Source organism: Dipteris shenzhenensis, chromosome 26, assembly GCF_047967505.1.
Source record: "Dipteris shenzhenensis isolate YYH24624 ecotype China chromosome 26, Dip_SZ_1.0, whole genome shotgun sequence".
NCBI lineage: Eukaryota > Viridiplantae > Streptophyta > Polypodiopsida > Gleicheniales > Dipteridaceae > Dipteris > Dipteris shenzhenensis.
In genome coordinates, this window is record NC_141621.1 from 46,654,216 (window position 1) to 46,798,394 (window position 144,179).

At 41.3% G+C, this 144,179-nt stretch overlaps 3 protein-coding genes across 3 annotated transcripts; 2 read left to right on the forward strand and 1 right to left on the reverse strand.

Moving 5' to 3' along the window:
• The first annotated feature begins 21,454 nt into the window (after positions 1-21,454).
• SP1L2 (SPIRAL1-like2) lies at positions 21,455-22,705 on the forward strand. Its single transcript, XM_087397612.1, has 3 exons — positions 21,455-21,563; positions 21,790-22,083; positions 22,203-22,705. The coding sequence occupies exons 2-3, from the start codon at positions 21,808-21,810 to the stop codon at positions 22,278-22,280; spliced, it is 354 nt and encodes a 117-aa protein (XP_087253738.1). The 5' UTR covers positions 21,455-21,563; positions 21,790-21,807; the 3' UTR covers positions 22,281-22,705.
• A 31,645-nt stretch (positions 22,706-54,350) lies between these two features.
• Positions 54,351-78,275, forward strand: LOC147885177 (uncharacterized). Its single transcript, XM_087397718.1, has 24 exons — positions 54,351-56,077; positions 56,258-56,470; positions 56,570-56,661; positions 56,750-56,863; positions 59,990-60,077; positions 60,175-60,264; positions 60,377-60,499; positions 60,585-60,686; positions 60,782-60,892; positions 60,971-61,066; positions 61,183-61,275; positions 61,384-61,457; positions 61,551-61,749; positions 61,833-61,921; positions 62,009-62,403; positions 62,498-62,921; positions 75,423-75,503; positions 75,644-75,739; positions 75,845-75,914; positions 76,574-76,788; positions 76,934-77,432; positions 77,545-77,667; positions 77,766-77,864; positions 77,959-78,275. The coding sequence occupies exons 1-24, from the start codon at positions 54,533-54,535 to the stop codon at positions 78,076-78,078; spliced, it is 5,151 nt and encodes a 1,716-aa protein (XP_087253844.1). The 5' UTR covers positions 54,351-54,532; the 3' UTR covers positions 78,079-78,275.
• A 47,658-nt stretch (positions 78,276-125,933) lies between these two features.
• On the reverse strand, positions 125,934-126,613 carry LOC147885178 (histone H3.2). Its single transcript, XM_087397417.1, has one exon. The coding sequence runs from the start codon at positions 126,525-126,527 to the stop codon at positions 126,117-126,119; it is 411 nt and encodes a 136-aa protein (XP_087253543.1). The 5' UTR covers positions 126,528-126,613; the 3' UTR covers positions 125,934-126,116.
• Between the last annotated feature and the right edge of the window lie 17,566 nt (positions 126,614-144,179).

A 144,179-nucleotide genomic window follows, 5' to 3' on the forward strand; every position in this document is an offset into this window, starting at 1 on the left:
TCATTTTTCATGACTCACTGTTATCTATGGATTCAATACAAATGTGTCCATATTCTGCAATATCGATGTTCATCATGGAGTCAGACCAAGGTGGAATATCGGGGGAAAATACATAATAAATGTTTGGCTTTGCATTGGTATTTCTATTGCTATTCATAAACCCTGCCACATTGCCATATCGAACATCACCAATAATGTGCACCATATCCTTCATAGGGACAGTAGGGTCCTATTGGATGGAGTACTTCTTTAGCCTTAGATGAAATCTATATAAGTCTTTCCAATCTCTGTAAGAGTATTTGTCACCTGCATATTGGAGAATAGTAGTCCCTCTCTTGAGGCAGTCATGCACAAACAAGCCTAGCCCAACACATGTAATGGTTGACTCATGCACCTTGAAAGACACATTTTTGATCCAAAACACTTCATTGAAAGGGATAGGTAACTTTGGTGGTCCAAATAGATCTTGTTCTGGTATGTACCTACTCAAGCATGACTTGAATGTATATCTCTCTACATCACAAAAGACAAGTCCAATGAGCTCCAAAAAACAATTATAGTCACTTGAGATAAAATCAAAGAACACATTGACATCTGTATCTTCATGAAAAATATGCATTTTGTAGTCGGTTTATGTAGGCCTTAGCAATGTGTTTCTTGATATAAAGACCTTTGTACTATAGGTCTATAGCCAATTGAGAAACTTGCATAGCATTCATTCTAGAGACTTGTGGAGCATTTCTTAACAGTCTTATTTGGGATGCATTGAGTTTAGGCACCTAGCCATCACTGCCATGGATTGGCCTAGGGTGTATACCCTTTGGCTCCTTATTATCACCTAAAGCCATCTCTCTTAGTTGGTCTACAAGAGGAAGCTTTCCTATTTTGTATTCCATTCTTGACCAGTCATGCATGATTTTTATCCCTCCATTCATCAATAACTTTTTGGATGAGGTTGTAATCTTTATGCCCCTCCATCATACGCAACTATCCATACCGATTTATCTCAAATCATACTACGCACATCTTTAGATTCGTTGAGCTGTAGTAAGTAAAGCATCAACTCTCCCACTAGAATGTTATCCTCCCTATCTTATACATCAAAAGTAGAAGGAAATATGCAATTTGATGGAGGACTGACACAAGCCTTGTATGGGGAGTCATCAACAAGGACTCTCCTTCAAGCATCACATCCAAATGCCTTTGAGAATTTTGCTAAGGGTTTGAACATTGCCTCAACATCAACCTTGTTGGGGCCTATTTATCCTCATCTTGCTATAAGTGTAGGAACTTAAGACCATATAACAAAGAAATGGAGGCTCTCATTTGCATGGAGATTGGCACAAGTGCCATCCTCCATAATTCCACATCCAGAATGGCACTAGTGCCAACATTGATGTGGATTTGTGGAGGACAGCATTGGTGCCATTCTCCATTTGGTTTTATGGATAATGGAACTAGTGCCAATCTGCATCTGGGTTTGAAAATCACCAGACTCAAATGGAGATTAGCACCAGTGCCATTCTCCATAATCCCAGCTTCAAGTTTACAAAAATCAGGAAGGCCAAGCATCCCAAGTGGGCATAGTGATTATTGAAGTAGGAATGGTAGTGGTCACCTAACCACAAGGACCATCTAATGCAAAACTAAGAAGACCAAAGGAACAATAGCTAAGTGGGAAGGAGGAAAATAATACAAGGACAAAGATTTGCCACGAGCTAAAGCAAAAGAAGCATTGATGAAAGGGATGGAAGGTCATAACAACCAAGCAAAGGGTGATCATCAGAGCTAAACATATGAATTCCAAGTAAAGAAAAGGCTAAATGGTTAGAGTAGCAAACAAAAATCAACAAATCCTGGGAGAAATTCATACACTAAAGGTGACAAATTTTGATCATCCAATTGATAGATTTCTAAATTTTGATTGATGGAGCAACAACTTGTATGTATAGAGATATGTGATACTAGAATGGATGATTGTACTACCAACCATTGTATGATATTTTTGAGTGAGAGAAGAAAATGACAAATTTTAATAAGTATGGAAAAACATATGACAATTGCAAGATTAGCATAGGGTGATGTACGTATAGAAAATTTGTAGATGGATCAGTGTTGTAGGGAGCTATTCTCAATCCGTTTGGTGACTGTTACCCTTTGGGTTAGGCTAACACAATAGGGTTCAAAGTGCAGTCATTGTGAGTGACGATTTACTCAAAAGAGGTAGAGAATCTGGGACTGAGCCCCATTTTACAGTAGAGGACATTACGGTATATCCACCAATCATAAGTGGCGGCATGATGCACCGAGCGCTAATAATCTTAGAAAGTGGTTTTTCTTAGATAGAAGAGATGCAATTGTAATAGGGAGGAGAGGAGAGAACACAAGAGTAGTGTGTTGAGTTCTCTTCCTCTCACCTGAGCTTGCTAGGTTAGGAAGATATTGAGTATTCATTGCAAGCCGAGGTGGCTTGGTTGTAAGCAAAAATATCAATACAACTTGATTCCTTTTATCCATACTCTTGTCTTTTATTGTGAATTATGCTCAATATTCTTTCTTTAAGTGTGTGTAGCTTGGTATTCTCCTTTCACCATATGGTTCTCCTATGAACAACTAACTTATGTAGAGGCAAAAAGGATGGAACACTGGTCTAAGGCTGAGGTCTCCTAGAAGATTGGCAAATGAAGGTCCATCATGGCAGGTGGAGTTTGAGCATTCATCTACAGAGAAAGATATGAAGGAAGAAGGCCATCTATAGCAGATGGCTAAAGAATCAATTGATAGGAAGAGCGACATGCTTCTGATGGAGAAAGACACCACCAAAGGACCTAAATTGAATGTGAAGTAGCTTAGGCCATTTGCCTGAGTTCCTCACATGGTGGATATAAATTCTACTTGGCCTATAGACATACATTGACCTGTACCTCTAAGGGTTGAAGATAGTACAAACCGACTCAACAGGATAGTCAACAACAACTTCATATGCATGAAAGTAGGTATAGTTTGAGAGAAATCTGAAAGCTAAAGATATCAAGGAAGGCAACTTAGTCCTGTTATACAATGCCAAAGTACACAAGGGGAAACTGAAGTATCTAGGTCAAGGACCCTACCGAGTATGAAAGATGAATCCCATCAGAGCTGTACTGTGAGAAACATTGGATGGAGTCCAATTCAACACAACAGTACACGGGAGCCGATTGAAGTGCTACTACATCAACACGCAAGCCATCCCCGACAAAAGTGAAGATTTGGGAAACCAAGTCTTCCTTAGAATTAGATTGTATCACAAGCACTCAATTGCATATGTACGTCTTCGCACATATAGGTAGCATCAATCAATTTTAATCTAGGGCTCAGAAGTGATGCATGAGTTCTAGCTGCCCTATGAAAATCCCAGCAATAAAAACGGCATATAGCTAGTCCATACCTAGCTACTAGGTCACGTGCACTCACACGCTTTTGCTTAGACACAGATGATTACATGAATAATTGTACCACACACTTTCATTCCACACTCTCAAAGCATGTAAAAAAAATAAGATCTCTCACACACACACAGAAAGGTCATACCGGCATGCCAACCAATCTAATGATCAAGGGTACACCACATGCACATGGATGCAGGTTCAGAAAGACATCGCCACTGAAGAGGATGTGCAGAAAGAGCCCACTGCCTCAACCACGAGACTCCCTCTAGAGTTTGCAGCCATCTACATCCTCTCAACCACGGTGACCACAACCATTCGTGGTCCAAAGCGATAGCTCTGAAGAGGATTCGGTGCATGACCAAGAAGAACAAATGCCACCCCAATCACCAATGACCTACATAGACATTGAAGGGGCTCAGTCACTGGAACTTATTTGGCCACCCCCATTGACTTATGCTCTTTCCTAGGAAGCAACATCTTACTTAGAGCAAAGGGGTCTAGGAAGTTTGCATGAGAGCTTAAAATCCTTGGAGGACAGTCCTACAAAGACCACATACATCAAGGATTTTCTCCATTCTTACCACTCCAGCAATGCCAAGGTTGGCAAGTACGGTACAATCACTATACATCATAGCAAACAAAACATTATCCTCGATAGTATAGTCATTCAAAGGGCTTTCTCACTACCAACACAAGGTGCCAAATACCCTAAACGGCCTGTTTATGCAAAGTTTACTGAAGTACATTCTCTCCTCACCAAGGGCACACTAATCCATAGAGATGGCATATTGCTTCGCACAATCCTTGACCATCTCCTCAAGGAAGCAGCACAATTCCTATCCACAATCCTGGCGGTTAAGTGTGGCAAGAATCGATCCTTTCCACTTTGCAAATTTGTTTTGCTGAGTCGAAAGCTAAAACAAGACTGGGCCCAGCACTTAGTCATCTTCTTTACAAAGAAACTGGAGGGTTGTTTAGGCCAAAAATGTAAAATTCTACACTTATTGGCTATAATCATCAAAAAAGAGCTACAAGAAAGAGAAATCACTCTACCCCAGTCACCAAAACCAATTGAGGATTGGACATACCCTTCTCACCAATATGGGAGCCATCACCAACTTCTCCTACTGACATTGATAGGTGTAGTTGCCTTGGAACAAATACTTTTTCTGGAGGTTGGGATTGCGGAATTGCCGCAAGAGATGCTACAGCTCGGTGCACAACTGCAACCAATATATCTCCAACAACAGTAGCAACCAAGACCTGAGGAAAGATCAGCACTAGAGCCTGAGGCTATATCAGTACTAGAACTGCCCATCGACACCATGCCAGTCGATGAGCCACAAGGGGAGCTAGTGCCAGATCAATAGTATGACTATTGTACACAAGGGACTGAAATACCATTGGAACAATCTCCCCAAAGTACCACAGAATCATCGGGTTGGCTACATGGGCACCACTTGTATTAATAGTATCGCCAGACCTCATCACCATCTGTCATTCTCCAACATCAAGCTAGCCAAATGATCCAAATGTCAGAACTATTCACTAGCTTGGCCAAGGAAGAATATGCAAGGGAATTGGAAAGACAGACTGCAAGAGAAATCAAAGACCAATTCTAGGCAATCGCCATAGAGTTCAAGGCACTTCGGGCACAAATAGATGAGAAGGAGATAGAAGAAGTGCGCGTGAACCAAGCTCTCCAAGCTCAAGAAAACGCAGTGAGGGATGTAGTACAATAACGAGGCAATCCCCATAGAGGTCAAGGCACTTCGGGCACAGATAGATGAGAAGGAGGTAGAAGAAGTGTGCATGAACCAAGCTCTCCAAGCTCAAGAAAAGGCAGTGAGGGATGTAGTACAATAACGAGGCTCGAGATCATGGGTAGTTACTACACCCCAACAACTCCAAACTCTTTCCCCTCTTTGTGCTCAATTTTGTGGGGGTTTTTTTTATCTATACAAATATAAATCAAAGGCTTTTGATGTTCTATCATCCATGGTATTGTATCATCCTAGTAAAGTTATTTCCTTATAAGAGGGTTCCCAAAGACCCAACTTATCAATATATGTATGTATAATGGGGGTGTGATGGTCATCAAATTCTCCCAAGTTTAGCTTGGGGTAGCAATTACGGTCTCTTCAAAATATATTCATTATTCCAAGTTAATTTTTATAGTATGATGGACAAAGGTGTAGTATTGGGTGTGTCCATAGGATGCTTCTTCAAGGTGTCAAAACCTTTTTTCATTGTCCCATTAGGCTTAAATAAGGACCCTTTTATGGTATGAGGGGTTTAAAATGGTCCCCATGCTAATCCATTGAGCCGGATCATGCATGGTCCTATCCTGACACTAGGAGAGGGTATTTGTGTGTGTGTGTGTGTGTGTGTGTGTGTGTGTGTGTGTGTGTGTGTGTGTGTGTGTGTGTGTGTGTGTGTGCGTGCGTGCACGTGTTTTCAAATTTAGTAATCCCACCAAAATTGAACCATATAATTAATTCCATCATTGGATAACTTGTACCATATACTAATAACAATTTTAGAGGTAAGTAATTAGGAGGAATGAAATGAAATAACATGGATTTGTCATCTGTCTACTGTCTGACTTCAGTCTGCAATCTAATAAGCTTATTATATGCATATGCTTCTTGAACTTCTCATGGTCTTCCCTAAAAGATTTATGCAATTGTCTCTATTTGTCTCTCTATTTCTAGCTCTTCTATTGGGATTTGAACATTTTGAGACCTAAGCTTGTGTTGCTGGTGAAATGTAAAAAGAATGTTAAATGAGGATACTAATTGGATAATTGATAGGTCAGCTTGCTCTTCAGAATTTCTATGGTTTCCCCTGATCCTAAAGGTATACTTGGAAGTTTCGAATTGGTATTTGAGGCTATTGTTCATCCATTCTATTTGGTGATGGAATTAGCATAAATTCCTGACATTTTCCTACCTATTCTTCTCAACCATCCCTTGGATTGGCATTCTCTTTTTCACTCTCCTATCTTGCCACATATGCATCCTTCTCTTTAGCTAGTGACTCTACGATTTCCATCTCCTTTTCTCCCTTGTCTTCTGGTTTGGTTCCCCCCTTGCTTAAATCTAAGCTTTATAATCTTCCTTATGGAGGTGGTAGGATGGGGTGGGGATGGGAGTACATCTTCCACAACTTTTACTCTTTTATATGAATGTTCAATATCTTGATCTGTGTATCCAATCTTCCTCATTTCTTCCCTTTCCTCATTTGTCAATAGTACCATCCGTGGACTTATTACATCCTCTTCTGTTCTAATGGGTTTCTCTGGCTATGTTACTATGCTAGCATACTCAAAGAGACTTGCAACCATTTGTCTCAGCTTTGACTGTGTGACACTCCTTTTTTCTTTGCCAAGCACTTCTCTCATGAGCCTTGCATGGGAAACATGACCCTTTCTAGAGACCACAAAATTGTTTTTGCCTGGCTGTGCTCTTGCAATTCTTGATCATGTAGTAAAACCGGGTCGTTGAGGCATGCCAAACTCTGCTACCATTTGTTGTGGGGCATGTCTCACTTCGGACTTTGTAGGTGCATCAGGATACTATGGTAAATGAAAAACTTGAAAAATAATCTGCTTTGTTAACGTCAGGTGCTAAAATCTATCGGACTCTTGCAATCAAGCAAACTGCTCATTGGCTTGCATGTTGATCTACCACTTCTACCAATGACAGCCATGATACCCAAATAGTTTCACTTTCTTCAGCCACATGAAATTCTTGGATACATTATCATCTATGTAGAATTTAAAATACACAAACGGAGATGATTCAGTTATTGCATACTGACTCACTGGTTTCACGTGCTTCAATTCTGACATGTTCCTCTAACTTCTGATCCTTGGAGTGCATTGTCCTCGATGGCTCAAATCAAACTTTTATCTTGCCCATGCTTTCTGACTGGGTCTATGAACTGGAATCAGCTTGTGCTTGTGAAGTGGCACTTGCAGTGTCTGCTATTAACAACAGCGGTCGACTAGTGCTTAGAAGACCTTGCATAGTGACATTTGAGTTGAAAAAATTAATTAGATGCGCTCCAACTCATTTGAAGGATTGAGATGATACTAAAATGAATACAGGAATTAATTGTGTGAAGTTTAAACAATGTATTTGATGTGACCCACACATGCAAACTGTCAGTCCATTGAATACAGGCAGCTACCACCCCCATATTATATCCGAATACTACCCCAACCAATACTTCCAATTCTGAATCCTTCGACTGATCTATTGGTTCATGTACACCTATAAATGGCTTCATGTGCAATCTGTTGATGACTCGTGTTGGGAATGCATTGCCATGTAAATCCGTGATCCAGAAAGTTCCTTGTTTCATGTCCTCCACAATCCGGTATGGCCCCTGATATCACAACTTGATCTTGCCTAGGAATCTTCCCAATCTCAAATTATAGACCAATACCAAATCTCCCACTTTGAAAAATTTGAACTTTAAATTACGATTCACCCATGCTTTTCACCTTTCTTGAATGACCATAGCATTGAGTCGAGTTTTTATCCCAATCCTTTCAATTTTTTAACACAATCATTTCAGAATCCTCTTAATCATCTTGTTACCATTCTCTACCTCTCCTTTTCCTTGCAAATGATACATTGTGGTCATTTTGTGAACTATCATATGTGCATCCTTTAGTTGTTTCACTGTGGCATTAAGAAAGTGAGTTCCGTGATCCACTCCAATTTGATTGGGCAACCAAACCTTGTGATAATGTTCCTATATATGAACTTTGTTGTGCTACTTATTGTATTTCCCCTTAGCACCTATGCTTCAACCCATTTGGTTGATGCATATGCTCCACTGTCAGCTTAAATAATCCCATGAATTCTAGGCCCCATTTCTGGAATGGCTCAAATGGAAGAATCGGATTCAAAGGATCTTGTCTGCATTCACCGAATGACCATCTCTCTGGCAATACCAACATTTCTTTGCAAACTCATGTGCATCTTTAAAGACAATTGGCTACCACAACCCAGCTTGGAAGACTTTCTTTGCTACCGTTATGTCTCCTACAAAGTGGCCACCGGGTACACCCTAATGTTCCTTTGCTAGCACCGCATTCTATTCATGGTCCAAAACACATCGCCTTAACACTTGATCTACTCCTTGGAGATACAACATACAAGCAATTACTATGAAAGGTCAACTCTTCATCTCCATCCTCTTTCTTTTTTATCCAGGGACATCTCCTTCGAGAAAACCCCATCTTTCAAAGATAGAATCATGTTATCATACCAAAACATCCCATGAATAGGTTCCCCTTGAAGCAAATTTGTATCCAATAGATCACCCACGATGCTCTCCGAGGGTACTTCTCCTAAGTCCAACTTGCTCAGGTAATTTGCCACCAAATGTTGACTTCTTGGTGTATGTACTAGCATATAATCAAATTCTTGTAAGAGGAGGATCCATCTAGCCAATCTCCCCATTGGTTGTGCCTTATTTACGAAGTACAGTAGTGCTTGATGTTCTGCATGGAACATAATCTTATTTCCAAGTAAATAGTACCGAAATCTTCCCAAGGAGTAGATTATTCCTAGGCCTTCTCTTTTTATGACTGAATAATTTCTTTTTGCATTGGTGAGCATGGCAACATTTTTCAACAATCAGCGACACACAAAGTGCAAGGCCACTCCTCCAACCAGCAAAGGCGAATTTTAAAATTAAAAAAAGGAAAAAAAAAAGAGGGCGCAAAGCGAAATCTGAGGAAGTGTCAATCAACAAGGCAAATTGGAACCACAAAGTCATCGGGCAATTAATTAGAGAGCAATTGAGCACAAAGACAACTTCAAGCAACATCATCGATCACATATCTCCCACTCTAGTTTTTCTTATGTCTGATCAAAGAGAGCGAGATAATTGGTTTATTTTGCTTTATATTTCATACACTCAGTATTTTCCACCATTCGTTTCTTACCATACACTTGAATCACACTTTTTCATCCGTTTAATTTCTCATACACTTATTATCCTTACTTCCCTCCACTCCTCTTTATTTGCATTTATCGCATTATCATGGTGAATCAGCCACAACCACCTACACTCCAAGAGGATTTAGATGCACTTCAGGCACAGTTGGCTGATGAGCATGAGCATAGGGAGAGATTGGAAAAGAAAATCAATGGTAAGAAAAGGAAGAGACATTCATATGAGGAAGAGTCATCTAATGATGATTCCAAAGATGATCCTATTATCAGGACAATCAAAGCCACCTTGAGAGTACAAAATTTGAGAAAGGGGAGTAAGATAAGTAGAAAAGCTTTCCCATTTCAAAATTTTGATGGAAAGAAAGATGCATGCACTACATTATCATGGCGAATCAGCCACTGCAACAAGATGGGACACATAGCAACTGAATGTCCCAAAAGAAAAAAGACCCCGACGGCAAAAGTGCACATGATTGAGAATGAAGCAGCCAAGCAAGAGGGAGGTAACTATAATTGTCATGCTCTTTTAAAAATGAAAGGTTTCATTAATGGTAAAGAGGTTGTTATTCTACATGACGATGGTAGTACACATGATTTCATTTTGAAAAGAGCCTTAGCAAAGCTAAACCTAGAGTCTTTCCCATCTAACTATAAAGTCAAAGCTACTTTTACCAAGACAAAGTATAATTGTACTAGAGAATTCAAGAATATTGAAATTTCAAAAAAACCTTACAAGGATAGACAAGACTTTCTAGTGGCACCCCTACAGGGAGTTGATATCATCTTAGAAATGCCATGGAGACATGAATATAATCCTAAGATATATTATGATTCACATCAGATGTGGATTGAGAAAAGAAATATGTCTGAAAAGTTCTATGAAACCTAAGATCGGTCCTTTAGTCAACCATACACAAGCCAAGAGGCAATTAGGAAACATGAGAAAACATATCTGATTTTGGTAAATACGGTAATGGCTACTCTCAACCAAACACTAAGCCTACACACCAAAAGTTTCTTTCTCAAATTTTTGATTGTTTCTTAGAGGATTTACTACCTGGATTACCTTGTTCTCGACCTGAAGATCATAGGATAGAGATCCTACTGGGCAATACTTCACCTTGCAAAGCTCCATATAGAGTCAACCAGCTAGAGCAAAAGGAAATTCAAAAGCAAGTGGAGGAACTAATAGAGAGAGGATTGATAAGACCCAGTAGTTCTCCTTATGGAGCACTTGTCTTATTAGTCAAAAAGAAAAATGGAACCTATCGAATGTGCATAGACTATCGTGCACTAAACATGAAGAACAAATACCCAATCCCTAGGATTGATGATCTTCTAGACAAATTGAAAGGGGCCAAGGTCTTCCGCAAGATATATCTCAAACCCGGCTATCATCAAGTTCATATGGTAGAAGAGGATATATACAAGACTGCCTTTAAAATGCAAATGGGACATTATGAATTCCTAGTTATGCCTTTTGGGCTAACTAATGCTCTAGCTACTTTTAGTAGAATGATGAACCGAAACTTTCTTAGACACCAAGATTGTGTGGTAGCATTTTTTGATGATATTCTGGTGTTTAGCAAAGACATTGAGGAGCATAAAGAACATTTGAAGCTAGTCTTTTCACTCTTGAAAGAAAATCAATTGTACATAAATCGTGAAAAGAGTAGTTTCTTTGAAGATCAAATAGAGTATTTGGGTCACATAGTATCTGCCGATGGGATTCGAGTAGATCCAAAGAAGTTTGAATGCATAGTCACATGGCCTAAACCCCGAGATATACACAAATTAAGATCATTCTTGGGATTATGTAGCTTTTATAGAAAGTTTGTCAAGAATTTTGCATACATTGCACATCCATTGACAAACCTTCTTAGAAAAGCTAAGCATTTCTTATGGACTGAGCATCAAATAAATCTTTTATAGCTTTGAAAGAAGCTCTCACACAAGCTCATGTGTTACAACTACCCAATTTCTCTAGAATATTCTTTCTAGTTGTAACCGATGCTAATGGATATGGAATTGGGGCCGTGCTTATGCGAGATGGACATCCTATGGCATATGAGAGCCAAAAATTAACACCAGCGGAATGCAATTATAGTACCTATGATAAAGAATTAACCGCTGCTATTGTGCATGCCTTACGAATGTGGAAACATTATTTGATAGAAGCTGCGTTTCTTATCAAAATTGATCGGCAAAGTATCAAGCATTTGTTGACTCAGCCACTAATATCCAATAGGAACATCAACTGGGCATCATTTATACAGACTTTATAGCCCATGATTCAGTACTAACCTGGAAAAAAAAATGTAGTTGCTGATGCTCTTAGTAGAAAGCCAAGTATTAATCACATCACTGCTGTAGAGACCTAGCCTTTCGAAGGTATGAAGAATTTTTATTAAGAGGATCTAGACTTTTTCGATATATGGAACAAATTAGAGAATAATAATTGGAATCCTATGTTGGACTATTCATGCAATGATGGATACCTCTTTTATCAAAAGAAATTGTGCATCACTCGACCCTTTAGACAAAATGTAATGGAAGAAATGCACCGACCACCATATATGGGACATAGGGGAGTGACTGCCACTTTACAAGTGATAGCAAGAGAATTTCATTGGCCTACTTCAAGAAAAGATGTGGCTAAGTTTGTAGCCGAATGCATCACTTGTTAGAAGATCAAGAGCTACAAAGGAAAGACCCCTGGATTGTTAATGCCTTTGCCTATTCCTACCCAACCTTGGGAACAAATATCCATGGATTTCATAGCAGGTTTTCCTACTACATCGAATCAAAATGATATGATATGGATGATAGTAGATCACTTTAGTAAGCAAGCTTATTTCATCCCATGAAAGAAGACTCTAACAGCTCATTAAGTTGCACATTTGTTCATCAAGCATATCTTTGTTCATCATGGCTTGCCAAAGATTATAGTGTCTGATAGAGATTCGAAGTTTTGCAATAATTTTTGGATTGCATTATTTCATAATCTAAGCACTAAGTTAAATTTCTCATCAGCTTTTCATCCAGAATCGAATGAACAAACTGAGGTCACAAATAGTACTATTTTGGACACGTTAAGAGCTTATGTGGGAAGTCAACTGAAGACTTGGGACAAATATCTTCACCTCTTATAGTTTGCTTATAACAATACTCCTCATTCTACAACTAGAAGAGCACCCTTTGAGATCATCTATGGGAAAGTTTTACCTATTTTTATCACACGATTGACCCATACAGTGGAGGCAGTAGATGCATTTACCCATGACTATCAAAATATTCTCAAAGAGGTTTGAGATTTATTGCAATCGCTCAAGAGAAGTACACAAAACAAGCTAATAAGAAAAGGAAACACATGCTTTTTAAAGAAGGTGATTATGTACTTCTTGGTTGAGAAAAGAAGTCTGAAGAGCATTGAGAAATGGCCAGTAATCAAGATGTCCCCTTGTTTTTATGGACCTTTCAAGGTGATTTAGAAAATCTATGATCTAGCTTATAGGCTTGAATTACCTGATAATTGGAAAATACATAATGCCTTTCATATCAACCTCTTAAAGCCTTTTAAAGGACCTTTACCTATACATCATGTTCATGAAGAGCTCCATTGATTGTTGATGAAGAAGAAATTCTAGAACCTGAATGCATTATTGATCATCAATAGACCTCGACCCGAAAAGGAAAGGTCTATACTAAAACTTGCTCAAATTTAAGAATCATCTGAGAGATGATGCTCAGTGGATGCCTGAGCGGTTCTTTTAAACTTTTCCAGACGTCATTAGTTCCTATAATCAAACACAACTGAGTTTAGTTTGCAATCCAAGCAAGAGGGATGTTACAGAAATTATATTTCTGGTATATCTTGCTTTGGACATTATTTTTTTTTTAGTCAAGTGTGACTATGGCAAAGTACTCCATAGGAGAGCACCGGACGCGGTGGGGGTCCTAGTGGATACTTTGTGTGGTTAGTTGGGGATGCCTGACTAGCTTCTGTTTTGCCATGCTAGATGGTTGGTATTGTGGGTGATTCCATGTTAATATTGATGTTGCTAGTGTTATTGGTGTTGTGCTTGATTATTGTTCTTTGAGCGTGGTTATGTTGGGATCGATTGATTCGGTGATTCATTCAATTGATTGTGAATAACTAATGTAATTGGCACCTTGAGTATAGGTGATGGAACTCATAGAGAGGATTGGAGTTAGTGCGAGGGTACTGATTGAGGTGTCGTATAGCTCATCATTTATGGCCATGGGCCAATTTTGTATTTCTTTATTATTGCAAGTTTGAGCAATATATTTTATAGTGGACATAATTTAAATTTGGGCCCAAAGATGGCTATGTAAAGAAAATCCCTCATTTTGGAAGAGAGGGATAATTTTGGCTCATAGTGCTTTTATGAAATATCATAAATACTCTAGATGAGGAAGCGTGAGCCACTCATCTAGGGGGGGAGATTTTACCCAATTTGATGTTGCTTTCGTGGTGTGATTTGTGTTCTTCTTCTCCAATTAATTAAGTGGTGAATTTTGTGTCGAAAGATCTCCTTTTTTTTGTTTCATTGGGTGGGTCCACATCAGATCCACCACAAGCCTTTTTGTCATAGGTGCTCTACCAGGATCTTCACTTTTGCCTTCTTCAAGGCAATCAGCAACCCTTCCAAAAAGTTTTCTAATACATGAGATTTATCATGAATATGGATCATAGGTCTTACCTCCGTATCCTTCCATGGTGTTGTACTAGTTCGGGGAGAAGTGGATCTAGCTTCTTGTAATTTCAGTGTGACTAGTCGCTCTTGCTCTTGCTGTTTACCATCACTTGCATCTTATTGATTTGCTTCAAGGTTGTCATCTCGACGTCTTCCTAGTCTTTCCACTTCAACTGCTTTTCCTTCTTTGGTAACCCCTCCTCTGCATCTTATCCAACTGGGCCCTTAGGCCATGCTATGGCATACACATTGATTTTTAGTGGTTCGATACATAGTAGCTTGCCTTGCTTTTTGCACGTCGAGCAATCACACTACTACCACTTGTACATGTGAGCTGTGGATTTGTCCCAGCATACGAATGTATCTTCCAACTGTTGGATCAACATCGCATTTGTCTATGCTGGTGGTTGGTCCTATTGAGGCAGTCCACGTGTTGGTGGCCAATGTGTGATCTCCAATCCTCTCTTCATTCTGTGTTTGCACCACACTGGGCAATTTGAGCCCTATCTATGACCGTTCTCCAAACAACACTTGCGATCTTTGTCGATACTAGAATTTTGTTGACCCCACACTATTTGTGGATTCCAATTTTCCCTCTAATTCTAGTTGCCTCTCTGATTCCAGTTGATTCTTTGCTGGATCTGGGCCACATTCTGTGTTGTTGCTAGATCAATCGCTACTTTGGCACCCATTGCCAGTGGGTGAGGTACCTATTACACTAGATTTTCCCTCTAATTCTAGTTATCTCTCTGATTCCAATTGTTTCTTTGCTAGATTTGGACCACATTCTATGTCACTGCTGGATCAATGGCTACTTTGGCACCCGTTGCAAGTGGGTGAGGTACCTATTGCACCGGATTAGTCCAAGCGTTTGGATTATATCAACAAACATTTGTTTGGTGATTCTTCATGCAAATATGGCACTTCACCTAAGACGTTGACTTCATTGCTCTTAAATCCTTCAGTTTTTCTTCCAAGAGTTTCTTTATCTCACTTATTTTCTTCTTTGAATTAGTTTCTCTATCTCACTTGTTTTCTTCTTTGAATTCTTCTTCTCTTTTTTGGTTTCTTTGTCTCTTTCTCGCTAGACTTCATCTTCTTATGTTTTCTCTTCTTTTTGTGCTTACCATCCTCATCATCCAAATTGCTTTCGGATTTTTCACTTCTAGATTCTATGTTGTCATCCGTATCACTGTTGAATTCATCCGTGTTTGAATCTGACTCATTGTCTGAGTCATCATCTGATTAACTTTTAAATGATTGGCATTGTCCTTCTGCTATTTTAGTGGCATCCACCAAATCATTAAAGCCATTCAAGCCTCAGATCTCCAATTTTCTCACTACACTTTGTAATCCCTTGCAGAAATATTCCACCAATGTCTCAATTGTGGTTCTTTCTGCCACACCCAACCAGGCTGTTGAGGTTCCAAAATTTTTTTGAATAGTCTTCCATCGTCGATTTCTTTGGACAGAGCTCTTGAAACTTAGTGCAGATATCATTTGGTATTTTTTGCTTATAGAACCTATGCAGAAAGGTTGTCTTAAGCTCCTCATAATCCGTAAACTATGCTAGGCCTGCAGAACCACAACTTATAGCCCTACCACTCAAGGTACCTGCAAACTGTTGTAACTTTTTTAGATTTCCAAACATGGTGTTGAAGCCACTCGCTTACCATCCGGTCTCAAATTGCACTATGTGGCTATCTAAATCATCCCTCTTTCGACCCCTAAACTTTGCAAACTTGCACTTCAAGCTCACTGCGTGTGGATTCATTGGGTTAGCTCATGGAACTGGAGGTGTTGGCACTACTGGCACTACTGGCGCTTGTGCCACTCATGGTATTACTGGCACTTGTGACACTTGTGGCACTACTGGCACTTGTGGCACTTGTGGCACTTCTAGCACTTGCGGCACTTGTGGCACTTCTAGCACTTGTGGCACTGCTGGTTTCACTCTTCCTTTCCAAGTTGATTGCATTCCTAGATGTGACTGAATTAATTTGTATTTTTGGATTCAAATAGCGGGAGAGAGGGGATGAGCGAGGGCAGGGGAGAGGGGCTGAGAGAGAGGGCTGAGGGAGAGAGAGGGGAGAGGCTGAGGGGTAGCAAGGAGGTTAGGGAGGAGCAGCAGCTCCTTGTCTTTACAACTCATTTTCGGACTCTAGTGTTTCAGGTACTAAGGATAGAGTTAGGAATGAGTAGTTGGGATTGAGGTACTAAGGACTGAGTTGGGAATGAGTAGTGGGGATCATCCTAAAATGGATGGTCAGACGAAGAGAGTCAACCAAACCTTAGAGGATATGCTAAGAGCATATGTATCATTAAGGCAACATACGTGGAATAATTGGTTGCCATTGTTAGAGTTTGCCTACAATGATAGAAAACATTCCTCTAGTTCGAGTTGAACCATGGTTATAGACCAGCAAATCCAAGTATGGTTGGAATATCTTATTCGTCCGTTGCTTTCCATTCCACCTATATTGTCAAATTCACTTCACGGATGCTTCTCCTTTACACAGTGTCAAAACTTCATCAATCTCATAAGCAGAATCATTCCACCACCACATTGCACCTATTATCCTTCATCTTCCACCTAGAACATTAATCTCTTTGGCAACTTTGGTCTCAAGCACCGCACGGTGACCTCATGGACATCTTGATGAGATCTCTAAATAATCCTTATTTTAGTGCCCCTCGGAATAGCATTATCAAATCCAAACTAAAAATTCCCATAGTGGGTCAAAGGCCCAATCGGTTAGAGAGGCCCACGTCAAGACATACGCCATCATGTTCATGGGGGCTGGGAAAACTCAAGTCAAGGAACCTTTGCACAATAATAGGACTTGGCAGGGTACATGAACAGTAGGATTGCTAGTATTTTGGGGTTCATCCAGTTTCTGCAAAAAGTATTCTAGACTAACATTTCTACTGCTCTCATTTTTCATAAACAAAAAACTTCTAACGGAAAATCCGGAAACGTTCTGCAACATTGCATCATATTTTGAATGTAGAACTAACATTACTGATTGCAAATCACCATTGCAACATAACTCAAAAATGAACAACACTATTGGATTGTAGAGAATGGATCAATAGACACGAAAAAATGCTTACAGCTAGAGTAAAATCTCTCATTACAATTCCTATCCACAAAACATCTCATTCTATTTCTCATATGTTGTGGAATTGAAGAGGTACACTTGACAGGTGGTGACCCTTCATATCTGTAAGCACTAACTATGCATAAATACTACTAAAATGCTATTGGGATATTATCCGCCTATCAGGGTTGAACTAGACTACCTTAGTCCACAAGAAGAACCAAATTTGTTAAAAGCTTTGGGAAGGATTAGGCCAACAACTTCCAACATTTCCCATCTACTCTAGATCACTCCATGCTTGGTATTTGTCAAAGTACTTTGCCTAGACTTTGCATTGTTGTCGATTGTACTTAGGTCCAAGCACAAAAAAGTAGCTAATAGAATAATGGATTTGATGAACCATGAGAATCTCTCTTAGCATTTCTCTCAAAGAAGCCTTTACAAAACACAATGAATGATCTCTCTCTTTCTCTCTCTCTCTCTCTCTCTCTCTCTCTCTCTCTCTCACACACACATACACACACACAACTCTCCTTTTTCTTTTGCATTCACTTAATTTCTTAATTTTTCCTTTTTCTATTTTTTCTAATTCCTTTTCCTTCTCTCTCACAAACACTCCCTAACTTTTCCTTCTAATTCCTTTTCCTTCTATCTCACAAACACTCCCTAACTTTTCCTGATTCTTCCTAAAAAGAAATTCAATTTTTTTCTTAAAGCTCTAAATTTTTATCTTCCCCCCCTTCATCTTTAACCTAATTTCTCCTATTTTCTTCCCCAGCTACACTTAATATTGCAACTAAGTATTCATCCTGAAGACTGACTTGAAGAGCCATCAAAACATTAATTCTACATTCAATGGCCAAAGCTTCAGCCTCACACTTCCATTTAGCTTATGGCAACACTCACAACTATAGCTAAATAATTGTTCCACTTTTTTAGAGGGTGTCGGTTTATCTATGCAACTCTTTTCCAAGCATCTGTTACCTCTTCATCGAAGTGCTTGTTCCCCATTAGATCCAAATTCCACTAATAAGGCACTGGGTCCCTGCAGACATTCTCCACCCCGACAAGTTCACAGTGGACCACAACAAGAAAGTGATCAGAGGCCACCACGTTGGTTCTTACCTTGCCTTGCAGGAAGGCTTGATCCACCAACCACCCTGGCTAAAATAAATCCTATCTAGCTGAGCTATTCTCCACAAAAAATTAGAGTGTTAAAGGTAACCCAATCAACCAAATCGCAACATAGTTCAAACTGCTGCCAAGCATTTTTTTTCTTGACCTGACATTTCTATACCTTCATGAGATCTATCATCAGAGGCAGAAAGATCAAAGTCATGAGATCAAATAGAGGAGGTGAATACATCTCTTTAGCATTCAGGAACTTTTGCAGAAGTCACGGCATTCAAAGACAATTCACTTGTGCAGGTACTCCTCAGCAGAATGCAAGATCTGAAGGAAGAATGGTACTCTAGCAGAAAGTTCTAGAGCAATACTTAGTGAGAAGCATCTTCCAAATCAGTATTAGGCTGAAGCAATAGCCACTACAAGCTATTTGCTTAATTGGCTTCCTACCAAACCGATACAGGGTATGACACCTTATGAAGCATTCACTAGACACAAGGCACACATTGGGCATCTCTGCATATTTGGTTACATAGCATATGCCCACATACATGATGATCATCGCAAGAAATTGGATGCGAAGTCATGCAAATGCATCACGGTTGGCTACAGTGAAGAAAGCAAAGCATACAAGTTGTATGATCCCATCAACCGCAAGGTCATTATCTCCAGAGATATAATCTTTGATGAGGAATTAGAATGGAAAACCTTAAACACACAGGAGATAGACGCACAGATTTCATAGTCATCTACAAAAATGGTTGATGAAGAAGAGCATGAATTGCCAGAAACACCCCAAGCAGAGCCACAGCAGCTCATATGGTCTACTAGGGAAAAGCAAACCTCTAGCTAGATTGACATATGCTCAGAAAGGCAAAGCAATTCAGGTTGAAACCACCAACTCTGCTCTTATGACTACCATCATGGCTACAGAAGAGCCAGTGTACTTCGAAGATGCAGTAGACAAGCCAGAATGGCAAACTGCTATGAATGAAGAAATGGATGCTTTGTACAAGAATAATACTTGGAAATTATGCGACCTTCCACCAGGAAAGAAGGCTATAGCAAACAAATGGGTATCAAAGTGTACAATCCAGATGGAAGTATTCAAAGATACAAAGCCAGACTAGTTGCAAAAGGATTTGCACAGTAATATGGTCAAGATTATGATGAGACTTATGCTCCGGTAGCAATGATGGATTCCATAGAGTTCTTGATATCACTAGTGACACTCAGCAGATGGAATGTATCAGCTCAATGTCAAGAATGCATTTCTCAATGGTTATCTAGACGAGGAAGTCTACATGCAACAACCAGCAGGTCATGTTGAACCAAGAAAGGAGAATAAGGTTTGCCATCTCAAGAAGAGTCTCTACGGCTTAAAGCAAGCACCCAAAAGTTGGTACAGCAGAATCGACAAGCATTTTATTGATCTGGGATACATGAAATCCAATGCAGATCGTACTCTCTACTACAAAGTTCAAGGGGAAGACATTACTATTGCACTTTTGTACATAGATGATCTGATTGTGACCAGAAGCAAGGATAGCTTCATTAGAAAGCTAAAACAAGACTTATCTGCAAAGTTCGACATGAAATATCTTGGACTTATGCACTATTGTCTTGGTATTGATTTCTAGAGAGATTCAAACAGCACCTTTATGAGTCAGCTCAAACATGTTGATAGTCTCCTGAAGAAGTTTCATATGGCAGATTGCAAGATTGTAGCCACTCCCATGGAACAGAGTTTGAAGCTTACAAAAGATTCTGAAAAGCCTACAGTCAATGACAGGTACTACAGGCAGCTCATCGGATCTCTTATATATCTAACTATCACACGGCCAGATATTTGTTATGCAGTAAGCTCACTAGCACAGCTTATGGCAAATCCAAAACAATCTCATTGGAATGTAGCCAAAAGAGTCTTGAGATACATCAGAGGTACAAGACAGTTTGGGATAGAATATAGAGGAAGTCATCCATGGTTGCATGGATTTTGTAACAGTGACTATGCCGGAGATCATGAGACCAGGAGATCCACACAAGGATATGCATTTTTTCTTGGTCAAGGTGCTATACCTATCATGGTTGTTAAACAAACAACTAACTATTTCTTTGTCTTCGACTGAAGCAAAATATAGAGCACTCACTATAGGTGCATGTGGGGCTATATGGCTCAGAAGACTATTGTCAAAAACAGATTACTTTGATGAGTCAAAGCCAACAACAATATACTATGATAACCAATCGGCATTGGCCAAGAATCCAGTATATCACTCCAAGACAAAGCACATTGATGTCAAAGATCACTTCATCAGAGAAAGAGTGTTACTTGGTGATATCACACTGCAGCATTGATAGCCATGAGAATGTTGCAGACATCTTTACCAAACCACTCGGTAAAGAGGTTCTCGAGAAACATTGACAAGCTCTTGCATTCTTGTGGCAAGAGAATAATACAAATTAATTGCTCATTCCTTTATCAATATAATAGCCCGAGAGTCCTAACATTGCATTCTTTATTATAGTTGTCATAGTACAAATTAATTGCTCATTCCTTTATCAAGGTCATGGTTCAATTGTGATACTCTATGGCAAAATAAATGACTCGCCCACCATCACTCACTTGACATCAAAGTGATGCCAAGGCAATGCAATGTGAAAGGAAAAGACTTAATAATGATTGTATTCATCCATGAAATATATTTAAGTCTAAAATTATAGATTGCACATGACTTGACCTAGTTGCATAGTAAAGTAAGTGCACATGACTTGAAAGATACACATAGTTCATAGAGTATCAAGGATTGCTTCAAAAGTCATAATAAATATGGAGCAAATAAGATTACTTGAGTCACGATATTACCTTGGAAGTGTTTTTTAATGTCATGTAAATGATATATATGAAAATGATTTGGCGGGGGAGGAATGAGATTCGCGAGGAAGGTGAAGCTGAACAAGAAATTGATATGTGGGCTAACCCTTTTGGGTGACATGAAGTGGCAACAATAAACAAATGGTGGTCAATTGGAGACAGTTAAGCTAGAATTGATCCAAGGCCTAACTAGATGGGGTTGGGGAGCGTTCACACGGGCAAGCGAAGGATTGAACCGGTTCCCACCAAAGTAGCACAAAGCCGCCTCCTGCATCCGCCACTTTCCCACTCTTGTCACCTCCTGCTCCTCTCCGCCAGCGCCTCTCTCCCCCGCCCACCTGGTATGCTACTATCCTCCCTAGATCGAAGGCCTTCCTCCACCTCTTGAAGTTCTTGCATTTTGCCGATCCTTCACTTCTTGGCATCGTCTCTGCTTTACCTTTTTTGTCTCTGCTTTCGCCCCCTTTACTGGATTTGCGTTTTATGCTCTCCCGATCTCCTATTTCGCTTCTAGTCAAGGACCTTCTGTGATCTCATTCTCTTCTCTGAGCTCCTTTGCTTTCGTAGACTTCAAGCCGTTCAAGGATGGGACGTGGCGTCAGCAGTGGAGGCGGCCAGAGCTCTCTCGGATACTTGTTTGGATCTGATGAGCCACCAAAGGCGGCAGCAGTTACGAAACCCACGGTTCCGACAGCGAAGGAGAACCCACCGGTCGCGAACCTAGTCGCTGCTGGACTCAGCACGCCAGTGAGCAGGATCGAAGACAATGGAGCCAACCCTGACATTGCAGCTGGAAAGCTTGCAAATAATCCTAATAACTACCACAGGGCTGAGGGTCAAAACACGGGAAACTTCATCACTGTGAGTGTTTCCCAATTTGCAATATGCTTTTCTGTCACATAAGATGATGTCAAACGACACCCCCACTTACAGCAGTTGCAATGTTGCATTTCCTGACCGATCTTTATGGATGAATGCAGGACCGGCCTTCTACCAAAGTGCACTCCGCCCCTGGTGGAGGCTCTTCCCTCGGTTATCTTTTCGGAGGAGGCAACTGAATCGTCTGGCCTCTTAACAGATGCTTAAGCACAATCTTGTACTGATCTGACAGCGGAGCCTTGGCAAGAGGCTCTGTCCTGTTAGTGCAAAGTGTATCGTTTGCTGCCTTAAATTCGTTTCTGTGGTGGAAGTTTGTTCCCACGCTGTGTAAGGCAGGTGCTGGTTTCTGACCATTGCAATTGAATTCATTGACACTCTACCATATTACCCAGCAGCTTGCAGCCTATTTGTCATTCTGGATCTTATCTGTGGAGTATCGTCATCGGATTGAGTTTTTGGGATACGATTTAAAGTCTGGGTAAGTGTTGAGGATTCACTCTCTTTATTGTCTTTCGCTTTCACGCTACAAATTGACGCCATGTTCAGGTGCCCGATCTTGTAACACATTCTGTTACTCTTATGCAGTCGGGATCTTAGAATGAAGTTCAATTGAGAGCTATCAAACTTGTGAATTTAATTAATCCTGAACTAAATTGTGAAGACTGCAATCAAGTACTTTGTTTGATGATGACCGAGTGTTGGTTCTCGAGGTGGTCCATTGATGGAAGCAAGCATGTCGATCTATGTATTGATTTATAACCAATAGAATAGCCATATTCTTCCCATACCTGCATCTACACGTGGGTGCTCATGATCTGACTAGGATGCCATAGCATGCAATATAATGTCAGAGTCTACCGAGTCCTGCAGCCTGCTTCATCCATGTCGGTCGTTCAGATAAGATAGTGAAATGTACATTCGTGTGCACGTACCTCAGCTGAGCCTGCATCTGCATTGATGTGACTAGGATGCTATGGCAGCATGGATTGGATGTTGTACATAAAGCGTGCATATATTTCTGTTGTTCAAAATTGGGGAGGACGGGAACTACCTTTTTACTGTGTTCTGTTTGATTCTGCATCTTCTTTGGAGACGCTTCGAATTTCGATAAGTTTCCTATACTTCTTCTGCGACAGAGGGGTTGAGATTTAAAATCGGAGTTTAAGCTTTAGTCAGGTTAGATGACTATGATTGCCGTGCATGCTTAGAATCATGCACAGTTTTTGGAGGAAATCTCAAAAGTTCCTGTTGCAGTGTAGAGAAGAATATATTGGATGAAAATATTCTGGACCCTTCGTTGAGCTTTTCAGAGTGGCCTTGTCATGATTCTTTCTTGGCTGTATCTCTTCTTCTCGTATAGCTAAACAAGAACTTTCCAAATAGTCACCCTGCTATCGTAAGGATGTAAGAGTGCGGCCACATGCACCGTTGAAAACAGTGAAAATGGCAGATTATCCGGTGGTGTTCTGGCCACATGCAGGCGAAGGATGGCAGCCAATATTCGAGGTGCACAGCTGATAATGGAGGTGAGAGCTTGCACGATTTGCCTTGGGCTCCACCCACCTAGGGAATAGCGGAATGGAGGCTCAATAGCAGGGCCCAAAACCCCCCGAGCGTGCCATTTTGGACAGGTGTCATCCTCTCCTGCTTCAAAGAGGGAGGCCTCAACCAGCGTGCCTTGCTCAAAGTTTCACAGCTGCTCTGCACGTGGCCATGCCAGGCTCCACCTAAATCTGATCCCTCGAAGGTGTGCTGCTGATTTCAGCTTTGGAACCTCCAGAATTCGATCGCATGTGACGGCACTCTAAGAACCCTTGTGGCAAGAGGGCTTTGAAGTGTTAGGTGTCAAAGTGTTAGAGGATCAATGGAGGGCCTTGAAATGTCAGGCTACCCAAGTCTGAAGTGGACTGACAACAGAGGACTGCACAATTTGGACGGTAAGTCAAGTGGAATTTGTGGATATGTGAGTTACTCTCCTATATTTTCTTTATTGAATTGTTAAGGCAGTGGAGTGGCTCATGTAGGAAAGGGCTTCTCTACATGAGCGGTGTGTTTGAGTTTATACCAACCAAGTTTTGTAAAAGGTAACAAGTCATTTTACCACATCATCATTCTATGGTCAAACAATTTTGTGCATTTAACAAGCTTTTTGAAGCTATGTTTGAGTTTATATCAACCAAGTTTTGTAAAAGGTAACAAGTCATTTTACCACATCATCATTCTATGGTCAAAAATTTTGTGCATTTAACAAGCTTTTTGAAGCTACCTATGCACGGGAGTTGCATGCAACGTGGTTTTCTTAAAAATCCATCTCCTTGGGGTGCTTTTTAGCATATTCAAGATTTTGCAAAGATTACTTCAATGCCCATAATGGAATAGAAATCCTAATTTATCAAAATGATTGCTTTTAACTTGTGTAAGTTGAAACGAGATAAAGCCCCATCATGCTTGTTCCTTCTAGTGAAATTGGAATTCAAGCTCTTGAACACGATGACTTTTAGAAGAATCAAATATAGTGCCCATTGCATGATAGACATGAATAGGGACATTCAATGTCCTAAGTTGTTCTCTATGTAGGACTCAATACGACACGAATGAAAATCCAAGTTTAATATCACGCCAAATCCTAGTAGTTGACAAGCACTAACTTCATCTTGATGATTGTTTTTTAATGAATGTGAGTGATGTCCCATAACTAGGTCTGTTTTAACAAATGATAGGTACCTTTGACCACATGTAAGGACTGGCTTTCAAGCACCTTTGTCAATCACAGGGTATGCAATTTCATCACAATCTTGATCGGTAGTCAGCAAATTTCTCTAGAAGTGTTTGGTAAATGAGGAATCTAGAGGGGTGAAAAGTGTGAATACTAGGTAGGTGGTGCAGTGGGATGTTTAAAGTAAAAGTTGCAACTTCTAAGAAAAGACATTTTGCTCATCAAAGTGTAGATGTGCAGCAAGTAAGGGGCTTGAAGAAGCTTAAGGATTTCAATCAAGAAGGGGTCCTTTGTAGTGATTTGGTGTCAATATTGCAATCCAAAAGCTAGGTGTGCATTGATGAACACAAATTTGACACATAGGTAGTTATGAGTAAAAGTATGCAAAGCTATATTATCGCATATTGATATAGTGACAAGTGCAAGGTTGAAGAGGGTGCAAGAACCAACATAAGCATGTGTAACAATAAAGGGAAAGGGGGGGGGATATAGGAAGTGCCAAGATTAGTAATAAAGAAAATAAAATTAAAAAGTGAGGTTTCAATAACACACTCAATCATTTTCTTTATTGTCACTTTTTGTTGCCGTTTGTAGTTCATGCATTGATCGTTAATGAGGGCTTGTTATAAGCAATTTGAAGTTTTCGCATTGAAACTCAATGGGTTGTGCTTGATTATAAAAACTTCAATTTTTGTACGATTTAAGGGGAATGATTAGAGCTTGCTATAAGCAAGTTGGATAGAACACTATTTGTAGAGGGACATCTTGTATTGTGTTAGGTCATCTTCTTCATTGGCAAGTGCTTTTGTCACTTGCTCTAGGGTCACAATTTGTAAATAATATGAGATGAGGTATAACAAAGGATGAAGCACCCAAAGAAGGGGAGAATAGTGTTGCATGGAAGAAGTAAGCTAAGTGGGGAGTTAGCCAAAAGACCTCTTAAACCCTCATGGTCCTCAAGTTGCCTTGGAGATGGCCAAAAAGGGTCGACAGGGGTTCGTCCCTTACCATTCATTCACTCTCCTAGCTTTTTATTGACTATGTCACTTCACCCATCTTAGTCCACATCTAACTTCTAATCGTTTGGGCCCCCCACTTACTAAAGTCTTTGTGCATAGCAGTAGTAAACTTGCAATTTTCCCCCATATCAGACGGATGAGAACGTTGCATTTCTCTAGGCACTTGCTGAGTGTACCCACATCCCACAGACTAGGGCGGATTCCCAAAAACAATAATTATGCTTGCCTTCCACACTAAAATAGCCACACTTAAAAACTTAACAATTTCACTTATTTGAACTAAAAAAACATTGCTTCTCATAATCTGTGTAGTCAACCAATATCCAAATCCGTAGTTTCAAAATCCCTAGATTCTAGTACTAATCTTAGCTAGCTAAACAAGCAAGCACAAATTTTCACCCAATAATCTTCACATAGAAAGCTAGTTTTGAGTGTTACCCACAATAGAGAGAATGTTCAAGTGCTACCCACATGTCTTATATGCTTACGTGTTAGGTTCAACAAATACTCCCACATCTTCTATGACAACTTCCACATATGTACAAATATATGAACCTATGATGAGCCAATATGGTATGAGATCTTACACACTTGTGTCATAGTCACACCATGCACATATTGACATAGTAGTGATATCCAAAAAAGAAAGAAAAATAAAATGCCAAAAATTCAGGTCTTACTCAATGTGATCGTTGGAGTTGAGTGTTGGTAGCCCATGTACATTTGTACCTACAACAATCATTTGTTCTACATAATGAATACTTTACCCTAGTATCACATCCTTTAGATGTAAAAAGAGAACTAATCATTCAGGGTGTACTGATATGGTCAGTGGAGTGGGGTGTTGGAAATCCTGCCTCCTCTTGCTCCCAATTTCATGAGAATCCATGGAGAATTCTTATAGTTGAGCCTGCTTCTCTTGTTAACACCACCTCCTCTACATTGAGTGACAGTGAGGTTTCTCTTGGAGCCTCTTCCCCTTGGTATTTCTCAGCCTCTTAAACCATAAGTCATAATTATTAGTGAGCATGCATGCTCATGTAGTCAAGAAACATTCAAGATTCAATAGTAGTACTGGATGCAAGAGAGAGGCACCAACAACAAATATTTCAAAATTTTGAATGCAGGAGAGAAACTCCAAAGCATACCCAATTGTAGCTCACTCTCAAGTACATCCCAACTCCCAAAGGATAGTCCAACCACCAAGGGCACTCCACAATTTACCATTGGGAGATGTCTTTCTCCATCAAGAAGGAGGATACATACTGTCCTCATGCTCCATGCATGTCCATGTCGTAAAGATGGATGAAGTGGATGGTAACACCTTTGTTCGGCACAAGGATCATATCCATCTAACATAATCAACATTAGTGTTAGCTCATACATCTCCAAGACAAATGGAGCCTGAAGATATAGAAAGAAGTGACGTAAATACCAGTTGTACACTAGTCTCCTAGAGGATTGCTCCATCTCTCGCTGCTTCTTTGGGTCCACAATGTTCTTCATTGTCATTCCATAGCTCATGGAAGGCCTTACCCAAATGATATCCCCTTTGCTGATTCTAGAAATCCTCAAACCCATTTGGTGGTTGTAATCAATGAGTCTATAACTCCTCTATTAGTGCTTTCCCTTAAAGGCAGATTTGTTCCCAGTATGTCCCCCTCTTCACAAATGAATGGACCTTCTTATTGTCACTGAAGTTTTTAGCGGAGGACAAATCTTTTTAATCTTGCATTCAAGATCATGTGCAAAAATTTCTTTTTCCTTCAAAAGACGAGATACATACATTATAGATGTGCACAATGACAAGATGCCATTCCTTTATCACCAAGTATATCACCAAGTATTTGAAGTCCTTTGCTAACTTGATGACACAACATACCTTTACATGCAAATTCGAGCCTGACACAAAGTATATAATTTCTCCCTTAACATGGAAATCAAGCCCTTTTAAGACCAATCATGACCAAATAGTAATTGAAAGAGCCTATCTCCCCATTATATGGGTTTGCAACATGCAATGTTTTGTAGGCCCTATCTCAAAAGTTGCTTTCCATACTCTTCAGAGTTTATTGTATTTCACAAAGTACTCAATTGTAGATAGATCCTTGTTGGATAGGTTTTGTATTGCCTTCTTTATAATACTTGCAAAGTTTTCCTATAAGTTCAAATTTGCAAATTAATGAATTGAATTTAGATTTTCACATAAAAACATGCAAACAATTAGTTTCAAATGAAAGAGATATACCTTCCAATAGCATCCCAACAGGATGAGTTTAAATGGAAGCATGTTGAATCTCTAAACTGGCACTTTTGCTAGTGTAAATGAAAAATGGTCTTGAAGATTGCCCTTTTAAGATTTTGGCATGTCCAACCTCCTTTCTTAGGAGGTAGGTTTCATGATTTTTCTATGCAACTGTCTAGGAAGGAAGCCCTCCATGCTCACATTTGACATTTTCAACATGGATTGCCATTTCACCAAATACCCACAACAAAGTAAGCTTCATGGGAACCTTCTTGTATAGATGTACGATGACTATTGAGCTTACGTGAGTTGTTCACATCCCGACAAGCGAGTTCTCTTGGAAGCATGTTGTATCTCTAAATGGGCACTTTTAAAGGCCCATTTTCATCTGTGCTAGAGTAGATGAAAAATGGCCTTCAAAAATGCCCATTTTGAGATTTAGCATGCCCTTCAAAGAACAGTGAATGAAACGTCTTGAAAGAGGATGAAAGCTCAATTTCAAATTGGATCTAACATTTCTTTGAAAGAGTATGAAGTTGTAAAATTGGAAAAATGCCTTAGCAATGATAGTTCCCAACTATCCCTCGAGGGAGGTAGGATTGAATGGATTGAAGAGAGGATGGAAGGAGTTGAGAATGAGAATGGGAGGAGGGAAGGAGTTGAAGAGATGGATTGAGGCATGATGGTCAAAACATGGTTGGAGCCATGAGGGTCCAAAGAGCATAGAGGATGGCAACTACACTCAGTTAAGAGTGGGTTGTCACACCTAGAGAAAATACATTTTAGTGGGGAGGAGGAAAAAGGTTCTCATTGGATGGATATATATCTATAAAGAGAGTGGGAGAGAAGGAAGAAGCCTCACTTGCAACTTTCTCACATACACAATGGGGGAATATACACAAAGGTGGAGGTTGAAAACAATTTTCCTGTTCTTAGTTGTGTAAGCCAAAATAACTATAAGTACAAAAGAATAGGTGAACCCTATATGTGGGTTTCAAACCAAACTCAGCTAACTAAGGTGGCATACTAATTGAGCCACTAACTAGAGTACATAAAGATAGCTGTCATCTAGCTATTATTCATGGGCGGTGTACCAACCGCATCTGTAGCTAACAAGTCGGTGACATAAATGCACAATAGTCACCCTGGCATATCACGAGTGGAGCTCGATATCTCAACACTTCCCCTCGAGCTCAATCTCAATTCCTGCACACCAAGCAGGTCTCTGAACTTGCATAGCTTCTTTGTGCAAAAAGCCTTCGTGAATATGTCAGCTACCTGATCCTCTGTGCTGACATAAACTAGATCAATAAAACCTACTAGAGCCTTCTCCTGCACATAGTGATAATGCACCTCAATGTGCTTTGTTCTAGCATGATAGATTGGGTTATTTACCAAGTGTATACTGCTCATGTTGTCATAATAAATGACAATCGGCCCATCTGTAGACTAATGCATATCATAAAGTAGCTTATGCAACCAAGCTGCCTCACATGTAGCCATTGTTGCACCTGTGTACTCAGCCTATGTGCTTGACAAGGAAACTGTAGGCTGTTTCTTGCTACTCCGAGTGACTCCAGCACTCCCAAAAGAGAACACATATCCACTGGTAGATCATCTATCAGAAATACTACCAGTCCAATCAACATCAGTGTATCCATGCAACTATATCTGAACCCCAATCTCATAAAATAGTCCATACTATAATGTGGACTTCGCATACCTCAGTATGCATCTAGCTGCATCCAAATGCGGTTTCCTTGGAGCCTGCATAAATTGACTTACCAACCCAATAGCATAGCTCAAATCTGGCCTGGTAATAGTCATATAAATCAAACTTCCTACTATGTGTCTGTACATAGTAGGGTCTTCCATAAGCTCACCTGCATCTGCGCTCAATTTCACGTTCTGCTCCAAAGGAACTGAAATAGGCTTACAGCCTGTCATCCCATATTTGGATAGCATGTCCAATCCGTACTACCTCTGCAAGAGCCATATCCCACTTGTGGATTTAATCACCTCAATGCCCAAGAAGTAACGCAGCTCTCCCAAATCCTTCATCTCAAACTTATGCTTCAATAGCATTTTCACATGAAGGATATCTTCATCACTATCACCTGTGATGATCAAATCATTAACATAAATGACAAGCAGCATAATACCTTTCTCTGTTTTTCTCACATAAAGTGATGGAGTGGCAATTTCTCATTCTATTCCTCTTAGAGATCGAAGGGTCATTGTGAGCTTGTTGTTTCTTTAAAAGCCTTGTCATTCTTACCCAATAATTCTTGAGGCTCAATCCAATTATTGAACAAGGTGGAGGGAGCATTGATGAGAACCTATCTTCACAATGTGACTTGGATGACAATGAGTATTATCTACCGGAGTCATCTTTGTCTAAGAAGTATGTCATTGTTCACAAAGCATTTGTGGCAGTTGACAGTGTAGGTGGTTCTAAAGACTTGTTCCCATCACTGCATGAGAATAAATCTGCTAGTAGTAGCGAGGTGGTTGAGATTGAGGATGACATATAAGAGGCCGATATTGAAGAAGGCAAACTTCCTTTTATTGGAAGTTTTGATAGCATCTCCTTGGATGGAAATGGAAGCTTTGGTAATGTGTAGGGAGAAGTTTCAAAAGCTACACAAGTAAGTGCTTCGACCAATAGGAAAGGGGTTATTGACCATGTTGAAATCCTAGACGCTAGTAGCAAAGATAGTGATGACAATGGTGGTGATATGGCTTGCATGCAACATAAGAGTGGTAAGGAAATTGAGGATGATGACTATTAAATGTGCCAAATTATTTTGATGTGGATTATGAAAAACACGAATACCAATTTGCTATTTGTAGGTAAGGGCATTATTGATGAGTATGTTTTGGCGGAAGGCAGCAGACAAGACACCCAACATGGACAAGCAGTGAGGAATGGCTACTATTATCAAAGCAATACATCGTTTTCATTTCCTTGAGGTACTATTTGAAATGTTATTAATCTACCAAGGTGGCTATTACATACGTTCACAAATCTTGTAGGTGCAATTATTAATGTATTTGCTAGCACAACCAGACTTGGAGGGCAAGCTAAATGCATGTTATGCCATTACCTATGCATGGATTATATATATGACATCGGCTTGTAGCCTATATCAGGAGATGTTTCATATGCTAGTAGTTAGCAAAGATTAGTACTAGAATCTATAGATTTTGAAACTGTGGATTTGGATATTGGCTGACTACATGGGCAATGTTTTTTGAGTTCAAATTAATTAAAGTGTTAGGGTTTTAAGTGTTATGATTTATTGTGGTTGTTTTAGTGTGCAAGGCAAGCCTAATTAGTGTGGAAGGTAACCAAGCATCGTGACAAGGTAATGCGCTAATCCATTCATCATTCGGTGTTGCTCCAACTCCACCCCAGTAGATCTTGCATTCTCCTCATGGAGTTGCTGAAAATGTTCTGCCTCATCCTCCACCTATCGCACCCAAGGTTCCAACTGCTATGCCCACCTTGTACCAGCAATATGGCATTTTCTTTGTGCAGCACTACCACCTCTCTTTGCAAGTCCATGAACTACCATTGTCGTTCCACCCATTGACTGGCCATCCACAACAAATGAGTGGCACAAGCCACCAACTGAGCCATAGTAGTGAATCCATCTACTCTCGGGACTATAAGACAACTAGTGCCAAGATTGCAACAATAGTGACTATTGTGTTCTTTGTAGCTACCGATGGCACCGAAATTGAAGAAATAGTGGATGGTGGCATAAGTATCTCCCTCCACCTCCACACAGAGAGCAAAGTAGTTCAAAGAAGAATGGCTTAAGCAAAGGTAAGTGATTCACAGACAAGTGCAACCAACTCTGAGGAGAAATACACTTTACATGAAAAGTGGTAGAACCAAGCTACTTTATGTCACTAAAACCATCTAGGAGACTTTGAGTGCAGCTAATAGAAAGAATTTCATAGGGTGGAGTTCTTGTTAAAGTAATCCTAGTTGAAACTATAGAACTCCGAGTTGGATAGAGCGAATCCAAGCATTTAATGGATGCAGCTGCACACATAGCACTCATTTTTGTGCCATCACACATTTGATGGTGTGAGTCGGTAACTCCTCCACTCTCTCTCTCTGTCACTAAATCCATGATTAATGAAGAACACCTCCACTAAACCATTCTCCCCTCTCGCATGGGATACATGATGTATACCATTCTTGAGTCCAAGGGGAAATATTTGAACTTAATAAGATACTTAAGGACATGTAAATATTTGAATATACATTAGACCATATTTGCCCGTGTATAGATGAATATAGACCACCATATATAGATCCATGCAAATACATAACAATATATATATACGTATATCCATACATAAGTCCATGTAAATATTTGTAAAATCATATATAAGTCCATATAAATAACAATCCATAAATATTTGACCATGTATCTTAGTCCATCTATATGTTAAATCATATATAAATCTATGGCCTTATGTTTACATAAAGCGATGTTTACGTATAAGTTCATCTATATATTTCTCCAAGTCTATATGATAAAAAGTCCATAAATATGTGATCATATATCTTATATCAGCCTGTATGAGTCAATGTATAAGGCCATGAAAACCCATTAGGGAAGAATTGGGGTCTCCAAAGGGCCCCCAATTAGTGTTTCCTAATTTCAAGGGATTAGTGAGGTATTTGAGGTGTACCAATGGGAGTGATCCTTTTTATGGGGCAATGCCATGTTGAGGTGGAGGGTGGGTAGGCTTCCAAACGGCCCCTATTGGCTACTCCTCTTACACCGGGGACTACTCAAACCATCCCCCTCCCACCCTCAACCCATGCTTGACCATCCTCCCATATGTACCTCCCCCAAACAATCCTACAAGTCATTCAAGAGGCAGTGGGCCCTTCTGGTCAAAATTTTCCCCCCTCTCAGCTTGTTGCAGGCTTGCCCTATCCTCTTCTCTAGTCCAACTCCATTCTCCCTCCATTTCTCAAATGTGGGAACTCATTTGGCAGCTTCTCTGCCCCCTCCTATTCTAGTCCACTGTCTTTCTCCCTCTCTAACACCTCCTGTAGCAGTTGCTCATCCCCCTCTACTCTTTCTCCCTCCATTCCTAGCTACAGTACCTTTTGTAGTGGTTGCTCATCCCCCCTACTCTTTCTCCCTCCATTCCTAGCTATAACACCTCCTAGAGTAGCTGTTCATCCCCCTCTCCTCTTTTTCCCTCCATTCCTAGCTACCACAGCTCTTGGAGCTTCTCTCCACCTTCATTTGCACCCTCTATACCTTCCCCCCCTCTCCCTCTCTCTCTCCCTCCAAGCTGCACTTTCAGGTCCACTCTTGCTATTGTGACCTCTGTACAAGCATGGTGAGGAGACCATACATGTCCTCTGTGTCCCACAGGATGAAAAATGCACTGGGTGAATGGGTGCCTTGCACCTATATCTTGAATGATTGGATAGTCATGAAAGGATGTGCTAAGGGTCCACATAAGCTTCCCAAGAGCAAGAGAGGTGATATTTTGCATGAATGGAAGGGCCGCATCATGAAGTTCAAGCTTGGGAAGAAAGGATGGCTTGCAAAGGTGCAATACATCTACATGGGGGAGGGCATGCAACTTCCTCCATCAAGCAATCAATCAACAATACCATCACATTGTAACTCTGCATTTTGTGTAAGATTTCTAAGTGTAATGAGTCAGTTTGAAATTGTATTTTGAAATAGCACTTGTGCATAGCAGATGTATTTCCTTTAGACTTTGAGGAGTGGGAACCAATCGAGTGCTTCTTAGGTAAGTTTACTGCCATTCATGAGGATTTAGAAAGGCAAATGTTGAAGAGAATTCATCTACTTGGAAATAGAGAAATATCTATTGGTATAATGCCAAGTACATTACTCCAAGGACGGCATCAGGCTATGGCCATCTTTAATGCATTGCAACACCACAACTTGAAGACATGGATTGCAACATGGTGGACACAAGAATTATGCAATCATACAAGGAAAAGATTGGAAAGATGTGGGCATGGCCATGAAGTTTACATTTGGCTCTAAATGGGTAAGGTTGTCTTGGTTTATGCCTTTGCACATTTTTGCTTCTTGTTTTCAGAATATCTAGATACACAGAATAGAAACCATGTGGTCATGCAAGTGCCTACATGAGAATGCCCTTGAGGAATTGCTTGGGGTGAATTGGGGAAGTAGGTCAGGTGAACAAAAGGGTGATCTATTTCAATGCCATGTATGCAAGAACAATGTGGTTATCAAGTACCACATCTCCCGCCAAATGTTATATTTTGCTTTCCAATATAGGCACTGGAAGAAAATAGGTGACAATTAGCTCTCCCTTGACTCTAATGATGATGATAATATAGGGGTAAGTTTATGTATTGATTCTCATTTAGGAGATGTCAAGAATGTGACTGTCACATCACAAAGGACTCTCAGGGATGTGTGGGAACACCTATTGGTGATGGAGGATGGCATGTCTGAGTCCTTTCACTTTACCTTAAATGGTGAAAAGGTAGGAAACATGCAGAGAAGCACATGCATAGTGCCACTTTTTTCCCTCCTGCAATATTGAAGATGGTAAACAATGTGGGGTGGAACAATTGTGGATTTTGACATTTTCCAATTCGTAGTGGTGCAATTAATTTTGATGATTTGAATGGTTTTTTTTCATGTCAATGTCAAGTTTTTCCCCAAAAAATATAATTCGTTTTATTAGAACATTTGGGTATATATAGGTTATAAAGTTACTTTAGTTTTAAAGTTTCACTATCATAGCCATAGTTCTCCTAGCTACCAAACTACCATGGATTTTGCTAGGTCTACCTTCCACGATTTCATCTCCCATACTCCATTAGTTGATAGAGAGGAGGAGTTATTTTTAGTCTTTGATAAGAGCATAGATGTCCTCGACACCTCCTTGGGAGCCTGAGACAATTTTGAAGACCTCATCAAGTACATGCAAGACCACATCACGAGTTTTGCATATCAACTTGATGAGTCTACAAAAAGATGGGTCCTAATTGATTATTTGAAGTAATTGTTCAATCAAGAAACCAGGTTCATGAAGTGTTTAGGTCGCTTTCAAGCCCAACTCACACCCCTAGGGTTTAGGGAGGTGGACACTAATGACCTCCTAGCATGTGGAGGCATCGAAAACACAAGAAATAGGTTCCTATTCTGGGAAATGACCTTTATTTTCCTTCTCCAAGAGGGACAAATGGAAGAGGAGGCCTCAACCTCAAGACCTGACCCTGTCCCTGCCCTTTTTTTGATCCCCTTATTTTTGTAGATGAGCCCAACATCTACAATGAAGAGCCCATTGATAAAGAAGCTCAAGAGCGGGAAGCTGCGTTGGCCTTGGAAGTGCTCCAGAGACCTCTTGAACCCCATTCTACTTCTCAAATTCCATCCACCTCGGGCACCACCTCTATTGACCCCACAACCGTGATATGGTTTCTTGCTCCCCATCTTGTCGATGGAGAACAATACTTCTTTCTCCATGACATTGAGGTTATGTTTAGTCTCTGGGAGGACGAAGCTCTTAGTGTCCTATGTGGATATGAGGTGGACATGACTATGCAAGAACCTGGGTTTTTGGTAGTAGATGATTCAATAGAAGAGGTTCTTGATTTAACACTTGCAAAAATCAAAGATGCAGACAAATCGATCTACTCTAACCTAGCTGATGTTCCAGAAGAAGCCTCCACATCTCACTCTGGACAGCAGGAGGCCTCTGGATTCATCCTCATTGACAAAGAGGAAGGAATTGAGCATGACGACTCCATAGTGGTAAGAAACTATAAGCTTTGAATTTCTTCTCTCTTGGTTTAATTTTGCTTTATCGGCATTCTAATGTAATGTTGGACTATTGTGCATGAGGCATTTGAGGTGGACCTCTTCTCATCTTGGCAATGCCTTGTTCACAGTAGCTTTGGCTGAGATCACTCACTGGCACATTACCTTGGCCAAGAAAAAGGGCGCTGTGGTTATCCACAAAAAGTTTTCACCACAAGGCAGTGATCACCTCCTAAAGTGCAAGAATTTGTCACGAGTGATTGGTCATGCTGACATCAATCGGAATGTTGACAAGGTCATTTTGGTGAACCGCATGGCTGCCCTCAATGCTTTTGGAACCGATTTTCAAGGTATGGCATTGATGGTAGCAACCATGTCCCTGGCCAGCAACAATGATAATAGCATTGATGCTCTATCGAGACTAGGTTTAGAGCTAGGAGTCTATTTGGGAATTCAAAGCCTAATATTCTCAATGTTTAAGAGAAGAGAGAAGGGTTGTGAAGCCTTATTGTAACTTTTATTTTATATGATTACAGATATACTTTTTATACAGTGTCCCATTTTGTGTTCTTTTACAAAATTTATTTTATACTATCATTGTATTTTGTAACTTTAATTGCTATTGGCATTAATATTTCATTCACCATTATGTTCAAAAGAATGCTATCAAATAACTTTGAGCATTATAATGGTCATTTTTTAGCAATCCAACAAGAATCTCCCCCTAGTGCAGAAGGGAAAAGTGTTCAATATCGCGCGAGGAGCCCAAAAAGGTCAAAACCCTCTATGGCACGTATGGAGTCAAACAGGCTCCATACGTGCCATAGAGGGTTTTAACCTTTCTGGGCTCCTCGTGCGATGCTGAACACTTTTTCCTTCTGCGTCACATCGAAAAAACATAATTTGACCACTCAAATTCACACTAAATTTGCATAAACTGATGGAAAGCATCACATAACATGTACAATAACATGGGAACAATAATAGAGCATAAAAATATCTTTTATTCATTGGCCTCAAAGGGTAGTGATTTACACAATGATTCAAATTACACCAAGTGAACCTAAACAATATGTAGCGCCTAAGCGAGGGATCAGAGTGGATGCACTTGGCGAGTGCAAGGTCCTTGTCCATCACTGTTACTCTTTTGGCGTGGATAGCGCATAAGTTCACGTCTTTAAAAAGACCTACTACCATCTGCTCCATTGCCTCCTGAATTGCTTCCATAGTACCTGAAGTGAAATGCACATCATCCTTGTAATGCTGTGCTATTTCACATACAACATGCTGGAAGGGTGCACGGGGAATGAGATTGTCCACAGTGGTCTAGAACTTGCGGATCTCTTGAAGTTCCTTCACACCTGATTTCTTGCACCTCTCAATCTTTGGGGGACCTTGCACCGGCCTTTGGACATTTGTTCGCTTTGAACTTCTTTCGCCTCTCCTCCCTTGCAACCTCCTCTTCAAACGCCTCTTCTTGTGTCTGGTGGGTCTATTGAGGTGGCCTCTCACACCTAGGGGTATGCTTTGTCTTTCTTCCCTTTTCCTTTGGTTGAGGCTGTGAGTCTTGCTCAACTCATACTAGAGGCTCCTCATATGTGACAATCTCGAGGCAAAGAGGGTTGAAGGTGCTCTTTTGTGTGGTCTTCTTGGTTGGAGGATTGGGGCCAAGGTTCATGATATCTGATGCGAGCCTGCCAAATAGTTCCAGTAGTTGTGGCCCGCTTAATCTCTCCATCTCCTCGCTTTGCCTTTCTTGCTCCCCTTGTTGGTCTAGATGCTTCGTGCCAGGACCCCACAGAGGAGGGAGGGGCAATTGATCACGATTGATTGGGCTATTTTGTCCCTCTTGGGAGACCTACTTCCATGGTTAATTGTGTGGAAGGACTGAGAGGAACCTTTATCGTGCTTGGATCCCTCATTGTGTTAGGATCCCTCATTGTGCTAAGATCCATGGAATCCCCCATGAGAGTCGGATGGTGGGGACTCACATTGTTGGGACTCCTAAAGATTAGAATTGCCTTCAAATCCCTGTTGATCATTGCTCTGTTGGCCACTGGGGCTCGCAATGTGTTCGGAGGCCATGGAGTTCTGAGGAGGAGAGCGGGTAGCATCTAAACAGTGTCCAGTGGGTCGAGCAATTTGTTTAACTCATGCCATAGAAATGAGAGATTTTAGGGTTTTGAAGTGCTTTATATAATCTTTTTAAAGCACTTTAGGGTTTTTATTTATAGGCCCTTTTAAATTAGGGTTTTTTGAGTGCACCCCCTCGCCCCCCCATCTTTCATTCGCTAGTTTGGTAATGCTTAACCTTCACCACCCTCCCTCCCAACCCACCCACCCCTCCACCCTACCATGTCGAACATGCACATGCAACTCTACAATTTCCAAACAAATTTGTGAATTTTGGAATTTATAATTGACTCAAAATAGTGTTAGCTTTATTCATCAAACATTTTACATTTGGGGTTCTCTTAGGACCCAATGCCTCCCCTATTTGACTCTACGTTCCAACCAAAAAGAAAACGCTTGACTCCTTGTTGAGAACTTCCAAGTAGCACATCTCCTTGTCTTATTAACATGTTGAACTATTTTTGCGAGACTTGAGACCTATACCTTGTCGCGCTTGAGATTCCTGGCCTCTAGTCATCTATAAAACTAGTCAAACATTTCATGTAGTGCATTGCTTTGCGCGATACCACCCCCATGCCTTGTATTCTTAAAGTAGGCTGCCAAAAGGAAGCACCAGGCCTGAGCTCCCTTCGCCCTCATCTCTCAGCTTCCACGAAAGGAAGCACCAGACTTGAGCTCCCTTCGCCCTTTGTCTCTTAGCTTCACACAATGGGAGTGGTGGTCTATGGTGGCAAGCCTAGCGGGGGAGGAGTGGCAGAAGACTGGAGTAATGTGAGGCCGTCATCCATTAAACTTGATGGGGGCCAGAGATAGGGTGTGTATAGCAATTCTTTCTCCAGTGAATGGCCACCATTGGATGCTACCAGTCTAAATGGACACGTGGAATGATCTTACAGATGGTGCATGCCCCTTGCATGCATGTACCATGCCATGGGGGGCGCTCTTGACCGAATGACCGGTCAGATTTTGTGAAGGGACCCGCATGGAGCCAGCGCCTCTGACACAGGGGGTCAACAAGCCACGTTGATGCCACATGTGCATATGCCAAGATAGATACACCAATATCTATCTCTAGGCTAACACCACGTTCATTCAATATGACTTCCACTTATTAACAAAACAATAGTAAAAAACCACAGTGCACCCCTACGTCATTCATAACCTTATGTCAAAGAGAAGGAAACGTTGTAGCCCTTGCGGTGCTGGAAGGAGCTGCTGAGCTTTGTATATGCTATGAGCATTTGAAGTCCCCTTGCGTTATTAAGGCTGTTTCGTTGGAGGCTGCTCATCTGGTGGGCTGTTGGCGCAGGCACTAGAGTATGGCCTCGATGTCTGACTACTCTGTTAGGGCTTGGCGTGGGTCTCTGAAGGGCTGTGACGATCTGACTATTCTGTTAGGGCTTGGCGTGGGTCTCTGGTGGTCGTTTGTGTGTCGTTTGCTGCATAAGTGGTTGGAGGCGTAGCTGCGTAAGAGCAGTTTGAGCGTGGACATTGGAGTCAATGCAGATGAAGCCGTTTGGAGCAAGGAGCATCCAGCCGAGTAGAGTCCTTAGCCGAGCAATCAAGGTGCTATCAGGGGCTTTCAAAGCATGTGTGAGTCGTAGGAGCTGAGCATCAGAATGCGTGAGACAGACAAGAAGATGCCTGTGGAGAAAATGGCATTGCCGTTTGGACTGGCTGCTCTGAACGTTGTTGCAAATGGATGTTTCGTCTGCAGTTGGTCTAGGATGGCATTGAGGGACGTGTACATAGGACTATTGTTGGAGGAGCCTAGCTGTATCATTTGTATCATTGTAGGAGGTGGTTTTCACTGGTGGTCGATGTACCTGGCTTGTTAGATGATGTAGACACAACCCATGCTTGAGCCGTTTGCTATAGCGCTACTTTGTGAAAGGTGTTAGTGCCTTTGAACATGAGTTTGCTCAGTCCATGAAGGCGCTCTGTGTTGAAGAGGCTGACTGAAGTCATTTTGCACCTTGTTTGCTTTGCCTGCTTGTTGGTTGTCACTGAGAAGGAGACTGCCGGTTCCTTGGAATGTTGTTGTAGCCCTTGCGGTGCTGGAAGGAGCTGCTGAGCTTTGTATATGCTATGAGCATTTGAAGTCCTCTTGCGTTATAAAGGCTGTTTCGTTGGAGGCTGCTCATCTGGTGGGCTGTTGGCGCAGGCACTAGAGTATGGCCTCGATGTAGAAGCGTTTGCTTTTGTCTACAGTGAGATTCATTGGTTGGCACTCCTTTGTTAGAGCCATGTAGTTCATAGGTCAGTCTATAGAAGCCCTTGGCCTTTGAGTTATGCCCATCATTGCGGGCCGTTTGGCAAGGCTAGGTCATTGTGAGGCTAGCTGACTATCGAAAAGAGCGGCCTCTTCATCAAGCTGGAGATAGTCAGCCGTTCGTGCATGTTATTCTTATGATATGCTTCAAAGACTCAATCAAGCAACAATAATGCAAAATAAAGTAACAAGAAGACCTTCCAAATCGAAAAAGAACCTTAGAGAATATTTGCAAAAGACTCGTGACTCACCTTATAGAGACATTTACTAAAGATCATGATTCATGGCTCATGAATCTCCCAAAAGAGTTTGCAGATGAGCGAAGGAGTAGATGCCAAAGGAATTCTTCACCCTTATAGAAGAAGAAGCAGCACTCACAAATCTATGTCACAAAATAGAGATCTTACAAGAAATGAAATCTCAGTCTCTCTCACATGGACGGAATTGTACGTATCTCACTGTCCATAGCTCAGAATGACAAGCATTCTAAACTGAATCGGATAGGAGAAGGGGCTCTACAAGAAGAGCTGGAGATGATGAAGAAGATGCCTTAGAAGGAGGGCTTATGCCTTGACAAAAGCAAGGGCTTTCACTCTCTCACATAGAATGGAAGTCTCAGATCTCTCACTCGCAGATGGAGGATGCCTTGCAAAAGGAGGGCTTAGTGCCTCGATGAGATGCAAGGGCTGGGGAGCACCTGGTGCTCTAATACCATGATAGTGGAAGTGAGAGAGGGAGAGAGAGAGAGAGAGAGACAGGAGTGCACACGATATAGCTACCTATACACTAAGATGTATGGAATAGGAACATGAAGATATACATGTAAACCCCTTAGGGTTAGGGTTAAGCTTTGCCCCCATCGTCAAGAGTTTGTTCTCGTGCAAGTTTTATTATGCTTGTGTGTTTGGATGTCCTTCTCTTGTAATTGTAGTTTTGAAATGTCTATTGTGATGTATCGATCCACAAAGTCTTCTATTTCATTGTTTGTAGATGTTCCATAAGATGGAGCACCTTGTATCCACAACAACCCATGGTCATGCTGGCTCCCTCTATTTTGGAATTTTGGAACAAAGAAGTCGTCCATTACTTGTCCTATAATATTTTGGCATTGACGAAGCAAGCTCTTAATCGATTGGAATATGTCGAGGTAATATTGGGCTGTAGATATTGGACATGAGAATCCTTGTTTGTGTAGAGGAGTTGTTTTCTGAAGAATGACCATTCCTTCCCTGCAATGTCTACAAGCAACTTACTAGAGGCTACCACAATCTTCCCATCACTGTGGAGAAGGCCATGAACCATGTAGGTTTTCCTAGTCATCTAATCATTGCAAAGAGGTTTTTTCCCAAAAATGTTTATAGTCAGCGGATGTTTGAAGGCATGTGAAATCATGAAATCCAATGTTTGATTGTAGTGGTCTTTCTATGTTGGTGCCTCCTATAGCATCCTTTGCTTGAATTGTTATTCCTTTCAACTTTCCTTTTTGCATACACACCCAAGTTGATGATAGCACTTAGCACACTAATATATTCATTGTTTTAAAGAAAAGATTTTCTATTGACATAGCAAAATGTGTGTCCCTATTACTGAGCTCCCACTTTGCAATTTTTTGGAATGGCTTATGTTTTGGTATATTGTACGTACGAGGTTGACCATAGAAAAGTGTGGGAAATGTGAGCTCCTCGCAATGGTTGTCTTTGAAGATGTTTAGTGGTGATAATCCCTGTGATCGTGCAATGGCAATTGTCAAAACAACTATAAGCTTAAAAACACACATGGAGCATGATGCAAAAGTTTTTTTAAATAAAAAAATTCATTCCATGAGAGTTGTAGTGCAAAAGACTAGCATAACAAAGTAATACATCAAGTGTCTGCTTCATTAGCAAAAGATAAAACCAAAGCTATTAACAATGAAAGTACCACTCGGCTTCCTCTCAAGAAGCAAAGATCGTGCATCTAGAACACTATCATTATACAACTCCAAGAAAGGAATGCCTAAGCACAAGAAAGTGTCAACATAGTTGCCTTTAAAGTGCACAAATATTTCGACCCGCTACGCAATACAATCCATCCTTGGAGACAAGTAGTTTGAATGATCCGATGATAAGAGTTGTCGAAGTAGTAATATGGCAAAGATGGGTTGTGGCTGACTTGTACATTGCCACATGAGCCACAATGATGCTCAACCAATTGCGTGTTTAGGCTCGTAAAGTGTAGCACACTTGACACCTGCATACAAAGACCACACTAGCATAAGTTGATGAATAATGCAAGTGAAGGAGAGCAATCATCGCATTACATACATTCTGCTTGTATCCCAAAGCTGAACCTTGACTCACAAACACTTGCTTCAATGCCTCACACTTCTAGAAACTAGGTATTTCAGCAAGTATTGTGAAGTTAAATACCCCCAGGCAATTCTAGCCATGTACGAGACATTCTTCATAACAATCCCCTCCTCATTGAACCCTTGAACAAGGCATGAAAGTAAGCTCTTGCACTCATTCACAAACCAGAACTGTGTTTGAACACGTTGCAAATTTCATTACCAGAAGTTGGGACACATGTTGCAAACAATAGCACATAGAGATGATAGGTTACTCATAACTACATGGTCCTCATTTCAAGGGCCGTCTGCAATGAGGATCTCGTATGTTGCACCACTATCAGCCTCAAACCGGATAACCACAAAAGAAATAATGCTTGCAATAGAGGATATGGTGCCCTTCTTAGATATGATATGTGATGATGCCCATGGCCCATATGAAGCAATAGTGGTCTCAGGCAAGAAATTAATTGTTCCTTCGAAGGGTTCAAACTTTATGATGATGGTAGTAGCATCCAGATTAGTGAGCACTTGCATGTGCCACACTCTCAAGGCCCTTGCTTCTTAGCGGTGGCTCCCTCAATGTAATATAAACAATCTAGTTACAAAAGATCTTTAAATTGTTCGAGGCATCCTTAAGATACTACTATGGTCAAAGTGTTGCAATTACAATCATCCATGAAATCCACTCTCAAATAAATAGGGTATGGTTCATTTATTGCCTTGTACATTTCATACTTAACCCCAATAGTTTTCCTTTGAAGGCGAACCTCTAGCGAAAGAAGGCAAATAGGTACTAATGCATTTGGATTGTAATCAGGATTGAGTCGTGCACGATCACTTGATGCTATCTCGTTTTGAGAGGTATGTGAGGTCACTTCATCATCCTCATCTTTCTTGGTGGATGTTTTCTTACTCATTGCAAATTTCTATGGCTAGTTTAGTTTGTTGTTTTATTTTACTACATGATGTTGAATTCATCCTTTTCACTACTATTCTGTGCTTAAGAAATTATCACGTTCCAATTATGAAGAACATACAAAATTATTTTGTGTAGTGGGCACATTATCAAATTATGACATAATAAACTCTCTCATTCAAATCCACACCAAATCGAATAGATAGAATCACGCGACAAACATGGTTTTGTAGCTTAAACAAGCAAAATTGTAATTCTTTATGTAGTGGGCACTTTATCGAATTATGACGGAATAAATTCACATTCGAATCCACACCAAATTGAATACATAGAATCACATGGCAAACAGGCTTGATGGAGTAAGTTGTTCTATATACATGGATACAATGAGATGTGATTGCAAACACGATCCAAAAATTCAGATCCATCTACAAATGACCAATAATGATAGAGACAAGTGAGCCAAATGAGTTCCCATACATCAAGAAGAGAAGCGAATTCATAAATTTTGCAGGTGCATTGATGAGGGAATGCGATGAAAAGGAGTGAGAATCGTATGAATTGCAAGGAGATGGCCACAAACAAAATCAGCAAAAGCAATTGATGAATCTCACAAGACCATTAGAGAAATTATAGCCGAAAAAGCATCTTTCTCTTGAATGACCATATAGAGATCAGAGAAGCAAGTAGGCTTCCACATGCTGGATTTTTTTATTGAAAGAATGTTAATCACAAATATGGTGATGCTATTTGTTGTTGCTGCAATTTTATATCCCATAAAACTTTTAAGAAAATTATGATGACAACAATTGTAAATGACATTATGACGTCCCCGATGATCAGACTAGGCTACTGTGAAACCCTAACAAGTGCTCTATGGTTCCTTGATTTGAGACCATGGACCCTCTACAAAAAAGCCAAAACAAAACCCCCACTAGAAACTCCAATTTATTCCTAGATTGAACATATCTCTACTGGGGCCACTCCAATGTAAATGCACGAAAGGCAAAGTATGAGCATAGAGACGACCTTCCCAACCCAAAAGCCAGCCTTCAAAAGCCAAGGTACTTAATGAATATAAACTCTAAAACCAATTCATGTAAACATTTATGAGATCCAATTGCGAAACCAACCTGAGCAATTTGTCCCATTAGCTAAACTTATATGGTATTCGAAGAGCATAATATAGCCTGACTTAAGCATCAAACACTTGCAAGAACCCTTACAAAAAGAAAACCCAAACGCTCTAAAGCCCAAGGTCCTTGGCCTCATGTATGAGGCTTCACACTCCATATGGTGTACATACAAACATGGAAAGATAGTTGTAGGTTCCAATAGAGAGTACTTGTCAAGACATAGCAAATAGCATCACACTATTCCGAATCCATAAGATCTACTTGGAGTCTTCCTGATAGCAAAGTGCCTCAGTAGGTTGCTATCCTTGGCCACTTTAATAGAAGAACCTACGATTCTAGGGTTTGCCGGCATCTCAACATCCATGACTGCTGCATCGATCTACTAGGCCTTAGTAGGAGACAACTTGAAACCCGAAGTATTTGCTACAAATGAAAGAAACAAATGATAGACTCCATGCAATACACAGGCCCATGCAATCGAAGGTGACGACAAAAAGCCCTCAAGCCAAACCACCCAATGCATTCACCTCTTCTACTCCTTTGTCCTTCACACTAGATCTCTTGCGACCAGAACTCTCTAGGACATGCAACAAAACACGAGCCGAATAAGTGCCAAAATCATGCATGCACAAAAAAATAGAATTCGAGCGCCACTAACAAATACCCTCGAATGAATTCGCTCCCTCGACTTTTGCATGCAGCGGGTTTGCAGGCACATGGTCCACCATGGCCACACAAGAGATTCCAAAGACATTTTCCATACTTGCACCACATAATATTGTGAACGAATAAGAGGAATTTTGAAGATTTGATGAAATGAAGAAACAAGATGAAGTCGCCACCACACAAGGAATTTGGTGAAGATAGCAAAGGACAAAGCCTAGGAGAGTACAAAGACCTATGAAAGCACCTCCGTCAATGCTAATCTTGTATTTTCCCTAGTAGGCATTGGTGATGAATCCTACAACGATAGGAACGACAGCATAGCGTTGCCGCAACTACTGCTAGAGCAACCAAAAAAGTTGCTAAGAAATATCAAAGACAGTTAGTTGGCAGTGCATCCAGTGTGGCGAAAGCCATGTCAACAAGGACTTGGTCTTAAAGAGGTGAGTGAACCCTCAAATTGTCAGAATAGGGTAGTGATGACAAGAATTTGCTTTTGCTTTACCTATCCTTCATGTGCCTTGAATTGATTAGAACGTTGGCTTTCCAACTTTAGGTCAATTCAAGGCTCTCAGTAGTTCTGGGCTTCATTTGTGTCATGCACTAATTGTAGGGGGCTTGGGTATGATAGAACATGCTACTTCTTTTGTGAATTGCTTAAATCTGTCTGAGATGCCGGATTTGCATTGTAGCTCTTCGACTAGGCCGATTAGCAATCCGATTTCACCCACGAACTCAACAGTTATAATGCCTTAATTGACGTCCTGGGCCAAGCAAAAGAGTTCCGAGCCATCTGGCGCATCGTTGAATCCATGAGAAAGAGATGCTTTTGGCAATGGTTGTGGTGCTTTCTTGCATCATGGTAGTTGGATATTGGAAGATCAGACATAACAAGAAATCCAACTTCAAGCAAAATTTAAGGCATAAATTCTTTTTGGATAAAAGGCCACTACTTGCATCATCCAAGACTTTGATTTACATAATAAAATATCCCAGCTTACGATTGGATTAACCTAGCTCAAAGCACGAGTTCATTCAAGAGTCATTGTTGATGGCTTGCAAGCATTAGAAATTCAAGAGAATAACTCAAATAGCATTTGCTACATTTGAAATGGTTTCATGATTTTGAAAAGTTATTTGCAAATCATACCTATTTTAGGGAAAAGGTAGCATTTTGAAGGCTATGTTATTCATAATGAGAGCAATTTGAAATCTTGCACAAGTGAAGAATGACAAGGTGAAGGATTTTGACAAATTACAAGATCGAATTGAAGTTCATCGGCCCCGTCTCACAATGTTCCATCACACACTCTTGCTGCCTGACAAACATTCGAAAAGGTAATCTTCCTTTGTCAATTATTACACTATTGAAACCAATGGACCAAAACCAATGGACAAATGAACTCATTACACCAATATACCACGAGGAAAGCGCCCGTTCCTAATTTTTATAGCTCTCGGAGAGGAAGCGTGCCACCTCTCCAACCACACTCTGTGTGATTATATAATAAATTTAACTAGATCCGAGCAGGTAGCTGTATTGACAGAGAATATGTTTTATTTGAATTTTGTAATTTTACCATATAACCACACTTATTGTTTACGGTAGGCAGCCTAGAGGCATGTTTTGGATCTTTGAGTCCTCCTATAGCCATGTGTCACAATTGGAGACGTGGATTTTAAAAAGATCCAATGGTGTAACATTGTTTAATGCAAAATTAGAGGTGCTAGCTTTCTTGGGCTAAAGCATCGAGCTTTAAAAATCAAAAGCTAATGGAATTATGAGCACTTCAACTCTTTCGTTAGGTATTAGCTTGGATTTCTCCAAGAATGTTGCTTCTGTTGTGGAGCCATCGTAGCTTCATCGTAGTTGTTGTGGAGCCATCATAGCTTCATCGTCACAAAATGCTCTCCCTATAACTATGCAAGGGAATATTTGAGTCATTCCCATGTGCTGGACCTTCAATTTCGCTATGAGTGTAGGAGGTTCTAAGAGAACTCGTCCCATGAAGTAAATACACAATCCATGCTATTGAGAATCATATAACGAGGTGAGGATTGTGGCCTAATTGAGATCTTTGTGGAGGCTCGAAGAAGAAGACTAGATATTAGAGTCATCGCAGAGAGCACGAAGGGCATCAATCGAGAAAGGCGATGTTGGGAAACTATAGCGATCCGATTTCAAGACTTTATTCAGGATAGTCAAGTCAATAGGGGTACTGGACCTTTTTCTGCAGGAGTCTAGAGAGGAAGCTTGGAAACAGAAGATAGGAACCTCTTGATGCGGCTGGGAGATACGGAGAGACTGCTACGGAGGAAGCTCTTAAAGACGTAGGCAAGCAAGGACGGGCTCGAGGCTCTGAGATAGAGACTATTGAAGAGGCGAAATTGTAGGAGATGGCTGAAGGTCAGAATTGTCGAGGAGAGGCGACCGACAGAACTTGACATACGGGACAACGTGCGAGGCTCTGAAGGTAAGGGAAGACAAACCAGCAACACAAGGGCTGGAGAAGAGAGAAACGGGAGAGCAAGGTTGAATGGGAGAGCATGGATGAAAGGGGGAGGCAGGGTCGATAGCAGCGAGCTGCTCACGACCTTCCTCCTTCAGAATGTGCCCTTTTAGATGTACTTAGTGGCTATGCAGATCAACTTCTTTCAGTAAGCGTCGGGCATCGATGCCATGGTCTACTACAACCCAATGGTCTTCTGGAAGGTAGGGGTGACAAGTAAGATAGCAATGCTGGGAGCGACAGTAGGGGTGAGAGTGGTGAATCTGGCCTTCATCTTCATGGCGACGTTCTTGTTGGATCGCACGAGCTGGAAAAAGCTACTGCTCATGAGTGCTGTGGGAATAGCAGCATGTCTGATAACTATTGTGACGGCTTTCATCAAGTTGGGACTGAACTCAACAGAGGGGCGATTCGATGCTATCCGTGGGATCCAAATTGCATCACATGCATCCGGATTGGGCACTGCCATCACCATGGTTGCCATTTGTGCCTACGTCACCCTATCACCTACGTGATCACTTCCACGGTCTTCCCCCATAGGCATCGCTCTAGAGCTCCATCTTCGTCAATAGAGTGGTTAGCGACATTGTGGGGCTACTTAATGCAAGAGCCATGTGCAATGTTAAGGGAACGCCGAATTCTATTAGAAGTTGCATTGGAATTGTATTGTAATTGCAATTGCAATTCCAATTCCAATTGTGCTAAAGCCTTGCACAATTGGAAGGTAGACATTACTGCTCTCTTATGCATCGTCTTCAATTTTGTCACTATTTGTTTGATTGTAGGCACAGAGATATGAGGATAGAGAATTGGGCTACAGTCTACTAGATTGCATTCTAAGAGGAGGAGGAGGAGGAAGCAGTAAGCAATAGAACTCTCTTGATCTCCTCCGGTGCCACTTCGCCGTCTTGGGATTGCTACAAAAAACCCATCAAGAAGCATTAGCATAATTAACATACAGACTTCGTGGAGATTAAGAATGAGCAGATCTCGATTTAGGTACCTCAGCAGGAGAGCAAGGGCAAAATGGTCTTTGAAGGAGATAAGAAGCCAGGTGTTAAAGGCCACCTAGCACAGGTCGAGAACTATGATGTTGAGGTTGCAACCACTTGACATTACGTAACTGTGATCCTGTCTCATGCGAATACAACCAATTGCATGATGTCCAATTAAATCTTTCCGACAGCAAGGGTAAAATGCTCAAGGAGATGGAGATGATCTTTACATTAGGCAGCCTATGGGGATATTTTTACTGTTCGAACTAATGGAGACCACTAGCTCACCAAAATGATCGAGGCTTGTAGAAACCTGCAACACGTCGGCATCATACGGAAGAATAGCATAACCTCCACTTTAATCTTTCTTATGAAGATAGCGTCAGTGCCAAGTCGAGAAGCAACCGAGGCAGGAATATGATCATGTCTTTGCGGTGAGGGGACGGAGGATGGATTCAAATGTATCAACATCACAGACGAGATGGAGGGCACCGCTGTGGGAGTAATCGACATCTTTTGCGATTTGGAGCTCATAACAACAAAAGTAAGTAGCTCGCATCTCTCTGGATTTCTCAAGGTTAACGTATCTGATGGTCTACAGTAGGGACTTTTGTGATGCCCAATCCTTTTCCATTCTCATCAAAATTGCATTGGGTCTGAGGAACATAATACACATTAAAAAACTAGTATCATGCTTTTCCAATAGGACCACTACTTGCTCTCTCTAAAGGAAACGGTAAATGCAACACATTAAATGTGCCCTTGTGGTCACTCTCACTTGCTTGTAATCTATCCTTACAATACTAATGATTTGTTGCTCAATAATACCGTATTTTAATATTGTTTCCATTTCAGACATGTTTTTTGCATCTTTTAGCACATAAAACTTTGCATTGGTACATAGCATTTTGCACTTGTCGAATACTTTTGTTGAATTCGTCTTCTTATTCATTTCAAATTGCATTTGCCATAAAGCATTGTTAATTTTGCACATAGCATTTTGAATCTAGCATATAGCTCTTTGCATTTGGCTTATGTTACTCTGGATTTAGCACCTATCAATTTGAATTTGGCAAATAGCGCTTTGTATTTAGCACATAACCACACGTTTGTGTGGGGGTAGACTTGGCACATAATTTGAAATCTGTAGAGAGAGGGGAGAGTGTGAGAGAGAGAGAGAGAGAGAGAGAGAGAGAGAGAGAGAGAGAGAGAGAGAGAGAGAGAGAGAGAGAGAGAGAGAGAGAGGGTGTTTAGCAAATCGCAGCTTGCATTTATAGTATATGCACTCTACTAATCTACTAAATTAAGAGAAAGACCAATAGGAAAGAAAATTTTAGCTTTGAGCAATCGAGAATTTCAAGGTCTCAAGACGAGAATTGCAATCCAATCATTTGCATAGACTTTACCTTTGAGCAATCGAGAATGTCAAGGTCTCAAGATGAGGATTGTAATTCAATCATCTGCATAGCAAAAATCAATAAGTTAGAACTCTTGTAGCTTCTCTAGATCTTCCTTTGCAAGCCCAACTAGGGATGATTTGACCTCACAGCTTCTAATCATGAAAGAGTGATTGTACACCCTAGTTTAATGCATGCAAGCTAGAAATCTCCATCTTTCGTCTTCTTCATTGGATGCACATCTTTCCATTTTATTACATATCTTTCCATACTTTTTCCATTAGCGAGGACAGAAGTATTTCATCCCAGTATTAAAATGTAAAGCATCTCAGTCTGCTTCATGAATCTCCATATAGTAGATCAAAATGGTCTACGACATCAGCACGAAGTTCCTGATTTAGCAAAGCAATACGGATATTAAGTGACCAATACATGTTGATTCGATCGGTGCCGTCGATGCAATTCCTTGACATAGATCAGAATGGTATACAACATTATCACAAACGTCATGACTAGTAAGAGTAAGGTGAAAATCAGAGAGAGCGCCAACCAGGTTTTGCAACATATTAACATCTGAATTCTACCCGCATCCCTAGAAATGTGCAATCGTTGTACCGCTTTGCTTTTTGAGCCACTTCGATATACTTCTACGAGAGCATGCACATTGTGTTCCTACACAGCTTGTTGCACATCTCCGCAACGTGCTTGTTGCTCCTTATCATCTCCGTTATGATCTTTTACACTAGCAAATCAAATAATCCATGAAATGAAGATGCAAAAGCACATCCACTTTGTCTCCCATGTGACTTTGGTAGGCGGCTAGGTTTCTTAATGTTCTCTTTGTGTCGTCTCACTGACTTGAATTTTGGGAATGACCAGCTTGGCATTCTCAAAGGTGATTGCCATCAAGCTTCTCTCATGTGCTATGGGTACGGGTTTGATACTAGCAGCATGCACCAGGGAGCTTCCTCTTGATATGGATCTATACTACCCTCAAGGTCACGGCTGTGTTTGTTTGGATGTGTGACAATGTAGTAGTAGTCGAGGAGATTCTTGCCATTTTCACCCAACTGCTTCAAGCCGACTGTGATGTCCCTCCTAATTATTTATTTAACAACAAAGAGTAGGATTGATTTTTGGCGAGTAGTAAATCTTGCAGGATCACCTTTTGCATTGGAAGCAAGGTCCTGTGTGAATAAATCTCCCCAAAACTCGACGGGAATTTTTGACGAGCAGTAAATATTGCAGGATCGCCTTTTGCATTGGAAGCAAGGTGCTGTGTGAATAAATCTCCCCAAAACTCGACGGAAGGTCAGGGAAATCATGCAAAAATCTGGTAGGCTTAGTGGTCTTTCTACCATTTAGAATGTTCCTTATAGATGGAATGAAGATAGCCTTCGAAAAGACTCCCGGTTGCCTTCAGAGGGCTCCTACAGGCAAAGGGTTGAGAATTCCTATAAGTTTGAAGCGAATTGGTGGGTGTGAGATCAATAGTGGTGTTGGTTCTCATTGATTAGATCCTCCTTGTTGTCCTCCACATCCTCATCGTCCTCATCATCGACCTCATCGTCACCATACTCAAGAAGGTCATACTTTCTTGGGCGGGATGCAAGGTAGGGGGCTTCCTCCATAGCGGTACAAGAGCACAAGAGCCATAGCCTGGAATGTATATGAATGTATATACATTCCGTCAACAAGCCTTGGCATTCATGGAATGACGAATGCACCAGAAGCGAAGGAGCAAAAGATGAGGAAGATTTTGCAGAAGTGAGCAGTTACTTACTTTGGATGATGTTGAAGTGGCTGGTGCCGTGATCTTGGAGATGCTCTTTGAGCCAGTTCCATCTACACACAAGTTTTTGCTTGTTGAATTTTGACAAATCCTCAACACAATTGTATGTTTGTAAAGGTTTCATACACCTGTGTAGGTAGATCAACTATGGCTACAACTCGAAAACAATCCAGCAACAGTTACCTCAGGCACCCCATATCGACATGTTGAGGGAAAACAGTCACTCACAGACATTGTTGTGCTTGTGGACAACATCGATTCCATATAGGATTGAAATGCCAAGCCATGTTATCAAGGCATGATGTTGGAGCCCGTTGACCATAGATATTCTTCCCATTGACGAGGGGATGCAAAAGGCTTCCTCCGTTGCTCAAAACACTTCTTGGAGTCAATTACAAAGGTCATGCACAACTTTAGTAACTCTCCCAAGCATTGAAACACAATCCGAAGCATCCGTGGGCTATACATTGCAAGGATAAGGATGAAATAATCCACGATGAGTGACGAATTTGCGGCTGCAATGGAGCCAGACATCTGCATCATCCGACTGATTTGAAGGAGGGACATGCAGGCAAGAAGGCCAGTGACTCTGCTTTCGATAGCAACACGATGAGTGACGAATTTGCGATTGCAATGGAGCCGGACATCTGCATCATCTGGTTGATTTCATGAAAGAGGGACATGCGGGCAAGAAGGCCAATGACTCTGGCTTCGACAGCGGGGTGAGCCAGGGCTCGAGGTAGTGTGAAGCGTGGACCTGGGGGAGGGATTGGGAGTGCAACCAGAGGGGGGCGAGGAAGTTATCATCGAAGGTGGTGGGGAGTGGGTGCTAGTCCAGGAGGACAACCAAATGGAGTTGGATTGGCGGCACATGTCTACGCAAAGGAATGGGAGTTGATCCAAGGGGAATAGAAGAGGAAGCAGGAAGTAAAGCATGACGGGGAGGCGAGCGTTCTCGAATGGGGAGGAGGGGACTTTGAAGAGATGGTTTTGCATGGAGACGAATCAGCCAGTTTGAAGGAGATACTCATTCAAGAAAAGAATTTCAATTGATATTGAGATTTGAATGAAGAATGATGACACGTGGCTCAACCAGAAGCCAAATTTTCATTTCATTCGAAAATTTCATCCCACAATGCTACTTGCCTAAATATATTTATTACTAAGAGAATGCAATCAAATACCGAATCTTAGTTCTATTTATTTTATTCCTGTTGCTTTAATGTGAACATACTAAAAGAAAATGATATTGTTTTTGCTAGCACCCGAGGATCGTTGCATGGGTCACATCTCTCTTGAGGTCTCGCATGGGTATGAACCAGGTATTCCACCATGGATATTTTTGGGATTACACACCGCTTTGCATTTGGATGATTCGTGAAAGAGAACCAAACTTGCAAATGGGTGAAATGAAAGGAAGAGGACTAGGAGGAAAAGTAGGAACGCAAGCACTAAAGCCCATTTAGGCGAGAAAGATGCCCTAGGGTGCCTATTGCTATGAATGGAAAGTTCTTGTTTAGGAGGGAAATCATATTTGAGTCTATGATCTTGTTTGAAAATGATTCCTTGTCAGGTTTATATAGTTGTAGATTAGTTAAGTTTTGTTTCTCTCTCTTATTATGTAAAACTATTTTGTATTTTCTCTATTTTCTCAACATTAGGTTGGTCCTCTTAAGATTGGTGGAGAGGGACAAAATGTTTCCTTCTATAATTGTCGAGTTGCCTTGCCCCCTCCATTCATAGTCCCCTCTTTCTATCCTAAAAAAGAAAATAAGAAAAATCAAAATGTAGTTGAAAATCCTTTTTGTGCATTCAATCTTTCACAACTATCAATCAACTTTTACAATTGCATGAATGTCATCAACTAGTTTAAACAATTATCAATTACTAATTGAAACGACACATGAAAGCCACTTAGATACTAAACCCAATGCTAGTTCCCTTCAAATCCTCCACCCTTTTCTCTCCCCCCCTTCCCTTCTCTCTCTCTCTCTCTCTCTCTCAAATCCTTACCTCTCCCCCCACCTCCCCTCTCTCTCTCTCCCCCTCCCTCTCTCGTTTAACTTCATTATCTCCCTTAATCTTCCTACACACCATCTCGAGTGTATTCTCTATAGGGTTTTTGATGTGGGGCCTGCAGGCCTTATTAATGATTGAGTAAATATCATTTACTTGGAATTGTTTTTCCATGTGGAGGGTTTTGGCGCCCAGAAATTTTGGCAAAACTTTGAAAACTCCCGCCCACTCCTCTGCTTCCGCTTCCAAGCTTCATCGACCGCATTTGTAAGCTTCGTCGTCTCTTTCGGTTCAATCTCTTCATCCTTAGTATTTCCATCTTCGTCCACCATCGCTGCGACGATACCTCTCGATCACTCTTTGAATGTGTTTGCAGCGATCACTCCCACTTGAGCAGACGCAGTGCAGTTCCTCTGATGGGATCATTGAAGTAGTCTTTGGAAATAGCAGGCTCGGCTCTTGATTTATAGCAACCATGGAGCTCCGACACCGCATGAAAAGCGTCAAATATTCTTCGGATTCAGATGAGCTGGAAAGTTTGGGATTTTCATCTTCCCCCGAGCGCATACTGGTGGTGGATCATAGGATTCGGAAAGTTCAGGTTTCGCGCGCGAAATCCGAAAGTAACAGTTCGAAGTCGAGTGACACAACCGCAGGTGCTCTCCTGCGCTACACGCAGTCTAACGTGAAAAATACTGACGCCTCCTGCATCTCTCCTAAGAGGATTGATCTCGACGCTGATAGTGACGATGACTTCGTTGAGGCTCATTCACGGCCTGCTGCCTCTCGCATCAAAGGGAACGCGTCCCGAGCTTTGCAAGTTCGAACTTACAGCAGGCGTTCGAGGATAAATTATAAAGAAGTTTCTTCCTCAAGTGACAGCAGCTCTGAAGATGATACAAATGAAGCACCTAGCGAACCTGCTGATGAGGCGCAAGCTGACCTTCCAAAAATTTCTTCATTCATTTTTCAGAACCAAGCAGACTTGCAGAAGGTCGTGGTGCCCGGACGAAGGCGCCTGACCAACTTGGCCTCCTCCCTCGTGTCCCAGTTTTCCGACGCAGTCAAAGAACCTGCTGGCTCAATCGTGAATCCCGAAGACCTTGAATGCGACGTCGATGTTGAACCACCTCGAGCCCAGAAATTGAGATCAGTGAAAACACAGACGACCGGGCATGTCACTGTTCGCAAATCGAATAGACAGTCCTTACAAAGAGCGTGTGCTCCAAAAACTTTTCAGGAGAGAGGAGGATCAGATGATGAGTTTATTCAGGCTCAAGAAGTCGAGGTTCCTTTGAAAAAATCAAAAAATTTCGTCAAATCCTCTGCACTGTCCGTAAAGCCAACCCTTGAACCAGATGCGGCCGAGGGTATTCAATGCAATCAACGATCTGTCTCTAAGCTTGAAGTAGACGCATTTGGATTACTCACCAGTGAAGGTGGAAGAAGTCCTCTGGCGAAGCGCATAGGGCAAGTAGAGAAGATCCTTGCGGTAATGAACAGGAACAGCGATTCCGCCAAATACTCGGTGAAGGAAAGTGGGAAAAGTTACAGAAGTATTGCCATCGTTTCCGAGGCGCTACTGCTAGACAGGAGCCCTCAATTACTGCGGAACTTTTGGAAAAGAATGGATGAACTGGAGCGAGTAGATGGCAACCCAGGGGAGAAAGAAAACGGTCCTGCATTCGATCCGTTGTATATCCAAGTTGACAGGGTTGTTGCTACCGAGCGGAAGGGCCGCAGGAACTACTACCTTATCAAATGGCGTGCGCTTCCTTACTCAGAAGCCACATGGGAAGTTGAAGAGGATCTAATTGGAGATAGAGATGCAGTAGATCGCTTCCTGTCGATTCAGTTGAATTCTTCAAAGGAAACGCCCGTTGATACCGAACTAATTTTCAAAGACGGCCGTGTGCTTCGGGAATACCAAGAAAAAGGGTTAGCTTGGATGGATCACAACTTCGCCAGTCGTATCAACTGCATACTTGCAGACGAAATGGGGCTCGGAAAGACCATGCAGGTGCGTATATGCCTTGTGGTTAGCCAATATTTTCAGGCTATTCCAAACGTTTCTAGGGTCTAGATGTTATGTTAAAGGACGCTTGATGTGAATTGAGTCGTGATCCATAGGGTAGGCCTCTGCAGTTGTTTCTTTTACTGGAAGAAGCTGAGACTTTTTGGTCTTGTTGAGACTGAGCAGGCTGTGGCCATGCTACAAAATCTGCGTGTGAAACGAAAGGTCAGGGGACCTTTCCTGGTCATAGCACCCGTTTCGACCTTGGGACATTGGCGACGGGAATTGGAATCTTTGACAGATATGAACTGTGTTGTCTATTCTGGGACCATGGAAGACCGGGATATAATAAAGCAGTTCGAGTTCTTTTACCCAAGGTCTCATCAGATCAAATTCCACGTAAGCAGGCTTCCCAAAACGCTGTATACTTGTATCCCCGATGTGTTGAGAGTCTTCTTTTAGTGATTCTACGCTTAACGACGATTTTTAATCTTTCAGGTTCTGCTCACTAGTTTCGAGCTACTGATGAAGGACCAAACGTTTCTATCAAAGCAGGAGTGGCGATATATAGTTGTTGATGAAGCCCATAGGTTCGCTTTCATTCGTGGAATAAGTATTCTACTCGGGGGGTTTTACTCATGTTTTATTGATTGCAAGTGTTGGGTTGTTTGACTGTAGACTGAAGTCGAAGGATTCAAAAACAACTCGTTCTCTAAAGCAGCTCACTGTCAAGAAAGGGGGCTTGCTACTTCTCACAGGAACTCCTGTACAGAATAACACAAAAGAGATCTTGTAAGTATATTTTCTTCGATGACAATCCAAATTGAAGTGGATTACTTTTTGTTGCTGCTTTGGTCATATGAAGCTTGTGGTCATGCAATAAGGTGATCTATCTCACACCTTTAGAGCGAGGGCTTTCTTGGATGGCAGATCATAGCGGTCCAGGGAAGCTTAGAACGATGTTTTGTGGCCGTCCATACAGGAAGTTTGCCTTGGAATATGTGCCATTTCATATAGCTGTCTCATTTGGAGCGTGGATGTGGAGAGGCAAGATGTAGGATCGTGTGGTTCATGGATATTTTGGTTGTCCATGCATTAGATCTAGATTGAAAGCAAATGTGTGAACATTACTTACCATTAAAAGGGTGCAAAAACACACCACTAATGGTAAAATGCACACCAAGGCGTTGCTGAGTAAAAGTCTCTACTTCTGAGAGAGGGTCCACATTTGACAAAATATTTGGCTTAGTATTGGATACTGTTGAACTGCTTTTGGGGACAGGTGGGAGGACTTTAGGGTGAGCCAATGAATGAAGGGAAGGAGCAGCTTGGTGCTCTCTCTGAGAATAGAGAAGGATAAAGCAACTTGCATTTGGCATAAGTATTTTTATCATGGCTAAAAGAAGGCAAAGTTCTAGCCCAACTTGGTGTCTAACTTGTGTGCATCGCATCCCTTTCAAGTTTTAATCACACTTTCCCAATGTAGTAGTCCAGCTAGTCAACGTATCCTTTACTAAATGCACGTTACACCGTTCTGCATTCACTTACAGGCATCCCTTCTTGGTCTTCAACGTATCCTATACTACTTGCATGTTACGCCAGTCTCAGGGTTCTGCATTCAATTACAGGCATCCCTTCTTGGTCTTCAAGGCACAACTGCTCATCCTCATTAAATTGCTAATTACCCATGTGCATTCAATGGTTCTTGTAGGAAGCAATCTTAATGTTAAGTTCTTCGTTCAAAACCATGCTCCAGTGAGTAAATTTTCATGTCCACAATTGATTACTGTAGAGTACAAGAGACTTGACTATTTTATACCTTATCTTGGGTGTGTTGTGTTTGTGAAGTATTCGAATTCCTTTCAGATTACCATCCTCTGTAAGTTTTCTACAGCATGCTTCCTCACTCTAGCTCGTCATTTTGTGCTGGCAAACAGCTTCAGAAAACTACATCAATCGTTGTTGTAACTCTTGGTGGCTGAATGTGGGGTTTGCCCATGTTCAGAAAAGCTGCTATAAATCCTTGGCTGTCTTCGACTTGCTACAAACATTTGCGTTTCAAAGTAATATCAATTGTTTTTGCCATGATTGGAAGTTGGACTTTTCAAGATATATGTTTTGACTTAGGATTTCTTCCTCAGTTGCACGGTGCTTGATTTGGAAAGACGTGGCTTGTGTACACATTGGCTTGATGACATTATTGGATATCGCTATAGGATTGTAGCAGTTTGCAATTATTTGTCTTTTCAAGGTATATTTTCTCCCTCAATTGCTTACTTTGAATTGGACTTTTGCTTGATTTGGAAAGAAGTGGATTGTGTAGACATTGGCTCATAATCCTTGATCATATTATTGGATACTACCTACAAGATTGTAGCAGTTTGTGGTTATGTACCCACCTCTTAGACATCATCTATGACTCCTAGATAAGTTTTGCTCAAGAGAGTAGGAACTTGGATAACATCTTCACTTTTTGGAGGGTTGTTGATTGGACAAGAGAGTCCTCTCAACTTGGGTTGCAAGAAGGCTTATGACAAGGCGTTTGGTGCACAATTCTTGTGGCTAGGGTTGGATGGCATATGAAATACTCGAGTCAAGGTTGCTTGGAAGACAAATGATTTCATCCTAGGTAGAGGGGGGGATTGGACGTCTTCAAGTGGAGGCGTTGGCCTTGATTCCTTTGAGAGAAGCATTGGGTGGCGTAGCAAGTGCCTCAAAGCCAAAGTTGGATTTTGGAAAAAAGGTTATGGTCCAATCTGTGGCTACAGAAGGTTTCATATTCCTTCTGGTTGTGTTCACGAGGGTCTTCCCATCGGTGGTTAAATCAAATGCACGTGGATGGCCGGTGTTATTGATGTACGGATGGAGTTCTTGAGTCGATGTCCAATTGATTATGGAGTTGTCCTAGTACATAAAGGATATGGTTGGGATCTTTGTGGATTGTGGATCATGTGTAGAGGATTTAGAGGGCATGGTGGCTTGGTTGATAGAGGGAGGGCACGCCTTCTTCATCAACGAGGTCTATTAGATACATAGTCATAGCATCCTTCAGATTGAGCTTTGAAGCGATCCCACTGTCTCGGCATTGCTTTCTTTTCTCTTCAGAGGATATTTTTTGGGAGACAGTGGGTAGCATCACGGTAGGGAACACGCGGGTTGCCTGCTGATCTTGCTAATGGGTAAGTAGAGTCATGCTACGCAAGCTCATAATTAAGGACCTTGCTTGAGGATTTTGAGCTTGGAAGCTACGGCAAGCGCTTGTAAAGAACACGACTTGTAGAAGGGAGTAGTGTTAGTAATCCCATTGGCCGATCTTCATAATTTCTCTCACAAGGAAGTGGTTGCTCTTGATGAAGAGCTTGATGAAAGTAGGGAAAGGGGGTGAGGTGCGTTGGGACTGTTCTATATGACGGGTTGATATGTACAAGAGAAGTTGCTTTGCCCAATTGCAAAGTAGATTTCAAAATAGCTTAGATGACAGAGGTGGAGTATCCATGGAAGAATGCAAGAGAGTATTGAGAGATCCCCTTCTTTCAAATAAGTAAAGAATAAGGGTATTGAAGGGGTTGTATTTGATGAGAGGTCCTTGTTGGGGTAAGGCTTGACATGTCTAAAGAGTGTGCAAGTTGAAGAGTGCTATAGCTCTTACTTGGAAAAAAGTTGAAAGAGGTATTGGGAAGAATATGGATGCAAGCTAACATGGGGTAAGGCTTCATATGGCCTGGGCATAAACATAACTCGATTGCCAAACCTCTCATTGTCATCCTCATCATTATTGTTGTTTTCACCAGCGCCACCACCATCATTATCATTATTGTTAATGGTGTGGGGAGTTCTAAGGCTGAAACATGGGGCATTTTACAGTTAACCTTGGTGTAACGTGATACGTTCTAAACTTATAGCTTTGAGGTTTTGCAGTAGCCTTTTGAACTTGGTGGATCCAGAGAGGTTCAGTTCAGAAGAAGAATTCCTCCTTAAGTATAAGGACATAAAGAATGCAGAACAGGTCAAAACAGTTGTTGATCTGCTTTCAACCAAAAGATTCTGGTTTGACAAGAATTTGCACTGTTACTTCTAAAAGTGGATAACTGTTAAAATTTCAGGTGAGAGATCTGCAAGACAACATTTTGAAGCCTCGGCTTCTTCGGAGAATGAAGGAAGATGTTGAGAAAAATATTCCTAAAAAAGAAGAGGTATCAGCTTTCTCACTTTTGCCAAGGTTCTAAGGATGGAACTCACGTCCTAAATCAGCAAGGAATTTTTGCGTCAATCAAACCACTTGTTGCTAACATATTCTTGACTTAGACCATAATCTGGGTTGAGCTCACAAAGGAGCAGCGATGCTACTATCGAGCAATTCTTGGGAGTAAAATTTCAGATCTTCTGAAAGGTTCCCACGCAAGCAATGTTCCTAATCTTCGAAATGTGGTATGCTACTTAAAATGTGCTTCCTTCCTAGCCCGTACCCTCAGACAAAGTAAAATTCTTCTTAATTTCCTGGTACCTTTCTCAGGCAATGGAACTTCGGAAGCTTTGTAACCATCCATTCCTTTGCAACGGATTGCAAGAGGATTTAAGCATGAAATTAAAACTGAATGAGAGCGAATCATTGACTGTAAGCTCACATCTTCCACTCTATCTGTTAAGGTGCTGCATTTGGGGCTCATTTATCAGCAAAGAATTGATTATCTATTGTGGCTCTTTCTTTAGGATGAAGATTCTGAGAGATTCCTTTGCCAGGCTTCAGGGAAAATGATGCTTCTGGATAAGCTTTTGCCAATGTTAAAGAATGCAGGACGCCGTGTTTTGATTTTCTCACAGGTAGAGGTGCATGCAATCTCTGTAGTTGACATCTATTCGTAAAATGCTTCATTAGCTTACAGTTGTTACCTCTGTCAGTTTGCCATTATGTTGGACCTTTTGGAGGATTACCTCATTTTGAAAAATTATACATTTGAGCGAATTGATGGAAGGATCTGTGGATCTTATCGTCAGGTTCTTATCCTCCCTTCATGCAGCCTTCTTATTCTGGAAAGATTTTACTTAATAACATTTTTGCTTACCTTTCCCTTGAGCAGACTGCTAATGTCTTTAACATATTTTCTTTTCAGGCAGCCATTGATCGTTACTCTGCTAAAGACAGTGACACTTTCGCTTTCCTGTTGAGCACTCGTGCTGGAGGCTTAGGGATAACCTTGACTGCTGTATGTGTGCAACAAGATGTTTTAAAGCAAGATATACTTTTGTAAAGTGGACCTGGCATACCATGGTCCATGTATTTGAGAATTTCATTTGGTCGATTTGAATTGCAGGCAGACACTTGCATAATCTATGACTCTGACTGGAATCCACAAAATGATCTGCAGGCCATGGCTCGCTGTCATAGGTGATGAATCTGAAGTCTCTTTATGAAATAATCCAGCTAGTGCAGGATGAGGTTTGTAGATGTGACCTGAACAAAGCTTAGTTTTGTTTGCAGGATCGGTCAGACTAAGGATGTCAGAATTTACCGACTCATAACTAGAAATACCTACGAACAGCATCTTTTTGAGTGCTCTTCACGGAAGTATGGGCTTGATGAAGCAATCTTGGGCAGCATGCAAGGAGTGGGCCATGATAATGAGCAGAGCAAAAACATAGAGACCTTGCTCAAAAGAGGAGCTTATGACATACTACGGGTGAGTTGTCTCTCCACTTGGACACAGTTTTTTGAATGATCAGTTGTTCAACTAAAGTGGTGATGCTGTCAAGGAAACTGTAGGAGGATGGAGAAGCTGAGGCTGCAGCATTTCATGCTCAGAACATCGAGCAAATTCTTCAGAGTCGTACAGAGAAAAGGCTTATCGGCGGGTATTCCTTCCCTCTAATATGTTACACAGTTTTTGTGTGTGCCTGCTTCAACCTTATGCCGAAGCCTTTTTCTTTTGATATGTACAGGAGTAGCAACAATACATTCTCAGTTGCCACATTCATCTCCAATCCTGAGATTGGATCTGTGTCTGACCAGAGGCCTGACCTTGATGGAGATTCCTCACAATTCTGGCAAGTGTTGCTGCCAGAGGCTTGTCATGTTGCCATGAACACTGACAGTGAAGCTCATATTTCTTGTGGTCCTCGAAGAAGATCAAAAGTGAACTACAGAGAAAGGCATGCAACTTCAGATGTGGACTCTTCAGATGAAGAACATTTAAAATCAGAAGGTAAAAGTCGCTCTATAAGGAAAAAAGCTAATCAAAATCTGGAGACAGTGGATGGTGTCATCAAGCAGTGGTCTGAGAGGGAACTCAAACGGCTTGAAAACTGCCTGATTCAGCTTGGAACAAGCCACACAGGTCCATTATTTACCTTATTATCCTCTACTTTAAGAGGATCCTGCACAGTTTTGCATCCCTGGGTTATTATGATGCTATCAATGTTGGCTTGCAGAACAAATAATGGTAGAAGCGGGCCTGGAGCATCGTGATCTTAAAGAAGTGAAACAAGTAATCAGTGTGTTTGTTAAAGTATGCCAGTCTTTTCAGGCGAAAAATGCAGCAGTACTCAGTGAGGCACGCTCAAGCTTGCTGGGGACAAATTGTGAACTCAATGAAAAGGCACATGATTTTCCAGGAAGTGGTTTATGTGCACCCCAATCAAGTGGGTGGGAATCTAGCACATATAAGAGCTGTACACAGAGACCAAATGGTTCTGTTGATTCTGAAGCAACAGGGATGCTGAAGCAGGGAAATTCTACTTGTGAAGACTTGCAACCAAGTACCAAAAAGTATGAATTACCCTTATTTCCTCCTTTTGCACAGAAGGCCATGAACTCTCAATCTTTCATCAGTCGGCTTCAAAAGAATGCCACAAGGTAATTCTCAAATTCTGATGTGCATCTTTCCTTTCTTCCTCCCTGCTCCTCCGTGAAATAAATGATTTAAATATATTGTGCAAGAGGAGATTTTAACCCAGTCTGAGATTATCAGCTGTGTAAAGAGCCTCCCCAGCAAGATAAAGAAGAATTCAGGAAGCTAGTACCCTAGGTCTCTCTAGCTTATGAGCCGACTCTTGTGCAGCCAAGGGTTGACTTTGAAAGTACTTGTTGGGCGGGGGAGGGAGGGAGGGAGGGGGGCAAAGGTGCCACTGCTCCTACTTTTCCCTTGGATAAATTATTGTAGAGCTTGTATTTCTCTTTTCATATAAAGAAGCTATACAATACATGCATTTCTGAATGATTCCCCTGGTTCTTGGGCAGTATTGTCCTTGAAAGAGATTGTATAATAGGGGGCAGGGCAGATTAGAGGAAGGGGACTGAGAGCGGAAGAGAGAGAAATGTTGGAAAGGTCACCTCCACATTTGTAAGCCCCCCAATGAGGAGAGCGTCGGGGAGGGAGACCTAGGGCAGAACATGCCCAAAGAAGAGCGGGAGAAAAGGATTGTACCTGGAGGGACCATCATGGCTGCAACAGTTGGAGCCTGTGGAAGAAGCATATGGCAGGGACATAAGGCCCTGGATCTGGCCAGACAAAAGGCGAAACATGAACAGCAGCATGGCAGGGTTAGCCAGGAGCAAAGTCGCCTACATGGAGGTGTCTTTGGCAAGGTATATGGGCAGGGTAATGACCTGCAGCTAGTGCCTCCAGTAGGACCAGCACATGGCGCAAAATAGAGCCAGCCAGTAGGTGGACTGGTAGTGATGGCTTTAGAGCCTTAAGCTACAAATGCTCACAGTTAAAATCGACTCACTCACAAAAGAGAGAGAACACAAATTTCTTTAAGAAGATCTTCTACGTCAAACAACTCAGGACGGAGCTCACCTCTACCAAGTTTTTTGCTCATACAAAAGACCTCAGATGACCCGACTAATGAACCCTACAATAGCATAAACTAGTAAGCTCTCAAAGAGCTTGACACTACATAGGCACGAAGCCTGATTCGACAAAAGCAGCTGCACGAACTCTTCTTTTAGAAGATCACTGCCACAAAACACCCCCACGAACACGTGCTGATCAACCGCCATGTAATTGGAGTTCTCGAGAGGTCGCCATGCTCCACGTAGTCTCCCATGCAATCCACCAATCACCATGCACGCCTTGCATGGTCCAATCACAAGGCTCTCAACAAACACCCTCCTCAAACCTTAGTCACCACTAAGTCACCCCATGAGGACGACCAAGGAATCAGATAATTCCTACAAGGGCTGGTCAGAGCCAGCCTACCAGGTCGGCTACAGGGCTGGATTATGGGGACTGGGCCCCACAATATATAGGTGGGCATCTGCCCTAGTTTTGGACCCCAGAAGGGGTCGGTTCAGTCGGCCAGAGGGGGCAGAGTTGACCAACCAGCAGTCAGCCATTTTGGGCCTGCTGCGCCGGTAGGTTTGCCAGCCATTGGGGCCTATATAAGTGGAGCCTTCAGTATCACTTGCAGAAGCAGTTTTGGAGCAGACAGGAGCAGCAGGAAGCCCTCCCTTGGACCTATACATAGGAGGAGAAGGAGGCTGACATAGGGCTGGAGACTGAGCTCAAAGAGCTGCCCACCTAGGCTGGCTTTTGGACAGCAAGGTGGAAGGGATTTGGACGGAGAGTCTACATACGCTCGAGGTGGATCACACGGGCTCAAGTTCTAGAGATATCCGGTAGATAGTAGAAGTACCTAGTGGTAAGGTCAAAGGACCATGCTCTGGTGGGACTTTGGATCTATCTCTTTTGTATTGTGTCCATTCTTTGGACGTAAATATGTTCTTGTGGTAGTTTCTATATATGGCTGGATCATTGTCTATTTATGAGTCTGCATATCTATATGAAGCACATAAGTTAAGAAGTTTGTGATTCCAAACCCCACGCACACAGTGTGAGCTCTTGGACTATTCTATCAGTCTTCCACTGTGCATACCCTTTGGTTGATTTCTAACAAGAAAAAGGGAAGAAGGAAGGAGATGGGGTGGGGGAGAGAGAGAGAGAGAGAGAGAGAGAGAGAGAGAGAGAGAGAGAGAGAGTATAGACATGTAGGAGGAGGGCGGAGGAAGAGTAGGATAGGATCAGATGTCACCTTAAAAAGTACTTGCATGAGTGGTGGATGTGAACTTATAAAGTCCCTCCACATTGCCCTCCAACTCCCAATAAAGTATTGCCCCTTTTTCGCCTTCCTTACCCTCAAAATTACATGTTCCGGCTGTCACACAAAGGGTGTTGAGACAGAGTGGTGGATGTGAACTTATAAAGTCCCTCCACATTGCTCTCCAACTCCCAGTAAAGTATTGCCCCTTTTTCGCCTTCCTTACCCTCAAAATTACATGTTCCGGCTGTCACACAAAGGGTGTTGAGACAGCAAAGTGATGCTGATCAGCCTTAAAAGATAGGGTTACTCTTGGACAATGATCTCTGATTGCCATGATTGTCCATCCTCAGGTTGGTGCAAAGTGCTTTATCTTTGAAACCCACAATGCCCTCAAGGACATTAAGGATATGATCCTCATCCATAGGTGCCAGCTCTGAAAGTATGTACACATGCTAATCTACATGTGGTTCAGCAGAGATACGTCACACATGGAGGTGCTCGGTAGCTAAAATTGATATGCTACTTTCCCATTCTTGCGGATGATCTTGCAAGGGCCATAATATCGATGAACAAGCTTTGTGTTGGTATTATCATTCAATGAAGCATAACGAGTTTTGTGGGGGTGTAAATGCTCATGATCTCCTTCCTTGAAAACCAAGTATCTCCTACGTTCATCTAGATAATTCTTTTGCTTGGGCCAAGACATGTTGATGAAGAAAGCCACTAAGATTTCGCACAAAGCCGATGTAGATCCACCACGTCAGGTTCACACTTAAAACCATGTAAGACATACACATGTGCCCATGTCTTTACAAAGTTGTTGATGGAAAAAGTACTTCCATCTCACACATGGAGTATGTAAGGTCATCAAGAAACAAAAAATGATGCATAAGATACATCCTTGGAAAGATTTTGATGCTTGTGATCTTTTTATTGAATACTTTTCTCTGCGAGCCATGAGTCTTGTCCCCAATAACCACTAAGACACTTGTAGCAAGTAGAGGAAACTATCAAGTAATGATTTACATAGAAAAAATAATATGGCATACTACACGAGGCACTCTGAGCGACCACTCGCTCTGTCGGATAGCTTCATGGATGAAGGCCGCTAGGCATCTTTGGTTTGAGTAGGATAAGAAACTAGATAGGGATCCAAGGCCATCTCTAAATAGTGATAGCGACATTTGATCTTGTAGTACAGAGGGCATTTGAATGCGAAATGCTCCTTTGACTCGATCTCTTGAGACTCACACAAAGTGTAGAAGTGGTAAAGATATGTGATGACTTGAAATGCTGCATTGAGTTGTAGTGGGGATGCCTTGAGCTCATCTAAAACTATTTGATGTGGGATTGAAGGCTTATTGCGGATCATTCGTGAAAGCGTGAGAACTTGAAGCCTCTCAACACGTGCCCAATTTGTGTTTGATAGGTCTGGTCCCCAACACGGACTCCCATACATATCTATTGGTCGCGGACCAAAGAATCAAAGAGAGAGGCAAGATGTCACAAAGCAATACAAAGTATATTGATCAATAAGGGGATACAACTCACAAAGATGTCTCACATATTCATGTACAAGACCTTAAATAGACAAGCAAAAGGAGTGTACTAGACATCTTCAACCACACTTTCTTTCCCCTTGTATTCAATTTCAAAATCGTAGGATTGCATTGAAGGCGACAATCTCTTTTGCTTGATTGACAAGTTTGGCTGTGAGGAAAAACATGAGTGTCTTATGATCAATTTTGACCTTGAATTTGCTCTTGTATAGGTAGTGATGCCTTTTTTTGAAGCATGTAGGATGACCAACATTCCTAAGTATAAACATGGTAGTTGAGCTCTTTGGCATCAAATTTCTACTTTCAAAAGCTATTGTGCCATGCTCTTGCCATAGAATAGCCCCCAAGTCTTTGTCACTAGCATTTGCCTCCACAATGAATGGTCGTGAGAAGTCAGGGCATACCAACACAATGTGGATTTCAGGTGTGTTAAATTGAACTGCGCTTCTTTTGACCACAAAAAGGCATTCTTCTTCAAGAAATCCATAAGAGGTATGATCAATATTCCTCTTTGGAGATAACTGACATGGCATATCAGCAATATACAAAATTTGAGAGCAACTGCTGCATTTCCATATCGTTTACTTGGGGAATGCTTCCTGTATGAGTCATTGGCACATCCAATGCATAAATGGCACTTTCTCTCTTGAGCCCTTGGGTCAATTGCCTTGCTAAAATGATTTGCATTTTTGGGTCTGTTGAACATTGTAATATTACTGTTTTACCCTTACGTGCAAATCGAAGGGTCATGGCATTTAAGTCAAGGCTAAAATTCCCCAAGAATTTCATCCAATCACATCCTAAGACAATGTCAATCGGACCCATGTCCAATGCAAAGAGATCACCTTCAAAATTACAATCATAAGATAGATGGATCCTCGCATCCTAGCAACATACTCTGCTACTCATATATTGTCCATTAGCAATCTCAACTCTTATGTCTATGGCAATAAGCCCCACCTTCTACAAGGTCTTGGTGTTGATGAATTTGAGTGTGCTTCCGTTGTCCACAAGCTTGTAAACAATCTTGCCCTTAATATCAACTTTTACTCTGATTGTCTTGGCACTCTCAGCAACTATCAATGTATCAAAAGATATGAAATAAAGTATTGGCTAAGCATCCCATATGAAAGACTCCAAGCATATGCCATGGAATACTCTTGTTGGGTTGAACCTTGTGTGTCATGGTTGTGTGATACTGCTTGGCTCAAAGGGAAACTCGAAACCAGAGTCTTGATTCCGGTGTAGAGTCGGGGAGGGGGAAAGCTTAGTGCTACAAAACAAACAATTTCAACCACCGACACTTGATTTTGAGATTCGCTTCAAGGATCTCCTTGGTAGCTCAAGTTGGTCCTGACTTGTGTGCTCCATCTGTCAATCTTCATGAGTCGCATAAGGATCTCAAGAGCATCCACCAACTCATCGATGGTGCAACGAGAGCATGAACCCTAGGGTATGTATTTCCGCCAAATGCATCTCGATGCAAGGACCAGATACCAAAATGTGAGAGGAGGATTGACCTCTCTCCCATTGCCATGGACTGTCATGTGAACTTGAAACAACTCTAGGCATGTTGATTGGTGTGGTGAAAGGAATAACACATATCGAATGTAGACCAATGGATTGACCCAAGAGAGATGGCTCCATTTGTAAAGATATTGAGAGTTGCAGAGCGTCCTATGATAGCTAGGACACTAACATTGACTCTCGCCGCCTCTTTAAAAAACTCTCTTCTACCTAAGAGTGCTAAGAAAATTAGGACACTTGGGTCACCCTACTTAGTTTAATCAAACTCAAGCCTTAACTTAAACTTAATCCTAGCTATCTTGATATAACTACCCTAACGAAACTGAACATCATTCATAAGGCCTGCCTGAGATCGAAAAAGAAGACGAATCGAATGTGCAGCATGGAAAAGGGGGCAGAAAGCTGAGAAAGAAAGAGAGAGGGAGAGAGGGAGAGGATTTTGAAGGGAAGTAATTGGCAATGAGAGAGGGAGAAAGAGAGAGAGGATTTGAAGTGTTGGTGTGGCTCCACCTGGCACGAATCCCACCAAAAATGAGCTTTCTGAAATGCCCATTGGCTTCACTTAAGCCTCCATATATGGCAGGCCAAAAATCTAATACTTACTAGGCTTGATGTCAATCACTTGAGAAAGGCGAACTTTCGTTTCAGAGGACGTCAATTACAGGAAAGCCTAGCCTTGATTGTCAACGATGGGTGCTGCAAGTCCGTTGCTCTTGGCTGTCTACGAAGCGTGCAACGAAGATTCTCATTTGCGGATCGGGGTAGATAGACGTAGGCGTCGGTGGTTAGGCGTCGATGTTGAACAATGTCAACAATTGTTCTTGTCCTCAGCCAAGCAGATTTCGAGAAGCCCTTCACATTGGTTGTTTTGCCCTCAACCAAGCAGACTTCCAAACCTTCTCATTTACTGTGCGCATCGTTCGGCAACTGCCTCTGTGGTGAAGCATCTGTTGCGAAATTCAAGAATCTCTCAATTGTGTGCTCTGTCATTGTTGTAGAGCTGTTTTCGTCCCGAGCATTGCTATTGTTTGGTTTGCGTGTTTCTTGCGATGAAGATGTGCTGTAGCTTTGTGTAGAATTTTGAAAAGTTAGTGCCAAGATATCTTTGTAGGAGTAGTTCTAGCATTGCCTCAGTGTTCAGTGCAAGAAAGCGAGGAAGCCTTCTAAAGGTAGAAACATGTAAAGGAAGCCCCTTAAAGTTTTCCACGGTGGATGGACGTAATAAAATGCCACAATAATTTTAGCTTTCAAAATGAACCTTCACACTAATGTAGAGAAGGGGTAGGGACAGATTTGGAGAAGGGGGAATAGAGGAGCAAAAGGGAGAGAGAGAGAGGGGAAGAGGGAGAGGAAAGGGTAGGAGAGAAAATGGGATAGGAGAGAGAGGGAGAGATTGAGAGGGAGTAGGGAAGAGAGAGAGAGTGAGCGAGCATAGGCAAGGAGGAAGGGAGAGTAGATAGGATTAGATGTCACATCAAAAAGTACATAGTAGGGGGTGGATGGAGACTTATATAGTCCCTCCACATTTCCCCCCTAAAAGGGCCTCTAACTTGGCCTCTTTTTCCCCTTCATTATAGCCATCCCTTCCCATGGAAATTTTGCCTCAAAATTTCATATGTGGGCTGTTAAATAGGTGCACCAAACAGCAAATAATACTCAGCCCGATAGGAGATAGGGGTTGTCTTGGACAATGCTCTCCGGCTGCCATGAGTTCTCATCCTCAAGGAGTCCTTGCCACTGGATAAGATACTCGGTGTAGACTTTGTTTCGGAGTACGTGATTCTTGAAACCCATGATGCGCTCCGGAACATAGAGTATGTGGCCCTCCTCATCCATAGGTGGTAGCTCAAGAAGGACTTGGACATGGTGTGGCTTCAGCAAGGACACATGAAAAACATTATGAATCTTGGAGGTCTTGGGTAGCTCCAACTCATATGCCACCTTGCCAACTTTGCGGATGATCGTGTAGGGACCGTAATACTTGTGAGCAGGTTTCGTGTTGGTTTTACCCTTTAGCGAGGCATAACGGTTCTTATGCAGGCGTCAGTGTACATAATCTCCTTCTTCAAAAGACAGATACCTCCTGCGTTCATCTGCATACTTCTTCTACTTGACTTGGGCATCCTGCATATTCTTTTTAGCCAATTGCAGAAGGGCATCCATACTCTCTAAGTCATTTCTTGCTTGCTGATTTTTCACAGCCATGTCTCCAACTAAAGATGGCATACCCACTGTGCATCCATACATAGCCTCGAACTGGCTCATGCCAATAGAGATGTGCTTGGTACTGTTGTAACAAAATTCAGCAAGTGCCAACCACTTATCCCAAGACTTTTGTGTGTCATGACAGAAATGCCTCAAATACTCCTCCAGCCATTTGTTTACCCTTTTTGACTGTCCATCCATCTTAGGGTGGTAAGCAGTGCTAGGTGTAAGAGAAGTACCCACGCAGTGCTAGGTGTAAGAGAAGTACCCACTGCTGTAAAATAATTCCTGCCAAAAGTGACCTATAAATTTTGCATCTTTGTCGCTGACAATCTCCTGAGGGAAACCATGATGCTTAAAAACATGCTCGATGAATTGCCAAGCAACTTGTGATGCTGAATAACGGGTCTTAGTGGGTATGAAATGGGCCTGCTTTGTCATTTTGTCAACCATCGCAAAAATGCTATCCCATCCCCGCTCTGTGGAAGGCAACCCTGTGATGAAATCCATAGCAATGTGAGTCCATTTGCCTTTTGGATTAGGTAGTGGTTGCAAGAGACCCGCGGGTCTTAGTAATACCCGCATGTCCTGCCATAGGAGATGAGTGCATTTCTTGTAAGACCAGCAGTCGGTACTTTGAATCTGGCACCAAATAAATTCTGTCCTTACACCACAACAACCCATTATGCAGCTTAAATTCAGCATGCCTTTGGCTCGATGGCCTCTGTAACTCCACAAATATGGAAGCTGCCTTAGAATCTTGCATGTATTCTTCTTGAATATCATGAATCCACTCTTGGTAGATGGTAGAAATGGTAGACAAACTGCAAGCCCACATATGGGATAAGGCATCTGCAACCACGTTTTCTTTCCCTTTCTTGTACTCAATGTCGAAATCGTAAGACTGAACCTTAGCCAGCCATCTCTTTTGCTTCATTGACAAGTTCGGCTGCGTAAGGAAATACCTGAGTGTCCTATGATCTGTCTTAACCTTGATTTTGCTACCATAGTGGTAGTGGTGCCATTTTTCGAAAGCATGGAGGATAGCCAATATTTCTTGATCATACACTTGATAATCTAGTTCCTTGGCATCCAATTTCTTGTTTTCAAAAGCAATTACCCCATGTTCTTGTCGTAGCACAACTCCTAATCCTTTGCCACTAGCATTTGTCTCCACAATGAAAGTACGTGAAAAATCAGGGCATACCAACACATGAGCATGAGTGAGGATGAATTTCAGGTCTTCAAAGCTACATTGTGCATTTGTAGACCACATAAAAGCATCCTTCTTCAAAAGGTCTGTTAGAGTGATTGCCCGCTTGGCAAACTTGCGAATAAAGCGCCTGTAGAAGGAAGCAAGACCTAGAAATCCCCTAAATTGAGTCGGGTTGCGTGGCTGCGGCCAATCCACAATGCATTTCACCTTTGCAAGATTCACTCGAATGCCATCCTTGCTCACAATGTGACTAAGATACTCAACCTCTTGTGCCATAAAAGTGCATTTGTTGGCTTTAGCATAAAGTTGATGCAACCTCAAAATTTCCAACACTTGCTTGACATGTCTGATGTGCTCATGCTTATCCTTGCTGTAAATGAGGATGTCATCAAAAAATACCAGCACATAATTGAAAAGGAGAGGCTGCAAAATCTTGTTCATGAGTGTCTGGAAGGTGGTTGGAGCATTGGTCAATCCAAAAGGCATCACCTTGAACTCATATAGTCCCCTCTCTGTGCGAAAGGTTGTCTTGTGCTCATCCCCAGCTTTCATTCTAATCTGATGATAGCCGGATCTCAAATCAATCTTAGTGAAAAACTGAGCACCCTTGAGTTCATCCAACAGGTCATCTATCTTGGGGATTGGAAACCTGTTCTTGATGGTGACCTTATTCAAGTCTTTGTAGTCAATGAACATATGGTAAGAACCATCCTTCTTTTTCACCAGGAGCACAGGGGATGCAAAAGGAGAAGTGCTATGAGTGATGAAACTCTTTTGAAGTCCGTCCCTCACTTGAGTTGCCACTTTCTCCCGTTCTACCTTAGAGAGTCGGTATGGGGCCTTATTGATTGGCTTACTGTCAGGTTTCAGAACTATGGCATGATCTACATCTCTTCTTGGAGGCAATTGTGATGGCAAATCAGCAAACACATCCACAAACTCTGAGAGTAATCTCTGCATATCACAATCATCAACACGGGGAGTGCCACCCTCTTTAGTTACTGACACATTTAATGCATATATGGCATTGCCTCTCTTGAGTTGTCTGGCCAACTGCCTTGTTGAAATGACCTGCAATTTAGGAGCTGCAATACCATGCAATGTAATTGATCCATCCTTGTGGACAAAGCTGAGTGTTAAGGCATTGAAATCCATGCTGATTTTGCCCATTGATTGCAACCAATCACAGCCCAAGACAACATCTATTGGGCCCATGTCAAGTGCCAAGAGATCACCTACAAATGTATAGTCATCAGAGAACTTAATCCTTGCATCTTGGCAACAAGATCTACTGATCATATGCTGTCCATTGGCTACTTCTACTCTCAGCCCATGGCCTATCTAAGTAGCAATCGGTCCAACCCTCTGTAAGGTCTTGCAGTTAACAAAACGGTGGGTGCTACTGCTGTCCACCAACACATGCACAATCTTGCCATTAATCATCCCTGTTAATCTGATAGTATCAGCACTTTTGGCACCCATCAAGGCATGCATGGAAATAATATAAAGTGTTGGTTGGGCATCCCAATAAACCTCATCCTCGTTCACGGGAGCATTACCACCTGGATCTTCACGTGCATAAAAAGGTACCGCATCTTGATGCTCCACAAAAAAGAGTGTTGGCCTACAGTCTCTCATGCCTCTCCAGTGTCAGCAGTCTCATCTGCATCATGTGTATTTGCCATCTCATCTTGAGACGTATCCAAAGAACCTGGGGCATCAAACAAATCCTCGTCATTTGAGAGGTCAATGATCATGCTAAGCTTGGTAGTACCACTGTTGCGCATCTTGTACACATTCTTGTGCTCAGGAGTCCATTTGTCGCCACATTTAAAACATAAGTTGGCCTTCTTTTTGCTGTCCATTATTGCCCGTGTACTGTTTTATCTCAGCCTGCTCATTTCCAGTAGTAGGCTTGCCTCTTGGCTTGGCATCGGGATACTAGTAAGGCTTGGCATACGGCATCTTACTACTTGAGACAGTAGGAAAGCGAGGAAATGGTGCTGCTGCAGATTTCTTGTCAGTCCACTCAGCAAACTTAGGCTTCGACTCAGTGTCATACCCCATTTTGAGGTTCACATAATCGAAGAAGGGCATCTCAAGTTTGATGGCCTCAGGTAGGGCCCTGTATGAACGCAAAGAATCTGCCAACATGTCATCAAAAATGGCTTGCTGCCCACCACCAACCCCTTGTTGCGTAGAAGTTGCTGCCATTTGATGCACTGGTTGCGTCTAGTTCTATGTGCTCGTTGGCGGGGCAATAGGTGCATGAACTCTGGGCTGGGTCTCTCTGCCAAATGCATCTCTCCGAAGTGATGGCATACCAAAGGGATGAGAAGAGGACTAACCTCTCTCCTAAAGGTGTGGGCTGCCATATAAACCCAAGCCAACTCCAGGCATACTCGGTGGTGCGGTGAAAGGAGCACTAGCTGGATGCACACCAACGGGTCGACCCAAAAGAGACGGCTCAGCCTGCATAGATGTAGAAAGCTGGGAGCCAAAAGATGGCCTAACATCTTGCAAGAAGGTGCTCTGTGGCACAGCAAATGCATCATCTATGTCTAGATAATCCCCAAGTTGGGGTACATGCAATGGTCTAGAAGACTGATGCTCATAGGCACGACGGGCATCTGTCATAAAACCCCTGCGTGGAGCAGACAAAACATCTTGACAATCTGAATGGTCCCCTTGTTGGGGTGCAAGCTGCTTACCCTTATCCTGCATAGCAATGGCAGATGTGATTTGTTGACCAATCTGTTGTCCCATCTGGACAAGAGCCGTATCTTGCATAGCCATGGTTGTGGTATGTTGTTGGTTGAACTCCTGTCCTATCTGGTAGAGAGCATCTTGAAGCATAGAGGAAAGGGCATCCAGAAAGTGCGTCTGCACTGCCTGCACTTCTCGGAATGCGAGAGAGAGAGGTTGAGTGGAAGGAACCTCTGCACCACCAGTGGATGCAACCACTATGGTAGGCACTTGCTAATACTGAGCAGCCTCATCAGAGTCATGCGATATATCACGAGGAACACGCTTCGGTGCCATTGTGACTGGCCTTGGAGAGAGAGCTCGAATGTAGGCAAGGATAAATGGATAACAAAAACCTTGCTATAATGAACCTCGGAGATATTGTGTGGAAAACACGAAAATGTCGATGGAGAGGCTCAAAAGAAAGGTCGTCAAAGAAGCTTCAAAATGGAGTCCAAAAGAGCCCAAACGGGGGCTGTAAAAGGCCCTAAGAAGGGGCTGTGAAGAGTTGTCCTTCTTGCCTCTCTCTCTCTTTGCTTTTTTTAAAAATAAAAAAATAAAATTAATGTGGGGGGGGGGGGGAGGTCCTAAGTCACCTAGGACAGTTAGGACTCTTAACCTAAAGTGCCTTGTTGCTGATAGTTCGGAGGATATGGAGGGGAGGAAAATCGTATGGAACTTGAGGTGCACTTAGGGGAGGCATAGGGGATAACCTAAGCAGCAGGAGTAGTACGAAATGGTGCAGAGTTAGGGTTGTTTGGGCTTGTGCAATGGGGCTCATGGAGTGCTCACATCTCAATTCAACAAACCGATGGACTGATTTGTGCACATCTCAATTCAACAAAACAGAGGTGCGCACATCTCAATTGTCATGGAGTGCGCACATCTCAATTAAACAGATCAATTGGACCTTAATGATGCTTAAGATTTTTTCCTTCTGCCAAATCTCACACTTGTAAGACTACTAGCCTAATCTCCTTCTGAATGTTGCAAGAGATCCACTATGACCTATCAAAGCAATTGTGGATAAGCTAAGAACAAATTCTGTTGTATTTATCAGATATCTGCAGTCTTTCCATGAGCACGAGGCATTGGAGAAAGCTTTGTCACAAGGTGGAAGCCTTCCACCGTATGTTCCAAGGTGTAACTCAGACTGAAGCCTGCTCTTTTTTGGGATAGAAAACATAATCTCTGTTGCTGTTTTCAAAGCTGTCCTGTTACTCAATTTTGCTTCAAAGAAATGATTCAAAATTTTCTATTTTCAAAAATATTCTTTTGCAGAACTAAAAAACTGCCAAGGTGGTGGGGTGAAATTGAAGATTTGCATTTAATGATAGGAGCGCATAAGCATGGTAATCGAGACTTCCACAAAATCAGGTAACTTTCCTAGCAGATTAAATATAGTTTGCTTTTTTTCTTGAAAGTTGCCTCTTCAGCATAACTTTTCAAGGGTACTCACTGTCTTCCTGCTCCATTTCACAGGGAAGATCCGACACTCTGCTTTGCATCCAGGTTCAAAAGTATATTACATGCAGAAGGTCCACGCCTTGAGGTTAGTTGGTTTGTTCTTTTGCAAAGAATTTGACTGGATCTTGCTTAAGGTGCTGCTCAGCGTTCCCACAGGAGGTGCTTGTTGATCCACAAATTCCTGTGGCGAAAGCGCTTGCCTACAGTTGTCATTTAGAATGACAATCATGTTTGAGTCTAGATACCCTGCATTATTTAAAGCTTCATACACTTGCCCTGCTGTCATGGCTCCCTCTTCAATGACAGCTACAACATGGCTAGGCCTCGCCTTCAGGTCACGTGCAACAGCCATGCCTGGTTTCACATTTAACGCGTCCAAGAGTCAAATTTTTTGGTCAGTCTAAGCTAAAGGTCAAGGCCATCAGATAAAACGATGCAGTATTGTTCTCTTTATATCTGTACTTTCAGGTTTTTGCATTCCTTGAGACGTCCCTTTAAATGATTTTTCGACCACAATATATAGCTTGAATATTTTCCAAGTACCTAGACCAGCTGTCAGATTGAAGATGGGAGTGAGTAGTAGTTTAGCAAACAGAAAAGACTGACGTGTTATGTACATGAGTTTTGTGAAGAAACTGATTTTGCAAACAAACAAGGAAAAGGGGATGGGGGGTGCAGCAAGCATACAAGAACTTAAATGCCTTCCCAGTTTGGTTAATTACCTGCACGAGCTGGTTGTTGCAGCAGCAGAATTGCCAGCCTGTGGCTCCTGCAATTGAAGGCCTTGAAGATCCAACCACTATTGAGCAGGAACAGAGAGTTGGCTGGCCAAATGATCATGTGCTTATATTGAGACTTAAGAAACTGATACAAGCTCTACCGAATGGTCTTAGTGAGAATGACAGGCAGAATAAAGAATCAGCCAAGGAAGCTGCTCGAAAACGTGCACAAGAAATGAGGTAGCAATTTATATAGATTCTCTATCAAATTAAGCCATGAGTTTTAAGTCTGCTTCAAAGAGAAGTACCATCTACTAAATGCTTCAAAGACCATACTTTGCAGATGTCCTAATTTACATGTTTTGAGTGTTTTTCTTCAATGCAGAGCTATGAAACTAAGTCAAGGGTCAGGAATACCCTCGTCAGGTGGATCCAGGGTGATGCAGGAAGATTCTGTGAGGGCTGAAGATGGCAAACGGCCAAAGCAATCTAATGTTGTGTCTTCAAAGTTCAAACCTTTGCCTGTACCTCCTGACAATAATACTATTTCAAACTGCTCTCATGGGAGGGTTAAAGAAGATACGTCAAAACTAGGCATTTCAACATCTCAATGTGACCTCTTGCCCCCTGTTGTAAGCTGTAGAGTCACGACTGGATCAGAAAGTACACAAAGGCCTGTGTTGCAAGGGTTATTAGAGGTGGCCAACACTAGCTCGGAAAGTGAGGATGATTCATTTCAGAGAAATGTTCTAAAAGAGTTACCAAAAAAAGTTAAAAACCTTCCTTCTGCATATGGGAAGGAGCATTTGTCCATTTTGTCCAGTAAGCTAGGACAAGGCGTGTCTCTTTTACCAAGGCAAGATGCTGCTGCTTTACAATGCAAGGTATTGATTGACTTGATAATGTTGCTGTGCTTATATATTTCCCCCATGTTGGGCACACGCTTGCTGGCTGCCATCTCTGACTGATGGCTAATATGGATCTCCTTCTATTCAGCCATCTGAACAGCAACTGCTTCGGGTAATGGGAAAAGAGAATGGGCCTGTTCATGGGCATTCTATGAAGAATAGTAGCATGCCATCACCTCCTGAACAAACTGGGTCCACTATGCAACCAAAGGTATTTTCTGACATTGTAATGGTATTTTAAGATGTTCTATTTTCTAGAAGAATCTGGCAATATATGTTTAGCTCAAGGGCAATGCTGAATGCTTTCAGAGGTGGCCTTTGACTATGGGACAGCATTCACTTGTGTCATCAAATACAACTGGCAGTTCTACGTCGAAACTAGAACAAGCTGAACATGCATTGCAGAAGGTAATCACAAATGTATTCTTTGTTTTGAGATCATCGCCACAGGAAAATTGAAAGATAGAAGTGCTCTAATCTCAAGACATTTAATTACTTGCAGGATAATGGCGTTCCTAAACGGAAAGCTTGCTCGGTTATCAGCGTGAATAAAAGGCTTAAGAGCGGCAAACAGCAGACACTTTTGGGATTCTTAGCTTCAAAACTGGCCATGCCAAGCTAACCTTAGGAACGTTCGCATGTACTTAAATTGTCACCTCAACATTGGGCATTGTCCCTTTATCTATTAGTACAAGCTGCAATGCGTTGATGAATCAACGTTCTTAATTTGCATAAGTGTCCGGTTACTGAAAATCTAGCCTGTAACCATTTTGTGCTGGGCAAGCTCAAATCAATGCACATCAAATTGGTTTTTTTGCATTTGGTTGTAAATGCATTTAATCTGACTGTTCACCATCTTGCTACTCACACGACTGTTCTGCCATGCACGTACATAAGAGCGAGTCCCCGTGCACCAGAATTTCTGAGTTGGGTCTCCACAAATCACCGGCTGCTCGCTGCAACTTTTTTTCCCTGCCACGGGTTGGTCTGTTTGTTGCCACGGGATGGTGTGTTTGTTGCAAAGTGTTTTGTAAGTAGTAGTAGTCAAAACAACAAAGAATTGCTTGCACTATTGGAGGCTACGTGTGTCCATGTTACTTATCCAAGTATTATCAGTGCAGTAGGATTAGTCAGAGATGACAATGAGCCAATGGTCATATACAGGTACTGGAACGGTGGCCACTTGGATCGGTGGTTATACTTGATTAGTGCAAACACTTATAGATCTGTACCCAAAGATTTTTTAGATATACCTGAAGGAGTAGGTACTTTGGAACGTTTTAAGTGCCATATATTTGACATTATCAATGGGTTGATCGAAACTGTCAAATACATACCTAGCAAAGGCATTCTACATAACAACTTGTACTCAAAAAATCTAATGGTTCATTTTTCGTCTCAAGAAACGGATGATGTTTTTGTTGGTTTGGTGGGTTGGAGCTTGAGTACTAAAGTTGATACATTGAAAACATTTCTAGCTCTTTCGGACAATACTGTAGAAACATTCTAGGAACATAAACAGAGGTTTCAACATGTTGTACTTGAATGTTTTAGTATCAACTGTCCTCGATATTGCAAAGCGTAGGATGTCTACTCACTTTGCTTTGACATAAGCAAATTAGCAAAAGGGTTAGAATGTATTGTTGCCCCCAAGGAAAGATATATACTGAACAAGCTTCATGACATATGTACAAGAGCATTCTCTATTAGTGTTGTCCATCGTCCTACTATTGATGCCCTATTTGAAACAATGATCAGTGCTTATCGTCTTGGAGTATTGACTTCTACAAACTCAGGACTTCGATGTAATAGTAAATAGATAGAATTTGAGAGCCATTGATTTGTCTTGTGCAAATTGTAATTTGTAGTTGCAATATTCGTATACAATGTAGCTACTCACTTGTTCTTCTCTCACACTAATTTTTTATAATAACTAAAAAAAGTTATTGAAAAATAAACCTTTACTAGTGCTTTTAGTTAAATACAGCTACAATTTTTTTTACTCGTCATCGAAGGATGAATAGGTCATATTGTATTAGAGAAGATCTCAAAAAGGTACTTCAAAACTACAACTACAATATCATAAACGAATTCTGAGGTACTAAAAAACCATTTGACAAGGTACAGTCGTAATATCCAAGGGTTCCCATTTATCTCCATTGCAAATAATTTTGAGCATTTAATTATATCATTATACTACTTCATTGCTATTGGAAAATAAATATTTCTTATCGCTTTTCTAAATAAAAATTTTGCAATTGAATATTTTAATGCAATTATAATTTTTTTGCTCTTGCTATCGAGGGACAAATAGGCCATAATGTATTAGAGAAAATCTCAAAAAGGTACTTGAAAACTACAAACACAATACCGTAAACAAATTTCAGAGCAAGGTATAATCGCAATATCTAGGGGTTTTAATTTATCTCTTTTGCAAATACTTTTGAACATTTAATTATATCATTCTATGACTTCATTGCTTAATATAATTCAAATACACTTCTATCATATATATGCATGTATACATACATCTATGTTTGTGTATGCATGTCTATGTATATACGTACGTGTGTTTATGTACATACAAACACAATAATAGCATATTTCATAAATGTATAGACATATAATAATAACATACTTAAATATATTACAATTTTCATTTCATATTGAAAACATGTACACTAACCTCACTAACTTTTTTGTTGGTTTGACAGGTACGCATGCTTTGAGACATGGAAATGAAAAAGCAATTACTAAGCGCCCAGAAAAGAGAACATGACAATGACCTTTTGCATGTTGCAAAAAAACTTGCTATTGCTAAAAGTAATACCACCAACACAGATAAATACTCCAACATACCAGGTAGAATCCATACAGAGATAAACTCAAAACTTGAGATTGTACAAATAAAAGACCTTGAGATAAACATACGAGATGTTGTATTTGAAGGTCTAATTTTAAATAGATACGGCACATATGATAGGAAAAAAGACTCTAAATACCAAAATGTATGTGTGGATTTGACTGACCGATTGGGACGGATCACAGTCACTTAACAACTTGACAATACTCTAATTGCTTTTCAGGAGAAACTAAGTAAACGAGGTACATGTGTTCGAGTTGAAAATTTTCAAGTAATAAGAAGAAAAGGAAGCACATATGAAAAGGGAGACTCAGAATTTCTAATCAAAGTAACTAGTGGAACACGTATGATATCAATTCCAAAATTCGAAGGTCACTTGCAAATGTTCTCGACAGTTAACATTGCAAGCTTTTGCAACGAAACGGAGAGGTTCACATCAGGAATTGTTCAATCCGTTGTACTCGCAGATGCAGGATATGTGGAAGGGAAATATGCAAAGCAACACTATCTGAAAGTTGCTAATGGAACTACATTCGAGGATATTACAACAGTAAGTACCATTCATTGTATAAAATTAACAAATGTCAATAACCATTACCTTGCTCATGCTTCTCACTCAGTTCAATGTAACTATTTTCTTACTTGTACTACAACTTGCTTTTTGGGAGGACTTTGAAGATGTTAAAAAAAGTATGCTTGAGGAGTTGCTCAGTGGTCATACAACGACATACATTGTAAAAAATGTAGGGCTCACAAACGATGCTACGACAACAAGGAAATTGGTATTCACATACTACTCTTTCGCATTTCTTGTAATGTACGAGGAAGATGTCAAGAAGCTAGTAGAGGTAGCTGCATTTCATAAATTAAAAAAAAGCTCTGTAAAAGAGGTAAATTGCTTTTTTTTTTTGTTGCACTTTACTTTCACTTTGAAATACATACGTACTTAAAAACATAAATTAAAAAATTCAAACTTCTTATGTTAACAGATCATTAAAGAGTTTAGCTTTGAAAACACTAGAGCACTATACTTCAATACTTGCATGGAATGCAATAACACGGCATCATTAATTAAAGTAGCACAAGAATCCTTCTTCTATGAACATTGCAAAAATAAAGTTGATCCTGTACATGTTGCACAAATGCATGGTCAAGCCTTAGCTCTTGACGGTGAGATTGTCAACGTCAGTGTATGTGAACCATGGCTCCCTGCTTTTATGGCAAATCGATGAAGACATAGTTACCTACTTTCTGAAAGATGAGGTTGCATTCCGCCAAAAAATATCAAAGATACAAAAATTTGGTGAATTTCACGTCGATGCATCTATGTGCATTACTGGTTTCAATGATGTAGAACAGATCTAGTACTCAATTCCTACCAAACAATTCCATGAGGTTGTACTTGCCTTAGCTAGAACATTAAAAAAAAAAGGACAAAAACAGACAACTAGATAGTTGTACGTGCGTTCTTGTTTCCAACAACATCTCCAACACTTTTTCCTTCAGCTGTAAATAATACTATATACAGGTTCTTGTACATGGTGTTAAGTCGTCGTACTTTTTCAATAGCAATAAAGCTTGTCATGCAATACTTTTGTATAATATTGTGCCATTAGAATATTATGAAAAAAAATGACAAATAAAAAACAAGTACAGTCTAAGCCTATGCAACAATTGATTTCACTTGACAATGTCTTATTGAGCCAACGTTGCAAATGGATTTCCAACTATCCATAGACAGTTGGTAACTGTCTATTCGATTCTATTTCATACTGCATAGAATAGAGTTTGACCTCCATGACCTTACGTTATATGATGGTACAACATTTTATACAAAAGTTGAACAACGGGATAACATTGCACTATCTTGTTTATCATGTGCCCTTGCACCAGAGTTTTTACAAAGTCTAGACACCAGGTGAGTATCTCTACCGAATGGCTTTACCAATAGCTGAACAAGGTGGCCTATGGGGCGATCACTTTTCAATTCAATGGGCGTCAGACTTACTACTCATATCTATTACTGTTTGGCCAAAACATTATTCTCGTATCATAATAACCCATGGCAGCCACTTCCAAATGCCTCCTGTGCAAATAGCATATGATGATAGGCATGGTCACACACAACACTTTGAGCCAATTGTGCCTGCTCTCAAACAGTACTCGTGTAAGAAGAATGTCTACCAACTACCAAAACCCGATATAAGCATCAAATAACTATGGGTCTTGTTCCAGTCAAAGAAACTCAAGAAACAAACAGCAGTGAAGTGAAAATGAAATCAATTCCTCTAGCAATACAAGATCATGGCAATAGCACAAATACAATAATAAATACAAAAAGAAAGCATAGGAAGTGGACAACTGAGGACAATGACTTGCTTCATGGAATAATAGATAGAAAAAAATGCAACAATGACAGAACAATTGCAGAGCAATTTATAAAACAAGAAGGAGCCAATGAATGTAACAAAACACAAGTCATTGCACACATACGAATCTTACGCAAAAAAAGCCAACAACGGACACTGCAAGAATGAACTGATGATACTTCCATCAGCCACTTTCAAATGCCTCTTATCCAAATAGCATATGATGATAGACTTGGTCACACACAACACTTTGAGCCAATTTTGTCTACTCTTGAACAGCACCTTGACAAAGAGATAAGATGTGATTCCCACTAAGCCTAATGCACACAAGATCAACGAAAGAACTAAGGAGGCTCAAAGCACACTAAATAAGACATGAGAGGGAGATAGCAAATCTATATCTCTTGCAATGTGTGTGTGTTCTCAACAATACATGATAGGCCTCTTATATAGAGAGTGCCCTTTGAATAGTCAACACTTGTGGGATCCTCTCATCCACATCTCTCCTTGTGGATATCCTCAATCCACATCTCCACATCATGTAGTCCACATCCTAGGGTGGCTACTTTAATTCTTTCCTTAGCACATACCTTAGCCTTTAATCTATGTGCTCATGGCACCATATCTCAACACCTCCCCTTGGTGCCATGATACTTTGGCTACTGCAAGGTGGTCAGATGTGAGTTACAAATCCATCACCTCCCCTTAGTGCATGCATTGCTACTTAAGGTAGTCAAGTGTGGTTTTTACATGTCAATACCTCCCCTGGGTGCTATCATAGCTACTCTCAGGTGGTCAGGCTTGATTTACAAAACATTTGGGCTGAAGGTGGAAAGGATTTTACTTTTCAATGCTTGATGTCGATGGCGTTCGCATCTTTACTCGATGTAGCTTGATGCATGATGCTTTGTTCTTCCATGTGCCTTGATGCTTTATGTGTGGATGCCATGCTCTGTGCTATGGTCATCTCATGCACTTGTGCTTTCGGCATGCTTATGACAATGATGTGTGCATTCATGCTTTGATTTGTCATTTGTTGCAAAGGTCTTACCAATTGATTTCTTTCAATATTGGCAGTGTCTAATTGCATACAATGATTCTAACTTGAGAAGCACGTAGAGCTTGAAAAGACGATCACTTTTCCTTTTTGGAGCGCATGCAAATTCTTCCTGGATTGGAAGTTACGGCTTGTCGAAGTTTATGTGAAGAAGAGGAGGCCTTGATGATGTGGCAGAGGGATTCACATGCTGCATTCACACTACTGTGCTTAGCAAGAGGTTACTGTGCCTTGGTGAGGGACCCTATGCCACTTGGCAATCTTCTGACTGAACTGAATTTACCCAAGTTTAAGAAAACTTAACCATGGTCCACGCAACTAAACCTAATTATGGTGATCATTAAACTAACCACAATTAAATCCTATCTTGACACGTGTCCGTCAATGGAAGAAGCCTTTGGAATTTTTGATGGAGATTTTCACCATTTGGAGATCTCTATTGTAGGGCACTACCGTAGACCGTGATGCCGTTCGGAGCTCTTTGGAGAGGAGTCCGAGTTGTTGCAAATCTAGAGCATGGGCTGAGCAGGAGAGTTGGCTGGCTGCAGGTCTGAAGCTATGGAGAGTTAGGAGCTAAAATTGCTCTGGAGCTTCTATTGTGAAAGGGCTGCCGTTTTGGAGAGGCACGGCTTTGGCTACTGGAGCACATTGAGGATGCTACTGCCCGGAGCCCTGGTTGTTGGATTCGGACCCTGCTGTGTGGCCATCGCAATATGAGCCGCCGCTAATGGAGTGCAATTTGATGGAGATCTGGCGCTGTGTAGTCGTTGCAGGAGCTTGGAGCCTTGGAGTTAGAGGAGAGTGTTTGTGGCACTATAGATGGTTGGCGGTAGACTTTGGTTGTCGCTGAGGGCCGTTGTAGGAGGCGAGGCTCGAAGCTGCTCGGGCTCTGGGAGCTGCAAGTCGCTTGCTGGGGCTCTAGGAGCTGTGAAGATGGAAGTCGGCTGTGGAATTGGTTGGCTAGCCATTTTCGGCCGTTGGAGTAGGCGATGTGTATGTAGTGGCCTTCGCTTCCTACAAGCATGTCGACGAACTCAAATGTTAAGCTCGACTCATGCCATTTACCTTTTCACCATCCTCGCCCTGCTCGTTGGCTTTAGTGTGGAGGTCGGCACCCTCTCATTGCAGCACAGGAAGGCCGTCATTTTGAACCTTTTCGAGGTGTTTAGATGATCGCCTTGCAGTAAGCTTTCTTGAGCTCACTTAGCTTGTCTTTGATGAAGATATGGTGGCTATGAAGCTTGCCCATGAGCCAATAGTTGAGGCTGTAGAGTATGTTGCAAGTCTAGAGCTGTTGTCTCGCGTTGTTGCACTTGGACTGCCAATGCTATGCTTTGAGATGCCGTCTCGTCAATGAGCAGGAGGAGATGTTTCTGAGAGAAACCGTATGATGCAGATTGACCTCCAAACAAGAAAACACAGAAATGCCTCAACCTTTTCCTAACATGTGTTGGAGATGCTTTGCTTGCATAAGTACAAGGAGAAATACACATGCGCATTGGTAGCGCAATTTGTTGTAGTCTTCCTTTCTTTGTAGTATCTTTTCTTCATAGGAGAAGTCAAGAGAAGTCGACCGCGTGGGCAAATTTCAATCCATAAGGCTAATCGATTTCTCTATACAAAACAAGCATGATAAAATGAATTAACACACACTAACGTATCTACCTAGGCTTTACAACAACCATAGCTCTGATACCATGACAAAGAGATAAGATGTGATTGCCACTAAGCCTAATGCACACAAGATCAACGAAAGAACTAAGGAGGCTCAAAGCACACTAAATAAGACATGAGAGGGAGATAGCAAATCTATATCTCTTGCAATGTGTGTGTGTTCTCAACAATACATGATAGGCCTCTTATATAGACAGTGCCCTTTGTGAATAGTCAACACTTGTGGAATCCTCTCATCCACATCTCTCCTTGTGGATATCCTCAATCCACATCTCCACATCATGTAGTCCACATCCTAGGGTGGCTACTTTAATTCTTTCCTTAGCACATACCTTAGCCTTTAATCTATGTGCTCATGGCACCATATCTCAACACACCTGTGTACTGAAGAATGTGTACCAACTATCAATACCAAATATGAGCGTCAAATAACTATGGGTCTTGATCCAATCAAAGAAACTCAAGAGATAAACAATATTGAAATCAAAATGAGATCAACTCCTCTAGCAACACAAGACAATGGCGACAATGTAAACACAATATTAAACACAAAAAGAAAATGCAAAAAGTGGACAAGCGAGAACAATGACTCGCTTCATGATATACTAGACACAAATGAAGACAATAATGACAAAGCAATTGTAGAGCAATTTATAAAACAAGGAGGGGCCGATGAATGTAACAAAACACAACTCATTGCATATATATGAATCTTACACAAAAAAAGCCAACAAAGCGCATTGCAAGAACAAAACTGATGCTATTTTAACGAAGAATTTTAGCATTCAAGCACGTGAAAAACACTCGAAGTACAATGAAGAAAGCATTTTCCCAACTGCCTTGAATGGAAAACAGAGAACATGGAACAAGACCATTCACTATTGTCATAGTCGATGGTCATTACATGATGATGAAAAGCTTCTTTTAATGCTACATCAAACACCATCGAAATCTTACAAGAACATTGATGATAACTTCTCAAGTGACATGAACACAGTACTAACACCACGGCTCAAGTCGCTCGCCATGTAAAATACCTCAGCAAAAAAAAGGCTGTCCAACAAGACAATTGCTGGCCCAACAGAATCAAAGGCTGTAACACACTTCAAGCACGCTATTGCAGACACTCCTCCTTACCCATGCTGCTGCTGCTGTGATAGACTTTTTTTCCTTCAGTAGGTAGCAGAAGCAAGCGAAACTATATTAACATTCTTATGTGAAGAAGCTGCATTGCATTAGCTTAACTTTGTTGACAATGCAAACATATGCAAAGCTTGCTTGCAAGACATTAACAAGGATAAAATTCCACAATTTACTAATCCATCCAAAATGGAATTAAATACAACTATCAAAGAGATATCAAGTTTAAATTAACTTGAAGAACACTGAATAGCACCATGTGCAACTTTCACACAAATACGACCGGTTTTTTGGATATGGGCAATATATCATGAAAGGAAGCATCATCAATGTACCAAACGACGTAGACATTATACAATCTGTTTTGCCATGCCAATTGGATAATGGAACAACAATTGCTGTGTCAATAAAAAGATGCATAGAGTGTAAAATCCGTACATCGTAGGCACCGTGTGTCCAAACTATGTCATGAAGGCTCTACATATCTTGACCAACAAGCCTTACAGAGAAGCAAATGTAGCAATCTCAGCAAAATGGCTGCCACTATTTAATCTTTCAACTGCTGTGGTCAAGGACACCAGCATCGAGAACACAAAGAATAGTTTCGACATGCATGAAAGTAACACAAATGAAACGTACACAGACATGCTTTTGCATGGTTTTACGAGTTTGCACGCTATCTTTGACAATGAAAGTCAAGTACTAGCAATAGCTCCAAGTGAAGACCAAAAGCCAATATTTATACTGAAAGACAAACACTATGAAGAATAGAACTACCCAACTTTATTCTTTGGATATCCAAGGTCAGAATTTTTTTTAAAAAAATAATAGCTACCACCAAAGTATAAAATGGGAGATTCTTCATGAAGACAACATTATAAGAAATATACCAAGCATCAAGCTTTGTCTCAAGCTCAGATGATCGGACATTGCCACAGTTCTTAGAAGACCTTAACTTGAACGAAGAACAATACCTAAAATGCCTTCGAAGTAGCTTACGAAGACCCACACTTTTTTTGAAAAGACCGCTGCACAACATATGGACAAATTGCTTCAGCAAACATGCAGCACCCCTTTGGCAAGCAAACACGGATGCATAATTCATATTGGACTCTTATGTAGTGGAAGCTACTGCACATCGTACATTACTAAAGTTGACAACACAATCACAAAAGAACTGCATGAAATAAAGGCACAATGTCATAGAGACCAAACTAATGCAGCAACTCGGATTTGAAATATAGGAAGTGCATTTTTAAACATGTAGCAAATGTCAGCACAACAAGCAGTGTATGTAATTCTATCACTTCCAATGTACCATTCATAAAGACCATGTCAATTCATCAACACATCGCCACATCAGAAGACCGTGCTTTTGTTCAGAAACCACCTACAGTTCTAGAAACCTTGCTAGATGTTTCCATTGATGTCATTTGTCCATCTTTAATTGAAAGATACATTTGTCAGCCGGCCTTCATTGAGAACTTGTCTATCGGAAGTGACATCATTCTACAATATGCACAAACACTTAAAAAAAAGAAAGAGGCCACAGATCATTCGGTACGTACATTATAACAAATTTTGTGATTCAACAAATTACTACAGGGAACAAATACTTCTATACGTACCTTTTCGTAAAAAGAAAGACAATATAAAAAAGCAAAATGAAACATGGCATGATACTCTCAAAAGATATAAGTTGCAAATAAAAGAAATCCGAGAGAAGTTCACATGCAATGTGGAAATAACTTATGCCGATAATGCCATAAAATGGAACGAGATAGAGCAAAGAGCTCATGAACTAGCAAAACTGAATCACACAACACACTATGGATGGAAGCTTTTCAAGGAGCGACATTGCCAGAACCAGCGGAAACAATCAACGTAACAAACTACAATCCCACTCCTGATATAAATGCCATTGTCACAAACTCAGTTACAAGGCAGGAGAAGACAAACCGACCAATGTTTGAAACAATTCAACTACAGCATGTCATGTTATCATCACTAGAATATCATCATCAAATTCAAGGCTTAAACCAAGGACAAAGGCTAATTTTTGACAACATAATGTACAAAAAAAGAACAAGCCCTGCCATGCCATTGCATATTTTCATCACCGGAGGTGCGGGAACAGGAAAAAGTACTATCCTAAGCTTGCTAGTGGAACAACTAACAAGAAACTACAACAAAGAACTAGGTGCTGATCCCTTGAAATTGGAGGTTCTAAAAACTGCATACACTGGTGAAGCTGCATGCCACATAGACGGAAGCACAATTCATACATCTTTAGGGATTCCTGCTAACTGTAAGAACTTAACACACTTGCGCTTATAGAATGACCTTGAACAAGAGCCTTCTACTGTCAACAACAAACTAGACATGCTAATCAAGGCTTACAACCTCAAAGCAATAGTAATTGATAAAATTTCTCTTGTAGGTAGTAGAATGTTCAGATTCATTGATCAGAGATTGTGTGACATCATGCATGTTCAACATCTGCCATTCGGTGGCCTCAATGTTATTTTGGTTGGTGACCTATGCCAAATCCCTCCTGTAAGAGACAAATGGATATTTCACAAAACATCAGCTCTCCAACTTGCATAATTTTGGAAAGATTGCATTTACCAATACGAGTTGACAGAGCCTATGCAGTAAGAGGATCCAGAGTTTGTAAGCATGCTAAATAGATTCAGAATAGCAACGCAAACAGATTGTGACATCAACAACATCAATAGCACTTGTTGTAACCCTCTCCCACCTAACTCAACAATTCCTCACTTGTTCTATTACGTCAAATCAGCCAAACACCACAACGATATGATCCTCAACAAAACAGTAGGGCATCCTTTCACATTTCATGCAACCAACACACACACAAGCACTTGCTCTAAACATTTTTACCTACTTGATAATCCTCAGAAAATAGTTGGCTTGCATGAAACCTTGCAATTCAAAATAGAAACAACCATAGAACTATGTGCTGGGAACTACAACATTAACGACAGACTTGTAAATGGTGCTGATGGTATTTTCAGAGGAACAAACATTGAAAATAAAGGTCCAACTATTTGGATCGAATTCCACAACTAGAAAGCAAGTGAGGTGACACTCTCAAAAAACAATCACTTATAGGAGATAACATACAAAAACAATGGACACTGATTCAGCCAATAACAAAGGACATCCAAATTGGTCAAAACAAGCACCACACATTCCCAACACAACCTGCAACAACTACGAGAACAATACATCGCTCCCAAAGCATGACATTAGATAGTCTTGCATTTGATCCAATGGGTTCAATAAAACACGGCCTAACATATACAGCATTATCACGTGTATGCCACAAAGCTTAATTATACTTGCTGAAGCCACTATCACATAGAAATTTCAAAATTGATCCAAAGGTCCAAAAAGAAATGACAAGACTATCCACAGAAAGATCATGGAACTTAGCTATTCCAAATTTGCATCGATACAAAGACATACACTTGATTCTCCAATCATTAAACACAAGATCTTTACCTTCACATTACGAAGACATCAACCATGATCCCAATTTACAAGCCTCTGATATACTCTACTTGCAAGAGACAAGAACCCATGATCCATCCCTCTACTTTGACCAATCACAATACAAAGCAATAACAACAAACAACACAATTGGCACTACTATACTCTACAACAACATGCTATCAGTTTAGATTGTCCAAGTCAATGCCACAACTGAAAATGAATTCATTGCAATACACATCAAGCCTTGTACAAGAAATTCAATATTTGTCATTTCGACATATTGTTCTCCAAAAGCAAACATTGATACATATCTACATGAACTGCAAGATGTATTGATGCTCTCGCCATTAACATGTCCAAGAATCATGCTTGGTGACTTCAACATAGACATGCTAGCCCCCAGTCTGGAACAATCAAAATTACAAATGCTCATGGACAACTTCAGCATGAAACTCACATTCAAATAGTCAATAGTATATAACTCATAACTAGATCATATATGGACAAATGCTCATTTGCAAGAGGGCTTTCTTGCTCCTTGTCCACCTAGCTGTGATTCCCAGATTATTCCCTTCTTCCCTCTAATTTCCTTTGTGTTGCCTCTCTCTAAAAATCTCCCTCCAAGACCAGTGCTCACATGTGGTGCCATGTGTCCCTCATTGAACCTTGTACTTTTAGCCCTCTCTTGGGCCTACTATTGCATCCTTCACTTAATGCCTAGACCTAGGAATCCCCTAGGTCATAGCCTCCATGTCTATAAGCACTCATAAGGGAGAAGGTAACGGGGCCAAATAGGGTCGAGGGAGTAAAGGAGGGGAGGAACTTTTTTAGGAGGGCTTTTCCTAGGGTTGGAGTGAGGTGTTAGTTTCCTCTCTACAATATTTTTAAAATGGAAACCTATGTTTCCATTCAAGCCCCCCTTTCCTCACATTTAGAAAGCCTAAACCCCTTTACCCATTCATGCCCCTCATAGCTAACAATCATTGCTCCTATCTCCCTAACCTCTCTTCCCTAGACTCCCCCTCTCTCATATCCATGTGTCCAAGTAGTTGTCGATCATACCCACTACCTCCCTTAACCCCTCTTCCTAGACTCGTCCTCTCCCTCACACCTATGTGTGATTATGTTTGCATGGTCATGAGGAGTGTGCATTCTAGGTTTCTATGGTATACTCTCACACTCCCCCTAAAGCCCAAGCACTAAGGGGCCTATATTCATCTCCATCTCCATCTCCATCTCCATGGAGATACACGACCTACAATTTCATGTTTCATTGAGCATGCAAGGCTACATGCTTGCATTTATCACTCCCAAGTTCTTGAGGAAGTTGAAATAATGATTCTATTCAAGAAACCTTTCAATCTAGAGATGTGGTGAAGAAGTTATGCATTTTTCAATTATTCATACTCATTGTGAACCTTGTAGGAAAAAAGAGCTTGCAAGATTGTGCAATGAAAAAATATTTTTAGGGAAGGATTCTTGAGCTTTCACAGTTTAGCTAGTAGCCTCAAAAGCCAAGATTCTTTACTTTTTGCTACAGTAGAGTCTAGTACTAGTGTAAGATCTCCTAGCAAAGAGGGTTGTCAGCAAGTCTTGCACCTAGCCATGGACCCTTGATAGAGGTCGACTTTCTCCATGTGAGGCCTTCTCTTAGAACCTCCTCATTCAAGCTCCCTCTAGAATACCCCCCCTAGCCCAACGCTTTCCACTTTGAGTTCTAATTTGGTGCCATGTGTCCATATGAGACCCTTCCCTTAAAGACCTCCCAAAAGCTTCTCTTTATTCTCCGCATAAATACCTAAGCCTAGGTATGACCCTAGACCCTCTCCAACCCCTATTAATTGCAAGTGCTATCAAGCCGTCTTGGTTTCCTACTTCACCATAACCAAACTGCAAGGCCCTAATATTATGGTTGGTGTAACATTCTCTTCCCCTTCAGTAGGGAAACAAATTGGGAAACCTCCTCTAGTGATTATTTATCCTTTCCCATCTAGATTTTAAAGATTTAGGTACCCTAAGGTAGATTTTCTCCTTTCTTCAAACTCCAACTTCCTAATTGACCATTTTAATTTGACCATCATGACAAAATATGAAGAGGGGAGAGGAGAAGAGTGGAGATGAGGAGAGAGGGCACAGCTAGAGAGCACACCACAAATGACTAACTGTACACTAGATTTAGTTGAAAAAATAGAATATATACAAACCCATTTAGGGTTAGGGTTAGGGGATCTAACCCTTTCCTTTATAGCACTCTATAAGGTTAGTGCTATGCACATATGATCACTCTATAAGGTTAGTGCTATGCACACGTGATCACATGATGTTGAGTGTAAACTCTCAACACCTTCCCTCAAGATTGACATCATGAAGTAGGCATTCCCTCAAGATGATGATTCTTGGGAATTGAAGAAGGAACGAGCATTACATTCCATCACACCCCTTTAATGGGAATGTCCTTCCTTTGCATCAAACCAAGAGCTAGTCGGTGTTTCTCGAATAGCTCTTTATCAAGTGGTTTGGTAAAGATGTCTGCAACATTCTCTTTACTATTACAATGCTACAGTGTGATGTCACCAAGTAATACTCTTTCTCTGATGAAGTGCTCTTTGATATCAATGTGCTTTATCTTGGAGTGATATACTGGATTCTTGGCCAATGCTTGAGCCAGTTGATTATCATAGTATATTGTTGTTGGCTTTGACTCATCAAAGTAGTCTATTTCTGACAATAGTCTTCTGAGCCATATAGCCTCACATGCACCTGTAGTGAGTGCCCTATATTCTACTTAAGTCGAAGACAAAAGAAATAGTTTGCTGTTTGTTTGACAACTATGATATAGCACCTTGACCTAGGAAAAATGCATATCCCTGTGTCGATCTCCTAGTCTCATGATCTCTGGCATAGTCACTGTCATAGTATCCATGCAACTGTGGATGACTTCCATTGTATTCTATCCCAAACTATCTTGTACCTTTGATGTATCTCAAGACTCTTTTGGCTGCATTCCCGTGAGACTGTTTTGGATTTGCCATAAACTATGCAAGTGAGCTTACTGCATAACAAATATCTAGCCGTGTGATAGTCAGATATATAAGAGATCCAATGAGCTGCCTGTAGTATCTGTCATTGATTGTAGGCTTTTCTGAATCTTTAGTAAGTTTCAAAATTTGTTCCATGGGAGTGGCTGCAATCTACCATATGAAACTTCTTTAGAAGACTATCAACATGATTGATTTGACTCATAAATGTACTATCTGAATCTCTCCAGAACTCAATTCCAAGACAATAGTACATAAGTCCAAGAGCTTTCATGTCGAACTCTGTAGATAAGTCCTGTTTTAGTTTTCTAATGAAGCTATCCTTGCTTCCTATCATAATCAGGTCATCTACGTACAAAAGTGTAATAGTAATGTCTTCCCCTTGAACTTTGTAGTAGAGAGTATGATTTGCACTGGATTTCATGTATCCTAGATCAGCAAAATTCTTGTTGATTCTGCTGTACCAACTTGTGGGTGCTTGCTTTAAGCCGTAGAGACTCTTTTTGAGATGGCAAACCTTATTCTTCTTTCTTGATTCAACATAACCTACTGTTTGTTGCATGTAGACTTCCTCGTCTAGATAACCATTGAGAAATGCGTTCTTGACATCGATGAGCTAATACACATTCCATCTGTTGAGTGTTGCTAGTGATATCAAGAACCGTATGGAATCCATCTTTGCTATACTGGAGCAAAGTCTCATCATAATCCTGACCATATTGTTGTGAAACCCTTTTGCAACTAGTCTGGCTTTATATCTTTGAATATTGCCATCTGGATTGTACTTCACTTTGTATACCCATTTGTTTGCTATGGCCTTCTTTCCTAGTAGAAGGTCAAATAATTCCCAAGTATTATCCTTATACAAAGCATCCATTTCTTCATTCATAGCAGTTTGTCATTCTGGCTTATCTACTACGTCTTCGAAGTACATTGCCTCTACTGTAGCCATGATGGTAGTCATAATCTTGAGCATAGTTGGTGGTTTCCACCTGAATCGCTTTGCCTTTTTAAGCATATGTCAATCTCGCTAGAGGTCTGCTTTCCCTGGTAGACCATCTGAGCTGCTGTGGCTCTGCTTGAGTGCTTCTAGCAATTCTTGCTCTTCTTCATCAACCTGTTCTATAGATGACTGCGAAGTCGATGCTTCTATCTCGTGTGTAGGTGAGGTTTTCAATTTAGATTCCTCATCAAAGATTACATCTTTGGAGATAATGACTTAGCGGTTGATGGGATCATACAACTTGTATGCTTTGCTTTCTTCATTGTAGCCAACCATGATGCATTTGCATGACTTCACATCCAATTTCCTATGATCATCATGTATGCATATGCTATGCAACCAAATATGTGGAGATGCTCAATGTGTGGCTTATGTCCAGTGAATGCTTCATAAGGAGTCATACCTTGTATCAGTTCGGTAGGAAGCCGATTAAGCAAGTAGTTTGCTGTAGCTATTGCTTCTGCCCAATACTAATTTGGAAGATTCTTTTCACTAAGCATTGCTCTAGCACTGTCTGCTAAAGTCCCATTCTTCCTTTTTGAGTACATAAGCATGACCAGTTTCACTATTTCTGTTGCCAAAACTCTAGTTGATTTGGTTTCTCACCGTGAGAATCCTGGATGTGTTCTTTAACTCGTAGAGAGCTGCGAACATATCCCATGCTTCTTTCGATGTTGTGACTGTGTTGAGCTATCCTAGCATGACATCTTGCACATTTTTATTTCTGACTTGCGGCATTGTATTGTTTCAAACATTGTAGTGATACATTGGTTAACAAAGCAGAAATAAACATCATTAAAGTGTTTACTAACACCTCAAAAATAATCTCTTATGCATGGAGCACCTCCACTTCATCTTTTTTGCAACCTAAGCTTCTCTAATGGATGTAATGATTTTGTATTCATTACAAAAATTCCCACTCAAGATTGGTATCTTTGTTGTCTTCTCGCATGTACTTTGAGCTACTTATAGCTACCACAAAACAAATTTCCTCCTTTCATATATGAAGCTTAAGTATAATAGTACTCCTATGAAAGAGAGAACTACCACTTATTTAATTAATTTTGGACTCATATGTCTACATTTGGACAAATTGTTAAAATCCTTCCCAAATGAAAAGTTTACTTTATGAAAATGTCATTCGAGAATCAAAAGTTTACTTTCTAGCACTATCATTTCCACATAATGAATTTCACAATATCTCTCTATAATGTTGCATTACTTATGCAAAAACTACAATTAAATCCTACTGTTGTATTTCTTGTTTTTAGGAATCCCATATGAGTTATTAATTTTAATCCATGAAAATTCTAGTTCACCAGAGTTTCTACAACAACATTGAAATAAGTCATGCTTATGTACTTAGGATCAAGGATTACAATAATCAACTCATAGCAACAGCAACGAGAGAGAGCATGAATCTTGCAAAAATGGTTCAAGTCATTCTGAATGGACTAAAGGAGGGATACGAGAATCTAGTCTAGAGTATTGCCATCCAATGGCAAATTCCAACACTGGAAGAGCTCTAGTCAGTTTTACTTAGTGAAGCACTCAGGAAACAAGACATTCATGCATGCAAAAGTCACTCCAATGATCAAGCATTCACATCTTTAGATAGAAGTAGAGGCAAAGGCAGAGGTAGTTCCAATGTTTTATAGAATATAGCACTTAGGCGAAGGAAGCAATAAATGTTGTAGTGCATTATTTGCTCATGCTGTTGAAGTGCTCGAACCATTGTGCCTTGGATATTCCATTCTACACCAGAGTATGGTTCGATCATTGGCCAATTAATGGTTCAATCTTCACCCAAATTGTGTATGTTGGCTTCCCATTTTTTATGCCGTGGAACTACATAGAACTTGGGATGGGTTCTGAGACATGGAGGTGCCCGTAGGTACTCCTTCAAGAAGATTACATCAAAGAGCTTGGGGCACACCAATCAGGTTGTGGATCCAACTTGCTAATCCAACCTTCACTAATTTGATGCTGACGAAGGTTGGTTGAAAAGTTGTCGAGGGTCCATTGTCTAGGGTCCATCCACCTCGAGTTTTCATACCATGATATTTGCTCCAAATTTCCTTAATGGGGTTACTGGGAAGTGGTATCTCATCAAAATCATACCCATCATTGGAACTTGGCATGGGTGTACAAATTGGATTATCTGGATCCTGATATTCAAAATCAAATACTGTGTCATTTTTTGCTGATGGAAGCACAATTAATTTCAGAGGTGATGACAGGGCAGGGAAAGAATCTGAGGACATGGGGGAGAAATATGGCAGAATGTTAGTTGTGGAAGGGGGAGCAGAGGGGAGGGGGGAAAGGACTGGGCAAATGGTTTGAGTAGCTTGGTAATCCTCAAGGGTAGGATTAGCAAGGGAGGGGAAGAAGCTAGTGTGAGGGGCTCATAAGTTTGTGATTGTTGGGTTAGTTGAAAGTGGTGAGAGGCATGAGCAAAGAGACGATCGAGGGAATAGATGTTAGGATGGAGCTCGGGGAAGATTAAGAGGGTGGGAGCAGCAAGGGTAAGTGAGGTTATGATGTTGGCAGAAAGAGTGGTTAGATATGGGAAGTTGGATGTGAGATAGGCCCTATCATCTTTCGACACTTCTTTTTGCTGGTACGATGGGATGATCAGCTTCATGGGTGGGATGTTGGTTATGTCATGCCTTGCAAATAACCCTGAGGGTAGGACTACCCATGAGGCAGACATATGCAATGAAAGCATCCATCCTGAGTGTTGTAAACTAGGCATGTGTAGACAGGCAGAAGATATTTTTCTCATCTTCGAACAAGTCTTGGCAAATTATGCACAGGGTTTTGTTCCCGATGGAACATTCCCATTTGATTGTTGGATGAGTAGATATGATCCTGATTTGGAGTTGCTTCCATTGGATAAGCACATGTGCGTTGAGGTGATCTTCCATTGTAGAGCAGCCACAAGCTCTTGGTACACCACCATTGTGCATTGAAGTGGGGCTTCATTGGTGTTGTCTTCCAATGCCTCATTGTTGTGCACTAGCAATTGGAGTTTGAGCTTGGAGATGATTATCTTTTGGGAGTGCATCTCATTCATTTTTTCTTTGTATTGATGGTAGATGGTTGTATAGGCCTCCTTAAGCTTTCTCATTTGCAATCTGACCTTTGCCTATTGAGGAATGTCTTCAGTGGTATTAGACCATTGGTCCAAGACTTGTGCTTGTGAAGTGCTGGCCTCTTGAGCGGTAGCAAGTTGGTACTTTAAGATTTTGCATTCCAAAATAAGCTCATCAATGCTGAAGGCACGCCCTGCCAAAGATTATTTCATTTCTTTAAGCTTGTCTTTGCAATCCTGGAGCTCTTCTTGTTTGTGAATTAGAGTGAGTCAAGCTTGGGCCACTACCTCCGTCTATTACGCATGTGCGGATATCAAGGAGTTATAGTAGGTCTGTAGGATTGTCGTTGCTTGTACTGCTTTTGTCAGCTGTGTTTGACTTTGGTAGAGGTTGGAGGTCACATCCCTCACTGCCTTTTCTTGAGCTTGGAGAGCCTGATTCATACACACTTCTTCTAGCTCCTTCTCATCTATCTACGCCTGAAGTGCCTTGACCTATATGGCGATTGCCTGGAATTGGTCTTTGATTTTTGTTGCAGTCTGTCTTTCCAATTCCCTTGCATATTCTTCCTTAGCCAAGGTAGCGAATAGTTCTTACATTTGGATCATTTGGCTAGCTTGAGTTGGAGAATGACAGATGGTGAGGAGGTCTGGTGATACTGATACAAGTGGTGCCCATGTAGCCAACCTGATGATTCTGTAGTACTTGGGGGAGGTTGTTCCAATGGTATTTCAGTCGCTTGTTTACAATAGTCATACTATTGATCTGGCACTAGCTCCCCTTGTGGCTCATCGATTGGCATGGCGGTGATGGTAGTTCTAGTACTAATGTAGCCTCAAGCTCTAGTGCTGATCTTTCCTCGGGTCCTGGTGTTGATCTTGCCTCAGGCTCTAGTTGCTGCTGTTGTTGGAGATATATTGGGTTTAGTTGTGCACCGAGCTGTAGCATCTCTTGGGACAATTCCACAATCTCGACCTCCAAAATAGGTATTTCTTCTAAGGCAACTGCACCAGGAGAAGTTGGTGATGGCTCCCATACTAGTGAGAAGGGTATGTCCAACTCCTCAATTGGTTCTAGTGACTGGGGAATTTTACATACGACTAAAGAACCCACCAGTTTCTTTGTAAAGAAGATAAGTGTTGGACCTAGTCTTGTTTTAGCTTTCTACTCAGCAAAACAAACATGCGGATGGAAGGGATAGATTCTTGCCACACTTAACCCCCAGAATTGTGGATAGAAATTGTGCTGCTTCCTTGAGGCGATGGCCAAGGATTGTGTGAAGCAATATGCCATCTCTATGGATCAGTGTGCCCTTGGTGAGGAGAGACTGTACTTTGATAAACTTTGCATCGATAGGCCATTTAGGGTATTTTGCACCTTGTGTTAGTAGTGAGAAAGCCCTTTGAATGACTGTACTGTCGAGGATAATGTTTAGTTGCTCTGATGTACAATGATTATATTGTACTTGCCAACCTTGGCATTGTTGTAGTGGTCAAAATGGAGAAAATCCTTGATGTATGTCATCATTGTAGGACTGTCCTCCAAGGATTTTAGGCTCTCATGTAAACTGCCTAAACCCCTTTGCTCTAAGTAAGATGTTGCTTCTTGGGAAAGAGCATAAGTTGATGGGGGTGGCCAAACAAGTTCCATTGACTAGGTCCCTTCAATGGCTGTGCAGGTCATTGGTGATTGATGTGGCATTTGTTCTTCTTGGTCATGCACTGAATCCGCTTTGGAGCTTTTGATCTAGACCACGAATGGCTGTGGTCGCCATGGTTGAGAGGATGTAGATGGCTGCGAACTCTAGAGGGGATCTTGTGGTTGAGGCGGTGGGCTCAATCTGTGCATCCTCTTTAGTGGTGGCATCTTTCTGAACATGCATCCATGTGCATGTGGTGTACCATTGATCATTAGATTGGTTGGCATGCTTGTATGACCTTTATGTGTGTGAGTGTGAGAGATCTAATTATGATACATGCTTTGAGAGTGTGGAATAAAAGTGTGTGGTACAATTATTCATGCAATCATCTATGTGGCTAAGTGAAAGCGTGTGAGTGCACGTGACTTAGGAGCTAGGTATGGACTAACTATATGCTTTTTTTTGTTGTTGGGATTTTCATAGGGCAACTAGAACTTAGGCATCAGTTCTGAGCCCTAGGTTAAAATCGATTGATTCTACCTATATGTGCAAAGACATACATATGCAAGTGAGTGCTTGTGATACAATCTAATCCTAACTAAGGAAGACTTGGTTTCCCAAATCTTTGTTTTTGTCAGGGATGGCTTGCATGTTGATGTAGTAGCACTTCAGTCAGCTCCCATTTATTGTTATCTTGAATTAGACTCCATCCAATGTTTCTAGCAGTACAGCTTCGATGGGATTCATCTTTTGTACTCGTAGGGTCCTTGACCTAGATACTTCAGTTTCCCCTTGTGTACTTTGGCATTGTATAACAGGACTAAGTTGCCTTCCTTGATGTCTTTAGCTTTCAGATTTCTATCAAACCATGCCTTCCTTCTACATTTTTCTATTGTCATGGCATGGTAGGTGACTAGTCTTGTCTCTATATGCTTCTCCAACAAATAGAGCCTTTCTTTCAAGGATTCATGGTCTCCCATGTGTTCTTGTACTACTATTCGTAGACTTGGTATTACAAATTCGAGTGGGACCATAGCTTCAAGGCCGTACACCAATTGAAAAGGTGTGTTACCTGTACTGACCCTGAATGTGGTTCTGTATGCCCATAAGGCTGCATTCAGTTTCTCTGCCCAATAAAAATGCTGTGGTTCTACTACCTTAGTGAGGATAATGCATAATATTTTGTTGGTGGATTTAGCCTATCTATTCCCTTGGGGGTAGTAGGGTGTGCTTTTTCTATGGATTACCATGAAGCCAAACAAGAGTTCTTGGATTACCTCATTGACAAAATGTGTGCCTCTATCCGACACAATTTCAATGGGGCATCTGAATCGGGTGATCACATTTTCGTATAAGAATCTTGCTGTGCTTCTGGCATCTACCTTTCTGACTGCTTTAGCTTCAGCCCATTTTGTAAAGTAATCAGTGGCCACAATGATGTAGCATGCCTGTGTTCCTTTTACTGCTAGATGTATGGGACCCACATAGTCAATCCCTCATTTTTCAAATGGTTTTTGTGCAACAATTGTTGTTAGGGGATTGAAGTCTTTGTGTTGTGGTTTAGTAGTCCATTAGCATACATCACAGCCTTTTACATATTCATAGGCATCTGCCCATAGTTTGGACACCAGTAGCCTGCGAGGAGAACTTTTCTTGCTATGGCTTCCCATTGGAAGTGTCCTCTTGCAATGCCTTCATGGACTTCACTCAAGATTGGCATGATCTCATGAGGCATTACACATCTTCTTAATATCTGGTCCTTGCCCATCTTATATAATTGTCTTGCAATGAGTCGATAGGATGTAGCCTTTAGAATCAATTTTTTGGCATCTACTGCTTTCATTTCATGGGGTAGTCTTCCTGCCATCAAGTACAAAAAATGATATCTCCACACTACTCTAGAACAACATTTATTTGAAATAGTGTGGCATCTGGTAAGTCGTCTTCAACTCTAGTGGCTTCTTCTCCCAACTTTTGACTCGAGACATGTGATCAGCATGTAGTGTTGGGCACCTTTGCAGACCACTATCTTGAAGTTGATTCCTTGAAGCAAGAGGAGCCATCTAGTTATTCTTCCTATTGTACACGGACGGTTCACAAGATAAAGCAATGCTTGATGGTTGGTGTAGAAGACAAAATCATTTGCCAGTAGATAGTGCCAAAATTTCTTTACACTATAGCGATAAGGTCCACTTACCTTAGGGTGAGCACCTTTCCTTATAGATATCGTGTGTACTGCCACTTTTGTGAAATTCCATTCATCTCTTCGTATGACCATGCTAGGCGGTTGCGGTATTCCATTAGGAGTGCTTTGAGTTTGGTTTCATCTTCTTGTCGAAGCTGTTTTCCAATGAAAACTAGTTTTTCTTCCTCCCCTTCAAGGGCAAGGTTTATTGTGCATGTTTTTGCTAGTCCCTCATAGATTGGAGTTTCTCCAATGCTATCAATTTCTTGAAGTTCAGATTCTCTTGGTGGTCTTGGTATTGCTATTGGCGCACTACCACTTGTATAATTCTTGAAGTATTTTGGCACTTCTCGGAGATCGGCCTCTGATGGTGTTGAACTAGCCTAACATGTGTCATGAGTACTGGGTGGCATAGTTGCATTTATCAATTTGTTAGGCTCTTCTTGACCTTTTTTTGAAGTCTCTTGATTGAGCTTCATCTGTACATGTGGCTTATATTTTTAAAACTTCTTACATTGGGAACTGTGGGGTAACTTTTTAAAACTTCTTCTAGTCCCTCAGGGAACCATTAAAGAGACGGTGGTTCTGATTTTGAGGGAGCTGACTTTGCAGGGTACAATTCGATGATCCTTGTTTGGACTCATTCGAATTCATTGAAGTGCTCAGCCTTGGCTTTTCTGTGATTTCCTCCTTCAGCTTTCTTGCGGGATCTTCTGTTGTAATTCAACTTTGGAGGTTCAACTTTTGGGAGCTCGACTGCCATTAGGGCATGCAGAATGGCTAAGTCATTATCAAAGATTTGACCTTCAATTTCAGCATTCTCAGCCTCTGTTTCAAGGTCCCAAGGAAAATCTGAGTAAATCATTGGTATGGGTACCTTCTTCAGGTTCATTATCCCACTCAAGGTCAGCCATAAAGAATGGCATCTCTAGGTCAATTAGTTCTTCATGTGGGAGTGGAGGATCTACATGTAGCACCTTAGCATCTATCTATGAGATGATGAGGTCTAATGAATGGCAGTTGTCGATGGTTGCCAATGTCTGTATCTAGTTATTGACATTGCTTTTTGAGTCCCCTGCTATGGCATGCCATTGCAAGGAAGCTGATTTGCTTGAGATTGTTGTTGAAGATGTGTCATCCAACGCTCTAGGCACAATTGGTTTTATAGCTCCTATCCCCACATTCACCCTGACTATAGTGTCTCGATTCTAAATTGTCAATTTATCAATTCCCCAGTCATGGAGGACTAATGCTTCCCGTAACCAAGGACACGGCCAGTAAGATTTGATAGGATTTTTTGGGGAGATCCAAGATTGTGAATTGAAGGGAAAAGCGGACTCCTGCGATCTTTGTGGGCACGCCATTCACTATTCCCAAGGGTTTAGCCCATGAATCATCAGCAAGGCGTATGTTGAAATTAGCCTTTTGCATTGGTGGGAGACCCCATTCTTCATAGAGCTCCTTTGTTAGGACATTTACACCTGCTCCACCATCCACTATGGCTTGGACTTCATTATATGCCTTGTGGATCAAAGGCACAGTAATGTTGCATATGTCATCTCTCTCACCCATCCGCATAGAGATATCTTCAATGTTGTTCATAGGTGGAGGGGGATTTATGAGTTCAATCCATACTTTGAAACTCTCCTAGAGATTGGGACAATTCCGTAGGAGGATTCCGATGGGAATTTACACAAGGTAACTCAGGATGCTAGAGAGTGTGGCTCCTTTAAGTTGACGTGGCGGTACATTATGTTGTGGACTCTGTTGTTGGAATAGAGGCTCAAGTACAATATTAATACTTTGTGGGGCCAAGTCATGGATTGGATCTTGAGCTTGTTTCTCAGCCTCAAATTGAGCTTGTTCATCTTGTACCCATTGTTGAAGTGCCTGAAAACGAGCCTTCTCCACCTCTGCATTTGGGTATGGATCTTCTTTTATTTGAGGCTCGGGAGTTGATGTGGATGAGCTCGACTACTCATTGCTTGGCGGAGGTGGAGGTACTTGTGCTTTCTTTTTCAAAAGTCACTTTGGTTGGATTGGAATGTTAGGGTCCTTGGTGGCCTCTTTCTATTGGCGTGTAATTACATTTACAGGTTGTGATTTTACACTTGCCGGACCCAAACTTTGATGGTTCACCCTAATGATGGTGATGGGGACATTAGGCTTAATTTATGTTTGTTCTGGGACCTTATTTTTCATGGGACAATCCATACAGGCATGTCCTATGCCACAATCTCTGCAGAGTAGTTGGAAAGTAGCTGGACTACCACGATGAGGGCACTCTACGATCCGATGATTTTCTCCACAACCGTAGCACTTGATTGGTGCATGATATGTGTTGGGACGTACTTGATTTGCATAAACTGGTATTAGACCCTCTGCAGCTTCTACATAGTACACAGGGTACTTTGCTTCATACTCAAATGGCCAGTCTACTTCCTCGGCTTGTAATGATGTAGAACTTGCATATAGAACTCGCATGTAGAAGTCATATGTAGAACACGCATCTACAAGTTGTATGTAGAACTTGCATGTAGAACTCACATGTAGAAATTGTATGTAGAACTTGCATGTAGAACTTGCATGTACAAGTCGCATGTAGAACTTGCATGTTGAACTCCCATGTACAACTCGCATGTAGGAGTTGCATATAGGAATTGTATGTAGAAGTTGCATATAGAACATGCAAGTTGGATTTCTATGAGGGATTATTTCTAGCCTTATGCAAGTACAAGTGGAGCTTTGCATGTAGGAGTTGCATGTAGGAGTTGTATGTAGAACTTGCATGTAGAGTAGCAGCAACGCTTGTGCTTGCATAAGGCTAGAAATAATCCCTCTTAGAAATCCAACTTGCATTTCTACATCCAAGTTCTACATACAACTCCTACATGCAACTCCTACATGCGAGTTGTACATGCAAGTTCTACATATGACTTCTACATGCGAGTTCTACATGCAAGTTCTACATACAACTTGTACCACTTCTACATGCGAGTTCTACATGCAAGTTCTACATACAACTTGTACATGCACGTTCTACATGCGAGTTCTACATGCAAGTTCTACATGTAGAGAGAGAATGTGTTACACTTCCTACATGTAGAGAGAGAAGCTCTCCAACTTGTATATATACCCCATAATGGAATGAAGCCCAAACTCTTTGGGGCATTGTGTTGAGTTCTACTTTGGTATTCCAAGAAATTGTCTCAAGTGTCCATGCTTCCTAGCACTTCACGTCCAAAAGCATGTCTTAACCTTGCAACCCCTCCTTCCCTCTCCTCCAACCTTGCAACCCAATCCTCTCCCTCTCCTCCTCCTTCTTCCTCCTCCTCCTCCCTTCTCCTCCTCCTCCTCTCTCCTCCTCCCTCCTCCTCCTCCCTCCTCTCTCTTCTTTTCCCCATGCTCTTACACCTTCTTCCTCTCCCACTCCTATGCTCCCCCTAAACCCTTTGTTCCTCAACCCTTAAACTCCATGATTTACAAGAGAGACGAGTTCTCCACCATGTACTCTACCCTAAACTGTGGAACTCCTTCTAAACCTTGGAACCCCTTCTAATCCTGTAATGTTAACCCTGGAACCTCCTTCTAAACCTTGGAACTCCTTCTAAACCTTGGAACTGCTTCTAACCCTAGAACTCCTTCTAAACCCTGGAACTCCTTCTAAACCTTGGAACTCCTTCTAACCTTGGAACCTCCTTCTAAACCTTGGAACTCCTTCTACCCCTGGAACCTCCTTCTAAACCTTGAAACTCCTTCTAACCCTAGAACTCCTTCTATTCTAGAGTAGCTTGACTTGCAGTCACAATCCAAGTAGCAAGAGGAGCAGTGATAGAGCTTCCCTACATTCCACTATGATCAAGATTGCAGCAAATCCTGTGTCTGTTGGACCTGAATTTTGCCCCCAGCACACTGCTTCATGATTGCCTGACCTTAAGCCACAAAAAAGTGAATAGCCTACCATGATCATAGAGAATCTCAAAGCTGCTTCAATCGCTATAGGTTTTTCTTAACAGAGGTATGGAAGATGCCATACAATCTCTGGACTTGGAATGTGTAAGACCTTTGCATGTGCAAATAGAGGGCATTTTGTTTGAGACAATGTCTTCCCAAAACCCTATGAGCCTAGAATAGGGAGGTACACCTGCCACGACAATATCATCCTTTTGCTCCCTAGAAAAGGAGACTATAAGGGCTTGGGAAGCATCAAGGAAGAGGGAACAAAGAAGAAGAAAGAAATGTAAGTTAGATGAGGAAGATGATTTTTGCAGAATGACAGTTAAATATTATGTTGTTTATACAAAAGAAATTAGCATTCTCTTCAAAGAAGAAAGGTTCAGAGGTACTTTAGCAAGTGCTTCATGACCCATGCATCTCAAAGTATACACGGGAGCAAAATGCAAGCGCAGCACTGCTTTTTGCTCTAAAAGAATCTTTGCAAATCCTAAAGAATCCTAGATCAAGTGATGAATTGTTTGTCAAAAGAAGCACTCTCACTAGCTTGTTAAATGCATTGCCAAGAGACCATGAGGTATCCATTGGCCAGGTCTCTAGAATTTTAGATGTACATCCAAGACCTTTTCATCATGCCCATCAAATTCTCTCTTGCAATAAAGCTGGAGAGAAGCTTCCACTGGATTTATGCAAACGTCAGCTTCCAGTTTGTGCTTTTGATGAGGAAGTCACAGAACTTGTTGTCAAGTTTTGGATAGAGAATAGTCGAGTGTCTCCAAATAAAAAGAATATATGTCGCCAACATTTTGCTAGAAAGCAATACATTGATCATCCAACTCATTTTCTTGCAGGTAAGATTTTCATGTTTGTCTTGTGCTTAAATCCTTTCTGTGTGCTTTTATATGCTTGGTTGTGCTTTTTATTATTTTTTTGTGCTTTCATGTGCTTTTATGTGCTTTTGTGGTGTTCTTTTATGTGCTTTGTGCTTTTCTAGTTCATATGCTTTCATGTGCTTATGTGGTGTTTTAATGTACTTTCATATGCTTTCATGTGCTTATGTGGTGTGCTTTTTTGCACTTTAATATGCTTTCATGTGCTTATGTGGTGTGCTTTTAAATGTTTTTGTGTACTTATTTGTGCTTTCATGTGCTTTTGTGGTGTGCTTTTGTGAGCTTTTATATTCTTGGTTGTGCTTTTTTGTGCTTTCATATGCTTTAATGTTTTTTTGTGACGTGCTTTTATATGCTTTATTGTGTACTTATTTGTTCTTTCATGTGCTTTTGTGGTGTGATTTTGTGAGCTTTTATATTCTTGGCTTTCCTATGCCAAAAGACATTAAACCAATACCACAAGCCACACCCCACATCCCATTGGCCTAGCAGCCATTGACATCGAAGATGGCATGACAAACTCAGACACTAGCAGTGATGACGCCAGATCAAATACATGAGATATGCGCTTGAAAAAAGGTAAATCAAAGGACACTGCCGAAACATCCAATGAAGATCACTTAGAGGCCATGACCTTGAAGTTGAAAGAAGATATGATGTAGGCCATGGATCAAAAACTCCACTTGTCTCACCCACCAACTCAAACATATCCACGGTGAGAAAATGTCTAGTGCCCACACTGCTTGGCAAATCATATAGCAAATGAATGCCCAGTCCTAAGAGCAAGGATCACTGCACAAGCAAATCCACTGCCACGGTTGTGGTGCCATATCTGTGTCGTCGGCGGCCATGATGAGAATAGTTGCATCTTCAACATGCGCAACAATCCACCTCGACCTCCACAATACCAAGCGGCACCCATGCCAATATACAGGCAACCGGCACTCGCACAAGTGCCCCCAACTCCAAGGCTAAATCCTGTTCTCGTTCAGACACAAGTCCCACAACTACTCAGGAATCCGAATCCACGACCGTATCCAAGAGTACCAAATCCAGCTCCTCAGACAGTTCCCATACATCAATTACAAGTTGAGGAAGTAGACTCGCTCTTTGAGTATGAAGCAGAGTACCCAGTGTACTATCTAGAAGGTGCAAAGGGTCTCATACCAGTTTATGCAAATCAAGTACGACCCAATACATATCGAGCACCAATCAAGTATTACGGTTGTGGAGAAAATCATCGGATCGCAGAGTGCCCTCATCATGGTAGCCCAGCTACTTTCCAACCACTCTGCAGAGATTGTGGCATAGGACATGCCTGTATGGATTGTCCTATGAAAAATAAGATCCTAGAACAAACAGAGGTTAAGCCTGACATCCCCATCGGCATCATTAGGGTGGACCATCAAAGTCTGGGTCTAGCAAGTGTAAAGTCACAACCTATCAATGTAATTACACGCCAACAGAAAGAGGACACCAAGGTTCCAATCCAACCAAAGCAACTTCTGAAAAAGAAAGCACAAGTGCCTCCATCTCTGCCAAGCAATGAGCAGCCGAGCTCATCCACATCAACTCTCGAGCCTCAAATAAAAGAAGCTCCATACCCGAATGTAGAGGTGGAGAAGGCTCGTTTTGAGGTACTTCAACAATGGGTCCAAAATGAACAAGCTCAATTTGAGGCTGAGAAACAAGCTCACGACCCAATCCATGACTTGGCCCCACAAAGTACTGATACTATACTCGAGCCTTTGTTCCAACAACAGACTCCATAATAGAATATACCACCACGTCAACTTAAAGGAGCCGCACTCTCTAGCATCTTGAGTTGCCCTATGTCAATTCCCATCGGAATCCTCTTACGGAATTGTCCCAATCTCTGGGAGAGTTTCAAAGGTTGGATTGAATTCAGAAATCCCCCTCCAACTATGAACGACATTGAAGATATCCCTGTGCGGATGGGTGAGAGAGATGACATACGCAACATTACTGTGCCTTTGATCCACAAGGCATATAAGGAAGTCCAAGCCATAGTGGATGGTGGAGCAGGTGTCAATGTCCTATCAAAGGAGCTCTACGAAGAATGGGTCTCCCACCAATGCAAAAGGCTAATTTCAACATACGCCTTGCCGATGATTCACGGGCTAAACCTTTGGGAATAGTGAATGGCGTGTCCACAAAGATTGCAGGAGTCCGCTTTTCCCTTCAATTCACAATCTTGGATCTCCCAAAAAAATCCTATCAAATCTTACTGGGATGTTTTTGGTTATGGGAAGCATCAGTCTTCCATGACTGGGGAACTGATAGATTGACAATCCAGAATCGAGACACTACAGTCAGGGTGAATGTGGGGATAGGAGCTATTAAACCAATTGTGTCTAGAGCATTGGATGACACATCTTCCACGACAATCTCGAGCAAATCACTCCCTTGCAATAGCATGCCATAGCAGGTGACTCACAAAGCAATGTCGATAACTCGATACAAACATTGGCAACCATCGACAACTACCATTCATTAGACCCCATCTTCTCACAGATAGATGCTAATGCACTACAGGTCGATCCTCCACCGACACATGAAGAACCAATCGATCTAGAGATGCCATTCTTTATGGCTGACCTCGAATGGGATAATGAACCTGAAGAAGGTACCCGTACCAATGATGACTCAGATTTTCATTGGGACCTTGAAACAGAGGCTGCAAATGCTAAAATTGAAGATCAAATCTTTGATAATGACCTAGCCATTCTGCATGCCCTAATGGCAGTTGAGCTCCCAAAAGTTGAAGCTCCGCAGTTGAATAACAGCAGAAGATCCCGCAAGAAAGCTGAAGGAGGAAATTGCAGAAAAGCCAAGGCCAAGCACTTCAATGAATTCGAACAAGTCCAAACAAGGATTGTCGAATTGTACCTTGCAAAGTCAGCTCCCTCAACATCAGAACCATTGCCTCTTAAATGGTCCCTTGAGGGACTGGAAGGAGTATGTGCAGCACATGAACCCTTACTTGGAAACACCTTACCAGTGGAAAAGTTACCCCACAGTTCCCAATGTAAGAAGTTTTAGAAATATAAGCCACATGTGCCGATGAAGCTCGATCAAGTGACTTTAGAAAAAGAAAGAAAAGAAGAGCCTAACAAATTAATAAATGCAACTATGCCACCCAATACACATGACACATGTCAGGCTAGTTCAACCCCATCAGAGGCCGATCTTCGAGAAGTGCCAGGATACTTCAAGAATTATACAAGTGGCAGTGCGCCAATAGCAATGCTACAACCACTCAAAGAATATGAAGTTCAAGAAACCGATAGCATTGGAGAAACTCCAATCTATGAGGGACCGGCAAAAACACACACAATAAACCTCGCCCTTGAAGGGGAGGAAGAAAAATTGGTTTTCATTGGGAAACAGCTCCATCAAGAAGATGAAACCAAACTCAAAGACCTCCTAATGGAATACTGTGACTGCCTAGCATGGTCATACAAAGAGATGAAAGGAATTTCCCCAGAAGTGGCAGTACACATGATCCCTATAAGGGAAGGTGCTCACCCTAAGGTATGTGGACCTTATCGCACAATCCTAAATATGGCACCATGGTTTATGACGAGCTGGAAAAACTCCTAGATGCCGCATTCATCTATGAGATAGAGCACACTGATTGGGTTTCACCCATTGTCATTGTATCTAAATGCAACAAGAAGCTCAGAATATGCATAAACTTAAAAAATGTGAATGCCACTACAATTAGGTACTAATCAAATGTAGGGAGTATGGCATCTCCCTAAATCCAACAAAATGCTAGTTCATGGTCACCCACGGAGTTGTTTTGGGACACATCGTCTCTCAACATGGGATTGCAACTGACATGGACAAAATCAAAATCATCATGGAATTGCTTCCTCCTACAAATTCCAAAGGTGTACAGGTCTTTATGGGACATGCCAACTATTATAGAAGATTTATATTGCGGTATGCCATGATAGCGAGACCACTTTACAAATTATTAGTGGATTTCTTATGGACTGAAGAGTGTGACCAAGCCTTTGAGCTTTTAAAGTGGTGCCTAATCATAGCACCCATCCTTATATCTCCCAATTGGGATATTGATTTTCATGTTCATACTGATGGATCCAAGTATGCAATTGGGAGTGTGCTTTGTCAACCTTGTGAACATAAGAAAGACTACCCCTTCTACTTCGCCAGTCGTCAACTCAATGATGCAGAGATCAACTATACAACCACAGAAAGAGAAGCCCTAGCAATGGTGTATAGTGTAAAGAAATTTCGGCACTATCTACTCACAAATGCTTTTGTCTTCTACACCAACCATCAAGCATTGCTTTATCTTGTGAACCGTCCATGTACCACAGGAAGAATAACTAGATGGCTCCTCTTGCTGCAAGAATTCAACTTCAAAATCGTGGTCTGCAAAGGTGCCCAACACTACATTGCTGATCACATGTCTCGAGTCAAGTCAGGAGAAGAAGCCATTGGAGTAGAAGATGACTTACCAGATGCCACACACTATTTCAAATAGATGCTGTTCCAGAATGGTGTGGCGATATCATTGGGTACTTGATGGCAGGAAGACCACCCCCTGACATGAAAGCAGTAGATGCTAGAAAATTGATTCTAAAGGCTGCACCCTATCAACTCATTGCAGGACAACTGTACAAGATGGGCAAGGACCGGATATTAAGAAGATGTGTAATGCCTCATGAGATCCTGCCAATCCTGAGTGAAGTCCATGAAGGCATTGCAGGAGGACACTTCCAAGGGGAAGCCACAGCAAGAAAAGTTCTCCTCGCAAGCTACTGGTGGCCAACACTGTGGGCAGATGCCTATGAATATGTAAAAGGCTATGATGTATGCCAATGGACTATTAAACCACAACACAAAGACTTCAATCCCCTAACACCAATTGTTGCACAACAACCATTTGAAAAATGGGGGATTGACTATGTGGGTCCCATACATCCAGCATCAAAAGCAACACAGGCACACTACATCATTGTGGCCACTAATTACTTTACAAAATGGGCTGAAGCTAAAGTAGTTAGAAAGGCAGATGCCAGAAGCACAGCAAGATTCTTATACGAAAATGTGATCACCTGATTCGGATGCCGCATTGAAGTTGTGTCGGATAGAGGCACACATTTTGTCAATGAGGTAATCCAAGAACTCTTGTCTAGCTTCATGGTCATCCATAGAAAAAGCACACCCTACTACCCCCAAGGGAATGGACTAGCAGAATCCACAAACAAAATCATTTGCAATATCCTCACCAAGGTAGTAGAACGATAGCGTTTTGATTGGGCAGAGAAACTGAATGTAGCCTTATGGGCATACAGAACCACATTCAAGGTCAGTACAGGGAACACACATTTTCAATTGGTGTACGGCCTTGAAGCCGTGGTCCCACTCGAATTTGTAATACCAAGTCTAAGCATCGCAGTATAGGAACACATGGGTGATCATGAGTCCTTGAAAGAAAGGCTCTATCAGTTGAAAAAGCATACAGAGACAAGACTAGTTGCCTATCATGCCATGACAACAGAAAAACACTAAAGAAAGACATGGTTTGATAGGAATCTAAAAGCTAAAGACATCAAGGAAAGCGACTTAGTCCTGTTATACAATGCCAAAGTACACAAGGGAAAACTGAAGTATCTAGGTCAAGGATCCTACCGAGTATGAAAGATGAATCCCATTGGAGTTGTGCTACTTGAAACACAACAATAAACAAGAGCTGACTGAAGCGCAACTACATCAACACGCAAACCATCCTGACAAAAACGAAGATTTGAAAAACCAAGTCTTCCTTAGTTAGGATTAGATTGTATCACGAGCACTCACTTGCATATGTACGTCTTCGCACATATAGGTAGCATCAATCGATTTTACCTAGAGCTCAGGAGTGATGAATGAGTTCTATCTGCCCTATGAAAATCCCAGCAAAAAAAGCATATAGTTAGTCCCTACTTAGCTACTAGGTCATGTGCACTCACACGCTTTCGCTTAGACACATAGATGATTGCATGAATAATTGTACCACACACTTTCATTCCACACTCTCAAAGGATGTATAAAAAAAGATCTCTCTCCCACACACACACACAGAAAGGTCATACTGACATGCCAATCAATATAATGATCAATGTTACACTACATGTACATGGATGCAGGTTCAGAAAAGATGCCACCACTAAAGAGGATGCGCAGAAAGAGCCCACCGCCTCAACCACGAGACCCCCTCCAAAGTTCGCAACCATCTACATCCTCTCAACCACGGAGACCATAGGCATTCATGGTCCAAAGTGATAGCTCCGAAGAAGATTCAATGCATGACCAAGCAGAATAAATGCCACCCCAGTCACAACCAGCCTACACAACCGTTAACAAGGCCCAATCACTGGAACTTGTTTGGCCACCCACATCGACTTATGCTCTTTCCTAGGAAGCAACATCTTACTTAGAGCAATGGGGTCTAGGAAGTTTGCATGAGAGCCTCAAATCCTTGGAGGATAGTCCTATCCTGACCACCTACATCAAGGACTTTCTCCATTCTTACTACTCTAGCAATGCAAAGGATGGCAAGTACGGTACAATCATTGTATAGCAGAGCCCATTGAACATTATCCTCGATAGTATAGTCATTCAAAGGGCTTTCTCACTACCAAAACAAGGTGGCAAATACCCTAAACGATCTGTTGATGCAAAGTTTATCAAAGTATAGTCTCTCCTCACCAAGGGTACCCTGATCCATAGAGATGGCATATTGCTTCGCACAATCCTTGACCATCGCCTCAAGAAAGCAGCACAATTTCTATCCACAATCTTGGGAATAAAGTACGGCAAGGAACGCTCCCTTCCACTATGCACATTTGTTTTGCTGAGTAGGAAGCTAAAACAAGACTGGGTCTGCACCATCATTTTCTTTACCAAAAAACTCGATGGTTCTTCAGGCCAGAAATGTAAAATTCCTCACTTATTGGCTATAATCATCAAAAAAGAACTACAAGAAAGAGAAATGACTTTGCCCCAGTCACCAAAACCAATTGAGGAGTTGGACATACCCTTCTCACCAGTATGGGAGCCATCACCAACTTCTCCAACTATCACATTGATAAGTACAGATACCTTAGCAGAAGTACCTATTCTAGAAAGCGGGATTGCGGAATTGCCCCAGGAAATGCTACAGCTCGGTGCATAACTGCAACCACTAAGTCTCCACCAACAACACCAACCCGAGCTCGAGATAAGGTCGGCACCCGAATTTAAGGAAAGATCAGCACCAGAGCTTGAGACCACATCAGCACTTGAACTGCCCATCGACGCCATGCTAGTCAATGAGCCCCAAGGAGAGCTAGTGCCAGATCGCAGTATGACTATTGTACACAAGGGACTGAAATGCCATTGGAACAACCTCCCCCAAGTACTACAGAATCATCGGGATGGCTACATGGGCACCACTTGTATTAGCAATATCACCAGACCTCATCACTGTCTGTCATTCTCCAACATCAAGCTAGCCAAATGATCCAAATGTCAGAACTATTCATTAGCTTGGCCAAGGAAGCATATGCAAGAGAATTGGAAAGGCAGACTGCATCAAAAATCGAAGACCAATTCCAGGCAATCGCCATAGAGGTCAAGGCACTTCGGGCACAGATATATGACAAGGAGGTAGAAGAAGTGGGCATGAACCAGGCTCTCCAAGCTCAAGAGAAGGCAGTAAGGGATGTGACCAAACTCCACCAAAGTCAAACACAGCTGATTGCGGCAATAGAAGCAATGGCAATCCTACAGACCTTCTATAGCTCCTTGACATCTGCACATGCGCAACAAATGGAGGTAGTGGCACAAGTTCGGCTCACTCTCATTCACCAAGAAGAAGAGCTCCAGGATTGCAAAGACAAGCTTGAAGACATGAAACAATCTTTGGCAGTACGTGCCTTCAGCATTGATGAGCTTACAAGGGAATGCTGACTCTTAAAAGACCAACTTGCTACTGTTCAAGAGGCCAGCACTTCACAAGCCCAAGTCTTGGACCAATGGTCTAATACCACTGAAGACATTCCTCAACAGGTAAAGGTCACCTTGCAAATGAAAAAGCTTAAGAAGGCATACACAACCATCTACCATCAGTACAAAGAAAAAATGAATGAGATGCACTCCCAAAAAATAGCCATCTCCAAGCTTGAACTCCAATTGCTAGTGCACAACAATGAGGCATTGGAAGACAACACTAATGATGCCCCACTTCAATGCACAACCATGGTGTACGAAGAGCTTGTGGTTGCTCTACAAGTGGAAGATCACCTCAACGCATGCGTGCTTATCCAATGGAAGCAACTCCAAATCAGGATCATATCTGCTCATCCAACAATCAACTGGGAATGATCAATCAGGACTAAAATCCTGCGCATAATTTGCCAAGTCTTGTCTGAAGATGAGAAGAATATCTTCTGCCTGTTTACATATGCCGGGTTTATAACACTCAGCTCATCCAACAATCAACTGGGAATGATCAATCGGGACTAAAATCCTGCGCATAATTTGCCAAGACTTGTCTGAAGATGAGAAGAATATCTTCTGCCTGTCTACACATGCCGGGTTTATAACACTCAGGACGGATGCTTTCATTGCATATGTCTACCTCATGGGTAGTCCTCCCCTTAGGGTTATTGCAGGTTTCTTGCCATTGCTACAAAGGCCATCCCTATTATTTGCACGGCACGACATAACTGACATCCAACCCATGCAGCTGATCATCCCATCGCAATAGCAAAAAGAAATGTCGAAAGATGACAAGGCCTATCTCACATCCAACTTCCCATATCTAACCACTCTCTCTGCCAACATCATAACCTCACTTCCCCTTGCTGCTACCACCCTCTTCACCTTCCTCGAGCTCCATCCTAACATCTATTCCCTCCATTGTCTCTTTGCTCATGCCTCTCACCATTTTCAACTTACCCAACAGTCACAAACTTACGAGCCCCTCACACCTAGCTTTTTCCCCTCCCTTGCTAATCCTACCCTTGAGGATTACTAAGCTACTCAAACCATTTGCCCAATTCTTCCCCCCCTCCCCTCTGCTCCCCCTTTCGCCACTATCACTCAGCCATATTTCTCCCCAATGTCCCCTGATTCTCTCCTGACCCCGTCATCACCTCCGACACTTCTGGTGCTTCCATCAGCAGAAAATGACACAGTATTTGATTTTGAATATCAGGATCCGGATAATCCAATTCGTACGCCCATGCCAAGTTCCAATGATGGGTATGATTTTGATGAGATACCACTTCCTAGTAACCCCATCAAGGAATTTTGGGGCAAATATCCTGATAAGAAAACTCGCGGTGGATGGACCTTGGATAACTTTCCTACCAACCTTCGTCAGCATCAAATAAGTGAAGGTTGGATTAGCAAATTGGATCCACAACCTGATTGGCACCGTCCTAAGCTCTTTTATGTAATCTTCTTAAAGGAGTACTTACGGGCACCTCCATGTCTCAGAACCCATCCCAAGTTCTATGCAGTTCCACGGCGTAAAAAATGGGAAACCAACATACACACTTTGGTTGAAGATCGAGTCATTAATTGGCCAATGATCGAACCCTACTCTGGTGTAGAATGGAATATCCAAGGCACCATGATCCGAGCACTTCAGCAGCATGAATAAATAATGCATGGCAACATTGATCGCTTCCTTCACCAAAGTGCCATATTCTGTAAAACATTAGAATTCATTCTGGAGGTCCCATGTTACCTTGATTCCCATTTGCCTCCACTCAGCTTTAATCCCAATGAAAGGATTGATGCTCAGATTACAAGCCGACTCTATCAAAGAGTGATCTTCTTGGAGGCACGCCAACGCCACATATCTCTATTCGAGCAAATGGTAGATACAGGCTACCTGGAAACTGCGCAAAAATTGTATGATGCTAAGGCCCTACAATAGGATCGACTGGCACGACACAAGTTCCATAGCCACTTGACTAAAAACATGGCAACCCAGGTACGTGATCGCAATAAGCCATAACCCAAGGACGGGTAATAAAATGGATCTGGGAGTATGTTGACTCTATGCCAACATGAACTTATGTAGAAAGGGAAGGCTTTGTGCCAACATGAACTTATGTAGAAAGGGAAGGTGATACAACTTTGTGTTACAACTTTTAGATACAACTTTGTGTTACGACTTTGTGTAACAACTTTGTGTTACAACTTTCTGTTACAACTTCTACATGTAGAGAGAGAATGTGTTACGACTTTGTGACACAACTTTGTGTTACAACTTTGTGTAACAACTTTGTGTTACAACTTCTACATGTATAGAGAGAATGTGTTACAACTTTGTGTTACAACTTTGTGATATGCAACTATTGTAGTTGCTGTCAAGGATGAGGGAGGTTTGAGGAGCTACTGAACTCGAGGCAAAGGTTGCCTTGGCTAAAGGGGGTTTGCTCAGAGCAGTTGGAATAATCACACAGGACAGATGTGGTGCTGTCGATGATGGAGGAAACTTTGAGCTCCGTATCACTACTGGGTGGACTAAGCTCTGATGGGGAGCTAGCAGCTGCAAGCAAAGCAAGCTGCTTGCTACTTCAATCAAGACTAGAAGCTGCTATAGGTCCTTTGATGGAGCTTGAAAGAGGAACAAAGGGTTTAGGGGAGCATATGAGTGGACGAGGAAGAAGGTGTAAGAGCATGGGGGAAAGAAGAGAGAGGAGGGAGGAGGAGGAGAGAGGAGGAGGAGGAGGAGGAGGAGGAGGAGGAAGGAGGAGGGAGGAGGAGAGGGAGAGGGTGGGTTGCAAGGTTGGAGAAGAGGGGAGGAGGAGTTGCAAGGTTAGGACATGCTTTTGGACGTGCAGTGCAAGGAAGCATGGACACTTGAGACAAATGCTTGGAATACCAAAGTAGACTCAACACAATGCCCCAAAGAGTGTGGGCTTCATTCCATTATGGGGTATTTATACAAGTTGGAGAGTTTCTCTCTCTGCATGTAACACAAAGTCGTATCACAAAGTTGTAACACGCATGTAGGAGTTGCATGTAGAACTCGCATGTAGAAGTTGCATGTAGGAATTGTATGTAGAACTTGCATGTAGAACATGCAAGTTGGATTTCTAAGAGGGATTATTTCTAGCTTTATGCAAGTACAAGTGGAGCTTTGCCGCTACTCTACACACACATTTTGTTCTACCTAAGTCGATGTTGGCACAGAGACAACAACCTCACTCTCCCATTGTACTAGCTCGATAAGGTCCTCATGACCTTTTACTTGCAAATTGTTCCTTGCATCCTTAAGAATCCTCCTTTTCATGTAGTTGAACCTCTCAATGCTAGACATAGTTGATTTCATCTTGCTCACATCCATATTGCATACTCACACAAAAGGTGCATCTTGAGTGCTTCTAATAACCACTTTGTGCTAGGATCTACTAAATCCTACCCCTACTTTTTTCTTGGTCCCTGTCACGCTGAAGCCATGCTCACTAGCAAGTCTTACTATTCTGTATAGAAAGCTTGAGCACTTGACTCTTCACTATTGTATATAGAAATATTCATTTGCCACAAGAGCATACACACGTTAGTGTATGTTGTGGCAAGTCACAATAGTGAGCAAGCAATCACATGTTGTCAACTTAGCACTATTGACTCTACTTTCTTGTCTACCCATCATCTTTTCTTACCTACCCACCCTATGCATTTTTCATATTTTCAATTTACGTGGAGTGCAAATCATGAATCCATGGATGCACTAGATCAACAAATGTCAACAAGTATGAATGCAATAAATGCTAAATAAATCCCTTAAAAGAAGGAAAAATAATCTCCTCTTGGTGAGGAGATCTGAGGGAACCTAGATCTAGTTTGTGGTTCCATCTAGGCCCCTATCTTGTTTAGGGCATGGGACCAAGAACCACTTCCTAGACCAGGCCCCTTGGTCAATCTAAATCCTTTTTTTTTAAAGCCAAAATAATCTCCTCTTGGTAAGGATATCCAAGGTCATTGTTCCATCTAACCCCTTGTCCTATTTAGGATACAATACTAGGAACCACTTCTTGAACTAGGCCCCTTGGTGAAGCCTTGGAAAGAGGAGGAATTCACCTCTTCTCAATCCACTATAGGTGGAAATGAGGCTCAATGGGTCCTAATTTGGTTGCTTCAGTAATATTACCAATAGTAGCATTAATATTATCAATAGAAATAGGGATACTACCACTGGTAGTACTACTACCTATCGTAATACACAGGTAGTAATTTTAGTACTACCACTAGTATTTATTTGATTACACCACTGGATAGCGCAAATGAATTTTTACATCCATGATTGCATCAAATACATGATCATGACATGTGTTGATAGGAAAAATGATTTTATTATCTAAATATGCAATCCCTAAACATAAGAGAAAATAAGCCAAGAGTCAGGGCATTCACACATCAAGGAGGATGTGGTGTACAAGATGATGAGGCCACCCAAAAATGTGTACGGCAACAAACCATGAGTCTAGACATGTGAGAAACATGCTAGACTAAAGAGAAACCCCAAGTCCACATGTGCATCCGATGGCAAGAGATGTACTAGACTAGAGGAAACAAGAAAAAGCCTCGAGTCACAAATGGTCCTCCAACCAAGGGAAACATGTTAGAAAAAAGGTAGGCACGCAAAGTCAAGGGTCAAGGCATGCACACAATGATGACTACAAGCACTTGCATTTAGAGGCAAGGTAGAGCCCCGTGCAGAGGCAAGCCACAAACCAATAATGAAGAAAATCTAGTTTGAGCTGAGAGAGTCCTCGATCCATAGTAGCAAAGTGTAACATACAATCTTGTAACAATCACTTGCTTAGAAAAATAGGAGCATCATAATGATTTCTATACGGTCATCAGTGATGATAAAAAAATAACAAGATAGTAGAGAAGCTATGATAATGATAGTATATAAAATTTCTTGATTAGCCAAGATGAAGTTGCCCAAGCTACAGATTCCCATAGGCAATGTTCAAATCACTAAATGATGGACAAATCTTGAGGTGTAGCTAGTTATACAAAACACATCTTTACTCCATGCAAAAGGGGTAGATGGCTCCCTCTCTACAGTCATGAAAAGAAAGATAATCAAACATACTTTAACAATGGATACTATAGTGTTCCTAGTCTTTAGAACACACAACATGGAGCCCCATCAATCAGGTCGTAATAACAAGACTCAAAAATTACTACCATGCAATGATTCATACATAAAGGCATAGAGATTGGATACCAAATAGGAAATTGCATAATGAGAGAGACAATAGAGCAAGCTGATAATAGAGAGGTGAACAAGAAACATGGCTCTCTAACTAAGTTGAGACCACAATATAAATACTACAAGGGGATTATGTTGGCTCTTTCCTACTACTTTCGTAGGAGCTGGGTATTCTATGTTTGCAGGGTTCCGAGGCTTTTTGTCACCTACAATATATGTATATGTGTGTGTGTGTGTGTGTGTGTGTGTAGGCAAGTAGGTAGGTAGGTAGGTAGGTAGATAGGCAGGTAGGTAGCTAGATAGAGAGAGAGAGAGAGAGAGAGAGAGAGAGAGAGAGAATGTCATAGTGCAATAACATTAAAACAAGAATAAGTGATCATTTATTTGAATAGTGCATACAAAAGGTTTGGGAAATCTGGCAAGGGAAGAGAGAGAGAGAGAGAGAGAGTATGCTCTCCATTTTTATAGACACTCACCAAAAAATTACACCCAGCACTTATAAATACGTATGCATTCATTGTCTATATAGGATTGTGAGTGATGCAATCTTTCATGTTCATCTTCCAGATCAAATAAGGTAGAACTGATTGTAATGTGTCTTGAGTTAGTTTCCCTATATGTTTCCAAGTTCATCACTTCCATAAAATTGTTCTATGGTTGCCCACCTATTCCTCTGTATATTTTTTCCTTCCTGTATGCCATCTCGAGCTCCCTCCAATATAGAGACCAAGAATTTCAAATTTGATATGTAAGAATGGTGTCCTCCCCATTGCACTTGCACAAAGACACAAGGAGGACTCCATTATCTAGAAAATAACCAGCATACTAAAAGGCACTCTTCAAAAATGATACATCACTTGTTAACCTTATGTTTTGAGCATATGGAAGAATCTACATAATTGAAATCCTTGGACATTCATCTAAACTTATGAGTCTATGATATCACCTCCCACTTTCTATCATATGTACGCAATTGTTTCACTACTACAAATTGCTCCCAAAGCAATGCCTACAAATGATGAGAACATTTTTAAAAAATAAAAATGATTCAAATTAAAAAGAAAAAAAGACTTGATTCATTACATGATTGAGAATAATGCATTGATTCATTAAATGACATTATTTGAGTCGGTAAAATAGTTGTTACCAAATTAATTAGCATTTAATCCCAAAAGTACTTTGGCAGTAATGACTTAAAACACTTGTATTCCCAAGACCTCAACCTTAGAAATGACACTCTATTTTTGTCAGTAGCTACTCCTTGCCCTTTTGCTTTAAATTTTCCTCTCTTACTTTTCCTCTTGCCTTCTAGCCCATTTTCTCTTTTTCTGTTGTCTCTTCGCTATCATGCTCTTGCCCTCTTGCTGATCTCTTGCTCCCTTTCTCTCTTGCCCTTTCTCTCTTGTTCCCTTTCTCTCTTGCCCTTGCCTCTTACCCTTGCACTCTTGCTCTGTTGTTGGCATCTGCCCTTTATTTTCTCCCCACGTGCTCCTTTTCCATCTACTTGCCTAAAAGTTTTACTCATCTATCAAATTATCATGGATCCAAGTGAAAGTTTGGACCTATTCATAGTCTTGAGAGCGTTATTACATACCACAGGGCTATCTCCACTTAATGTGGAGGAGCCCTTTCATGGTTCATCCTCTTTTTCTAGAGATCCCTTATCAAATACACTTCAAGATTTAACTAGCTCTCAAGCCCATGCCTGATCAAGGTCTCAAGAGGTCCTTGTGACTATCAAGGAACCTAATGAGTCTCATCCATCCACAAAGATACCACACGTCTCCAAAAAGGGCAAGGATCCCATGGAGGAAAGTGGATACTGTGAAAAATTAAAACTGAGATGACTTAGATCCTATATGGCTCTAGGTAGTGGTCCATCATTGAAGGGTGACTCCACTAAGATAATATGAGAGAGCATGCAATATCTTCTAATATCATGGATCTTATTCCATCATCCCAAGTCCATTCAACTAGTGCTAGTTTGATCTCCTCTAGCCTTGCATAAATCTTCCTACAATGATGAGGGTGGAGGGAAATTTTCATATTCAAATTGACATAGTATAGGAGGCATTTTCGTGAATAATTTGTCTAGATCATCTTTTCATCGATGGATGCAATAGCTTGTTAATGTCTACATGCTTGCATCCATATGCAGTGGAAGTAAGTATATGTTTTTTGAAAATTTTCATTTAAATTTTAAATATAATTTAGTTCACTATTTCATTCAAAATGTTTTGTAGGCAACAACTAGGAGAAACAAAAAATACAACATCACTATGACAATACTAGTTACAATTAATATGTAGGAATAAAACATGAATCCCTGCATATTTTATTGAGTGTGGGATGAACACTTCACTAATTCAAAAGTATATTGCACTATTTCTATGTAATGCTGATGCCAAAGGTTGTATAGATGCAATAATGTCATGTTGAAAAGGAGTCAAGGGAAAATAGGAGCAGAGAGTAGAATTGGCAAAAGTGAGATGGGAAAAAGTGAGAAGGCATGAGAAGTGAGGGAAGGGGTTGTCAAACTTCACTGCACAGACCAAGACCAAATCTCTTCACAACTTCATCACAGACGTCTGCCAAAAATTCTTCTTCCTAATCTTCTTCCTCTCAAGACCAAATTCTCATATTTCTATTCTCTGCGTCCTCTGTAACCTTATGCACAAACATTGTGATAGCACTCCTTTGCTCCTTAGTTGTCTCAAAATGGAAGAAAAGTTTCTTTCATTTAAGTGATGCGCCAAAATTGCAGAGCTTCTACCTTCACTCAAAGGGCTAGCCATGCCAAAGCTCTTCTCACAAAGAGAACTAGAAAAGGCTATTGTCAAGTTCTCCAATTTGATAAAACTGTGAACTGGTGTTAAGATTTAATTTTGAAGGAATGGAACATCCGAGACACCTGCAACACCTTGCCCATCAAAGACACATGATGTTGATACATACAATGATATACCTACGACATCTTGCCCATTGAAGACTTCCCTATAACTATTCGTAGTACCTACCCCTGGAGATAGCTAAGGTCAAGATCTCCTAGACTTCTTTTCGTTTGCCCAATTTTGAGTTCTGAGAGGCACTCGTTTTGGTGATGAATTCAAAACAACCAAAACAAGAGTACATGCATGCACAAAAGCACTGGCTTATGAGACTTATGAGGCTTTGTACATGAATAATCTATTTGAAAGAAATAGCTAAAAAATTCCTTGAGCTCTATAGTTGCAATGACACAATATTATTTTTAAGATCATGCACTCCATATATTAATACTCCATTTGAAAGAAGTGTCAAAAAATTTGTTGAGCTCCATTATAACGACATGATGTCATTTGTAAGCTCATGCACTTCAAAAAATGAACATTTTAATGCACAAGAAACCAAGTGACTCAAATTTTCCCTTCAATGAGCCTAAGAAAAATTTTAAACAAAGTACTCTTTAAACCAGCAAAGCCGATGCTATAGCCAATCCTATTCCAAAACTATTTGAGGACCTTGCACAAGGAAAATGTTATGGTAGAGTTGCAAATTAATAGATTCCTATGATGGTTGTCTTGGAATACCTTTTCCACTAGGAAGCAATCAACCCCAAAAGGAAAAGGTCATGGACTTTCCAAGAAAAAGGACATGGATTTGCAAAGAAAGAAGGGCCCATGACTACCCAGTGCCCTAGAAGTCCATTCATCTAGCAGAGAGAAGAGAACATGGAATATTGAAACGTTGAGATGTATGGGTCTGTACAGGTGGTCAAAGGATCAAAACGCTTGCTTATAATTTTGTCCAACAATTCCAATGCATCGTTTGTTCTACCACAAGACCGAGGGCCCAAATAATGTGATGATCATAAGTTACTAAAAGCCACCCAAGGTGGAAGAGATGGAGGGGAGTCTCCAAACAAAAGAAAGGACTCAAGGCAAGATTACCGCGAGTACCTTGTCAAGTCCAAATACTATTCAACACTTGATGCCAAGTGGGTAGATATGAAAATCTTCTTAGAATGTGATTGCAGCGAGCATGTGTTTAATTACTATATGATTCTATGTAATTTGTCTTCGAGGTTGTAGTCTATATTTAGTTCTACACAATGTGATTGTAGCAAGCATGTGTTTTTTCATGGAGCATCAATGTAGTTCAAAAAACTCAAGGTTGCTTCAAAGCAGGTAGCCTTTACTTAACCCAATTTGTAGTTTAAGAGTTGATGGGCACCACTTTGATGTTGTGAATGATGTATTGCTTCTTAATGCATTAGAAGAATATATTTCTCCTTAATGCATCAGAAGAATATATTTCTACCTAATGCATCAAAAGAATAAAATACTTCATTAGGCTAGTCATTATTCACATCGTTGCATGCATGATTCAATGCATGCAACAAGATGAAATTTCTTGTAGCCATAATCAAAGAAAATTTCCTTATTGAGGCCTACCTCAAATGCATTCACAACAAACACCCATTGCCTATGTACTTGGTATGTATTTTTTATTGTTAATTTTTCTTTTCCCTTTGGCTTGGGGATTTAGAAAAATCTCCCCTAGCTTTTTGCTATAGTAAGTTCAAGTGCCTTATAGCCTCTTAGAAAACTTATAGGAAAATGCATGTGTTTAAAATACTTGAATGGGTTGGATTTTATTGCTTGTGCTTGGAGATGACGTGCCTTTCACTCTACCCGAAACAAGCATTTAGACTAGAGTAGCAATGAAGGCACCATCAATAAAGCACGAACACAGAAAAAAAAAGACAAAAACATCATATGCCAAACACATAGAGTGTTGCAAGATTATGCCCCTTTAAATGGAACATTAATCCCACTTATTATCACATCCCTTGTCCATTCTTAACATGCATTCATTCAATGATGGCTCCCTATATTACACAATCCTTGGCATGTATTTATCAATTCATTCATTGCTCACTCACTATAATTTAGATGCCTATACTACTGATTCCTAATCTTACCTCACCTTACCTCGAGAGCATGTATCAAAAGAGAGAAATGTTGTAAGCATTCAAATTGAAGCAAGGCTTTTGATTTCATGGATGTATGAGTCCATCAACACTCCTCTTGCCTATCATGTAGTTTTCAAAGATTTTATGCATCTTTCTATGTATTTTTTCTTGCAATCAATTGCTATGTTAGGCCATAAATCAATCTTTTGTCAACTACAATGCAACATCTAAGTGGGGTTGTGCCATGACAAAATTATGGCCACCTCTCAAGGGTCTATTAACTAGTATGGCTTGCAAAAATGACCCGAAGATATAGCTCACACAACAAATCAATGTTAAGTTGTAGTCATCAAACTATAGTAGTAGTGGGAAGCACATTTAACACAAGCATTGCTAGAGTTCAATAGCATTGCAAAGAAGTCTTGCAAATAGATAGAACACTAGTATATTACATGAATATCAATAATCATATTCATATTGCCATTTGAGATCAAAATTTTGCATGCATCAATCACAAAAGGTTTCTTTAACCTTTTACATGCACTAGATAAAAGTCTTTTCATTGATAGGCATAAGACCTATTTAGCAAGCAAAAATCCAATTATGTAGGCATAAAGCCCTTTTTGATGAAGTACCATTTTTGGTAATAAATATTTTAGCAAAATAGCCTTTTTGATAGAACATTTTTTGGCAATTGGCATAATAGGCTTTTTGGCAATTAGCAAAAGAGTTGTAGTAACCTTTAACATTTAGAAGCTCCACCTACATAACAATGTTGCATGTCAATAAATCCAAAACAAAAAGATGCATAGGGAGGATGATGTTGACCAAAACAATGAAATATCTAATGTTGACATAATGTTAAACAAAATTCACTTCTCAAATACAAATGAAGTTAATGTCAAATCAACCCATCAAGACTATCATTCAAGCTTGAGTCTTTCTACCCAAGACAACACAATAAAGTATTGAGTAGCCTCGATTACAAATTGAGCCCTTTTGCCAAGGATGGCACATGGAAGCATGCTCAAACTACAACAAACATGCATCAATGACAATCAATTTCAAGGTAAACAAGTGTATGATCATTAAATCATCCACAAAACACTAATACTCAAGTTGTATATGTATCCAACTTGAACTAATTCCAACATTTAACTTAAACAACTAGAGTCATGTTTCCAACTCCAAAAGTTTGACTCTCTTAGGCATACGATTATCCCACCATATTTATAAAGTATCAAAACACATAATTAGCAAGAGCCAATTGGTATAAAAACAAAACCACAAGACATATCTACTTTTATAATCTAAGCATCGTGATTCACAATAATGTAAAGCCTGCCCCTTCAAGCTAAGAAGAAAATGACACCAAAAATGGAAGACATCACGAACTTCCAAAGGCGAACTGCAAGAATTAAAAGCCCAATATAGGGGGAGGTAGATATTAACAAACATGCCCAATTCTTCCAACTAGACTAATCTAGCTTGGGGGATCCACGAAAAAGTGAAAGTTTTCGGACACATAAAACGCCATCGATGTGTTTATTTTATTGCAAGAAGGGCTGTCGGCTTTTGAACGATATGAGACCTCTTTGGAGAAGGCCATTTTCAAGTCGCAAGGTTCTCTACACCTCTTTTAGACCTAATGCTGAAGATTGTCGAAAACTTTCAAAGCGAAGAAAACTAATGGAATGCGAAACCACGAATGTTTAAATAAGACAGTCAGAAACAGCAATAAGAGCAGCCAGACAGGCGAGCTGATTTATGAAAGCACATCGTTTCGCCTAATGAGTATGAAAGCACATCGTCTCGCGTGATGAGTAAACTTCACCATGCTGGAATAAAATTGTAAAGCAACACAACCGTATCTAACAAAGTGCTTGTAAGCTTCTCAAATTCATATCCATTAGCCATAAAGCCTCTAAGCAAATAAAGAAGCCTCAAGAGCACAGATAAAACCAAACGTTCAGGTGGTGCAAATATACACCGTTGAATTTCAGAGGAACGAGTGGACTAGGCCCGCTCTCCACGGATCCTGCGAGCCAGCTGAATATCCTTGGGCATGATTGTCACCCTCTTAGCATGAATGGCACAAAGGTTGGTATCTTCGAACAATCCAACAAGGTAGGCCTCGGCTGCTTCTTGCAGAGCGAGCACAGCAGAGCTTTGGAACCGAAGATCTGTCTTGAAGTCTTGAGCAATCTCCCGTACGAGCCTCTGAAATGGGAGCTTGCGGATGAGAAGTTCAGTACTTTTCTGATACTTTCTGATCTCACGAAGGGCAACGGTTCCAGGGCGGAAGCGGTGAGGCTTCTTCACGCCACCTGTGGCAGGGGCAGACTTACGAGCAGCTTTAGTGGCAAGCTGCTTGCGAGGGGCCTTTCCACCGGTGGATTTACGAGCGGTTTGCTTAGTACGAGCCATGGGGTAGAAGAGGCGCGATTGGGAAGCAGGAAAGGGAAGCACAGTGCGAAGGAGTGGAGGCAAAATGAGGCACAGAAAAACCCTCGACGCAGCGTCCACGGATATCTTCTCAGGCGTCATTCTGTTTTATAGCAAGACATCAAGATCCCTCCACATTCTCCAAATTTGAATTCGACGGTCCCGATCGTTTATCTCCACCGTTTCATATCAGTTTGACATTGGACGGTTCAGCTTTTCCCGTGGGCAGTTTCGACGGCTAAGATCTGCTCAATCCGCGCTAGCCTTGTCCTATTGGTTGTCCAGCCTCCTTGTTGGATCACCTTCTTACCAAGCCTCCCCTCCTCGCCCTCAACCACAGGATTGCTCACCGCTTCAATTCACTATCTCGAGTTGAGCTCATTCATCCAAAACTTTGATTAAACATAACTTCTAGAACAATGTATTATGACACACCTCAAATTAGTATTAGTAATTGCACACCTAGCACTCACCTCCGGGTTTTAGAAAGAGCAATGCTCATTACTCTCTATTCATACAAGTCACACAATTATTGTTGTCCATTAAGTAGACCAATCCATCAATTATTTCCTTCATGTGACCTTGCCTTTAGGGAATATATGAAGGATGGTTGCATTCTTTGGGTGAATGGTATTTCAACGATAGAGCATCAAATGCAAACCATTTTGTCTCTCTTGGTTGGCATTGGTGAACAATTAAATGATAATTAGGTGGGCATTACAAAGTGTACAACTTGGGGTGTTTAATTGTATGACAAATGGTTCTACTCCACCATTTACTCCACCTCCTCACTCCCTATTTAATGGGCATAAAATATGTAATATGCCATACAATGATGTCAAAGTCATGTGAGAGTATATTATCCACATACAGGAAGAACTCTTTCCACTTGCCTCACTTCTTTTGAACGCAAGTAGATCTCCTCAAAGTAAATATTTTCTTATTTTAGAGATGTTCGTGGGACTCTTCTTTACAAGGCAAATATGTGAATAGCCCACTTCCCTCTCCCTCTCCTACTTCACAAGTGGTACTCTCTGGCTTCCATAGTTCTGAGTTCTTTTCTTTTATTAGAACTCATGATCTTGGAGCCCTAAAGTCAAATTCACCACTCTTACTCTGCACCCTTTGTCTTAATGACTGGGTTAAACTACTCAAATTTTCACAAAATGAAAAAGATGGTGCCCTTCCAAACATCAAAGAGTGACTTCAAGCCTCATATCCATATAGCTTAATGGTACACACTCACTCAATGATTACCTTTCACTTATCCGCGAGCTTGCTAACGACATCCTTGTTCTTAATGGAGATTTTTCTTTCCCTATACTTGCTGGCCTTGCTCCATCCAATGATAACATTCACAATTTTATTAATCGTCATCTCCTCTCCCTTGATGATAAGAAATGTTTTTAACCCTTTCCCAATCCCTCTCCCAACCTCCAAACCTACGGATGGCAAAAATCCAAAAAAATTATCCTCCTGTGTACCTCTTCTCCGACTTAAACATGTTGAAATGAAATCTGATGCTATTAACCACAAAATCTAGTGCTTAGATAATTAGGGCTTTCTAGCTCCCTTCACTATTCAAACCTTAACTTTTCTTTTCAACTGTTCCTCCAAGGATATTGAGCAATGAAAGAATGATACTTTTCATGGAAGACAACACCTCAATTCTAACTTTTTCTTTAACATCCATTTTTTTCTTAAAGCCATTGACCACTCCAAATGTGGCCACATTAAAGAAATCTTCTTTCCTTGAAAGGGTGCTAGCTGCAACCATTCAGCTACCTCCAACAAAGAGAAGACAATTATTATGTAAACAATTGTTGGAATGTCTTTCGCCTTTACCTCAAATGTGCTTGCCCCATCAAGAAAACAAATACTTCTTGCAAGCTCTCCATCCTTTAGCTAGACCACGTCATTTGGTACATTTTTAACCATCTTGACAGCTTCCCTCTAGGTTCCCTCCAAGCTAAGTTCTTTGCCTTTCTAAACTGGGTTTCCAAACTTCCCAAAGAAGTTATCTTTTCCATTATTACATTCTACCATTTCAGAGTCATTTTCCTTGAAACCGTTAAATCCATTTGCCCCTCAGTTGATTTTACATTTCCTTTTTCCTTAATCTTCTAGATCCCTCCTTGGCACTCAATATCCTTGGCACTCAATCTTCTAGGTCCCTCCTTGGAACTCAATATCCTTTCCTCTCCTCTATAAGGTTGTTGGTTCCTCCTCTAAGAAAAGATATACATCCCCTCCTAAATATTCCCCCAAGTCTCAAAAAATTGCTATCATCCCCATGTTGGAAAGGTCACCTCCCCCTCTATAAGCTCTCATATGAGGAGAGCATGGGGGGGGAGGGGGGGGGTGAACATAGGAACTAAGAGAATGCCACATGAGCAGTAGCGTGGTGACCATGGGGGTAGAGTCTACATATGCTCGAGGTGGCGCATGCGGACTCAAGTCTAGAGATATCCGACAGATAGCAAAAGTACCTTGTGGTAAGATCAAAGGACCACGCTCTGGTGAGACTTTGGATCTATCTCTCTTTTATTGTGTCCATAGTTTTGGATGGAGATATATTGTTTTGGTAGCTTCTATATCTGGCTGATTATTGTCTATTAATGAGTCTGCACATCTATGTGATGCACATAAGTTATGGTGCCCAAGTAGGAGGCTCACAAATGTGGGAGCCTGAAGGTTGGGACCTTGTTGAAGGACGACCTTAATTCAACCTTGATTCAAAAGCTCTTGGGAATCGACTTCCACAACTGGAGGACAGTGCCCTTGCAAGAAGGAGGGTGACTCAAGTTCAGTCAGGTGCACATGGAGTTTTGGTCTAGAGAAGGTTGAGTTTGTTCGACTTTGCTGTAGAGAAGGTTGAGTTTGTTCGACTTTGCTGTGTGGTTTAGTAGCAAAGATTTTCAATTTTAGAAGCCTCTTCAGCCCCTTCTCTCCCTTCCTCCTCCCCCACGTTCCTTTCATTCACCATCCCTAACTTTGGAGAGTCTAGGAAACTGGATGGGACAAATCACCCTATCTAGAAGGTGAAGATCCGAAGTCATTTAGTGGCTCGAAAGCTGTGGAAGCTAACAATGGGAGTGGAGGCAAAGCCAGGGGATATGGTTGACAATAAGGGGGGAGATACTCATACTAGTAGATGGAGAGGAGCTTGAAGCTTGGGAAGATAGAGATGCCCATGCCTTGGCATTGATCATAGGGACTATGATGGATCACATCTAGATGAATGACGCATCAGTAGAGGCGTGGGCCATTCAAAAGGATTTGTACGAGACAGATAATACATCCCGGATCTTGCTTCTTCAACATCAGCTCTACAACTTGGATATGGATGCGGGAGATTTGGTACATGACCACTTGATGAAGGTCAAGGTTGTGAGGGATCAACTAGCACCAGTTGGTTAGAAGGTGGACTCATGCCAGTTGGCCTTGATGGTACTGAGGAGTCTACCTCAGAGTTTCAAAAGCTTTATTACGACTATGACATTAGAGCAGAGGACCAAACCTTTGACTTTTGAGGAGTTGGGTACATCACTACTCCAAGAAGAAGCTAGGGAGAAGCTCTATAGAAGTTACAAAGATGACATGTATTGTTATCAAAGGATTATGTTGGCAAAGGGAAGGGCAAGCCTAATGGCGGTGGCAAGTCCAAGAAGGATGATGAGGACACTTCCAAGAAGAAGCAGAAGAAGAAGTGCTTCTATTCTGACATGTTGGGCCATTTTGCAAAGGATTGTAGAAAGAAGAAGATGGATCAAAAAAACAAGTGTCCGAATCAGATTCAGAGGGTGTCACAAAAGTCGATTTAATGTGGTAATCGAAAAACTATTCTTGGTGACATCTCCATGTCTTACTGAGGTCAGATATGCTAACATAGAAACCGCAGTGAAGATGTTTGACATTGAGATGTGGGTCGACAAGGAGTCGAAAACCTTTGTGAAGGTGAAGGATGGCATGGAGTGCTTGGAGTCTTCTAGGTGTGTGGCTATTGATACTAACACGAGCGTGGATTCCATGGAGTGCCTAGGTTTCATGTTCACATGGATGATGTAATTCAAAAGGGGATAGTATAAGATTGCATAGGTTTTGGGTATGCGCCTTAATGAGGTGCATGGTTTGCTTTCAAAGCAAGCACACAAGCAGTACGACGATATGGCATGTACTTGATGTTCTTAATTTGAGCCTTTATAGCATGATGTGGAGAGAATCTACACTTCATATGTCTCAGGTAATGCGAGATTGGAAGGAATGGGCCTTCTTCAAAGGCAAAAGGGGAAGTGTGGGTACATCTTCCAATCCTGGACACAAATTGCTAGAAGTTGATGGACAAGGTATACTGAAGCCAGAAGAGTACTTGCTTGACAGCTCATTAAGAGTTTGTGGTCCAAGTATCTGCTAGAGATATTCTTGGGATTTCATTTCTTGAGATGGCTCTTTTGTTGTGGACCTTGCCAAAGGAAGGACGATGGGTTGAAACAGACCCTCCAAGCATGGTGACTCTAGGTTGTTCACTCATTATTAGGGGGACAACTAGAAGATCGTGGCATTTGGATTGCTCGTGAGTTCAAAGGCGAGAATGGGACTACAGGTGGTGGTGCCAGGAAGTGCTACCAGAGATGGACCTATGTACTAGGATGGTGTGCAGAAGCAGAACCAGACCTAGTAGAGTAAAAGCCACTAGATGAAAAGCCAGTAAAAGATTTTGACATCAAAATGTTCCAAAGGACTACGACTAGGGAGTTACTGGAGCATTGTCATCGACATGTTGGCATTGGGCCAAGATGTGTCAATGAGAGGGGGTGTTGGAAAGGTTGCCCCCCTGTCTGTAAGTCCCCATATGAGGAGAGAATGGGGGGGTGAACCTGGGAATTTAGAGAATACCACATGAGCAGCTGCATAGTTGCCATGGGGACAGAGATCATAGAAAGAAAGAGGTACCTGTAGGGACCCTCATGGCTACATCAGATGGCATCATCATATAAGAGAGATGGCGAGGGCACATAGCCTTTGATCTACCCTAGAAGGTGATTCTTGAAGAGTAGCATGGTGGGATAGGCATGGACCAATACGGCGGCATGACGAGGGCTGTGGTTACAGGGTCTTGGCTTGCAACAGGCCCTAGAAGCAGGCCGTACATAGGCATAGCAAAGGGGTAGATGTGGAGGCTATGGTGGACCAGCCACCTAGCCATAGATGTGCCCAAGAGTGGGGCCCAATGGGGGCTGCCCTTGGGGCCTAGTAGCAGTTCAAAAGGGCCAGCAAAGGGCCATTATATAGGGTTTCCTACACAAAGTTGACAAGGGGGGGTCAGTACAAATCCCCCTATTGGTCAGCTAGATTTGGAGGGCTCATCCACTATTAAAAGGATGGCCTTGTGCCCTTATAAAGAATCTTTTGGAGCAGCTGTTGAGGTGTAAAAAGGAGCAGCACTAGTAACAACAGTTGGGTCTCATTCTGGAGGTGAACTTGGATGGAGACCTATAGACTTAGCTCACTCATTGGCATCCCACCTAGGCTGGTTTGTAGTAGACAGCAAGGTGGAAGGGATTGAGACTGAGAGTCTACATACACTCAAAGTGGCACATGCAGGCTCGAGTCTAGAGATACGCGGCAGATAGTAGAAGTACCTTGTGGTAAGATCAAAGGACCACGCTCTAGTGGGACTTTGGATCTATCTCTCTTTTGTTGTGTCCATAGTTTTGGATGGAAATATATTGTTTTGGTAGCTTCTATATATGGCTAGATTATTGCCTATTGATAAATTTGCACATCTATGAGATGCACATAAGTTAAATAAGTTTGTGATTCCACTCCCAACACATACTGTGTGAGGACTTGGGCTATTCTATCACTCTTCCACTATGTATACCCTATATTGGTCGATTTTTAACACCCCATTCCCACTCTTGTTCCATCGGCCATTCCTTCCCTTTCCACCCATGTCAAAGACTTCCAACCAAAGCACTTGGTTTTGCACTGAAAGAAAAAATTATCGAAGATCATGGACTTTCAAACCTCACCATTGATTGGGCCAAGCACTAACTACTTGGACCTCTAGTTTTACAGACACTTGGCTTCAAAACATTGGAGGTACATATCACCAAACCACTCAACAATGGTTTACTTCATTTACAATCTCCCATGAAGTACAAACACCATAAAATATTTTTATAATGTTCTTTTTGTTAATAAAATACTCAAAAAATTTATCTATGAATCTCTATTTAGATATACACTACTTTTACACTTTATGGAGGGTTCGGATATCATTCTAACATTCCCATTAAGTACAAATGCCATAAAATATTTCATGTTCTTTTTGTTAATACAATATTGAACAAAATCCTCTCTAAATCTCCATTTAGAGATACACTACTTTTACATTTTATCTTTCAAGATTTGTCTTGAAGAATGCTAGCGAAAGTGAGTGAGGGAGAGAGAGAGAGAGAGAGAGAGAGAGAAGTGCCAAAATATAGCTATACACTAAGTTGTATTGAACATGAACATGAAGATATACATGTGAACCCCTTAGGGTTAGGGTTAAGGCTTGTCCCTAATGTCCTAGAGGTATGGTGCAAGTTACACCATCCTCAACACCCCTCTTAAAATTGCACTGTAAATAGAGGGTGCATATACAAGACCTATTTGTGGATTTTGTTTGGTGCATATGATAGCATCCAAACCTGAAAAGAAAACTGAAAGAAATAAGAGTAGTATGTGCATGTGTGAGCACAATGACCACATAGCAAAAGCATGTACAATGAGTACAGCTTACGAGATCCTGTACATATCACGCATTTTCCTCTCTTAAGTTCTCAGTCATCCTTTTCCTTTGGGAATAAAATCCAAAAGATAGGCCGAAGGGGACTAGTAAAAAGGCCAAAGGGGACTAGTAAAAGAGAGGACTATAGGATGCTAGAAAGGTTAAACAATGAGGGTTAAATAGACAATAAAGCCTACAGTTAGTAAGGAAGGAAGTAAGCAAATTATAAGAAGAAATAGGGACAATTAGGAGTAAAAAGAAAGGAATGCATAAAGGGAAAAATAAAAATATGTAAAGAGAGTGAAGAAAGAAGAATTGAAAATTAAAGAAAAAAGAAATTAAATGAAAAAAAGGAATGGGAGAATTTAAAGAAATAAAATTTTTATTAAAAAATTAGAGAGAGAAAAAAGGGGAGGGGGGGTTATTTGGAAAGAAATAAAAAAATGATTGATTGTTATAGAGAGGTGGGGATTTTAAATGTGAAAAATGAAGGGGTAGTTTAATTAAAACAAGAGAATGTTAAATGGGGGGGGTAGTTAATTGAAAAGAAAGGAAGTTTTGAAGGACCTGTGAGTCCAATGGAAGAAGCACAGCAGTCGATGAAAGGGCTCGGAACCCGAAGACGTTCTTCAACATATGGACTCCTATCAAGGTTGCAAGATAGAATGAAGAGGCTCGTAAGTCGAGGGGAAGCATGGTGAACAATTAATCTGCATGGACACAGAGAGAAGGGTGGGTAAAGGGTAGCCGAATGAGCTAGGCTCAGCTAGCTACTACACTGCCAGTATAGAGGCACGGAAAGTCACACGGAGGGCGCTGAGTCATTGCTAATTGCATGTATAGAGGCACAGATGGATGGGGCTAACTAAACTAGCTGCTCAACTGCTACAAAGGGCATTGAAAGGACAATGGTTGCAGATGGTTGGAAGCCGTGGCTACACTATGGGCTATGTAGTATGAAGGTTGGGAGTGACTAGAAGGAGATGGTTGGAGGAGAAGCAATTTATAGGCAAGGGAGTCATTGAGTCGAGGAAGGGACAGGCTGCCCATATAATGAGTTGGGGAAATGGAGAGCTAAGGAAGAGATAGTTGGGGGGGCAGGAGGGGGGTTGATTTAGGAGGAGTTTTGGGAGGCTACTGTAGTTGTGAGAGGTTAGGTTAGGAAGAAACTAAAAAGGGGGGGAAATTTAAATAAGAGGGAAAAGATAAGGGCAAAAAATTGTGCATAAATTGAAGAGATTAGGTAGAAGAAGGGCGAAGTAGGGGGAGAGAGTTTAATGAGGGAATGTGAGAAGTCAAGCTTTGATAAGTCATTGGTAGCATCATTTTTATTGAAGAGGGGAATCTACCTACCTTTACCATCCAACAAGCAAAACAGTAAGAACTAGTTTTAGCTTTAGTTGGGAAGATAGGTGTCATAAACACCCCTCCCTTATTATCAGAGTCATAATAAAAATTAACACTTTTCCATAAACTTATCAAGCTTAATGTAAATACAAGAGTGTTTGGGTAGAAAGGAGAGATTAAGAATGAGTTTTATAGTTATAGAGAGATAGATGCTAGACATTTGTAGAAAAAGGGGGGGGGGGGTTGAAGAAGTGTGAAGGAAGTATTGTGGTGTTAGAAGGTAAAAAGGGAACAAGAGTAATGGAGCGATAGAATATAGAATTAATAGTGTGAAGGAGTAAAAGAGAAAGTGGGTAGTAAGTGGAAGTAATAGTGTGATAGAGTAACACGGTAGTGGGGAGAAGGGGTGATGGAAAAGAATAATAGAGGGTGAAAAGCATAACATGGTGGTAGGATAACAAGAGGATAACTTAAACTAGGTGGTAGAAATAGAAGATAAGGGTTAGAAGGTTGATAGCTTAAGTCTTTTTTAAAAAAATTAAGGACTAGTCAAAGAGAGGTCTATAGGATGATAGAAAGGTTAAACAAAGAGGGTTAAATAGACAGTAAAGCCTATAGTATAAGGAAGGAAGTAAGCAAATTATAAGAAGAAAATAGGGACAATTAGGAGTAAAAAAGAAAGGAATGCATAAAGGGAAAAATAAAAATATGTAAAGAGAGTGAAGAAAGAAGAATTAAAAATTAAAGAAGAAAGAAATTAAATGAAAAAAAGAAAGGAATGGGAGAATTTAAAGAAATAAAATTTTTATAAAAAAATTAGAGAGAGAAAAAAAGGGGGAGGGGGGGGGTGGAAAGAAATCAAAAAATGATTGATTGTTATAGAAAGGTGGGAATTTTAAACGTGAAAAATGAAGGGGTAGTTTAATTAAAACAAGAGAATGTTAAATGGGGGGGTAGTTACTTGAAAAGAAAGGAAGTTTTGAAGGACCTGTGAGTCCAATGGAAGAACCACAGCTGTCGATGAAAGGGCTTGGGACCCCAAGATGTTCTTCAATGTATGGACTCCTATGGAGGTCGTAGGATGGAATGAAGAGGCTCGTAAGTCGAGGGAAAGCACGGTGAATGATTAAGATGCATGGACACAGAGAGAAGGGTGGGTGAAGGGCAATCGAATGAGCTAGGCTCACCTAGCTATTGCACTACTGGCACAAAGGCACAGAAAGTCACACGGAGGGTGCTGAGTCATCGATGATTGCATGTACAGAGGCAGAGAGGGCACGGATGGGGCTAACTGAGCTAGTTACTCAGGTGCTACTATAGATTTTGCATAGAGGCATAGACCTATAGAGGGCATTGAAAGGACGACAGTTGCAGAAGGCTGGAAGCCACGGCTACACTATGGGCTACATAGTACGAAGGGAGAGGTTGGGGGAGAGGCAATTTATAGGCAAGGGAGTCATTGAGTCAGGGAAGGGAGAGGCTGGGCATATAGTGAGCTAGGAGAATGGAGAGCCAAGGAACAGAGATAGTCACGGGAGCGGGAGGGGGGTTGATTTAGGAGGCGTTTGGGGAGGCTAATGTAGTTGTGAGAGGTTAGGTTAGGGGGAAAAAATAAATAAGAGGGAAAAGATTAGGGTAAAAATTTGTGAATAAATTGAAGAGATTAGGTAGAAGGAGGGCAAAGTAGGGGGAGAGAGTTTAATGAGAGATAAGGAAATAAAAAAGGGGGTAGTAAGGAGAAAACTAAGAGAATATAGAAATCAAAAAATTAAGGAAGTAAAGGAATTTCAAAGGAACATAAAGGGCAGAAAGAATAATTAGTGTGGTCAAGAGGGAAAAAGGAAAAGTGTGTGTGTGTGTGTGTGTGTAGGGAGGGGGTGGGTCGGGTGGGAGAAGGAGGAGAGAGAGAGAGATGAGAGAGTGTAAAAATAAAAGTTGCGAGAGTAATGTAAGAAGAGGTGATAGGACCTAAGAGTCCATCTTAGAACTTGAGGTGAGAATCGACGGCATCACAGTACCGATAATGGGACTGCACGAGAGTCGAGTGTAGTAGTGCTGTGATTAATCAAGGCAAGGAAGTAATAAGGGAAAAGGGTGGGTTGACAAGGAGAACAACTTTTAAGCTTGTAATGAAGCATGATTGGAACAAGGTATAGGTGAATGATGATGAGGGAGCACTTGTGGTGATGAGTCAAATACATGGGATAGGGAATCGACTGCTGATGCAGAAAGGCATGAGAAGGAATGAACTACATGGTGTGGTGGGAAAAAGTTGGGTGAAGAAGAGCCACAGGCGATGGCAGTCAGTCTCCAAGTAGGCTAGGCACAGACAGTGAGGAGCCTCAAGTAGGGGAGGGAGCCGCAATTGGAGGGAGATGGCAATAGCAATGCTGCAGTGATTAGTAGTGGTATCACGAATGGGAGGGAGGGAAAGGACAATTTTAAGGGGTAATTAAGTGGAGCTCAAGAGGTAGGCATCAACACCGAGGCTGTAGGGAGAAGAGCAAGGCTGCTGGGTGGGGAAACAATAGGCTTTTAATGAGGTTTGAAGGAATAGGTTTGTAGTTGGTGTAGGGAGTGTAAGGGTCGAGAGCAAGAAAAAAAGGGATGTGAGAGTTTGGGAAGGGGAATAGTGGGAGATGATAGGTCTAGTCGGGGGGGGGGGTCTTTTAGGGGGAAAACATTGGAAGAGATTTGGTAGAAGCAAATAGGGAGAAATAAAGAAAATTTAAAAAAATAGGGTAAAGTAGGAAAAATAGAGGAGGAGGTAAGAAAACAAGGAAAAACTAGGAAATAGGAAAGGTTAGGAAAATCCGAGGAGGAAATTAGCAAAAATTAGAAAAAATTAAAGAGAGTGGAGAAAAATTAGGGAAAATTAGAGAAATGAAAAAATAAGGGATAGGAGAATATAAATATGGAGAAGGAGATTTAAAATTTAGATTAACAAAGGAAAAATAAGGAAGGAAAAGTAACAAAGAAAAATAGAGGATTTTAGAAAGGAAATAGGCAAGAATTAAGAAAATTTTAGAGGACTATTTAAGAAAAAACTAACAAGTAAAGAAATTTCAAAATAATGGAAATAATATGGAGAAAGGAAAAAATAGGAAGAACCAGGGAAAAATAGGGGAGAATAGAAAGAAATTAGGAGAAAACTATAAAAATTAAAAAAGGTGCTAGAGTGGGGTAAACTAAGAGGTTTTTAGGGAATTTTAAGAGGAAGAGGGGGAGGGGGGGGGTGGAGGAGTAGATAGAGAGTGAGGGAAAAATTTAAAGAGAGCAGGAAAGGGGCAAAAGCTACCAAGAGGGTTTTTAAGGGATTATAAAGGGAAGAAAAGTAATTAGTATGTTCAAGAGGAAAAAGAATAGTAAGTGTGTGTGTGTGTGTGTGTAATTTTACAACACCCATTTGCATAGTGAAAAGACAAAAGAGCAAAGCTAGACAATGAAATAGGACTAATTGGATTAATGGAAAAGTTTGTATGAGTTGATGAATCCATGTTTATAAAGGAAACTAGCAGTGGGCACTTTTGCAGAAATGACTTTGTGGAAACTGTATGGAAATTGAGCTTAGATAAGTCCAAGCAAGCATCACTTTTATTTAAGAGGGGAGTCTGCCTACCTGCCACCATCCAACGAGCAAAATAGTAGGAACTAGTTTTAACTTTAAGTTGGGAAGACATGTGTCATAAACACCCCTCCCTTGTTATTGAAGTCACAATAAAAAATAATACTTGGTTGTACACTTATCAAGCATAATGAAAAAAACAAGACTATTTTGGGTAGAGCAGTGAGTTTAGAGGTTATGGGAAGAGAAAATTAAAACAAGTGAATAGAAATAAAATGGGGGAAATGATTAAAAGGAATAATCTAACTAAAAATTAAGGAGATTTGGATGTGGATGCCAAACCTCAAGATAAGAGGAGGTGGGGGTATTGAGAATTGTGAAGAAATAAATGAAAGTTAAGGGACCTTGGATTAAGGAAAAAATTAAATTAATGAAAAAGATTAAAGGAACGTAAATTTAAAGAAACATGAAGAAAAAATGTAAGGAATTAATAAATCTAATTATGATGGAAGGGGGAAAAAATTATAGGGAAAATGAAAGTGATATATATAGAGAAGGTGGAGGGAAAAAGAAACAATAAGGGGGGGGGGAGAGCAAGGGGGGAAGATGTAAAGAGGAGAAAGGGTTACATAAGGTTCAGAGAGGGGGAGAAATGAAAGGAAAGGAGGGAGGGTTAGATTAAAGGAGAGGGGGGGGAGGGGGCCATATATAGAGGGGTTTTTAAAGAGGGGTGTATAAAGCACTTGTGAGCGAAAAGGATGGAGCTAGAGAGGTGTACACATGGCGAAGCCCGCATGTAGTGTATGAGGCACACGGAGCGAGGGAGAGTGCAATAGGAGGCACAGTCACCAGAACCGACGATAGTGGGCAAGGTCCATTGTAAAGAGTGAAATGGGAGCTTTGACTTGAGAGGAGTCACAAGGACTGGGAGCGGAGTCATGGAAGATGGCGGAGCTGGCGGATGGAGGGAAGCCTGAATGAGCAGATTGTAAGCGGGCAGCGAGGAGCCAGAGTTTGAGGCGTAGTGTAGTACCGAGGCACGGAGGGAGAGCGTGTGGGTAAAACACAGTAGGTATGTGCATTGTAGATAGCGTAAGGTAGGGAGAGCAGGGGTAGGGAGTGATATGATGAGAGGGTCTTAATTAGAAGAGGTCCTTAAGTAGGTAGGAGGGTGGGTAGTCGGGGGAGTCGGGAGGATATAGGGAGCTAGGGAGTCTAAGGGTTGGGGAAACGTGAAGAAAAAGGCCATTAATGCCCTAGATGCGGGGAGGGTACTAATTAAAAAAGGATAATTAGTTAAACTGCATAGGGAAGGGTACTTTTAAGGAAAGGTTAATTAGTAAAAAAAAGGGGGTTACTTACATAGGTAGAAAAGAGACAGAAGAATAGGATAGCAGAAAATAAAAAATGTGTAGGAAATACATAGGAAAAAATGGACAAAAATTTAACCAAGAAGAAACATTAAATTAAAAAAAGGAACACCTAACTAAAGAAACAAATTAAATAAAGAAGGAAAAAATAACCAAGAAAGGGAAATATAAAAGATAATAGGGGAACATTAGGGGGGGAAATTATTATAGTAAGCAATGGAAAAGTTACAGTAGGACGTTTGAATTACTAGAAAAAGGTGAGAAATGAAGAGACAATAGAGAGAGAGAGAGAAATGAGGTTTGGGAAAGAAATGAAGAGACAATAGAGAGAGAGAGAGAGAGAGAGAGAGAGAGAGAGAGAGAGAGAGATGGTAGAGAGAGACAGGGAGAGGGTAGAAAGAGAGAGATTAGGAAAAACAAGGGAGATTGAGAAAAAATACGAAGAAAATTAGAGATTAAGGGGAGAATAAGGGAGTTGGATGGAAAGGAAATTAGGGAAATTAAGGGGGTTGTCGAGGGAAGAGCTAATGAGCAAGTGACCAAACCAATGGAGGAAGGAATAGTAAGTGTGTGTGTGTGTGTGTGTGTACCCATCTTTGCCCCAATAGGATTCACACACTAGGTGAGATAGTAGGTTATCACCTAGTGTAATGACCTACTGTCTACCCGAAGATAATAAGAAGTATTGAGAAGTGCAATTTAAAGTAATGGAAATGGAAGAGAAGTACTTGAGTGAGGTAGGTGAACAGTATGGAAGCTAAATGGTTTAGCAGATATATACAAAACTGACCATCTACCATACCCGATATGCAAGTATATATCAACTGATGGCAATAGACCAAGAGCATTTGTGGAGAAAGTGATACTTTCACAAGTAATGCCGATATTATACATTGAGAAAGAACACTTTAACGCCTTTATGGAGCTTAAACACCTGATTCACACCTTTGCCAAGAAGGGATTTGACGTGAGAAGAAGTCAAAAGATAGTGACTAGATTCTTGGACCAACCCTTCCCAGGGTGTGACCTCAATTTGGCAAAGATCAAGACTCGGATTGGTAAGTAAGACTCTCACCTATCATTTGTGAATTTTCTACAATATCTTAGTAGTTTAAAGTAATGGAAATGGAAGAGAAGTACTTGAGTGAGGTAGGTGAACAGTATGGAAGCTAAATGGTTTAGCAGATATATACAAAACTGACCATCTACCATACCCGATATGCAAGTATATATCAACTGATGGCAATAGACCAAGAGCATTTGTGGAGAAAGTGATACTTTCACAAGTAATGCCGATATTATACATTGAGAAAGAACACTTTAACGCCTTTATGGAGCTTAAACACCTGATTCACACCTTTGCCAAGAAGGGATTTGACGTGAGAAGAAGTCAAAAGATAGTGACTAGATTCTTGGACCAACCCTTCCCAGGGTGTGACCTCAATTTGGCAAAGATCAAGACTCGGATTGGTAAGTAAGACTCTCACCTATCATTTGTGAATTTTCTACAATATCTTAGTAGTTTGACCCACTCATGAGTGGGGCGGACTACTGTCCCCACTAAGGAGTGTGTGTTGGACGTGCGGGTTTGTGGATGTAGGGAACACACACACATGCATGCATGTACGTGTGCATATGCATGCACGCATGCACGCACGCATGCACTCATGCATGCACTCACTCACACACACACGTACGCATGCACACACGCACGCGCACACACACACACACACACACACATACCCATTTCCTCCCCATGGGAGGGGGGTGATGGTGAGTGGTATATAAGTGCTTCTCATGTAAGCATCATTGATCCTCATTTTACATAGAGGGCCACACTACCAATTAGGTAGCTTAGGGGAACCCTCGTAATGCAAGGTAACCCATAACCCCCAAAGGAAAATAGGGATCATTGGGTAGAGGGACTGGTAGTGGATGTATGGGGGTCCTATAGGTAGGGCACCAACCCATTAGCTAGTGTGGAATACATGCTACATATTTTATACTATTGATAAGCTTGTAATTCTAGCAAATTATTTCACTAATTGTATTAAGAGCTCATTAAAAAAAGGGGGGGTGATTTCTGATTACTAGTGGGGGGTGACATGGATAACAACTTTAAAGGAGCATTGAAGCCTACCTTCCCAAATTAAGCTAATTGTACTTGTTTGGATTGTGGCAGGTGAGTCCTAATACTTCCCCTCATGATTTTTGGAGACACACTCTTGATAGAGCTAGTTGGTGGTGCTTTGGTGGAATACAAGTGAACAAGTAGCCGGAATACTTAGATGGACTTCTACATTTCTTTCTTAATATTTCAAAAATAGAGCTAAAGTAGAATGTCCTAAGACTAGCTATGATACCGTTTCCATTTCTGAAATAATATCAGTGCCTACTTGAGTTCTAGGCACATTTTTGATAATCTGGATTAGGGAGTTCCTTTAGGGAGCTCATTAAAAAAAGGGGGGGTGATTTTTGATTACTAGTGGGGGGTGATATGGATAACAACTGTAAAGGGGCATTGAAGCCTACCTTCCCAAATTAAGCTAATTGTACTTGTTTGGATTGTGGCAGGTGAGTCTTGATACTTCTCCTCACGATTTTTGGAGACACACTCTTGATAGAGCTAGTTGGTGGTGCTTTGGTGGAATACAAGTGAACAAGCAGCTGGAATACTTAGATGGACTTCTACATTTCTTTCTTAATATTTTGAAAATACAGTTAAAGTAGAATGTCCTAAGACTAGTTGTGATACAGTTTCCATTTCTGAAATAATTAGTGCCTACTTGAGTTCTAGGCACATTTTTGATAATCTGGATTAGGGAGTTCCTTTGTGGTATGGTTTACCTAACAAGGCTCAAACATTGGGATTTAACACAATCTTAGAAAGTTTGGACCAGAGCTACTTGAGCACCCAACAAAGCCTTCTTAGCTTCCAACAGCCTTGACAACAAACAACTGTCCAACTAGCCCTCAACAACGGCCTTGACTCTCAGCCAGCCTAGTTGCACAATCGGCTCCTCAACAACGGCCAACAAGTCCTCTCCACCTCCTACAAGCTCCTCTGCTGACTTTAAAGGCTACCATCAACGAGCGCATGATGGACTACTCCCCCGCCACATGAGCTGCTAAGGCTCCCACCAACAGCCAGCTAGTCGACCATGAACCTCAACGCTAGCAATGCCATACAAAACACAATGGCCACAAATGAATGCTTAGCAAATGTCTCCAACATCGGCCCACACTCACCGATGGTCTTTGTCAGCCCAACTCACAACTCCTACTCCTACTACATCGCTACACAACTGCTCAAACGATGCTCAGCCTCAACATAGCCATCTACAGAGCCAGACTTTGCCATCCTCCAACGAGACCCCGCTTCAGCGGCTCCATGCCTCATACGGTGCCTCCATAATGAGACAAGCTTGCTCAATGGCCAACCACATGGTAGATAGCAAAGCGCAATAAGCGCCTCTCAGCGGCCGACATAGCAACATCCCCAGCTCCCGTGACCATTTCGTCATCGATCTTCCTCCCTTCACATCATCGCCATCTCCGTAATGCAAGATTCTCCTTTGTCACACATGGTAGAAAAACCCATAGGTGAATCTCACCCCGGTAGATAGTGTCTAACTTGGGTTAGGTGGATTTCACCTTGGTTAAGTTGGAGTTAGGTTTAGCCAGTGGCCAATTTTTTGCCATGTACCCACATGTTCCACCTCAACATGCCACATCAGCTACCATGTCAGCAACCTCATCTTGCCATGTTAACCTACACAATCACCAATGCCATGTCACGATAGTCCAATCATCTACATAGTCAACACGTGCCTTCTAAGCACAAAGTGCCATACAAGCTCAATTTTCCTCTTTGCATGTGACACACAGTGCCACATCATCCTTGGACACCATCATCATTTTTTCCTCTTTTGTGATCAAATCCTTCATGGGGCATATCTTTTGATCCAAAGGGAATTTTACAGCCCTCCAAAAAGCAAAATTGCTCATTAAATTGTGCTCTATGTGCTGAGCACCTCAGATATTCCATGTGACTTTTCCATAGGTCATCATTAGAACCACCTCCTGATCGACTACAGTGTATTTGACACTTAAATGAATCGAGATAAAATTCCTTTATTAGATTTGACGCATCAACATGCAGTCTAACTATAAACTAGCACCGCCATAGAGGAGATCCAACTCCACCAAGCCAATTTAGCCCATTGGCGTTAGTCCCATCAGATCTATAATCGGCATACACTTTCACACATCTGACACTTGTTTAGTTCTGTTGGCATTTAGTAGTTCATCATGATTAGTGACACTTGGCAGAGTTATCCATCTATTGGATTCAGGAGTGTTGCATTCTTCTTACATGCACATATGCCACCCATGTAAAGTCACACATTGTTGATTGTTTTTGGCATTGGTTCTTGCACGCATACACATGAGCCTTGTATAGCCTCTTGGCTACTCTTGACATACAGTTGTCATCATTCAATTGCAGGCTTGATCCTTGGCTTACACTATTCTCGCATGACTTGGTTTTGACCGTTTAGCATAAACCCCTCGTG

Bases quoted from the DNA above. Each gene is read 5' to 3' on its own strand.
- SP1L2 (XM_087397612.1), top strand. From the start codon at position 21,808: ATGGGACGTGGCGTCAGCAGTGGAGGCGGCCAGAGCTCTCTCGGATAC. The intron at 22,084-22,202 runs GTGAGTGTTTCC...GGATGAATGCAG, and splicing joins ACACGGGAAACTTCATCACT to GACCGGCCTTCTACCAAAGT.
- LOC147885177 (XM_087397718.1), top strand. From the start codon at position 54,533: ATGGAGCTCCGACACCGCATGAAAAGCGTCAAATATTCTTCGGATTCA. The intron at 61,750-61,832 runs GTGAGTTGTCTC...AGGAAACTGTAG, and splicing joins GAGCTTATGACATACTACGG to GAGGATGGAGAAGCTGAGGC. The intron at 62,404-62,497 runs GTCCATTATTTA...GTTGGCTTGCAG, and splicing joins GCTTGGAACAAGCCACACAG to AACAAATAATGGTAGAAGCG.
- LOC147885178 (XM_087397417.1), bottom strand. From the start codon at position 126,527: ATGGCTCGTACTAAGCAAACCGCTCGTAAATCCACCGGTGGAAAGGCC.